Source organism: Lepisma saccharinum, chromosome 29 (genome assembly GCF_977018435.1).
Source record: "Lepisma saccharinum chromosome 29, izLepSacc3.1, whole genome shotgun sequence".
NCBI classification, from domain to species: domain Eukaryota; kingdom Metazoa; phylum Arthropoda; class Insecta; order Zygentoma; family Lepismatidae; genus Lepisma; species Lepisma saccharinum.
The window spans coordinates 33,213,178-33,340,144 of NC_139257.1; the positions used below are offsets into that span (position 1 = coordinate 33,213,178).

The following is a 126,967-nucleotide window of genomic DNA, read 5'->3' on the forward strand; positions in this document are numbered from 1 at the left end:
GCCATAAGGAAGCATGCTCCACGCGGGAGTACGGTGTACAGGAGTCGCGGATCTGCGCAGGTTTCTTTGCTTGTTGTTCCACTATAGACCGTGTTAAAAATGTAAACATAAACATTGGTGAGGTCTTGTCCGGTCCCCCCGGAACTTCCGGTTTAGGCCAGTTCCTGTTGCTGCCAGTACAGATTCACCGGCATACGAAGTAAGAAATGAGCGCACATAACAAATGCTAGTAAATATGTGTGTTTTCAACGTCGCCTTTCCGCCTAAGGGATTTAGGGACAACCTATGATATAGCATGTTACTTTCACCTGCACGAATTTACCTCAAGCAACATGGAAGTTTTCAGACTGAAGGGACAAGCGATATCGGGATTTCGCACAGAAGCATTCGATCTAAAGCAAACCATTCACCAGTCACGCTTGCGCAAATATCAGGCCGGGGCAACACAATGCAAGGTATTGATAAAACGGCCCAGTCCGAGCGACAAGCGACACCCGCAATTTGTCGTTCGGAAGGTGTTGTTTATTTTTTAATGTTGGTTTCCAAGAGAGACGTATCGCTGCAGTCTGACAGCTTCCTTTCGAACCAATTCACTACGAGAAAATGCACGTGTCGCTTGGACTGGACTGCAGTGGCGAAGCTGAGGCGTAAATACTGGGTAGGCTGAAAAATCTGTTTACATTTTTTTTATATACAGCAGGTCCATGCGTCGATTCTTGTTGGTCGCAAAAGTATCAATGACTCTTTCCTTGAAGCCTTGATCAATTGAAAGTTCTTTAACCGTTTTTTTTCATTTACTTATTTACTGAGAGAACTTAATCTTTAATTTTTCATTGAATTACGGAGATAATTTTTTACTCTCTTGAGAGTGCTCATACTTCTTTTGGAGGATGCTGTTGTAACAGAGAATGTCAAGACCAACTTGATAAGTTGTGTCACTTCTTTGTAGATTGTTTGAAGATCGTTGCTAACTATGAATTTTAGAAAGTCTGCAGGAGGTAAATGCTTTTCTTCATCAGCATAGATATTCTTTAAATCATTTTCTAATCGTTCTTTGTTGAAAAATGGATATGTGGACAGAAGGTTATTTAATTTCATCACAGGAAAGTGTAGTTTATATCCCCCAAAGCTATTTTGGTCTAGCAATTCAACAAATTTTATCTTTTCAAGATCTCCAAAACGTATCTCCATTTGTACAGTCAGGGTGTCCAAGATTTCGTAGGTTAAGCATCTGAGAGCCACGAAGTCTTGATCACTTACATTTATTTCACTGCAAATCTTCTTAGAGTTTTCAACACATAATTTCACAGTATTATATTTTTATAACATAAATACACTATGTGACACACACACAAACACACCCGTGCATGCACTTGAAGTAAATTAACATTCAACAATGCAGCGCGTAAACGACGCACTTTGCACAAGAAGACTAGAAGCACAACAGGTTGGTTCTGAGGCTAGCCGCTTTCAATCAGCGAATCGGCAGTCCCCTCCCCTTACACTCCCCTTCTACCTACACAGAGCTCACGCTGTAGCTGCCTTTTAACTCGACAGTTCGGACCACAGATTAGATCGGACCGAACGCGCTCTCCTCTTTCTGGCCTGACTGACGAGATATCTGGAAGGAACGGCGGAACCAAACGTTCGGATTACATAGTTGAATTCGTTTTAACGAACTTTGATTGTTACAGGGTACAAGAACATTTTAATTTCAACATTTTTTGGGTAGGCTAAGCTTCAAAAGCCTCATAGGAGCTTTGCCACTGCTGGACTGTTGTTTTCTCAGTTCTATATATATTGTCGCCTCGCTCTGTTGTACTCATATGCAAGGTGAATTGTTTCCTTTAGAGTAAAGGAGCTGTTGCTTGTCGCTTCGGTGTGTAATCTCCGTGCTACTTAAAATAAAGTGAATCCTCAGTGATCAATTACATTTTTCGAACCGAAGCGACACGACAAGCTGCACGTGTCGCTCAGATTCCCAATGGCGTGTATTGTGCCGCATGAGACTTGATTTTCACTTGAGCGGTAAATGCTTATTTATAGACTAAATGAGCCTGTGTCGCTTGTCACTTCGGTACGAACCATTGCTGTCGCGTGTCGCTTCAGTTTGAAACTTCACTAAGAGGCGTGCTTTTCACCACAACACAATACGCAGATAAACGATCAACATGATTGTAACAAAATGCAAGTCGTAAATATCCTTTCCGGGTACCAATCCTTTCTCGTCTTGCTTGTATCAACAGGTTTCGTCCCTCTACGTCCTTCGGAAACCTACGAAGTGATAATTGTTCCCGATCGAACTAAGCACACAGCTCACACCCTATTTCCTTGTAAAAGAATCTCCACTATGGCTTCTCATATTAACGTCCATAGCACTGTAAGCGTAACCGGATGTTCAAGGGGGACCAGACGAGTGCGCATGCTCCGCAGTAGCCTTTAACACCGTCTATAGTACGGGACGTATGTCTCTGCAACCTGGCGTAACGTACTTGCGTAAATGAGGGGTATTCGCCGGATGCTTACATTTCTGTGCTTCCTTGGCGTTGGTGGGGGGGGGGGGGGGGGCGAAGCAGGCCTGTAGCCAGGAATGCTTTGTAGGGGGGCGAAGTCAATCCTAGAGGGGCAAATTTTTAACATATTGTGTCACATTGTCAGATATAGCAGGAAACACAGGGGCACTTGCCCCCTCCCCGAAAGGAGATAAGTAACAGAAAAGGGATGATATCTTGAAACTGCACTTTCCAGATTGCCAAAGAATATAATGTTTAACATAAATAGGCTAATAGGGACTGTATCTACTTCATACTTACAGGTCGATAATGTGAATAGACGATTAATATGTACCACCCACGCTTTGGGCCTCTCTGCAGAACTGATTAAGGGAGCCCTTTATAAATCGTGCTTCATGATGATTCAATCTAGTTTCGAGTATGCAAGACTTTTCGCACAAAGGAATCTAACGAGAATCCAAGAACACCATTGGGTTGTGTTATGCAAGAAAAATCTAACTAATTAAATAATAATGGTTACATATTATCTACACTTTGATGAGTTGTGTAAAAATTTCTAATACATTTTTTGTACTTGCTAAAACATTAAAACATGGGTCCCTTAGTCCACCACAAACTCTATTTCCTTCAAAGGGGAGACTCTTGCATCACCACAGACAATGTATGCCTATTGGTTACGTCTAGCAAAATATTGTGTGAATTGTATTATATTATAGTTGAAATACATGTTTTGACACCACTAACTCTCTAGCCTTCTTAAACCCGAAAGTTCATGGCTGCAGCAACACAGGCCTTCCATCTTTCCCTATCTTGAACAAGATCTATATACTCTTTTCCCTCCCTACCGATTTCCCTTAGGTCCATCTCAACGTCGTCCCTCCATATTCGTCTTAGCCTTCCTACAGGTCTCTTACCATCAGGTTTCCCAACAAGAATCCTGTAAACTCCTCTTTCCTCTCCCATTCGTGGCACATGGCCTGCCCACCTATGTCTTCTTGGTTTAATTATTCTAATAATATCTGGACATGAATACAAATTCTAAATTTGTAGTTCTAAATTATGTAACCTTCTCCACTCACCTGTCTCCTCATCCCTTTTAGGTCCAAAGATTTTCCTAAGGATCTTATTTTCAAATACTCTCAATTTATGTTCCTCTTTCAATGTAAGGGACCAAGTTTCACACCCATATAATACTACAGGCAAAATTACTGTTTTGTATATTTTATCTTTTAGTTTCTTAGATATTAAAAGAGAAGACAAAAGTTTATGAAGAGAGAAGTAACATGCATTTCCTGAATTAAGCCTACTTTTTATTTCCTCTTTAATATAATTTTCATTTGTTAATATTACTCCTAAGTATTTGAATTTGGAAACTGGTTCAAACGAGTTGTTATCAATAATTAGATTTTGATTTTTACCTAACACTTGGTTTCGGCCTGTAAGCATATATTTAGTTTTATCTTTGTTAACTTCCAAACCTATCTCTTTAGCAGTTTTGAAAAATATTTTAGCATTATTTTTAATTGTATTTATATCATCCCCTAATAAGTCTACATCGTCTGCATATGCTAACAACTGTGTCACACCATTTACTTTTAGTCCTTCTTTAGTTTCTTTTACCTTCCTAACAGCATATTCTAAGGCAAAATTAAAGAGCAATGGAGATAATGCATCTCCTTGTTTTAACCCATCATGAATTGTAAATTTGTCAGACATATTAATACCCACACGAATTTTACTTTCTGTTTCACTGGTGGATATTTTTATCATACTAATAAGCTTCTTAGGTATTCCAAACTCTACTAATATATTATATAATTTATCTCTTTTGACCGAATCATATGCTTTTTTGAAATCAATGAATAGCGGATGGACATTTTGATTATATTCCCACTTGTTTTCAAGTGTCTGTCTGATGTGAAAAATTTGGTCTGTAGTTGATCTGTTACGTGAAAATCCACATTGATAATCACCTATAATTTCATTAGCATATGGTGTTAGTCTTGTTAAAAGAATGTTAGACAATATTTTGTATGTTGTTGAGAGTAGAGAAATTCCACGGTAATTATTGCAGTTCATTTTATCACCTTTTTTAAACACAGGAACAATTATGGATTCTTTCCACTGTTGAGGGATTTCTTCTTTATTCCATATTAAACAAATTAATTTATGAATTTGACATATTAATGAATTTCCACCATATTTAATTAACTCAGGTGGTATTAAATCAATGCCAGGTGCTTTGTTATTCTTTAGACTTTTAATAGCATCTTTAACTTCAGTCAAGTTAGGTTGTGGAACTAAAGGTTCTGCTGTGTGGACTTCATTCACTTCTGATTTATCCACCTAAGTCTAGCCTGATTTCTTATTTCTATTAGATTATGGCATTCATTATCAAACCATGGCTTACTTTTTCTTGGTTTATGGTATCCTATTCTTTCTTTAGCTGCTGATTCTATTGCATTACATATGTGCTCCCAATTCTTATTTACGTCTGTTTCATTTATATTTTCATCATTATTTAAATCCTGCAAAACATCAAATCTATTTGACAGTTTAATTTGGTAATAAGTTTAAGTTTAAGTTCTTAATTCTTTCATCAGCAAATTTTATAACTTTTAGATTTTGTTGCTTATGATTTATCACTGAGAGTCTTTCTATTAATTTAAAGTAAAAGTGTTCCCCTGTGCATAGCACCACGCCATGAAGGCGTATAGGGGGTGTGGGGGTAACGCCCCACACTTTCTTGATCCGGTCGTGAGTGGGGGTGATGTGATCAGCATCACGCCCCTGACCGCCTTTACCCCCCAGGGTTTCCCCCAGGTACCCATGTTATTCGACGCTGGGTAGGCGCCGGGGCCGCTTCCACCGTTAGAAAAGTTCCCGGATTTGATTACTATTTAATTTAATTACTAAATAATGGTCACTGGCACAGTCAGCACCTCTATGTGTACAAACGTCAATTATACTAGTATGCCTTCTCTTATCAATGAGAATATGATCTATCTGATTATGAGTTTTACCATCTGGAGAAGACCAGGTATATTTATGGATATCTTTATGTTTAAAAGAGGTACTTTTTACAATTAAATTCTTTGAGGTTGCAAAAGTAATCAATCTTATACCATTATCATTACTTAATTCATGAAGACTTTCTTTACCAATTATGGGTTTAAATGTCTCTTCTTTGCCAATCTGTGCATTACAGTCACCTAACATATCATACTGAGAAAATTTATCAAAGACCTGTTCTAACTCTGTATGAAAATCATCTTTAGTATTATCATCTTTATCTTCCGTTGGTGCATGTATATTTATTAAAATAATTTTACACCACCTACCCTGTAAAACTGCATATGATATCCTATCATTAATAAATTCTACTGTTTTAAGAGCCGAGATAATTCTATTATTTATGAAAAAGCCTGTTCCAAAATTATGATTTTCAGTATCACCATAGAAAAAAGTATAATTTTTAGTTTTACAATTCCCTTCTCCTGGCCATTTAACTTCCTGGACAGCTACTACATCTAATTTACACTTCACTATCTCATTAACTGTACACTGAAATGCCCCAGGCCGGTAAAGGCTCAGAACATTCCAGGTGCCTAATTTAATATCCTTATTCCTAACGTAGATCTTATCCTTAGTCCAGGGACCTCCCAAAGTAGTCCCCACCCGGAGATTCGAACGGGGGACTATTTTACCTCCGGAATATTTTACCTTGGGAACATCCATGGCCTTATATTGCTGTTTCTTGACATGTCTTTTTACAGTGCAGAGTTGTCAGCTCTACGCCTAACCCCCAATATGAATGGAGGAACTACTACACAAGACAAACACAAACACAGCACAATTACTACACAAGACAAACACAAACACATTAGATAGCACAACTACTACACAAGACACAGACAAACACATCACAACTATAACACAATATAAACACAAACACACCACAACTACTACACAATATAAACACAAACAAACTACACACCACAACTACTACACAAGACAAACACAAACAAATTAGACAGCACAACTAAAACGCAAGACAAAACAAATATACTAGACAGCACAACTACTACATAAGCATACTAGACAGCACAACTACAACACAAGACACATACATACACACCACCGATACTACACAAGACAAACAGAAACACATTAGACAGCATAACTACTACACAAAATAAACACAAACACACTAGACAGCACAACTACTACACAAGACAATCCCAGCCACACTAGATAAGAGCTACGATCAGATATTGATTTAATATGTTTTGACACCTGACACAAATAGGAATCCCTTGATTGGTCAATGACTTCTTGGATTACAGCATCATAATTAATATTTCATATTAAGTTTCATTGTTTTATAGGGCGAAAATAATTTCACGGGGCACCATGGCATTCTCTTTGGCTCCCAAAGCCGACTCCTACCACACCGATAGTTGTTTATGAACTTTTACTATAAGAATAGGAGAAATTGCGAGCGAAGCAAGCAAGAAAATTTTACGATATGTATTTTTTTTTATTTGTATAAAATTTGAAATCGATCAGGGTGGCAATTGCCCCTCTGTACCCATTGCAAATGCCCTTGGCCGTCTGGATGAAAAATGCAAGGAACACGTAAAAACTAATTCCATCATGAATATCAAATTGTCCTGCTATTCTTAGATTCTCCTAATCTTGATTATTTTTTTTTTAACTTCAATGCTTGCTTCCCCTAGAATGGACTTCCATCCAAGGTCAAGAGGGGACACAATGCCCACTGCTCCTCTGTGGTTGCACCAATGTCTGTGAGTGTCTCTTCATCAATTTCACGTCATCACTCATTGTTGCGATTAGCTAAAGGTGGCAGAAAAGCAACGCTAAGTAACAAAAACCAAATATCCACTCCCAACTTCTACCACATGAATTACTATTACCAAAAGGTAGACTTGGGAAACAAAAATTTAAGCAGTTCCAAGTTCATAGCAACACATCCAAGGAAAACATCCGAACACATTAGGCACCCTAAATACAAGACTACTCAAAATGTCACAACTGTTCTAGATATTGAAAATTGCGAAATCATCTCCTGAAGTCTGAATCTGGAAGGGAATCCCCCCCCCCAATCCTGATTCATTATAGGGAATCCCATACACCCTAATAAATCACAGAATGTGTTCTGTATTTTTCACAGGGGGGGCAAAGCAGGCTCTCAGGGGGACAGTTGCCCCCCTCTAGCTACGGGCCTGGGGCGAAGTCAATCCTAGAGGGGGAAATTTTGGTAAAATTTCAGTAACTGCCAAACGTCTGAAATTCCTTTATTTTCTTCTTTTTCACATTGGTACTTACATATTCTGCATTCCTAAGGATTCTTCAAGGTGCCATTTTGTCTTTTTTCATCTGTGAGTTCCTCAGACCACCCCATACTGCTGTCTCACACTGTCTGTAGACTACTGAGTTCGCTGACTATGTGTTCCATGCGGTAGATGGCAGTACTGTGGCGTCCACTTTGATAAACACACGTTTCGCGGTGTGTCCGGATACTTTTCATCACATAGAGTATATTCAAATTTGAATTTTTCCACTGTCAGGTGAGTGTTTCCTTTCTCCTTGCTTTTTATTTAGTCCTTTTGGCCCTCCTTCCTTTATCCATTTTTTTTAATATATATGTACACACACACACACACACACACACACACACACACACACACACACACACACACACACACACACACACACACACACACACACACACACACACACACACACACACACACACACACACACACACACACACACACACACACACACACACACACACACACACACACACACACACACACACACACACACACACACACACACACACACACACACACACACACACACACACACACACACACACACACACACACACACACACACACACACACACACACACACACACACACACACACACACACACACACACACACACACACACACACACACACACACACACACACACACACACACACACACACACACACACACACACACACACACACACACACACACACACACACACACACACACACACACACACACACACACACACACACACACACACACACACACACACACACACACACACACACACACACACACACACACACACACACACACACACACACACACACACACACACACACACACACACACACCCCCCCCCCCAAGGGTGTCATTTTAATGGTGCCCATAGACAACAGATTCATATAGAGGACATCAAAACAAACAACTTTTTTCCGTAACATTTTTCTCGTTGGTGCGTTGATTCAACGCTACAGCCGTTCACAGAAGACCGTTTTTCCACCTGGATGCTGGCAACCCAACACAACATTAGATCGTATCTGTGACGTCATTTCCTGTGGCAAAACAGCACATGGCAGTGTTGCAAGGAACACACAAATTTTGTGAAAAATGACAAACCACCAACCACATAATTAGCTGTAAAACAAAGCGAGAAATGCATCCAGTAGACCGAATATCATAGCCTACCAGCCAGATCAGTAGTCATCTCAGGGGAAGGGGGAAGTGAACCAACGATATGAGAAATGGTACAAAACGTATTCAAAATGAAGTGTCAATATCGGATTTTTTCTCAGAGAAAAGTTGTTTGTTTTGATGTCCTCTATATGTTTCCGTGGTCCGTGGGTGCCATTAATATGACACCCTGTATATATATTGGACCAGCAAAACACACTCACTGGCATCTCGGATTCTGGTGATGTCCTCGGCACCAGCGAGGCAGTTACCACGGACAGCAGGTGTTTGCTGTTGGCACCTGAACAGAGGCACGCATCGACTGTGCGCCCACGATAACATTTGAACACTCCTAATGTTTCCCAAAAGTCCAGGGTACTTAACCAACTCGCCACATGCTGTTTCTGATGAGCTTGCAAGCTACCGCGCCATTACTTCCCTCTTTCGACCTAGCCAGAGGAATTTTGTTATTCTCGCTGCCTTGATTGGGTCAGTGTACTCAAGTAAAACCTGTTTTTTACTTTAAGCTTTGATACTTATTCGCCTTCCCATGACAATATATATATATATATATATATATATAAACGGATCTGGCCCCTCCCTAAAAAAAATCTGGCGTAAGTCGAACGAACGAATCGTCATCTTAGAACCAGGAAAACGTAACTCCAAAAATGCAGTTTCAGTCAGTTTTGTTTAAATAAACTCATCTGGAGACATATCTCCACTTCTAATCATTAGAAGTAAGGTGGAGATGAGTCAGACATATTTCTAAGAGCACATTATTTCATCTCTACCTGCAAAATTGATAATTTGGCTTTACGTCCCTCTGGTTCTCATACGGCGGAATTTACCAAGAGATATACGAAGGGTACAAAAAAAGTGTGCAGCTATAGATTCAAATGTAAGCATTGAAATTTAAACTGTGAGTGTGAACTGTGGTGAATACACCCCATAGACCAAAAGGGATTGATAACTCAATGAACGTTTGCCCTGAATATGCATTTTACGTGTGTTATTTTGAGGTACACTGGCTGTGTCGGCCCCTTCCTGCCTCCCCAGTCACTTTTCTATATCCGTTGCTGATGTAAAAATGACAATATTAATCCCGGGAATACTTCATTTTTGATTTCATGCTACCACTGGTGGATTGAGGAGGGTGGTACAGTGGGATCCATAAGTATTACCATGCAATTTGCCCATCATCATGTTCGTGTACTTTACTTGAACTAATAAGAGCTTCAATATCAAGAGGTACTGGGTTCGAAACCCAGTGGAGGCACTTTAAACTGTAGGTCCAGTCCCAATTAACCTTACTGTGCATAAAGTGGACTTAAAAGAACAAATCAATCAATCCATCAATAAGAACTTCAAGAATTAAAAGAAAACTCAAAACAAGCTGTTGACTTCTGCACCAGTACTGTACATACAAATCCATGGCTTAAAAATACATAGGATGTAAGAGAAAAATTAATGAAAATAGTCATGGACAATTTGCACAGTAATACTCATGGATCCCACTGTACTGGCCGATCTAGACGTTGGATCCCTTTTAAGTTAATGATGTCACACAGCCGCACTCCACCTCCCTCCTGTGATACCTAAAATGAATTACCCTAGGATGCAGTTTATCGCACCTTCGAGAATCTAGCTCCTTGAAAGTCATTTTAGCTCCTTTAACTTAGTTCTTCTGTGGGCATCCGATTTCACTAGCATACGCAAAGGGAGCTACAGGCCCCCAAAATTTTTAGAAAGTAAAAATTCAAATAAAGAATTCAAAAGTTGGAAGAAAATCTTGATTTTTTATTCTAATTCTTGATTTTTAGCTTCACTGCTAACTAACTTGCAGACTCTTTGGGATCCCAAGCAGTCTGGAAATACGGAATGCTCATTTTAAAAAGTCATTAATTCCAGACGTTTTCTGCATCGTAAGTGTCTGGAATTTATCGGAAATTGTGTTTTTATTCGCTTGGCCGAAAATGCTGCCAAAACAGTCGCTTTTGGGAAGGTTATGTTGTAGCCGTTTATGATGCAAAGTTCAGTGTGTCAATGATCAGGAAGTAGTGTAAGAGCAAGAATTGTGACGTTAGTTTGACTTTATTCAAGAATGTGATCGGCAAGTATAAGGATTGCATGGCCTCAGCGTTCAGTTCTCCAACAAAGGGGACGAGGACACGACCATGAACACAAGCCTCTGCCAGTATGCAGGGTGCGGTTAACAGTTTCCAAAGACATATTTAGATGATTGGCCATCTGTCTTTGGGTCGGTGGATTCTCTTGCATGGCCATTCTGCGAGGTTTCGCCTGCATACTGGTGGTGGCTTGTATATAGAATAGTTATTACAAAAAATATCTTCTGCTTCATGCCTCGCAACCTCTAGGGCTATCTTATTTACAGGGGATGAAGAGAAGGACTGGCCCATTTGCAGATTTTAGGGGCAGTGGAAAGTTTTCCGGTGTTGTTAGTGTCCTTTCGGAAGTTGATTTGTGTCAATTACACAGGGCCCAAAGAATGAGTCTGTGGCAACAGGTTGCTGGTTTTTTTTTTCCAGTGTTCAGAATAGTTTCCTGTACATTATTTTAGTCTATATTTCAAGTTCAAAAAGAATATACGGCAATAACTGCACATGTTACTGCGAGGCCAGCATGTGTTTTTCACTGAGGGTGCACTCACCCTCACCCAACCCTAATAGTAGGATCTGCTGTTGCTACGACACTTCACTTCACTTCTCCTAAGTGGTCAGCTGTACAAACATATATGAACAAATGGGCATCATTACATTTTACATCTTCGTGATTAGAACTTTATAAAGCATTGTGCACCCCTTCCAAGAAAGCAGTGACAGCGATACCATTTTCTATCCCCGTATAAAACTGATAAGGAGGCTCTGTACATAGCCCGCTTTAAATGGAACATTTTCCTTAACATTTTTGCTAGTATAAAACCTATGTAATATGAGGCAGGCATGGTTCTACCATTAGGTCACACGGTTACGTGCCCCTCTATCCATTATGTATTTAAAAAGAACTACAATCATAACAATTCATTGTTTGCAATGCTTGTATTTTATTTACTTTGCCTCAAGTAGCAAAGATGGCTAGAGTGGGTTGGACGAAACTTGGCAACATTGCAATGGTCACATGCTGGCTGCAGACTTCCTGCGTCACTGCTTTAACATCATTCCTATGTTCTGAGCTGCGGGAGAGGTTGGGGGAGGGGGGATTATGGTTGTTTTCATTGTGAACGGTAACAGTATCACCGAGACCCAACACGTGGGGTGCTGTTTTTTGGTTTCCCGCTAGACGGTGGCTGGGGCAATTTACCGTACCTTATCGAACAAAAGGAAGGGAAGGAGGGAACTTGGGAAGGGAAGTCTGTTGTCGAGTTTCGATGTGTTTTGAAAAGTTTTTAAAAACTGATGTGGTTTAGTGAGTTCTTTACTGAATTGTTACCGTGTGCGAGAAAATAAAGCAAAATGAACCAAGGTGAGACAAAATACAAAGTAAAATTTTAAATCACCAAGACCGGTTGTTGGCCAAAGAATTAGGTCCGTCAAGGCCAGAGTTTTGCCTACAGCAAGTGTTCAAAGATTAAAATAAAGCAGAACATACAATAGAAAATTTTATAAAAATATCTATGAAAAGTATGAATGGATGGGCGGGTGACCTCTAGCTAATTCCCTTTTTTGTTTTCTGTGCATTTTATTCAACTGAGAAGACACATGGACTAAAAGTGGGATAAGAAACTTGAAACATTTTCCTGTATAAAAAAAAAAAAAAAATTAAATTAAATAAAAAAAGCAAAAACGTAGTTTGTCAAAAAATCACTTAGACAATGAAATGAGTCTCGCTGTCTTGGGGAAAACTGATATGAGAGTGCATCTCGATGATGGTTATGAAATTTCTGTTCAAAGACAAAACGAGCTCATGGACAAAAATAGATATATTTTGTCACGTATTATGGATGCAATTAAATTTTGTGGGGAATTTGAATTGGCTTTGCATGGTCATGACGAGACAGAGGACTCATTAATTACACCGCGACCCTTGACAATGTTTTCAAATACCATTTAGAAAGTGATTCAAGTGTCCTCAAAGACACATCAAAGATAATTCAAAATGAACTTTTAGCTGCGATCTTGTCTATTTGCAGGAAGTATATTTTATCATATTTAGCCTATATTTTAATTGTGCCCTGCCCCTTACAAACCCCACGAACCGCCACTGATATGAGGCACGTCGGTTTGGTAATAATAATAAAGAGCACAATAGCTAGATATTTTGGTGCCCTAGGTAGGATTGTGGTTTGATGCTCTCCCTCCTCGCCACTACCTAAAGTAAAAATAAACTTTTCTTCCATTCGTAGTTTGCATTTCTGATTTAATTTTTTTAGCATATTTAATAATATTTCAGTTAGTTAAAAATGTACTATTACTACTACTTTGAGAAACAGAAAATTCCATCAGTGCGTTGCAAAGTGTAAATATTGTTGTGCGTTATTTCATACCGGAATAAATAAGATTTATTTTACACCAATATTTCTGAATCACCCTGTATTTTTCTCTTCTTTTAACAATCATTTAAATTTAAAATAAATTTACTTATTTATAATAAAATATTAATTTTACAATTAACATCAAATTCCTGCATAATGAATCGAAATGAGAAAACATTTAGATGTAGTTATAGAAGCAGTGATTTTAGCAACGATTTGATATTCTGCCTTCAAATATGGTTTTTAATTTGTTGTAGACCACTGTTTAATTTGGTACATTCTAATTACAGATAAGATGATACTACACGGTGTCTGGAAAGTAACTCCCTATTGAAAAATACTTACAACTTTTGCAAATAGCAGCACTTTTCCATGAAATAAAATGAATTGTGGTCCCAAAGTGGTAGAATTTAATTGATTATTTGCGCTTTCTCGTCATGGTGACAAGAACAGCATTTAATGACCAGATGTCTGACATTGCTTGGCATCCTGTTACGAAATGTGTCAGTCCGTGGAACAGGTGCAGAGATGGTGGTGGGGTGTTCACGGACCTTGTGCTTCAGAGGATGCCAAGACCACCAAAAACTGCCACTCCAAGCTGATTACGGGATTTCAAACAAACATATTCTGCACCACCTGTAAAATTTTCTCTAATCTGGATGTTGAGGGACAACTGCTTCTGTGAATATCTACCACAGATCGTGTAGTCATCAGCTTGTAATTGCAGTTAAATGCGGTGCTATTTACAATAAGTTATAAGCATTTTTCAATAAGAAGTTACTTTCCAGCTTCCCTGTACTTTGAACCAATACCAACAATATTACACAAACACATGTAAAAGAAAATGGTTCATTTCAACAATATATATTTATTACAAAAAAATGCGAGCACAAAATATATTACTTTTAAGAATGTACATCGAAAACATTATCAAAACATTAAACAATGAGCTCTTTACATCTCCAGAAACAATAATTGGGAATGGCATGTTATTTTCCTCAGTCAATAAGTTATAAAATTAAGCATCACAGTTCAATTGCCTTAATGCAAGAACCTTCACATTAATCACAACAAAAATAAATAGAAAACTAAAATGCAGTTCTTACAGTCTTGTATGCATGATATGCCGCAATTCAGCTGTTTTAATCTGCTAATACTTTCACCAAATCCAAACCTATGCGCTTCCTTTCAACTTCAACCGAGATGATCTTCACTTCGACTTTGTCTCCTAATTGCAGGCGTTGTTGTTTTAGGCGACTGGTATGAAGCAAGCCATCAGCACCAACACCAATGTCCACGAATGCTCCAAAATGGGTCACATTTTGAACTCGTCCTAATAATAATAATAATAATGTCAAATTACAATAGCAAAAGAATATATTCACAATTAGCCAAAGTGGCAGAAAAGCGAAGTAAAACAAAGCAATTCAATCAGTCAATAACAAAAGAAACGATATAATTAATATAAGATATACTAGTACAGTTTACTCTCTGCAATTCGAACTTGAATAATTCAAAGTACTACGTAATTCGAACAGAAGTTTATTCCCCATATAATCATCTTTAACCTGTGTTCGGCGTAATATTATGCCCTTGGTTACTATAGCTTATTCTGTGTTGGGCGTAATAACATCTCTGACTGAAGTAACCTGTGTTGAAAGGAATAATACGTTTTTTGTTGGTGAAACAGATGTTTTGCTATTGAAGAAACAAATTCCTTTTATTTAGTCCCGATTTTCAGTGCCGACAAAGAAGAAGAAGAAGTAGTAGTTCCGAGGAAAGTAAACTGTTTTTGTGTTATGCTGACAAAGTTCAAACTTGAGTTTGTTTGTGTGCCGCGTTTAGTCAGTTGCTTTATGTAGATTTTTTTTGGTGTTGCGTTATTTGAACTGTTGGTGATTTATTTTTGGTTTGTGAGTTTCTAATAGTATTGTCAAACAGGATTGCGAAATATTTTTTTCCCTCATCCATCATACCTATTGCAATGAAACTTGGCGAACGCATTATGTATAGACCATAGTATTTCTCAGGGTAGATTATAATCAGGTACCTATATCCAGGGCCGGTCCAGAGGACCCCAAAGTTACCAAAAGGGATTTTTCGGAGGGAAATTTCCCGAATTATCCCAAATTTCCCTTTCCTTATACTTGATGTACACATGTGTGTGGTACCATCTGAAAGCCTGTTCTATTCTGAAGAGAAAGACGTATGAACGATGATACTCGGATGAATTGTGCTGAAGCAGTAGCTAGTTAAAAATATTACTAAGGGGTTAATGACGTGATGTGTTTGTTAATTTGAATTTTGGATTACGCAAATTTTTTTCATGTCCCTTTGGAGTTTGATTATTTATTGATTGATTTGGCTTATTTTACTTCACATTTCTGCCACTTTTGGCTAATTGCAAAGATGAGGATGAGTGATGATATGATGAACACACACACACAAATAACACCCATGCCCAGGCCAGGATTCGAACCCGGGAATCCTGGTGCTGTAGCACAGTGTGCTAACCACTCTGCCTCAGAGGCCGGCTCCTTGGAGTTTAAATTACAGAGTCCACTGTACTAGAATTTAATTCTATTGTATACAAATTGGAAACTTACAGCAATAGACTGATGTAACATTGTAATTGATATTACTAAAGTACATTAACATAACTGAAACAGCATTTTGGCACACATCCATAGGCAACCTGATAACTTGGGCTAGGATTTTGATGACCTTAAAATTGCCAAAAAATGACCTTTAAAAAATGCATTTATGACCTAACACATGCAAGAAAATGCTCTATAAATTTAGAAAAATGACCTAAAAATTCTGAAAGATTTGTAAAACAAATTTATAAACTACCAAGAGAAATTCAAATTACAAATTAACGTTACAGTATCTATACATGTTCATTGCGTATAGTAGTACAAGTAAGAAAGTTCACTTTTTGTCACTTTTACACTTAAAGTACTGAGTTGCAGTACACAATGAAAATCATATGCAAAATTTCAAAAGTGAATGATTGTCGGTTGTTGGACACGAGAGCCTTGTACACGGAAAAACTTCTCTCGAGTTTCACCGACACAAGAGGAGCGTACTTGAAATGAACAATATCACTTGCTGTTAAGTTACTTTTAATTCTATAGAGTGCAAATTGCTTCCCTGACAAAATGTCCGATACAGAGCACAAAACTTTGTACCCTTGTTTTTTTTGACAATAATCCATCTGGCAAGCCTGACCCTGTGGCCGAGTGGTTAGCACATCGCGCTGCGATGCCAAGGGTCCCGGGTTCGAATCCCGGTCAGGCTTGGTTGTTTGTGAATGTCCATTCATCAATTTCATCATTTCATCACTCATCCCCATCTTCGCAAATTAGCCAAGAGGCACAAAACGCGAAGTAAAATAAACTAAATCAATCAAAATCAATCAATCAATCCATCTGGCAACAATGTATTTACTGATAGAGGGGGAAATCACATTGTTTGAGCTGAATTGTTACACAACAGCTTGTATCAACAATACTGCACAGAATTTCTTTGTTTCTTCAAACACAGTCGTTCTGGACTGCGCCGAAGGCAATGAGACAAGAGTCGGGAACCTCTCTCCTTCAAAGGGTTACATTTGCATGTAAAATGCCCCTTCTTTCACCAAAATGTAGAAAAATGCATAATATGACTTCTAGAAGGCCAAAAAATTACTTCAACGGTTTAAAAAGTTTAAAAAATGACCTTTACTCCAAAAAGGGTAAAAAAATGCAAAAAATGCCCTAACAAAGGCATCCCAATTAATTGACTTACGTGTAAAACACATTTCTATTTACTTATGCAATGTTTCTGCCTTACAAAAAAAAAAAAAAAGATGCATTTGCATCAGAATCCTAGCCATACTGATAACCAACGTACACAGAAGATAAATTTTGTGGAAGTTGTAGTAACATCAGAGGTTGGTTAGGTAGCTGTGTATGTATAATATTTTCTCCTACTGGGAATCAAACAATGGATTACTTGACCCGGGAGTTGGACACTAAGCTTTGGCAATGTGGAAGCTCTCAGACCAAAGTGACAAGCAACACTGGTTCCTGAAAATGATTGAAATAAATTTTTTGGATGCATCAACACCTGGGTTATTTGCCCCATCACACTATATGGAGACTGGCTCCTTACCATAACCAAAATCAACACTGCAAACTAAAATCTAGTTAAAAGCTGAGGCTCTAAAAGGATGCTCAGCACACATAAGGACAAAACACAGGAAAACACAAAACCCTATACTAGCCATAGGTCCACATGCTTGTTGGCCTGCAAGACTGCAGTAACTGGGGTGTGCTATGTGGAAGTGAGGTTGACATTTGAGTATCTTTGGAAAGTGTCACCCCTTGTTCCTGAAAACAACCTTCAGGAATAAATGCAACCTCTTGCATCAGTGTGATATGACACGCTGCACAAGTCACAACGTGTCACTTGGACTGGGCCATTTTTCCTAGAACATGCATCATTTTGCCCCAGTCTGTAGGTTAGGTATTATGCTCTTTACAGCCTGGAAGTTGGGAGGGGGAAGAGTCTATTCTGGAGTATCAAGTTCATGGTTGTGTTACTTATCACTTTGGTGTGCAACACCCATTTCACATGTCATTTCAGTGTGAAGTCACTGGTGTGAAACCCCTATGCCACATGTCACTTTTGTTTGAACGCTTCCTAAAAATTATACAGAATACTCCACAAATTTTACCTTAAGAACATCTTACCTGTAAGCTGTGCCCCACACCTCAAGTCTTGCAAAGATGTGACGCCACGACGGAAAAGAGGCTGTTGAAATTCTGATCGATAATCATGTCCTGGTGGTTGCTGAAGGCCATCACTAATAAGCTTCATGAGAGGTTCTGCAATGTTCAGTTGTGAAGCCAATGACGAAAGACCTAAAAGATGTTCAGTAAATTGTAAACATTCATACAAACATGTATTACTAGAGCCCAGATTTTTAAGCGAAATGCATATTCTTTTCCAGACTTATCATGGTAAGAAGAAAGGTTATACTTCATATTACATACCTTGATGAGCTATTTAACTAAGGTTGAAAGTGCTTATAAATGCTTATTTCTGCAGGAAACTGTTATGCTTGCTTATTTTATGATTTTGATTTAAAATAGCATATTTTACCCAAAGCTGTCATATTTCAATACTATTTCAATCACACAATGGCATTGGGATGATGAAATCAGTGCTTCTAAATAGCCGCACGGGAATTTCCCGGCCTCTTTTCCTCGTAGGTCCACGTCATGCCATGATAAAATTGCATCCAACAAGCTGAGTCAGGTATTACTGAAAACTCTCGATTACAAAACACTGTGTCCAATTTATAGAGGGATTTCTGGTGAAGAAACAGACATTGAAGAGGAATTCACCGAAGAAGAACTGTGGTGTTTTTCACATGCACCTGTGATGCCTGGCTACGTGGAAAGAACATTTTCACTATACAAATCATTCTTCACTGACAGACACAGGAGCTTCACACAAGAAAATCTCAGAATGACCTTCCTTACATACTGTAACAGCTTTGAATATGATAAGAGATCTAATAAACAAATATTTTTTCAGATTTTCCTGTATTTGTTTATGCTTATTTTGGTGCTTATTTTTTTCATTTTTTGTGCTTATTAACTTGCTTATTTTACTGTTTGATTGTGCTTATAAATCCGGGCTCTATGTATTACACATCACATCTATCAATTGTAAATGTTTACTAATTCCAACATGCTAATTGCTATTAATTACTATCAACTACCAATTGTACATCCTGTCTCTGTATCTCTAAACCTGTAAATGAATCCCACTTTTTCTACATTAAACAAATAATATGCATTAAGCAATTTATGTACCTTTCAATTTCAACCACCAATGTAAACACGTGCATACAACAAATCGTACAATTCATTTCCATGGCAGTACTGACAACAATAATGCAAAAGTGTAAGATTGAATAATTAGGCTTTTACCTGTTGTGGCCACTACTTGTTTAACTTTCTCTATAAAATGAGGTTTTCCTAGGTCTTGTAAGCTAACACCACATTTTGAAATAAACCTGAAAAGAAATTGTAGTGAAGTGAATAGAAGCAACAGGTAAATAAATAATAAAGAATTTCCCTGAATTAAAATTAATTACGTACACATGGAATTCCCACTCATTTTGCAAGAAAAAATCACCAAACTATCCAAATCACTCTATAATGTACCAATAAATGTTATGTCTTCAACTTTTCAGATTAATCAAACAAATGAAGTTAATTCCGTTGTTGAAAAATTAATGAAAAATAACCCACAAGAATATTCTATTAAAAAAACCCATAGAAAAAGAAAGTTGGAAGGAAAATGTGAAATACATTTCCCAATCCTGACAAGCACAAACACAAATATACACACTAAAAAAGCTTTATTTTTCCAAGCTTTTAAACATTTTTAGAAATTCCCTGTTTTTTCCATGACTAATATTCTCTTACGTTAATTCCCTTAAATTTTCCAGGATTTTTGGGTCAAGGGAACCCCCACACACACCAGTGTGGTCGCGTGGCCAGGATATAAAATCTAATGCTCTTGTTATTGTTGGATACAAATCAGCAGAACCCAAAAATAAATTTTGTTACATGGTCAACCATTTATGGGAGCTTTCAGACCAAAGTGACAGGTGACAAGTAGAAAGCAACAAGTAACATATGATATAGGTTTCACATTGAAGTGACAAGTTTCTTGAATCCAGAAACTTCAGTGGCAAGTTTGAAGTTCGACAATTTAGCACACTGTGCCATTTCACTTACAAATTTTGGGGCTATATATTCATGTTGTTTGATAGGGATCCCTTAATTCCTTGAGAAAATTTCTTTCATTGTCTTTTTTTTTTTTTTTTTTTTTAGAGAAATGTTAATTAAACTTGACTTACTTTTTTGCTTCTGTGTACGATTCTGGATGAATCCACGTTGCATCAAGAGGATTATAATAAGCATCCAATTTCATTTTTTTCTTTTTCACTTCCGTAGAATTGTCTGGTTCAGAATTAGCAGCACTTCATGTAAAAAAAAGGAAAAAACACACATGAGCTTGAATTCAGTACAATGTAAAATATAGAAAATCTTGAACAAAAATGAACAAACTGTTACATCATTTTCAAATCTAATCTTTCATTTTATAAAGTGGGGAAAAAATTACGAACTCATTAAGAAGGTGTACCCGTACAACAATTTGTCAAATATACTTCAATTCTATTCAAGAATTTCTATCATATTGACATTAGGTGTGAAACTGAAAGGTCTTGTATGCTTCATGTACAATAATTTTATTTTATTCATATCTTCAGAACAACTGCATCAGTATTCATTATGTTAAAAACAACTGGAAAGCAGGGTTGTTAAAGGTCCAGGAAGCTAAAAATTCTATTGGGTTCCGCTGCAAGACCGAAATCTTTTTTCTCTCACAATTTAAATTCGGTCCAAGTTGCATATTGTTTAATTGAAAAAAGACTCCTGCACCATATTTTAATTGTTCCTCAAAAAAGGTTCCCGGACCGAATTTAAATTCATTCTGGAAAAAAAGGTTCCTGGACCGAATTTAAATTCATTCTGGGAAAAAAGGTTCCTGGACCGAATTTAAATTCATTCTGGAAAAAAAGGTTCCTGGACCGAATTTAAATTCATTCTGGAAAAAAGGTTCCTGGACCGAATTTAAATTCATTCTGGGAAAAAAGGTTCCTGGACCGAATTTAAATTCATTCTGGAAAAAAAGGTTCCTGGACCGAATTTAAATTCATTCTGGAAAAAAAGGTTCCTGGACCGAATTTAAATTCATTCTGGAAAAAAAGGTTCCTGGACCGAATTTAAATTCATTCTGGAAAAAAAGGTTCCTGGACCGAATTTAAATTCATTCTGGGAAAAAAGGTTCCTGGACCGAATTTAAATTCATTCTGGAAAAAAAGGTTCCTGGACCGAATTTAAATTCATTCTGGAAAAAAAGGTTCCTGGACCGAATTTAAATTCATTCTGGAAAAAAAGGTTCCTGGACCGAATTTAAATTCATTCTGGAAAAAAAGGTTCCTGGACCGAATTTAAATTCATTCTGGGAAAAAAGGTTCCTGGACCGAATTTAAATTCATTCTGGAAAAAAAGGTTCCTGGACCGAATTTAAATTCATTCTGGAAAAAAAGGTTCCTGGACCGAATTTAAATTCATTCTGGAAAAAAAGGTTCCTGGACCGAATTTAAATTCATTCTGGAAAAAAAGGTTCCTGGACCGAATTTAAATGCATCTCGATAAAAGGTTCTTGGACCATATTGAAATTGATCCGGAAAAGAGGTTTCTGGACCAAAATGAAATGCTTTAAATATGAAAAGGTTCTACACTGTCTAGAACTCATTTACGTTTGCTGATTTTCTCTCCCAGTCCGGGATTGAATTTATTTACAATTCCTAGACCAGAGTTGATCGATTAAAAGTTGCCTTCTAAAAATGTCCGTGAGTACGTTTTACATTAAAATGTCACACTGAGGTTGTAGAAACCGTAGCTCAGGGGAATAAATCATAACGCTGCTGTTCTCTCGTGGGCCAAGTTCAAAAACTCCCTTGTCGAAGAGTTACATAATACAATGGACTATATTATTATTATGTCACATTAAGTTCAAACAAACCCGTCATGTGTTGCTCCGGCATCCGATCCAGGACCCACAGGAAATAGGAGCCATCGATGAGGTAACGTGAGGCTGCAGTTATCAGAACAGGGACGGGCAGTGCTGCTATATAACCAAGGGAAGGAACATGCATGAGAGAATGGGGCTACATGGATAGGGGTAACGTGACTGCGGCATTTGCATTTCACCCATTTCTACCGTTAAGCACGGCTTGTTCCTTAGATTCTCGAGATAGCCAGCACCTGGATTAGTCTTTCATGCTCACAAGTGGATAATTGTTTATCGTCAGGTCCGTATTTGATTAAAGTTCATTTCAATGCCGAACTTGAACCCTATTTAAACTGAGTCTGGAAAAAAGTTCCCGCACCGTATTTAAATTCATCTGGAAAAAAGGTTCCTGGACCGAATTGAAATACCTTACAGATAAAAATGTTCTTTACGGTTCAGAACCCATTTATGCTTGCTGAATTTCTCTTCTGGACCGGAATTGAATTTATTTAAAATTCCTGGACATTTAACAACCCTGCTGGAAAGTACTGGCAGTAACTTGTATGAATTTTCAAAAAAATAATAAAAATACAGCACATTACTGAAAGAATAATCCTAATAATAATAATAATAAATATATAAATAATATAATTTTCATATATAATTTGAAATTTAAAATCTGTAAGTACATAATGAAAAATAGTATTGTAATTGTTAATATAATTAGTGTACATACATATGTACAGTAAGATATTATGAAATATTAATTTGAAACTGTTTAAAGACAAATATAATGTAATTATAAATCAGTTTACCATTAGTGAATAACTTCCATAATCATAGTTATTACAGGTTTTTAACTACCTTCGAACACTTTGCGTTTCAAGTGTGTCATTAACTAAAGAGCTTTCCCGGGAAGTGGATTGGACGAGGTTCTGAAGATTACCCAACTACAAGAAGTCCTGACCTCACCTCTGGAGGCTCATCATCAATGACAGAGTCAGAAATAACCACTGACTGATTGATTTGCTTTATTTTTACTTTGCTTTTTGTGCCACTTTTGGCTAATTTGCGAAGATGGGAATGAGTGATATGATGAATGGACATTCACAAACATCCATGCCCAGGCCGGGATTCGAACATTGTAGCGCGATGTGCTAACCACTCCGCCATAGAAATAACCGTTGACAACACAAGAGTAACGAGCAGCCGTGGAAGATGCCTTCACATATGTGATCCCGTATTAATCTCTGCAAAAACATCTTCCAGAACATGGCGCAAATTTCAGCTGTGCTGCGAAAATGATGGTCTCCATACTGATGTTCTGGACTCTTAAACCATAAGGTATGTGTCCACATCAAGCATTCAACCATAATCTTCATAGCGTTGAAAATAAAGGGGAGGCCCTTTTGTGACCACTCTACACTCACTTTGGATCACTGGTTTCTGGAAGTATTCTTACGAAACCAGCACACTGTTCATATGTTTTCACTCCAACTCCTTTCACAGATTTCAGCTGGTCCCTGCTTCTGAACGGGCCATTTGATGTTCGCCAGGCAATAATGTTTTGTGCTCTTGTTGCATTCAAACCTGCTATTCTCCTAAATAAAAAGAAATGGAAAAAATATGTGTTTTCATTTAGGAACTCTAAAATTCTATCGTTCCATTTAAATCAAAAGTAAGTTCAATGTTCAATTCACATCTATGATTAACTTTATAATTAAATATTAAAAAAAAGTATGAAGCTTACTTAGTTGAATGATTATTAAATATTACAGTACAGATATAAGAAGGATATATTACAGAGACAGGATACTATAATCGGTTTGGAATGCAGAACTTAAGAATTTCATTACTTGCCTCATGCAATCGAATTCACAGGTACTGGAATTCATAAGTATCTGCCCTTCTTGTGTCTGTAGTAATAATACTTAATTATATAGTTAATTATCAAAGTTCTCACTTTATTTAGGAAACCAAATTCTTAACTTTTCCAAGATTTACATGCATTTTCAAATAATTTTCCAGACCATTTTATAATGCTGTAACATACTAATGTATAAATTAGTATTAAATCTTCAAATCTGAATGATAATCAAATGAATGAAGTTTATACATTGTTGAAAATACATGATTGAAATACAAAAATTTATTTACTCAAAATATATACAATCAAGAACCATATGAGAACATTTTGAAATGTATCTTTCAGTCTCAAATTGGCAAGCACAAAACATCAAATTTCAAGGATTTTGAATGTTTTTATAACATTCCCTGACTTTTACACACACTTTTTTCTTACTTATACCCAATAATTTTGTAACTTGCTGTGTTCATTGTCTAAGGTATTCAGGTCATGGTGTGTTCATATTATTATTATTATTACAAAAAGGGGTTACTTGACAGTGAAAGATCCATGTGTAAGTTTGACGTTCATATTATCATGCACTAATATATTATTATCCTCTTGTTAGTATGTCCGTACCTTAGTACACACTCTGATGCAGTATTCAAGTCGACCCCAACAAAACTGACACATTCCACCACTACCTCATCAAGCGTGGATCGAAGGAGGTTATCAGGAACGTCGTGCTGATACATGCCAACTCCCAAGTGGCGAGGCTCCACTTTCACTAGCTCGGCAAGGGGGTCTTGCAGCCGCCTCGCTAGAGACACTAAAGAGAAACAAAAATACTCACTTTTCAGAAAATATAATTTTTATTTGTTTACAGATTTTAGTGACACACTGTGTCACCACCCTTGATTCCTTGAAGGAAACACTCCCGTGCAGAATCGAGACTGATGTGAACTCGCAGTGGAAACGGACGTCTCGAGGATGTTCATTGTAAATGAAAATTTTAAAATTACTACCAGCATTTCTTTCAATTAAACACATAAATATTCTCACCTGAAGTTTATTCATTGTCTGGTGATAACAAACATTTCATAATCCATTAAATCTAACAAAGTTCCTTTAAACCATTCTACAGTTTAATTATACACTTACATGCTTCAACCTTAATACACAAACACAACCAACATCATCTTCACTTTTAATGGTTTTACCAAATGTACCTAACAAACTCAATAACAAATTTAAGGCATGTGTGAACATGCAATAACTATGAAATGTGTTTGACACTAACAGAAATTGATGTGTACTTGAGCAGTGTAATGTGTTCGGCGTGCTACCCAGAACTTAAGTGGACGTGACTTCTATGTCACCAATCAGAGCTATGGTGACCATACATTCTGTTTTGACCGGGACAGTCCCGTTTCCGAGTCGTGTCCCGGTCATCCCATTCAGATTATTAAAAAGCCACTATTTGTCCCGTTTTATAAAAGTCTATGAGTTATCTTGAAAAACCAAGTCTAAATTGTCTAAATTTGCGATACATTTCATGCTAAAAAGATGCATTGTCTTGTATGGGTTCCATTATTTATAGAGCAAAGTAAGCATGTAGTTCCTGTTTTGACGCAAACTCAAAAGAAAAATCTAGAGTTGTTTGTCTTAATATGTGGGGTAAGGTTTTCGGGGAGATTAATGAAGGATTGATGGAGAATAAAGATGCTCTGAAGAAGATTGGTTCTTCTGATAAATACTTCTGGCATTACTCAACTTCAGCACAAAGGTTGATCAGAGAGGACGAGAAACGCTATGTAAGTCATACCGCAATTATAATAATTAATACCTTTTGACAGTGTGAGATTGTATTTCATTTATTGTTTCTGATGTATCATTTTTGCGATTCAACCTTTAATAAACAACAATAATTTTATAATTAGGCCTAACTGATTTTTCAGGAAAATAGGGAGGGGGGGGGTAGATCTCCTTCAGATGTCCTGATTTGGGATCAAAATATTATGTTCACCCTAATCAGAGCACACCTGACGTCATGTATATTTCTTACATCTAACGATAGAGTTCGCTAGCAACACCTAAATACACTCTAAGGCCACTTAACAATAACATGGAGTGTTCTTATCTGCCACCAGTCACAAATGGCAGATTGTTTTGAGTTCAGTCCATTGATTAACAATCTATCAAATGTGGATTAAGAATGAAAATATTCAGAAAAGCTCAAGATTGGATCCTTACGGCAGTCCTGCAAACCCAATGACAGGACAAAAATTGTGACTCATTGATTGATTTTTTATTATGGGCATGCCAGCACATGGGCTACTTTCGCCCATACAGGGATGAGCCTCAACTGAAACAAAATTGAGGACAGGCTCCTACCCAGAAAACAAAATTTATCTGTTAAAAACTTCCATACTAAATTTTTAAAAACTAATTCATTCATTCACCACTTAACAAGAACTACAACTATACTGTCTCTTGAGGACTAAAATAATCTTCTTACCCAGGTTAAAAGCTGAGGCTGTAAATGGGTATGCATCATATAGAAGGACAAACGCATGATAGCACAAACCCACAAAGGATTATCCTGGCCTTGGGTCCAGGCACCAGAGCTTCGCTGGCCTGCAGTTACAGACAGTGGCGGCGATTTGGTTCCAAAACGGTTGGGGGGGGGGGGGCAAAGACAGTATATTTCCCTTTTTAGATAAGGTTTAGTATAGTGCGGGGGCAAAAGTGGCAAAAAGTGTGGGGGGGCCTCCTTCAGCCCCCTGATTGCCGCCACTGGTTACAGGGGGTGTACTACGTAGAAGTGAGGTAGACAATTGGGTGCTTTACCTGAAGGCCACACATTATGCTCCGAAAATAACTGTGAATTCAGACATATTTTACAAAACCATGCGTGACACTGCAGATATTCTTATAGATTTCCACCAATAATGAAATTTGGAAATTGTAAAAATTCACAATACAGTAGGGATGTGACGATGCCGATGTATTCACCGATAATTTTTGGAACCGATGCCGATATTTAACCAATTCCAATACATAAAGATTATTAAACAGGAATGGGATGTTATTTTCTGCATGACCAAAACAAATTCTGTATGTACATTTCTATTGCATATCATATGTATATACATATATATTCACAAGAGATGTGAATGTACATTTGCATCTACAAAAGGTTATATGAACGTAGAGATTTAACATTAGTACACAAGCAGTTCTTTGAGATGCAAAATCAATTCCTGTTCTGCCAGATTCAACTTCAGAAACACGAGATCTTATCGCAACTCTGAACACTCAATCACTGAATACTGATGCAGCAGGTATGCTCAAGTATTTTCTCAGCACTTGCTTCAGGTTTGAATACTCATTTTTGAATTTCCAATACAACAGCAGATCCTGGTTCAGCAATATACTGTTTTATTTCCGATGTATAGTTAGGTTGATCCTCTGAATGAGAGTTTCCAATAATTTTATTACAGAAACTCTACAATAATGACGAATCATAACCAAATTTTCAATAAATCTTACAAAACTAGAATATAAAACTTATTAGTAGGGAACGGAACTTTATGTGCTAAAAAACTCAGAAATATTTATTTTTTATGTGTCATAAATGTTGAAAATATGTGATAAAAACAGGAAAATATGTGATAAAAATGAAAAACATTTGGTAACAAAAACAAAATATTACATGCATTTTAAACACCTAAAATCAGTTTCTAAATGCTTACCTCTTAGCGAGCTATTTTTTGGAAGAGTTGCAGTGAATCACCATAGTTTTCTCCAAATTCTCCATTGTAAATCTGTGGCGATTATCTCTAAACAGCATCTTATATTGTGAGAAAGATCGCTCCACGTCACAAGAAACAATTCTTGCATATTTGAAGCACGAAATGTCACTAACGCTGAAGTTTTCCAAAGCTTCTTCTTCCTCTACTTAACCTTCCAAAACACGTGCAATTTGGCACAAAGTTTGAAAACCTTGGTTTTTCCCAAAAATTTCCGTACATTTAGACATTAGCACTTGTGAGTTAGATCCAGTGAGTTCTTCCAGTTTCGTTTCTACTATACGGACTTCACCCACGAAAGATGCCAAAGTGTTCGCGGACGATTCAAGCTTTCGTATGGAATTAGAGAGAAAGGATAGGTTTGTTGAGATGTATGTCAATTCGACTTTTAAGGAGGGATCCTTCAACAGTTCTTGCAGAATTTCTATAAACGATGCGTCTTCTTTGTCGAGATCGTTTACAACAGATACAAAATTTTCAAAGTTCTGGGCATAATATACAGCTGCATCCAACCAAGTGCCCCACCACGTAACTACAGGTGTAGGGGGAAGGGGAACCTCAGGACATCTTTGTTTAAAAATGTCTATTCTTCTAGGCGACTTGATAAAAACTTTCTTCCCATTTGAAACCAGTTTATCGACGTTGGGATAAAGAGCTCTTATCTTTTCACATATTCTATGCAACGCATGAGCCACACATGTAACGTGCACCATTTTGGGGTAGCTAACGGCAAGGCCTACTGCAGCTTTTTTCATGTAAGCTGCAGCATCTGTCACTAGGAGAAGAACATTGTCAAATTTTATGCCTTCCGGCCACAATAGCTGCATTGCTTCGTTAAAAAGCCTTGCTATCGTTACATGTGTAGCCCCAGCTAGCTCTCTACACACTAGCAAATAATTTATCGTTGAGACATTTACGTCATTATGTAGCACTCCCACAATCACATTTCCCACTTTTCTACCGGTGGAGTCTGTAGTTTCGTCAATACATACCCAAATATTTTGATTCGCACATTGTTAGCGAATATGTTGTAAGGTTTGCTCGTAACACCTGTGCAGATACGTTTTTCGCAACGTTGATTCGTCAGGCGGTTCGAAGTTCGTATATTTCGAGAGAAAGTTTCGTAAATCAGGGTTCTTTAATTTGAACAGTGGAATATCTGCGGACACAAAAGCTCTGCACAAGTCCATTGAAAACGCGGACAATTTCGACGGTTCCCCAGAAGTAGATGGAGTTTGTTGCCCGATAAGTGCCTGTCTGCCGCTCAAACGTGAAGAAGCAACAACATGCTTGTTGCTACCTAAATGCTGCGTAATTTGCGAACGTTGGTCAGCTGTGATAGATTTACCACACGGTTGGCAAAATAACACTTTGCCATCAGTTGAAAACACATCCTTATATTCTTTACAGAACTGTTGCAAACGAGATGAAACACTTGCCTTAACTTTTGGCATATCGTACGAGAAAACACCTACTGCTGCACAAGCACCGAATCAGAACATGACAAAAGCAGAAACACTCTCGAAGCTCTGCATTACGTTGTGCGTCTGCCTCATCTGGGTAATATTTTCCCCCAGTAGGATCGTAGACGAGGCGCCAAAAGTCTGCCAGCGAGCTTGTTCAAAGACAAAACAAACCTAGCACTCTCGATATGAAAGAGGTGCGGATAATAAACATTTTTCCTTGGAGAATTTCGAGGTAGCTGAAGTCAATGAGCGATTTTATGTATGTAAAATAAAAATTCGCAAAATATGTATTTACATACGGAAAACTGGAAAATATGTGTTTTTATGTAAAATAAAATTTGCTGAGTTGACATATAAGGCTATGATCAGAATTTTGGCAAAAACGAGGGTCTCTGTCTTATCGCAGAAAAAACATTTATTTACCTAAACTTCCGTTCCCTACTTATTAGACGGTAAAACTCTAGTATAATCTGTACCGGTTTAAATATCGGATTTTTGCCAATTGCGATGCTGATTTTCATACATTTGTAATCGGCTTCGGCACATCCCTACAATACAGTAGACTCGTGATTAACCCAGTCCCGATTAACTGAGGGAGTGGTTGGAAAACATCATGCTTCATAACGCACCCCCTGTTTGTTTACTAGTAAGTTGGAGTCAAGTCACCGTCTGCACTGCACGTGTTCGTTACATCTACTCTCCCTACAGTGTTGGCGTTACATCATAGCGTCAAAGAGAGGAAAGAGGTTAGTCCAAAAAACTATGAAAGACTTTTTGAAAAAGTAATCTTCTCATTTATGTTGTACTAGTAATAAATAATTACTATACAGTTTTAAGAGTTGTTTCGTCATTTACGACCTATTAGCACATTATCTCCATATTATCTGAGTTTTTCCGTATCCGAGGTAGTCTCGGTCCCAATTAGCTCGGATAATCGAGAGTCTACTGTATTTCAGAATATGTATAAGGTGTTTTTCATCAGAATTATATCATATTCATAATCTCTAGGCCTAGTTTCTTAATGCACAATAAAATACCAGAAAATTCTAATATATAAGAATGGATGTGTGTGTGTGTGTTTGTTCTGGGGTAACTTTTGAACCCCTGGAGCGATTTCAAAGAAACTTGGTACACATATCACTTGCAATCTGGAAAGAAATACTGTGGGGGTAAGACACCCCTGGTACCCCTAGGGGTGGGGGTGGCATGTAAAAATAATCGAAAATGACCGATAGTGTGGAATCCAATGTCGTTCAACTCCAAGTTCATCACCTATCGGCAGGGGGGGGGGGGGTGAAAAATCAAATGTCAAAAATGACCTACATTAGTGTCGAATCCATAGTTTTCGGAGTCTCTAAGCTAATTGGTGACATTCACGATGACATTTAAATACCCGGGCAATGCCAGGTAATCAGCTAGTGCTCTATAAAGTATACAACAATGCCCTAAAAACAGCAAACAGTTTCCTATAAAATTTTCAAAATGTTCTTTTAGTATAACATACATGTTCATTTTACTAGTCCGCATTGCCATGAACTGCTAACAAAATACGTATGCAGTCAAAGCAAAGCAACTCCTGGTTTTCTCTTAACAAAGACTTGAACATTGAGCACATCACCGCTTGAAATCTTTTCTCCAGAAATTTCAGCAATTGAACATACTGAACTAAAACCCTTCATTTTTCTTCAACACCAGAATCATTTTCCTGGCTACATTCTTTCCCACTTTCCTATTAACCTTTTCTAAGTCACTTGTCACTTTTTACTACGTGTCTCTGTTCCAGAAGAAAGGATTTACCAGATTTCCTGGAACCAAAGTTGTTATTCTGAAACTTTCATACTTGTAAGAAACAAGTGGGTTAACAAAAACACTAAGAAATGTCACTTCTCTTGTTAAAACATTAAAAAGCAAGATGCTTCTTTCAAAAAAATGCTTCAAAGATGCTTTGTTTGGTTCCTTCCTTATTAAACTTCTGAACATTAAACTGAGCAATGTATTGAATTTCCCAAAAAAAGGAACAAAAAAGTGAGATAATTATTGAATCAAAAAATCTATCCCCCGTAATTCTTGCGCACTTTGGAAAAAGTTTCAGCCAGAATCTGTTATCAATACCAGATCAGCCCTAAGGTCAATACATACATACTTTTTTTTATCAAATAGGTATTTTGTGTCAGGCATTTATATGTTACATCAATCATCCATACAATTACAGTATCTTCTATTTTAAAAACTGATACTGTGAAATTTGAAAACCAGCCAACTTCCTGCCGATAAACATGCAGAAATGTTGAAACAAAATATCGCTTTTCCAAATACAAACCTGCACTTATGAGATTGGTGTCCATATCGGGAAACTCCTTCTTTGCCTCCGTTCCGCAAGAGTAAATGGAGGCCCCCTGCTCACTGACAATTGCATACACTACATCTAATGGTTCAAAGAACTTGGCTTGAATCAGGGAACTCAAATAAGACTCAGTCTGCCTACAAGCTGTGCCATTTCCCAAGGCTATTGTACTACACCTAGAAGAGAAAATTTAATCAACGGTTCAGATAATGTGCGCAAAAGAGATATAGTGTGAAATGATATTACACCACATGATTCAAGGTTGTACGGGAAAAAATAAAAAAATAAAGAAAAAACACTGATATTCAGATACTCCTACAGAATCCTCTGGCCACTTTTACCCCCATGCAGGGATATTACTGGAAAAATTGGCCCCTAAAATCGAACGTGGGTCTCCCATGTTGCAGTCAGACACCCTACCAACAGTACAACTGCAGCTCTTGGTAACTGAAATACAGGGTGTCCGAAACGAAACACCCTAATTTGCACTGTCTGTAATATGACATGTATTTGATGCATAAAGAAGATTAATACAACAATGGATACACATAGTTATGAAGTTTTGTTTGTGCAATCACAACATTTCTACATGTGCACCACGAGTGGCACGGAGGATGTCTAATCGATACTCGATTTCACACCAGGTAGCCTGTAGCATCTGTGGCGTAACTGTCTCAATAGCAGCTCTAATCCTCTGACGAAGCTGTTCCACAATTGTCACTTTGATAGAATACACCTTGTCCTTAACATACCTCCACACGAAGAAATCCAGGGATCCTCGTTATCCCGAATCCCGATAAGCCGGACTTCGCTTAATCCGGAGAGGCAAAAGGCACAAAAAAAAAAAGCAGAATGCAAGGTTTTAAATGTGGCTAGAAGTCAACAATCGCCGCACATCATAATAATATGGGTATCGTGTATGTACGTACTTCATTGTAATATTACTTTACATTTTACTGTACAGTATAGTGTATTTAGGCCTATGCCCTTTAAATACATCATAATAAACCTGTATTGTTACTATAAATGGAGTTTTAATGAACTTTCTACTGTTCATTTAGGTTATTTCAGTTAATCTGGACTTTCGTTAAACCGGTCAACTTATCCCCCCATTAATCCGGATTAACGAGGTTTTACTGTACACGATAATAGAAGCAAAAAAGTCTCCGTAAACATGGGTCTGCAAACGAGCAGTTTTTGAGTTGCAAATGTGTGGTTACAAGCCGCCACTGACTTCATTGTTTGTAAGCATCGTCCTAGTTGGTAAAATGCTAATAATGTGTGCAAATGTGTGGTTAGAAGCCGTCACTGATTGCATTTTGTAAACACCGAGTGCTTTGCTCCTTGCGCGTTCCGAGGTTTGCTCTTTGTTTACAAAACAGAACATTTCTGAGAGGTGGCGTTGTAATCAAACACGATAGAAACAATCAGTACAGAGAATTGTACATATTTGTGACCAATTCTGAAAAAAACCGGGGGTGTTCGAAAGAATTCAAAACTCAATGCGGAATCGCGTACAGTATTGCATCCAGATGCAAGGACGACACTTTGAACACCTCCTTTAACAGGTACGAGTGTCCAGTAATTGTAACATGTAACAGACTAACGTTTGTTAAAGTAAGTAGAATGTTCAATAAAAGCAATGAGATCTTCAAAGACTTTTCTTACTGTATTATTAGCATTTTACCAACTAGGATGACGTTATAAACAATGAATTCAGTGGGAGCTTGTAACCTCACATTCGCAATTATCTCGAAAACAACTTGTTTGCAGACCCATGTTTACTGAAACTTTATTGCTTCTATTATCATGTACTTTCAACTATGTCAGTTTGTGCTTTTACTTATGATACACCCTGTATAAATTCAATCTTGATGGTCCCAACATAGTGAAATGTTAATAAATTTTCCTCGATTTTATGTCTTCCCGTATTTTAAATCTTTTCAGCTTGGTCCCCTGAAAAAAGTAAAATCGACGTTCCACTGCATGTTTCTTAATTACCTGAACTTCGTTAACGCATTCCTCAGCTTTTGTGCATTAGAATCTGAATGTGGTGGCCTTTGTCTGTCTCCACCTTGATGAGGGTAAATAACATCTGTGTAGAGAACATCACCTGTGGCTGACGTGATAGATACTTTACAGCCATTTCGAAAGCCTGTGAACAAAAAATTACTTTCATAAAAGTGTCAGCAATTAACATGCACTGAAAACCTGTGAACAAAACATGTTTTTCAGAAAAGTGTTACAAATCAACGTGTACTGAAAACCAGTGAATAAAATATGACTCTTATAAAAGTGCGACAAATCAATGTGTATTGAAAACCTGTGAACACAACATGACGTTAAGGAAAGTGTTGCAAATCAACATGCACTGAAAACCTGTGAACAAAACATGTTTTTCAGAAAAGTGTTACAAATCAACGTGTACTGAAAACTAGTGAACAAAACATGACTCTTATAAAAGTGCGACAAATCAATGTGTATTGAAAACCTGTGAACACAACATGACAAGGAAAGTGTTGCAAATCAACATGCACTGAAAACCTGTGAACAAAACATGTTTTTCAGAAAAGTGTTACAAATCAACGTGTACTGAAAACTAGTGAACAAAACATGACTCTTATAAAAGTGCGACAAATCAATGTGTATTGAAAACCTGTGAACACAACATGACAAGGAAAGTGTTGCAAATCAACATGCACTGAAAACCTGTGAACAAAACATGACTATTACAAGTGTCATAAATCAACATCCACTGACAAGCAGGGTAGGTTTTTTCCATCCTCTGAAGCGAGCACTATGAAGAACTGAAAATATTTATGATAAAAAGAATTTCGAAACATTTTGAAGATAAATGTTCCGCACAAAATCTAGCAAAAATGCAACCTCTAACAGGACTCGAACCTGCGTCTCTGGAATACCGTGCCACTGCTCTGCCAGCTTAGCTACTGAGCCAGCTCTAGTCTTGCCTGCTTTTTGCTTCCTCTGGGTGGAATCCTCTGTGTCAGTGCTCCCACAACAAGTTCAGTTCCTTTGAAAGACTGGTGATGCTGACAGTGTCTAGTTTCTCCTAGTATGACATTTGATTTGTCACTCACAGGAGATGTACTATGGAGAAATTTAAGTAAAAAATTCAGATTCGACCAGGATTCGTACCTGGGTCTCTGGTAAACCAGTGTTTCAAATACAAGAGTTCCTATTGTCGTAAGTGCATAATACATAATCAATTTATTTTGTCTTATTTCAAATACTGAAAGATGTTACAAATATATATGGAATGTATATTTACCAAGGAAAACAATAATATAATTGTAACATACATACTGGACCCTCTAAAATGTTATTTCTGAATATATCCTTGATAGCACTAATAATCAAATAGAAAGAAACGTTTAAGAATGAATTAAAATTATAAAAATACAAGAAATAACTAAATTGATAATGAATCTGGAAATCTTTTGGATACAACAGTCAATAAAATATGGAATCATTTCAGTAACATCTAGTGACAGGAGATAAAAATAAGACTACAAACAGAAGGTGTATTCAGGTGCTTTATGGAAAATGTGACTATACATTATCAGGTGAATTACTGGGCATCAAATTTATTTCTTATATTTATGTATGTCTTAATGTAGACATATTCACCATAACATGTAGTCAGATTTATGCATATTTACGATAATCAGTTTCAAAGTAATATAACCTTAGTTCTGGCTAAGAACCCCAACATATTAGCACTACTAAATTTTACTGACATACACCTTCACTTTACTTGAAAGATCAATAATACACATTGGAACAAAAGCAAACTTTTACCATGAGTAAATGGTTTCAAGATGACACAAAAATCTAGATCTTATTAACATGATGGAACCATCTACCTCACACTTATGCATTCTCAATAAATCAAGAACATGTAAAATTAAATTATGAGCAAGACATAAGAATGCACACATGTCTCTTAAAACTTACTATGTACTGCAATAAAAAAAAGTTCATACATTAACTTTTGATTCCATGATACACTACAAGGATAACATAGTTATGATTCCCCTGACTTCTGTGGCAGAATGGCTAGCACAGTGTGCTACGATGCCAGGGTCCCAGGTTCGAATCCTGGCCTGGGCATCGGTGTTCTTTGCAAGTGTCCCTTCATCAATGTAATCATATTATCACTCATCTTTATCTTCATGATTAGCCAAAAGTAGCAGAAAAACAACATAAAATAAGCTCTTGTTGTTCTCTTATAAACTGTACATGCATGTATCATGGTACGTCTATGTTACAGAGTACCAACAATGTTTAAAATATGTTTGACTGAATTTTGCATAACACATTGTTCACTGAAACATGTGTAGTAGCCTATATAAAGCTGATGGAAATCAGTCTTAATGAGATTTCTGACTAGTTAATGTAGGTCAAGCACAATTCCACATGTTTCTCTTATTACATAAATGAATACCCCTTTAATAATTACAAGGCAATAACATTGTACAGGACTAAATAGGAATTACCATGAGTCACGGTCTTTGGAAGACATGCAAATCACATAGCATATGAATTAAGAAAAATACCAATTCACTTTCACTTGTATTTTTAATGTTCCTGCCACTTACTTCATATTAAGGAAACTGCTGCATCAAAGAGAAGAGCCTCAACTCTCTTTATGTACAGTTTACTTGCAAGTTGGTTTTAAGGTCTTCCACTTTCATAAATTTTGCGTACTGATTCCTTATATTCAATTATTCATTGAGGTTCACAATCGAGATCATGGATACTTTATTTCATCTTAATGGAATTTCATCCACCAAGAGGAAGATTCATGAAAAAGCAAAAATTTCTTTCATTCTCTAAAATGCTTTTACAAAATTCTGACATTGTCAACTCATAAGTCAATTTCCCTTCCATTCCCAAGTTTTTAAACATTTTAAGATCAGTGGAAACTCTGTAGAAGGTAAAGGTTCTGTGCACTTATAAACAGTGTGTTCTTTCATCATCTAATGGTTTGATCATCTTTTTCATCTGGGTCTGCTAAAATTCTCTCGTGAAATTCATCATGTTCATTGTCAAAACATTGAGAAAAGAAATACGACATTGTCTGTAAGTGCACAGACTTTTGCCTCAGGCTGGCAAACTGAGTTGAAGGAGTAGAAAGCAAGTGACAGGGCACTCTGCAATTTGTATTTCCTTTCTTAATCTCTTTAACCTACTTACCTTTTGCATGGTTTAAACTTTTCCCATTCTTGCCTTAACTACCGAAGAAGCCATATGATGCAGTGAAAGCTTGAGTAACTTAAATAAAGTAAACACAAGGGGTGTTCGAAAATGATTTATAATTGTGGTCTCTCAACGCAATTTCATAATGGCATCATGGAACCATTCTTTGGAGGTACTATGTCACCACTCATGGATAGCTGCCTGCTGTTAGATCAGCATTATACTTCTTGGGCCGGGAACTTCCTGGGTGTTTCCATTACATAGATTGGCATTTCTTCTCTGGTGTGTGGTAGTGACACCATGACTTGTCAGCAGCTTCTCAAGAAAATCTGGATCTTTTATATGCATATCCAGTAGCCGATGGCAGTCTTCCACCCTTTTGTCCTCAGCCTGCATCTCGTCCCATGGAACCCAGTGTGCAGGGGTGCCGAGGCCTGTCTCATACTCCAGTTCATCAAACGTTAAGCATCTATCAGTCATAAACAATTCACACACAATTTCAATGTTCCTGAGAATTTGGACTGTTGACCAGTACTCACATTCTTGTGTGCAGTTTTCATGCTGCTGGCACACACTTTCACGTGGTTGTACACAGTCTTCTGTGCAGGAGCATCCTGACCACACACAGCAGTTACATTTCTGCACTTTTGATACCTTTCTTCGACAAAAACCAGGCAGCCCATCTTTGTTCATGATAGTTGCCTTCCAACTTGTCAACGTGTTCTCTTTACTTGACAAGAGACAAATGCCATATTCTCGGTACACACTCTGGTAACACCTGCCATACAACATATGCAGGCATATTAGTATCAACTCATCTCTCTACAAGCGGGCAGCCAACAGAATGTATTATAACACCATTAAGCCTTGTTTCCATGATATAAAAATTCAATATGCTGACCAAGGCAGTAATTTATTTTATTATAAACAAACTAAACATAACATTTCAACCTTCTAGCAAGGTCTTCTTCAGACTCTGCACCAAGTACAAATGTAACAAGATACAAAAAGAGGACGATTTATATATACACAAACATTACTCCCCTCCAGACTATTAGAAACTTGTTCTGGAACATTCTAGCAGGTGGCTTTCCCTTCTCAACTGTACTTTCACCTAAAATGCTAAACATATTAAATTCCATATAGAATTAAGTTGGACTCTTTATCTCACACTCTTTTTCCTTCATTCTTCTCTCCTCATTCTCTCATGTCCTTTCCACTCTTTCTAACACCTTCTTCCATTCTTTGTTTAACTTCAGTCCCCCATTCCAGTTCATTGTGTCTTCTTCACCTTTCTTCTCTATTTCCTTGGACTCCTTCCATTTTCTCACTAGTATTCTCTTCTCCCTTCCTATCTGCTTAGCCTCATCCCACTCTATGTCATGTCCTGTTTCTCTCGTGTGTTTAAATATCGCATTTCTCTCTCTCTTAAGTCGTACATCATCCCTATGTTGTTTCAACCAGTCTTTCAGCCTCTTTTTCGTTTCTCCTATGTACACATTCTGACATACCTTACATTTCACTTTGTAGATAATCCCTTCCTCTTCTCTATTTTCCTTTTTCTTGTTTGCATTCTTCGCTATTCTTAAGATGCTTCTCCCTCCCTTCCTGTAAGTTTTAATGCCCACTCTCCTAATGTATTGTATTCCTACAACACCACTATTGTAAATGACTTCCGAATGTGCCTCGTACATGCTTAAACTAGACCTTAGTTTCAACCAAGTGTGCTCGGGTTACCAGCCAGGTTAAATCAGCGTTAGCATCCAACATTTAGAACACATAGATTGTCTCATCTGAACTTCGTTCCCTGATGATAACAATGTATATGTTCGAAACGTTGGAAGCTAACGATGATTTAACCGGGCTGGCAACCTGAGAACATGTGTCCAAATCATGTAAAGCAACAATTCCTACTTGGACTTCAGCTATTTCATGAAATGATGACATGCGGTGCAAATTATGCCTTATCTTTGGTCTTTTCATTATATTTTATAAAATACTAAAATTGAACCAACATCGAACTACTGATATCGTAAAAATAGTAACAAATGCTTTCCATGCTCACCTGGATCAATACCCATCACAACTCTCCCTCGAAGTGGAGGCACCAAGAGTAAGTTCTTCAAATTGGAAGCAAACACCTCCACCGCAGCTCTTTCTGCTACCTGGGTCAGTTCAGCTCTAACTTGCCTCACAATCAAAGGCTGGACTGGAACAGATAAAGGAAGCATCACATAATAGGGCTCCAACTGGATAAGCTTACCACAGAAAGAAGAAAATACACCACTGGATAATAACTATTTATCCTGATGAAACAATTAAAAACTGATATATTTTTTTAAACATTGGTTTTGATATCTTGAAACAAGTACAAAGCTATGTACTAAAAATGAAATTATTCTAAAATGGTCTTGCAATCAATCATTTTAAAATTGGTTGATTTAATGACCCCTATGGCATTTGGAACCTCCAGGAAATATTCTACAAACCTTCCTATTTTCGAAAATGTAGGAAATCTGAAATTTTAATCCTTTAACAAAATGTTAAATGTTAAAACTGCACCTGCTATTCAAGACAATAAAATTTAATTGCCATTGTTCAGAGTAAAAGACAACTATAAAACACCTTTATGTAGAATATCTCCAATCAAGAAGCTGGTTTAAGAACAAGAGTTATTTTCATAGTGGCAATGAGAATTCCTGACTTGTATAGTTTTTTTAGGTACTTTCAGAATTCCTTGACTTTTTGACTTGTAGGTGGATTTCCCTGACTTTTCCGGATCACTGGGAACCTTGCAAAAGCATTGTTATTTTGGTGTTTAGTTATGTTTTACATCTAACTGAACTAGCTATATGAAACAGCTTATGGTCCACAAAAATATTGAAAAGCCATGTGAAAATGAAACCTCAACAATGGGTATTATGAACTACAGAGGCTGTTCAGCGTATGTTTGACCAAATGCGATTCCTTCCCCCCCCACCCCCTGCTCAGAATGAACTCGCCCAACCTTGGTCGGGCATGTTTGTCAGTGTGGTGTGTGAGCTGTAAAAGAGTGGTTGTTTTTTCTCACTGGGCCAAAAATCCCGCCCAAACTGAGCCGCTCTTGGGAGGAGTACGTTGTAAAACTTTTCCAAATGTTTGAGTTTTCTCGCTTGGCCGAAAATGCTGCCAAAACTGAGTCGCTTTTGGGAAGGTTATGTTGTAGCCCTTTATGATGCAAGTTCAGTGTGTCAATGATCAGGAAGTAGTGTAAGAGCGAGGATTGTGACGTTAGTTTGACTTTATTCAAGAATGTGATTGGCAAGTATAAGGATTGCATGGCCCCAGCGTTCGGTTCTCCAACAAAGGGGACGAGAACACGGCCGTGCACACAAGCCACCACCAGTATGCAGGTGCAAGGTGCAGTTAACAGTTTCCAAAGATATATTTAGATGATTCGCCATCTGTCTTTGGGTTGGTGGATTCTCTTGCATGGCCATTCTGTGAAGTTTCGCCTGCACACACACACTGACAAACATGCCCGACCAAGGTTGGGCAAGTTCATTCTGAGTGCAGAGGGAAGGAATCACGTTTGGTCAAATATACGCTGAACAGCCTCTATATACACAGGAATGTATGTTGTGGAAACCAAAAATCCAACTTAATAATATTTGACTAAGTTCCTTTACGTCCAAATTCACTACATTTATCTTAACTTACGGAGTCTCTCATATGCATCCTTAATGCTATTCCTGATCATTGCGGTTCTATGAGGGTATCCGTGGCCTTTGTTCAAAAACTGGCTACAACAAAAGGACTGCAGCTTATGAAACAACCAATCAGGAATGTTCAATTTCACCGAAAGAATCTTCTGCTTTTCTCCTCTATTAATGGCTAGTACCTGAAAATAAAACAAAAGCTATTATAAATAATTAGTGCTGAAAACACACAAAAAATAAAATACGAGGTCTATTTTTTAAGTAATGCAATAAAAACGAAGTAAGTAAATGTTTTTAAAAAAAGCATTTATTTCCTGAATTTACATACACTTCTCTATTTTTCTACATAATTTCCTTACCGGTTTAAACATTTATCATATCCTAACAAACTATGAGTTTTTGGATACCCTCCTCATAGAACTCTGCCGCATCTCATGGCAGCCAGTTACTCACAGTCGTTTTCAATTCATCAGTGCCTAAACGCTTGCTGCCCAGGAAGGTCTTCAGATGGCGAAAGAGGTGGTAGCCACTAGGCACAAGGTCTGGACTGTATGGCGGATGATCAAATACCTCCCAGCCAAAAGATTCGATCAAATCTTGAATTTGAGCCACAGCATGTGGCCCTGCATTGTCACGAATCAGTACAACACCGGCTGACAGCATTCCACGCCGTTTGTTCTGGATTGCTGGACAAAGTTTTCTTAGGGTCTCACAGTAGGAAGCTGAGTTAATTGTTGTTCCTTGCAGCAAAAAGTCCCCTAACGAAACACCCTGCCTGTCCCAAAACACAGTTGCCATGATATTGCGCTTTGAAAGTGTTTGTTTTGGTTTTCTTCAAACCTGGAAATCTTTTGACTAGGAGTTATTTGATCATCCACCATGCACATAGCAACTACCACCTCTTTCGCCATCTGAAGACCTTCCTGGGCGGCAAGCGTTTAGACACTGATGAAGAAGTGAAAACAACCGTAACTGGCTATCATCACAGGCGGCAGAGTTCTATGAGGAGGGTATCCAAAAACTCGTACTTCGTTACAATAAATGTTTAAACCGGCAAGGAAATTATGTAGAAAAATAGAGAAGTGTATGTAAATTCAGAAAATGATTTTTTTAAAAAACATTTACTTACTTAGTTTTTATTGCAAAACTGACCTTACTTTAAAAAATAACCCTCGTACTTATGAAAGGTGATTAGCAAAGTAGATAACGACAACCTTTTTCTTTTCTTTGGAAAATATCAATAGTTTAAATCAAATGACAATTACATGCAGATGATGAAAAATACATTATCTTCATTTATAAGGGTTGTTCAAATGAAACATGAGACGGTGTAGAAGCTAACACTGTTTATAAGCAAGAAAATACACAATATAACAAAGGTAGCATACTGGTATTACTTAGACACAGGCTACAGATAAGTATCCCCACCATTCAGGAAACTGTCATAACAATGATCAATTATCTGGATAACGTCCGTAAAGAAGGATGCTAGTTGCATGTTGAACCACTCTTCCACAGCATCTTGAACTGTTTGATCGGAGATGAACGCTTACCCTTCAGAGGACCAAAGATGTGAAAGTCGCAAGGGGAAAGATCTGGACTGTATGGTGGGTAATCCATAACGTCCCACCGAAAAAGGCACAGAGTGTCCATCGTTGGCAGTGTGTGGGCGTGCGTTATCGTGGAGTATGCTCACACCTCATGACAGTTTTCTCGGCTGTTTGTTTTGATGGCCCTTCAAAGTTTCTCTAAGGTGCAAAATAACGTTCAGCTTCTTTTGAAAGTTGCATCACCATACACAGCTTGAATTCGCCGAAAGATTTTACGCACACATGAATTAAATGATGCCCCGTTGTATGCACTTGGACGTATCCATTGCACACCCCTTGCACTTTCACTTCTTCCTCTACTAAGCAGACGCATGCAACAGACTGCGCATATTATGTTCCGTCACTACGAACCACCAAGCCCTACAGTGCTGCCACCATCTAGCTACCCTGTCAAATACTTGCAGTGTTGCCAGCTCTGTCTATCTTTCACTTGAATGACCCTTATATATCAATAGGCATCTGTGATACATTACAAAAAATATAATGCCAGGTGGGCAAGCAAGTTGTGTATTTAACTCAAATTCTCACTTCTCAATGTGTGCATCAAAAGTGTTTGTTATTTCCTTTAATTCATCTAAAATCTTCTCATTGTAAAGAAAAAGAGAAGTCTAATAACAATATGACCAGCAGGAAAATTACACATTTAGAAAGTTTTACTATTAATAAATCATACGATCAGTAATAAAATGACAGCATTTTAGAAGTTTACAATTGTTTACAGAAATACCGGATAAGTAAAATTAGTCTTATGTTAATGATATATAAATAAATAATAATAATAATCCGTGGCGTGACAGCCCTTGAAGGGCCTTGGCCTATCTCCCGACTGCCAGCCTCCCTCCACATTCCTACCTAGAGGTGTGGAGTTCTTCAACCGGTAATGGGGCGACATGGGGTCAGCACATCAAACCCCCAGCCTTCATAGGAGATTTTCGAGACCGAGACCGGATTACGCTACTCACTCGTAGCTCCCCAATTTCCTCACAACAGTGGGTTACCACTGGCCCTATACACAGGTCGAAAAATTCCTGGAGACTGAACCCGGGATCGAACCCATGCCGTCCCGCAGCTGCCGTCCGAAGCAAGGTGCTTAAGACCGCTCAACCACGGAGGAGGACAGCCAATTAATAATACTTTGTATTTATATGTAGCTCTTGATATATATTTAGCTGTGACATTTGTGCACATACATTTTTTTTCTGCTACAAAGTTAAGAATGTGTTTCAATTTCCACCAATTAGTCACATTCTAATGTAGATCAAAGGAAAACCAAATTGTCTTTCATAACAATGCATTTGAAAACACAAATAGGCACGCTTACAAACACTACAAAGTAATAAAACTTTGATAATGGAAAGTGTGAAAAAGGAGACAAGATGTTGAGACATTAATTACAATAAATATGAAAATTAATGACACATGCTGGAGACAGGAAAACACATAAAATCTGGTGCGTAATAGTGATTGTGCTGGCCTCTAGGTGAATTGGTCATTGTAATGTACCATGAAGACACAGGTACGAGGTTTGAATCCTGATCAAGATGCTGATGTATCGATATGTTTGTCCCATCACCCACTCAGGAGTTCATCAATGCTCATTAATGTTCATTAATGCTAATTGTCGCAACTAATTCAAGAGGTAGAAAAGAAATGTAAATTAACTGAAATAGAAAAAAAAAGAATAAAGATATGGTGATTGTAGGAAAAAAATGTAAAAATTAACCTTCAAAGCAAATTGTACAGTGATAACAAACAGTTATGTTGTATATATGGCAAATGTATAGTTTTTCGGTATATATTTCTGGCAAAAAATTTAAAGCGTTACTGCACTGAAATTTATTACATCTGGCAACACTGGTTGAAATTTCAGAAGTGCTGAAACTTTAGCTTCAATTTCATGGAACCAACAGGTGCAAGTAAATTTACCCTTTAACAATTTATTTTTGATTCATTTATAAAGGCACATATTTTTTGTAATTAAAAAGCAAAACTTCGGTATGAAAACAGAGTAAATTTCGGGTTCAAAAGCGGTAAATAAAATAAATTTTCGCTGATATAAAATGACATTTTGGTTTTAAAAATGTGAATATGATCCCAAATGTGATTTAAAATAAAATAAACATATCCCTTCTAATAGGACATTTATGTCATTAGCAGAATATTAAGTTTATTTCTGTACAAAGGGGACCATTTTTGCTTTTCAAATATTTACAGCAGAATTAATCAATTTTCCATGAATTGCATAACGCACAGGATAATTCTGACTTTAGAAAGTGTCACGTCAGTAAATAAACTCTAAATTTCATGTTTAAGAGTCTATTTCGCAATTTGCAGTTCATTTCGCATTATTTCGCGACAAAACAGGGTAGGAAAATGCACCTTACACCTTTCAGAAACATGGAAATTAGCATTACCATGTGTTATTTCAAATTTCGTGTTTTCGTCAAAAAAGAAATATGCATGCCTCTATTCATTTATATTTATAGCTTGGGGGATACAACACAGCTCTTAACTCAAATTGCACTAGACTTTAACAATATTAAAACATGTTTGGCAATACATAACCTTAATTTAAAATAATATAGATCATACCTGATGGGGCTTAATAAATTTCACAGGCATAGAAAACTGGAAATAAGTCTCATATTTATGTTCTTGTTGTTCCTTATTTTGTTTATTCCCTTTGTCTCCCTTTTCGCCCTTACTGGTACTTTGATTCAGTTTATTAACTTGTGGTGCTTTTGTTGTGGATCGTGATTTGCTACTCTCAAATTTAATATGGGCATCCTTCACACTGAAATACAAGTTTTGTAATATTAAGTTCATCTCATCAACTTATTCATAAATATGACATGTTTCGAAATGACCTTCAGAGATGCAAACATTCATTGCGAATACCAAACTTAACATGGTGATACAAGTGTTGCCTTGTAATCAAGGGGCACAAGTGGTTTGTTTCCCAACTTAAAACAGTAGGACCAGTTTCTATCAGCCTACCAGAGCATAAAGTAGACTGAAATTTCGACCTTGAAAACAGTGCTGAACAAAAGAAGAATGCAAATAGTTTTTTTGTGTGCATGTATTGTTGAGCTATACTTTGCATTCCTACTGCTATGCAGTATTAGTGAGCTTAGTGAGCACTATCATTGCCACAGGGTGTCTACCAAAATAACATATACTATCTCATGATTTTTTCTTGACCTTTCATTCCCTTTTCATAAAATTTATTTAATCGCCCTCTACTTACGTATAGTTCGAAATTTAGATAGTATTTAATTAATCGCCCTCTACTTAAGTATAGTTGGAAATTTAGATAGCATTTATTTAATTACCCTCTACTTAAGTATAGTTGGAAATTTAGATAGTATTTATTTAATCACCCACTACTTAAGTATAGTTGGAAATTTAGATAGCATTTATTTACTCACCCTCTACTTAAGTATAGTTGGAAATTTAGATAGCATTTATTTAATGGCACTCTACTTAAGTATAGTTGGAAATTTAGATAGCACTTATTTAATCGCCCTCTACTTAAGTATAGTTGGAAATTTAGATAGCACTTATTTAATCGCCCTCTACTTAAGTATAGTTCGAAATTTAGATAGCATTTATTTATTCACCCTTTACTTAAGTATAGTTGGAAATTTAGATAGCATTTATTTAATCAACCACTACTTAAGTATAGTTGGAAATTTAGATAGCATTTATTTAATCACCCTCTACTTAAGTATAGTTGGACATTTAGATAGCATTTATTTAAGTGCCCTCTACTCAAGTATAGTTGGAAATTTAGATAGCATTTATTTATTTGCCCTCTACTAAAGTATAGTTGGAAATTTAGATAGCATGTATTTAATTGCCCTCTACTTAAGTATAGTTGGAAATTTAGATAGCATTTATTTAATTGCCCTTTACTAAAGTATAGTAGAAAATTTAGATAGCATTTATTTAATTGCCCTTTACTTAAGTATAGTTGGAAATTTAGATAGTATGTATTTAATTGCCCTCTACTTAAGTATAGTTGGAAATTTAGATAGCATTTATTTAATCACCCTCTACTTAAGTATAGTTGGAAATTAGATAGCATTTATTTAATCACCCTCTACTTAAGTATAGTTGGAAATTTAGATAGCATGTATTTAATTGCCCTCTACTAAAGTATAGTTGGAAATTTAGATAGCATTTATTTAATTGCCCTTTACTTAAGTATAGTTGGAAATTTAGATAACATTTATTTAATTGCCTTATACTTAAGTATAGTTGGAAATGTAGATAGCATTTATTTAATCACCCTATACTTAAGTATAGTTGCAAATTTAGATAGCACTTATTTAATCGCCCTCTACTTAAGTATAGTTTGAAATTTAGATAGCATTTATTTATTCACCCTTTACTTAAGTATAGTCGAAATTTAGATAGCATGTATTTAATCACTCTCTACTTAAATATAGTTGGAAATTTAGATAGCATTTATTTATTTGCCCTCTACTCAAGTATAGTTGGAAATTTAGATAGCATTTATTTAATGGCCCTCTACTTAAGTATAGTTGGAAATTTAGAAAATAGATACCTTTATTCAGGGGAAAAAAAAAAAACGACCACAAGGTTGGTTAAGATGAAAACTCAAGCTGTACTTTAACAAGAGTTTTAGACTTGCTTCATTATTAATGGATGTAAAAATTAATGCAGCAGACTTCATTCTGGATGGGAAATGGACACATTATTTTATTTAATATTTTGCAAGTAATTTTGAAGAAAAACAGTGAACATACCTTAACCAGAGTTAACTGTTCCAAATGTTCAATTTTATCAAATCCCAGTACAGGTATATAACAACGTAAATTCTCAATACTGTAAAAAAATACCAAAAATTCTTGACCACAAGCATAATTTCTTGACTTTCTTGATCTACCTTTTCATTTCATGACTGGTAGACACCTGTGCCACAACTATGGAAAAATTCTTCTCTGTATTGGAATTTCCCCTTACTAGGTCTCTGAGAGTTCTCTTTTGTGTGGTTCCATCCATCTGATGACCCATGATATTGAAGACCTATGGGAACATATTATCATGGCAGTGAACACTATCCACAGTTTCATGTTCAAACAGATGAGGCAAAAACTGGGCTATCGTCCATGTATTTCGTGTCACCCATGGCACGGACAATGACAGGGAAAGACAAAAGAAAGATGCAGGCAGTGTGGAGATGAAAATTTAAGGAGTATATTGGGGAAGACTAGAAGGGATAGAATAAGGAATGAGGAGATCCGACAGACAGTGGGTGTGGTGAAGCTTCAGGACAGAATAGATCAGGCACAGGTGAGATGGTTCGGACACATGAAGAGGATGGATGCAGAAAGACTACCAGTAAGAGCTTACAATGCACAAGGGGTGGGAATAAGGCCAAGGGGGAGACCAAGATGTCGGTGGAAAGAGCAGATAGAGGTGAGTGTTAGAAGAGGACAAGATTGGAACACCGTGGAAAGAGATGAGTGGTGGAAGACCAGGAAAAAATGGAGAGGCTTGACTTCTATGCCGACCCAGCCAGAGGCAGGAAATGGCAAAGGATGATGATGATGATGTCAAAAAAAAAAAGATTTAGTTTCTTCCCTCATTCAGCAATGGTTTCATTAAAAAAAACAATCAGTAAATTATCCACAACAAATGTTTGCAACCCTGAAGATCATTTTAAAACATGCTGTAGTATAGTGGAACCTCAATTTTATGTTTCTTCGGGGGACCAAGGTAAAAGAACTTAAAATGTAGGAAAACTTAAAATTTGGGACAATTTTATAGCATTTTGCTCTATAGGAACCATGAAGATTGAATGTATAATGTGGAAAAATGTAAAACCGGGGAATGTAGTTCCACTGTATATACATGCACATAAAGTGAAATCTCTCTGCTTAAAGTACATAGAAAGCCAATCGCACTTTTATGTATTTTTGGTGCTTGCTTCATCAAAATATGTAGCTAGTCAAAGACACCACTTTACGAACATTTGTTCTGAAAGTTCTGTGTTTATAATAGGTTTCAATTGATACACTTTTCAATTGGTATTCACATCAATTTTCTGTATTTTTATAAGCTAATCATGATGGTCAGTTGAATTTATGTCTGTACATTCACAAGGGAACACCCTTACTGGGATTCGAACCTGGAAACTTATTTTAATGGAGTGGGAGACAATGTTCATGCAAGCTGTCACTGTGCATATTCTCTTAGACTCGAGACTTTTTAGTTATAAGTTTTACTCAAAATATTAGTTTTCAAGTTCATAAGACCTGTCCAATATTATTTTATTGACGGAGGCTTCCTCGCTATGCAAACAGCCTAAGTGACTATGCCAACTTGTAATCAAAATGATACATGATTCAATCTGCTAAGGAAGCACATGTGACGTATACAAATATGGAGAAACTGGTACTCACTCTTTTCGCGAAACAGTTTTTTCATAGTTGTATCAATTTCAGTGGCCACTGCCATCCTCATTGCACTGTTGCTTGGCGTTCTTCTATTGTTTCTAGTTCTCCGGTTGCAGCTAGGTGTGCTGTTGTCAACTGTCAGTCTGCTATTGCCCGGCGTTAGCTGTTGTAGTAGGGGAATCCAAGTGTGGTGAGTTTCTCCATTATCAATGATTAGCTCGTGCGGGAAGTGCATGATGGTGTGAGTTTCCTTGATTTTGTGTCTATGAGTGTGTGGACTGTGTGCTTGACATGTACCTTCTGGATTTTATGGCTACCGTATACGTGCTTGTTTAGGATTCAATTTTAAACTGTAGGTCCAGTTACAATTAGCCTCTCTGACCACAGAGTAAACTTCAAATAATCCTTGTCTTGTTTTTTACTAACACAACTTTGTGCAAATGAGATATTTTGAATTTGAATTTAAAATTTTGGGTGCATCAGCACTAGAGTACTGCATTGGACCACTTTCGCTCGAAAAATACTCGATTGAATCTCCCACGCTCGAGTGTAATTCGCTCGAATATATAGAATATCAAATATCTTTTTAATGGGACAATAATCGTACAAATATATGTGTAAAAATCCATCCTGGTAGTTTCAGCCCATAATCATCTAATCATTTTCATACATTGCTATGTGTTGTAAAGATGGACTAAATTAAATTTTAACATGAAAATGATGACTATGTTCACTTCAGTTTCAATTTCACTGCGTCTTTCACTTCACAATCCATGTTTGAAGGGCCACTACTACAGAAAAATTACGGTTACATGTGAACTAGTGGATTTCGAGCATATACTGAACATTTTGCGTATTTGAGTGAAAATCGCTCATGACATCATGGTGATCGAAGAGCTGTCAGTTCCTAACACTATCTAGCATCGTCCGTGCGAACTATTTGCCGGTCGAGCAAAAAATGCTCATTGCAGCACTCTAAGCAGCACGTAGGCTATTTTGTACCCATTACTTTATATGGGGTCCAGCCCCTTACCAGAACTAAAATAACATAACTGTAATGTCGGGTCGTAACTAAAATATTAAAGTATTCTGATCAGTTAAAAGATGAGGCTGTTAAGAGGCACTCATCACACACAAGGACAAAACACAGGACAACACATAGAATTATACTGGCCAAAGGGCCAGTTGCCAGAGCCTCGTTCGTCTGCAAAATGCAGTCCAGGGTGTACTATGTGGAAGTGAGGTTGACAATTGGGTATCCTTGTGGAAGCTCACATACTTTATGTTCAACACTGATACATCCTTTTTTTCTCTAACATTCATTACATCTCTAAAACGACTCATAATTGTTCGAGAAACGTTATAGTCATTTCATCATTATTACAAACGTGTCTCTATTAAACCACAAAGATTGACTGGCAAGAAACTTTTGTGTTCATGTGTAACTGTTGACCTTCCTTGAAGTGTCAATGAATAAACGGTACTGCTATAGTATGGGGGTGACACCTACAAAACTCATATTTCGCACTTTTCTACATTGCTAACGTACTAATTTGGAATTTGGAACATTTCCTAAGGTGAAATAATGCATTTCTAACTAAGATAATGTAACACACATTATGGCGACAGTGTACTGGTTCAGCATGCGTTGTGTGAGTGTTTTGTCATTTATGCAGTGTTGTAACCTTGTTCGCTGGAAAATACCTAATTTCGTGCTAATACCTCGCAAACCATTGATGTTAGCCCCACAAACCATTGACGTTAGCCCCAAAAAACATTGACGTTAGCCCCAAAAACTATTCATGTTAGCCCCAAAAACCATTTTCCATAAGGTAAGGTTAGGTTAGGCAAGCATAGTTTAAAAAAATTAAAAATACTTGACACGTCATGTTCTAGTGAAAACATGGGAAGTTTGAAACACTGACTACGCATTTTACGTCGTCTAACACACGGAACACTGTGCTCTCGTGCAGAAAGCAAATGGCGGCAGCAGAAACAGCGTGTCGGATAGAGATATTTGCAGAAAACAACATGCATTCGCATTAAAATGGATAAAAACTACATTCACGAACTTCCTCAACGCTACAGAAAATGATTTGCATAAGTACTTTCTTCTGCAAATTTGAAGAAATCCGTCACCCCTATACTATAGTGTAACCGAATAAACAATACAACATTCAAGTAACATAAAAACAATAAATTAATTTATTTGCTACTTACAGCTTTCTCACGGTGTCCAACACATCCTTGTCCTTACTTATGACATCAGCCATTATGTGCTGCAAACCAGTTTCAACCTCTTCCTTCGTGCTTCGACCCTTGACGTCAGGCTGCACCAGTTTAGCAGTATACACAGTGTCCATGCCATTCAGAATATCCAGAGCAGGAGGTTCCAAGCCAAGCTGTCGAGCTCTTTCGGCAAGAGTCCTCTTGCTGTTGGGTTTGAAGGGAGCATACTAGAAAAAAAGCAATCTATGAGTAGAAGGGTTGTGTCAATATCAATGCTATTAATCAATCAACACTGTGGAAATATGAAACTTCACCTATGCAAGGAAATGATTCACCACGACCTTTTAGAAACAGAGCACTCTTCAGTTTGGTGCCAATCTAAAACACTCATATTTAGAGGCACATATTTTTAATAAATAAAAAAGCACAATTTTGGAAAAGAAAAGGAGTCAATTTCAGGTTCAAAAGCAATAAATAAAATAAAATTTTGGTATTATAGTAGTGTAAATTGGATCAAAAGCAGTATACAAAATGACATTTTCGTTCTAAAATTGAGAATATAATCCTAAATTTTATTTAAAAACTTTACTTATTGCACAAAAGAAACATATTCCTTCTAATAGCATTAAGCTTATTCCTCTATAAAGGGGTCCATTTTTGCTTCTCAAATATTTACAGCAGAATTAATCAATTTTCCATGAATTGCATAACTCACAGGATAATGAAAACTTCAGAAAGTGTCACATCAGTAAATAAACTACAAATTCCATGTTTAAGAGTCTATTTTGCATTTGGCAGTTCATTTTGCATCATTTCGTGACAAAACAGGGTAGGAAAATGCACCTTACATCTTTCAGAAACATGGAAAAATGAACATTTCAGCATATTATTTCACATTTTGTGTTTTCGTCTTCCTTTATCTGACCTTAAAAAAGGTAAAAGGTAAAGTGCCATGAAGGCATATAGGGGGTGTGTTTCTTGTTCACGGTCGAAGGTGGGGGTGATGTGATCAGCACCATGACCCTGGTTGCCTTTACCCCCCAGAGTTTCCTCCAGGTACCCACTTTATACGACGCTGGGTGGGCGCCGGAGCCGCTTGAACAGGTGGAAAAAATCCAGGTTCTCCCCCGCCGGGGATCGAACCCGGGTGTCTCACATAGTAGTCAGACACCCTAACGACTGAGCTACCGTGGCTATCTGACCTTAAGTTCAATAACTTTTTGAGCTTCTAGCTCCATTTGTGTAAATTCCAGGGCAATAAATGTAGCAATTTTCAGACATGTGACTCCTCAGACAACCTGAAGAAGGGTCTGGAAATTGCTAATACAACTTTGCTAATTGCAACTCCTTTCTTAATTGTTCTTACAGTAAAGTTTCTTTTCCTACATAAGTAGTTTTGATATTTATCGGTCACTACTCATACATTCATTTAACGTACTTAGGGCCTTCAAAAGTTCATACTAACCACATGATCCAATTCACTCAACGTCCTTGCACATAAAATCGAGTGCTTCACTAAGGGTGTGAGCTTCCCTTGCTTCTCTATGCTTTTCATGATGCTACCTGCCTTGCGTTTCACATTTCTGGAAAAGAATTTCCAGATATTAACTTAAAACTGAAACATCATGATTTTGAAAACTTACCCTAATATATAAATACAAATTCAGAAGAAGAAGAAGATGATGGATGGAGGGAGAGAGAGGGGGTGAGAGAGAGAGAGAAATGAAGCAATCAGAACCATTTTTGTCTCATGACTATTAATTTCAATGTATTCAACTTGAGAAAATTTTAGATCTGCAAGTTTAACAGTACATCTGAGAAAATAGAAAAATCACATATAATAAATAAATGCATCTTAAGGACATTTTTCGTTTAGTTTGCAGTTTCAAAAATAAAATAAGCTGGACAGCTACATGAATATGGCACACAGAATGTATTATAACTTTGCTATCAAAATGTCTGTAAGGCTCAGCTGTAACTGAAAAAGATTACATTGAACCAATGTTTTATTTGGTAGGTCACTCAGAATAAATAGTCTGATAAATCAATAGACAGGGACATATAATTAATTATATGATGAATAAAATATCATGATTTTGGTACAAATAAAAGCACAAAAGCAGTATATAAAATGATATTTCAGTGTTAAGGTATTAAATAAAATCTAAAATTTGGTTTAAAAACTATGCTATGCTTATACAAAATGAAAATTTCCATTCTAATAGCATACTTCTGTAGTTATTTGAGCAAGGTTAAGTATAATTATCAGTAAATAAATTCATTTTGCAACTAAAACTCCCACAGAAGTTATTCAATGTTTTGATATTTTGCTAAACCTTCCAGGTTAATTCAGACTGTTGGAAGTGTTGTATCAGTAAATAAACTCTAAATTTCGTGTTTAAGAGTTTGTTTCACATTTTAGACATGATTTTGCATCATTCTGTCACAAAATATGGTTGGAAAATGCACCTCACTTTTGAAAGGAAAAAAAGTGTGTAATCTCACATTTCACGTTTCTGTCAAAAACTAAATATGTGGGTTGGAGATTTAATAGTGGCAACACTGCTGTACATACACCATGAAAAGTAACCTCTGCATCTCACATATACCACACGTTAGTTTGATACCTAACTTACCTCCCAGTAAATGGGCTCTTCCTTCCAACACTAGGCGCATGTGCAGCAACGAGACGAATATAATATCGTTGGAGTTGGCGGTCTAAAGTTGTGTAGTCAGAACCCCACTAATGTGAAAGTTCTGGTGATTCTCGTCATACCTCCAGGACACAGTCAATCTGCAGTATTACTGTTCATTTTTTAAACATAACCTGCGACCTGTGTTGCTTAATCCTCCCATCATTTGGCAGGGCAATGTGACACATGTAACGCAACCTACGGCTGATTTGTTAGCTCAATGGGGTTGGAATGTGCTCTACCAGCCCCTGTGACTTTGATTTTATCCCTAAGTTGAAAGAACTACTTCGTGGCATTCGTTTCTGAACTGTTTCTGAACCATCAACAGAACAGGTGCTGCTACAGGAATACTGCGACTTGCACATGGCATGGCAACGGCAACATGTGCACAATGCTGTTGATTACATCAAAGGGCTGTAAAAGTTTCAAACAGGTATCTCTTTTGTCATCATCATCATCGTCGTCGTCCATTGCAGTTTCCTGCCTCTGGCTGGGTCGGCATAGAAGTCAAGCATCTCCATTTTTTCCTGGTCTTTCACCACTCCTCTCTTTCCACGGTGTTTCAATCTTGTCCTCTTCTCCTAACACTCTCTGCTATCTGCTCTTTCCACCAACATCTTGGTCTCCCCCTTGGCCCACTCATTGTGCATTGTAAGCTCTTACTGGTAGTCTTTCTGCATCCATCCTCTTTGTCTGTCCGAAGCATCTCAACTGTGCCTGATCTATCCTGTCCTGAAGCATCACCACACCCACTCTCTGTTGGATCTCCTCATTCTATCCCTTCTAGTCTTCCACAATATACTCCTTAAAAATTTCATCTCCACTGCCTGCATCTTTCTTTTGTCTCTCTCTGTCATTGTCCAAGTCTGCTCCGTATGTAATTATTGGCACATAGTATGTGTTATACCAGGCATATTTTTAAAGTAAGTACCGTTTTGAAATTCCGCCGCTGCAGCGCTGCGGTCGGTGTCCCGTGCATGCGCACTGTGTACCTACATCTGTTGGCAAACCACAGACGCCATTGCGGCAACAATCGATTGTGTATACATTTGCTTATGTGTATTTAAAATGCCTCCGCCGATTGAGAATCCCATGCTGTTATTAGTTTTCTTAGTGCTAAAGGCGTGAAAGCAGTTGAAATTCACCGTCAGATTTGTGAAGTGTACGGACAAATCCTTATGAGTGATGGAATGGTACGCAAATGGGTAAGAGCTTTCAAAGATGGCCGAAAGAATGTTCATGACGTGGAACGGAGTGGTGATCACTGTCGTTATCAGAGAAGTTCCATGAAGTTTCAAGAAGTGTTATCTACGAAACTGTTACCGAACGCTTAAACTATCGAAAATTGTGCTCACGATGGGTACCAAAAATGTTAACTGATGTGCACAAAAGCAAACGTTTAGGTAGCACCTTGACTTTTCTTGTCAAGATCTCATCGCATCATTTGGCTGGGAACAATTTGATCATCCTACATACAGCCCCGATCTACCGCCTAGTCACTACCACGTGTTTCTGGAACTGAAGAAGCATCTCGGAGGTCAGTGCCACGATGACGATGATAGCCTCAAAATGGCCGTGTTGCAGTGGCTGTCAACTCAGGCAGCAAACTCCTATTACGACGGAATACAAAAGCTTGTTGTTTGATATGATAAGTGCCTTAATATTGGTGGCAATTATGTGGAAAAGTAGATAAAAGTGTGGTCTTTCATGTAACAATAAAATTGTTACAAAAGTTTACTTGTTTTTGTACATATCAAAATGGTACTTACTTAAAAAATACGCCTCGTATATTACCTTCTTGCACTTCATAGGTACATCCCTGTTCCATATTAATCTTCGAACACACTGATATAGTCCACCACCCATTTATCCTCTTCTGTTTACCTCTTCACCTATTCTTCCACTTCTCTCAATTATGCTTCCTAGATATTTGAAGCTCTCCACTACCCTCAACTCTTCTGTGTCCATCTTTATTCTTGGTTCCTTTCTGGCTTTGTCTCTTGTTGATATTACGTAGCATCTTGCTCTTTTCTGCACTGAATTTCACTCCTGCTCTTGATTTCCTCATTCCAACTATCAAGCTGTCTCTGAACTTCATCTTCCCTGTTTATCCATATCTCTTTTGTATTATTTGCAAATAAATAGTTGCCACTATTAAATCTCCAACTCATGTATGCATGTCCTTATTAACAGACAATAAGAGGGTATGTTTGTTGATCAGTCTATCTCGATTAGTATGCTAAAAAGACTTTGCTGTCAATATTACACAGATAATTAATGATAAAGATCAAAGCACATGAGTAAGAAATTAACAAGTGCTGTTACTTTAATATCAATAAAAACAAAGCACAAAGTATAGAAATGCAAAATCCCAAGATAGTATCAAGGTTTCAGGGAATATATCCCTGAATATAATATTTGGGAATATTACATATGCCATGATAAAAGAGAAACTATTTTGGTGCGGTTCTTTTTTTAATTTTCTTCTTTCCTTCCTTCAATCATGTTAAGTTTTCAACCTCATTCTAATAGTTGTTTTTTTGGGGGGGGGGCTCAATCAATGAAGAAATGCATAATGGACACTCACTTTATCAATTCGTAAGCTTCCTTGAATTCTCTGAGCTTCTCTGGGGACATGCTGTTGGTCATCTCCTTTCTGTATCTTGCAATGAAAGGAATTGTGTTATCATCATCAAAAAGTTTAACGAGATTTTTCGACACCCAACCCTCGACATCCTGATTCTCGGAAAGGACTTCTGCATCATTCCACTGCATTTCAATTTTGAAATTGATCTGTTAGAAATTGAGGGAAAAAATACACTTATAAAAAATGTACAATAAAGTAAATAACTGTGTCAATACAGATGATAAAAGTATTGGTATCAATAAATTACAGTGGTACTGGTATTGGAAAGTATTGCTTAAAGATTAATTATTTCTGGATCTTGGTATTGTGCAAAGTTAGAGTTGAAATTATGAGTAATTAAGAGAGAAGAGAAAAGAGAAACAAGGAGGAAGAAAAGAAAGAATGAAAAATATGTATTTCATCTACTCCTCTTTTGATTCTAGGGTCTCTCTGATGATGTAGTTGTAACGTTCTTGCCTTGTAATCAAGGGATCCCAGTGGAACTTATTTTAAACTGTTGGTAGTCCTGATTAACCTCTCTGTGCACAAAATGGACTCAAAAACAAAATAAAACAAATCTTTCCATTCTAGTAGTATTTACAGTGGATTTTACATTCCCAGATTTTAGACTTTCCCTATATATTCAATCTTGATGGTCCTAAAATAGCAATATAAAATTATCCTCGATTTTACATCTTCCAGCATTTTAAATTTTTTTCAGCTTGGTCCACTGAAAAATGCAAAATCAATCATGGTTCCCCTGTATTTACAGTCAATGCTGATTTTCAGAAATGTACGAATTTATAAAGTGGGAACAGTGTTTTGTACTGAAGTGATTGATCTTGTACATTGTTCTTACTCTTTCTATCCAACTGTGTCTAACTATTCCTCAATCAGGGAGGCTTGTAACTCCAATATAACAAACAACATATACAAACATGTTACTGAAACAAGTCTGTAGAAACAAAAATAAATTAATTTAAAAAACTGCAGGTCATCAGGGTGTTTACAATTTCGTAAAAACACCCACTTAAACAACTACTGAAATATTTACTTCATATATAAAGGTAATATCGAGAAGAGAAACCCAACAGTAATTCACTGTTGGATATTGGGAGGGAAGGAAGCATCAGGGGTGCATTTTTATGCAATACTTGTCATGTATTGACTAACGATTAACAAAGAATCACTTTTTATAAAAAATATAAATTACTGCATAAACAATACATAATTACAGTGCACATTAACAACACATGTACTGTTGCCAATAACCATTTACCAAAAAAACAATAAAAAACAGCAAAAAGAAAGTGGAAAATTGCAATCTTCTATTATAGTAGATTTCTACATGAAAATAGTTCAAATTTTACTGTATCTGCTGGTAATACTTAGCAAATTAAACTGAAGTAAGTATAGTTTGTCAACAAGTTTCAAGTTCTTTTGCTTGTCCATTATTTCTTTCTTTGTTCAAAAATCTACTTTTAATGCAATACTACAAAAATGGTAACTTTTACAGAAAGACAGTAAATTTCCTTGACTTTCCAGAAAAAGACAGTAAATTTCCATGATTCTTCCAGAAGAAGAAAGTAAATTTCCTGAACCTTTCCAGGAAAAGACAGTGAATTTCCTTGACTTATCCAGAAAAAATTAAATTCCCTTCACATTTCCAGAAAAAGAAAGTAAATTTCCTGAACATTTTCATGAATAGACAGTAAATTTCCTTGATTTTTCCAGCAAAAAAAAAAAAAATTAACTGACTTTTCCAGAAAAAAATATTCTCTGAATTCAAGGATTTCCAGGTTTTCTGGTCATACCTAGAATGAAGGCTACCAACCTCTTCAAGAGCATCATCATCTAATTCCTCAAGTGCTCCTAAGCTTTGCTCTGCATCTGTCCCTGTAGTGTTTTCTGCTTTCCTTTTTGTCGCTCTAGGTTTCCGAGGTGCTTTGACCCCATCTTTCTTGGGTTTTCCTGTTCCCTTTGGTTGAGCAACTTTCCTTGGGGCTCTTGGCTTCTTCTCTTTTGGCACTTTCTCAACTTTCGGTTTCTTTGCCTGGCTAACAACCTCCGGTTCCCAATCATCCTCCTCCGTTATCTTCCTTTTCTTTGGAGAAATTACCTCAATTGCCTCAGTTGCTTGAATATCATCATCGCTGTCTGATTCTATTCTGAAAAATAAATACAACCAGGGGTAGACAAAATTAAAAATAATTCTGGCATCAGCCCCAGGAGCCAGCATTTTCTTTTTAAAATACGAGCTAAGAAATCCATGAGCCCAACTAAGACAAGCTACCAAATATGATCTCAAGGGCCTGTTTTTCAAAACTGCTAAAGAGATAGGTTTGGAAGTTAACAAAGAGAAAACTAAATATATGCTTACAGGCCAAAACCAAGTGTTAGGTAATAATCAAAATCTAATTATTGATAACAATTCGTTTGAAGCAGTTTCCAAATGCAAATACTTAGGAGTAATATTAACAAGTGAAAATTATGTTACAGAGGAAATAAAAAGTAGGCTTAATTCAGGAAATGCATGTTACTTCTCTCTTCATAAACTTTTGTCTTCTCGTTTAATATCTAAGAAACTAAAAGTTAAAATATAAAAAACAATAATTTTGCCTGTAGTATTATATGGGTGTGAAACTTGGTCCCTTACATTGAAAGTGGAACATAAATTGAGAGTATTTGAAAATAAGATCCTTAGGAAAATATTTGGCCCTAAAAGGGATGAGAAGACAGGTAAGTGGAGAAGGTTACGTAATTTAGAAGTACATAATTTGCATACTGATATTATTAGAATGATTAAATCAAGAAAACTTATGTGGCACGAATGGGAGAGGAAACAGGAGTTTACAGGATTCTTGTTGAGAAACCTAATGGTAAGAGACCTGTAGGAAGGCCAAGATGAAGATGGAGGGATAACGTTGAGATGTACCTAAAGGAAATCTGTAGGGATGGAAAAGAGTATATACAGGGTGTTTCGTAAGTTCGTTTACAATGCTTGGGAGGTGATTGTATGAGTGAAAATAAGGTGGAAAGTTCATGTTACGAAATTCCAGAAACGGCTTTGTTGCCGAGTTATTGACGTTTGAAAACGTGGGAAAATGATTTTCCGAAATGAATAATGGCAAAACGGGTGGAGAGAAGTCATCGGTGTTGGGCGGTCCACTAAGAAATTGGGTACGCTCTTGTCAAAAAATCACGCAGCAATGTTGTGCAATGTCGGTGCAAGGGATTCCCCAAAGGACGCGAACAAAGATGTTGACGGGAGTGGGGTGGGTGTGCATTCTGCGTGAGCTGGTTTCGATGAAAATTGGCAACAAAGCCGTTTCTGGAATTTCGTTACATAATCTTTCCACCTTATTTTCACTCATACAATCACCTCCCAAGCGTTGTAAACGAACTTACGAAACACCCTGTAGATCTTGCTCAAGATAGGGACAGATGGAAGGCCTGTGTTGCTGCAGCCATGAACCTTCCGGTTTAAGAAGGCTAGAGAGTTAGGGCCTGTTTTTCAATGTGCGATCGAAGTTCTGGTTGGGCAAATAACTAGGGGTTACTGCAATTTTGGGTTTTTCATCAGCGGTCAACTCCACAACTGGAGGTTAAGTGGCTGTGAACTTGATCCATGCTTCATCCGGAGGTCAGCGAGATGACTGGCAGTTTCGAACAAACATGGCTGCCTCATCGGAAGATCGATCTTCACCAGACAATTTCTCAGGCACATTGAACGAGAAATAATTAAATAAAAAGCTACATTGGTGGGAAAACAAACTTGTTGCGCTTGGCAGAGTTTAAATGAAGTGCGTAGTAACAGGTAGAACAAAGGAAATTGTCGCCAGACTTTGATTTGTGTACACGCACCAAAGACATCTATCCTATCGTGAAGCCAGTTTCTAAGTGGCAAGTTGGTGTAGTGGATAAAGGCAGTAGCTGGTAGTGGAAGTTCCATTTTATGTTGCGAGTTCGAGTCCTGCTGCAGACCGTTTTTTTATAGTTCATTTATCACGATTTGGACATTGTTTCTATATTTTATTTTGAGCAATCTTAAAATAAAAAAAACTATAAAAAAAATGTTGCTTGGAATATTGTTGAGTAGAGATACTGTATAAAAGTTGGCTGCAAAGTTTCAAAGGTCAATGAAAATATTTAACTTCTCTGTGATGTGACGTTCTCCCGATTATGGTACGTGTACAAACTGGGAATAAAATTTTAGTCATAATATACGTGCAAATGTCAACTTATTTTTTCTCATTACATAGCTAGTTATTTGTATTTGATCTCTCGTTCCGTAAGAAAAAGAATAACTACTTAGGTATTTATACCATATTACCATTTTGTGTTTTGTGAAGTCTATCTGTTTCAAGAAAAGAGCCAAATGTGTGGTAAGTGTTTCCTCCTCATGTATATTTATTTGTATGAGTGAAATACGTAGCATGTTACGTTCTGTATTTTTAATGTAAACAATGAATTTCAACAACTGCATGTGCTTTATTGTAGATCTACCTTTTCACACCAGGTGAAATTTGACTTGAATTTGCACACCTAGATGGCAGTGGGATCGAATTTCTCGCTCAGCATTGCAAACTCACAATTGTTACGTGCCGAACTTAAGTTCAATGAACATTTGGTTATTTTTACATTGAAAAACCTGGTGTTGGTTAAAAGTTGAGGTGAACTCCAACTGGTGGTTGGATGACCAAAAAGTTGACCGACATTGAAAAACCGGCCCTGGAATATTTAATTTATTAATTAAAACAAGACCGGATTAAAAGTAATTAATTCCAGCACTGGAGTGGCCTTCTAGTGAAGACAAGTAGTACCAGAATGAATACATTCTAATATATGACCAACTCCACCATGTTGCTGCAGATTTTAAAATTCAGCTAGGAACTGTACAAAAATTTATAACTGCACGTTCGTTATTTTGTTTTTATGATGCGCAAGATAAAGAAAATAAACAAACATTAAAAAACGCATACTGTACATGTTATTAAAAAAAAAAGCTAATGGAAATTTCCGTAAGAGAAATCAATATATATATAATGGATAAAAGCAAGGAGGGCCAAAAGGGCTAAGTAAAAATCAAAGAAGGTAAAAGGAAACACTCACCGGACAGTAGAAAAATACGAAGTTAGCGAAAATTTTGAATTTTTCTACTGTCCGGTGAGTGTTTCCTATATATATATATATATATATATATATATAAATCAAAGAAGAAGAAAGGAAACACTCACCAGACAGGGGAAAAAATTCAAATTTTCCCTAGGTTAATTGTAGCATCTTCAGAGTAAGAAGATGCTACTCTGAAGATGCAACGATTAAGCTAACAATGAAAATTCGAATTTCTTCCACTGACTGGTGAGTGTTACCTTTCTCCTTCTTTGATTTTTATTTAGCCCTTTTGGCCCTCCTAGCTTTTATCTTCTTCCTTGAGTCAAGGTTAGAATTCCATAAGATGATTTTCTTGGTATATTACAACTTATTATATATATCAGAACTGATCTTAAAAACTCAGGCATCTGGTGAAAATTTTCAGGCACTCTGCATTTCTCTACCTCTCACTATAATATATTTCACATTCATTTATTTGTTTATCACAGGACTGAAGCCCAATATATGTTTAACACTGTACTGAAAAATAATTAAAAATATTGAACTTACAACACATTATAAATACAGTTCAAACCCAGTTTGTCTTGATTCAGTAAGAGGATGTTTTACAAAATTTTGCACAAAAGTTATGTTAAATGCAGAGAAACTTAGTGCTCACTTTTCCACGAAGCTCTTTTTGTCGTTCTATTAATTTCATTGGCAATTGCCACCATCCTCGTTGAAATGGGTTGCACCCTTGCTTTGAATGGTTCTGTTGTTTTTAGTTCTTCGATTGCTGCTAGGTGCATAGTTGTAGTCTGCAATTTCCTGGTGTTTTTAGTTCGTGTGGGAAGTGCATCATGGCATGTTTTTCTTTGATTTTAGTGTCTCTGAGTGTGTTCGACATGTACTTTATGACTAGGCTTCAGATAGTTATGCACTAAAAAAACTTTAAAAATGCATTCAAATATGCTCTTAAAAATGTTCAAAATATGCTCTTAAAAATGTTCAAAATATGCTCTTAAAAATGTTCAAAATATGCTCTTTAAATGATGAAAATATGCATTTAAAAATTGACATCAAACTCAGAAAATTTAGCCATAGCTTGTAATTATTTATTAATTCCACTGTTTACATAAGTAAAAAAATATGGTTTGGTTTACCTTATTGACAATTCGCCATATTTTACATATGGTTTTGTATATGTATCTTTATCATAAGTCCACTAACAGTTTCTGACTTCACTGAACATCACGATTAGCAGAAAGTGGAATATCACCAGCTGTCTCTCATTCTACTCAGGATGAAAGGTTACTATTGCACTTAATAACTACGTATTGTTTCAGATGCTCATAAGTAAACTTATACCTGTTATCCACGTGAATACTTTTATACTCAGAAAACAAAAAAAATCTTTTACATACACACTGAGCGAAGTAGAGATCGCTCGCTTCTCCTTCGGCATCTTTGGATTGCAGTAACACAGCCACCGTAAAACTAATGATTCTCCCACTCGAAAACAACCGGTAGACAAAGATTAAAATTACACGCATTAGCACTGCACTGCATTAGCACTTGTTCTAGCAGGGGCATTTCCAGAGAGATGTGACTCACCTGCGAACAAAGATAACAAACCAGCCTTGACTATGAAGAACACCTGACAAATGAATCATGTTTCTGAATTGCTCCAAAGGAAAGGAAACTACAAATTTTCAGACAGAAACAGCAGAATATGCATTTGTAAGAAAAAACCTGTAAAATATGCAATATTTTAGTTTATTTTGTGCCTCTTGGCTAATTTGCGAAGATGGGGATGAGTGATGAAATTGATGAATGGACATTCACAAACAACCAAACCCGAGCAGGATTCGAACCCGGGACCCTTGGCATCGCAGCGCAATGTGCTAACCACTAGGCCACAGGGGCCGGTGGTACAATATGCAATATATCCTGAAGACACTGAAAATATGCATTTGCATATGCTACATGCATAACTATCTGAAGCCTAAGCCTATTTATGACTATTGTGCAGTGGCGTGGCGTGACTTTTTCAAAAGTGTTACCTGCCATCAGAATGACAATTATGCCTGCTAGATGTAATCACCCCACCCAAAAAAAAGTCTTCAATCTACATTTTGGTTCATTTCATTATTTTTTTTGCACTCCGCACAGTGATTTAGCCACAAACACTTCTAGAAAGAACTTCCACTTATGAAACAGTTACCACAAAAATCCAAATTAATAGTGGTGGACCTTCCTCAATTCCTCATCTGTCTCTCTTTCTTTGCTATGAGGTGCAAAGGGGAAGAAGAAGAACCACACTTTTCTCGGGTCAGTTTGATGTTTGTGTGGTGAGTAGATGACAGAACTCCACTCCTTCAGCAACAGTCGATGTAGAAGGGAAGCCCAGCTGTACGTACTACTGTTGTTGCCAGCTTAGTATCTCGAGCAAGGTTTGTCCAAATCACGAAACACACCAAGGAACTTTATTTTCGTCTATTTCCAAACTGGTTTTCTTTGTAGTTAAATCCAGCCTTGGCTTTCGAGTCTACCTCTGGTTGCTTCACAGAAATAGTCTCCGCATTTTAGGCAGGATTTGGCTCTTTTCTGCCAATCCACTGTGACAACACTGGCCTGATACGGCAGGCCTGACCGGTAACTGGGCCCCTTAACAGGCACATGAATAACACCGTAGCACAGTGTCCCAGTCTTCCCCTTGCATTGGCGCCCTCTCCTTTTGTTACCTCTTCAGGGTAGCGAAAATGGCCTCCCCCTTCACTTCTGACAGCTGCAGAAAAAAATGACCTATGCAATATCTACTCGACGGCAACAATGTTGGTTAACTTATTTACCGATGTTGTCATTTTTATTGAAACAACTTTTTAAATCTTTACATTTTGCTGTTAACGATGCACGACATGCCTCTGCTATTGTGTTTGATATGCTAAGCTAGTCCGGTGGTGGGTTGGGCTTTTTTTTTTTTTTTTTACATCTGTTAGGATTCTTTAATTGATTGATCTGATGGACCTGTTGATGCTGAGTGCCTTGCACTCACACATGTACACACTTGGCTTATCAAAGAGGGAGAGGAAATACCATTGTGTTTGTTCAGTATGTCAGATGCCTTGCAAGTTGTAGGGAATGAGGGCTCTGAATATGCAGTTTGATGTGGTGGGATGGTAGGGAAAGAAAAATCACTTACTCTTGGAAATTGATTGTGGTTGATTAAGCTGTCTCATCTGCATTTCTACTTTACTACACCAAGTGGAGGGTTGGGATTCTGTGTAAAAATGTTTTGGATATATTCCTTTGATGGTGGCTATCTCGTCCCTTAGATCTCCTCTGGAACACTAGAAGAAGGCTCTTTAGAAAAAGTTCACCCACACAATAACCTCTTGCTTGTATGGATGGTTGGAAAGTGCATGAATATACTGGTTGCCTGCATCCAGTTTTCTGTACACAGTCATTATGAATTTCTTGAGTTTGAGGCTGATGGCGAGGTCTAGGAAGTTGATCTTGCCTTGCTTTTCTTGTTATGTGGTGGTGGTGTCAGTTTTTCCATTAAAAAAAAAAAGAGTTTTTCCGTTTTTTTGTACAGGACTATTGTTTTCAGTGTGCTTTCCATATCTCATGTATTTCAGCTTCATGGAAAAGTGAGTACAGAATTTACTACCACGTATCCAATTTCTAAAAATATGAAAAATTAAGTTGTTGTTTGTGGTCATTCCTACCTAATATTTCAGGACCCAACTTCATTTTCAAAAGCGTAACTCATATTGCACATTATACATCCTTTACTACACACTTTCCGAGGTTTTATCCTAGGAAATTTATTCATACTAGTTATTTGCTAGCACTTAATAATTTCCGAACGGAACATCAAGACAAATTTCCAGATGGAATGCTGAAATACAGTGGTCCCCCTATAATCCGGCACTTTGCCAATCCCGCCCCTCCAGTAGTCCGGCATTGAGAGAGTGGGGAGCGTGAAAGGGAAAACAAGTTACTACATGTCATATGTATATATCTTGTAATATTTTGTGCAATAAACATAGGTTTTGCTATTAAAATGCATTTTTTTAAATGCACCTCCACTAATCCGGCAGTTCTCTGGTCTGATATCTGCCGGATTACTGTATTAACTTAAAGTAAGCTTTTCACTTGTTTATGTCAATCATTAATTTTGTATTGTCAAAATGTTCAATGCACACAATCAAAATGAAAAACCTTGCAAGATCATTTAATAAGACAGACGATAATCAGAGAACATTAACAAAATGGAAATTTTTTGTACTGAAATTTCAGTAAAAGTTGACAAAAAATAATGTCTTACACACACACACTATAGGTACAGTTCGCACATACATGTAACAGACAGCTTTTTGCCTTCTTGATCTAATTGGAACTTCAATTACACCCTCGTCACTGTCCATCGTGTGGAAGTTACAGCTTCCTGACTGGGTTTATTTTTAGATCTGAAATAAAACAAAGAAAATGGGTATACAGCAGTCCTTAAAATATCACTGTAGTTACACTTTTATGAAGAACGTGTCTATATTGTTGATTTTGTGCATAAAAGTTTAAGATCATACGCAGATAAATGCATGAAAAGATCATAAATGTTAGTAGTATTGCAATCTGGTTAATGACAATGTAGAAACACTTCATGAATCTCCCAATATGCTGCCATCTCTGATGATGAAACATTTTCTGTTAATAAGTATAAATCAACACCCAAGCAATCAATAGCATTTGTTATTAACCGTGATATACATAAGGGTACTCATAATAATCTGGCATATTCATATTCTGAAGAATAAGGCTACTACAATTTCAATTATGCCATTAATTACTTAATATGTATGAACGTAAAATGAATTAGCCTACCGGTATCCTTGCAAACCATAATGATGAAATTACCTTTTAAAAATGTAGTAAGTTATTTTCATAAATGTACAATGTATTCTACCTATTTGAAAGAAAATATGGTATCAGTTAGATATAGTGAAAACACATATAACTCGTTTATTTCCACGTCGTCGCCTTGTAATCAAGGGGTCCCGGGTTCGATACCTGGTGGAGGCACAAGTGGTTCGGATCCCACTTTAAACTGTAGGTCCAGTCCCGATTAGCCTTACTGTGCATAAAGTGGACTTAAAACAACATATCATATCATCGTTCATTTCAGAATTATTTACATTTGTACTTACGTTATATGCATAGCGGAACATTTTTCGGTACTAATCTGATATTCCCCGGACAGATTTCTTCATGTTTACAGAAGAAACTACTTACGGTAATAAGTTCCTGTAGCATTGTCTAACATCTGGAAGGTGTTTTGTGTGATGTGGGAATGTTTCATAGTGGAAATTCAACCACTGACGCATAGCCCCACGAACCATTTCCGGTAAGGTTAGGTTAGGTAGGGTCACATATAGGTCACAATAGTTAAAAATTGGTTTAGAAAAAAAATATGCGTAGCCCCACACACCACTCGCATAGCCCCACGAACCATTGACACATAGCCCCACAAACCATTTGCGGAAACGTACGTTCTTCAGTTACAAAAGCACTTTTTTTAAAAAAAAATTGCAATTACTTTCATCAAAAAAACGTGAATGCACCTTCAAGAATGTTCCGCGAAGCAGATTGGTAAGTACGAATGTCAAAAATTCACAAAATGAAAAAGTTATAGGTGTCCGAGGACTATCAGATTTTTACCCATTTTTCAACTTGGGATTTTAATTTTTCACTGAAAAAAGTGTAACTTTTCGCATTACAAGTATTTATTGGTCGTTGCTAATTCGCTTTCGTTACACACAATATGGTGGGCAAATCTTGACTCACGCTGTCTATCGTCAGCTGATATGCTGTGTTTCCAAACTTATGAACCGAAAAATGCCTCTCAAACTAATCACAACAGGTTTTTAAGCGAAAATTGATCCACAAACCATTCATGGAAGGTTAGGTTCAGTTAGGTTAGGCAAACAGAAAATTAAATTGAAAAAAAAAAAAAAAAAAAAAGCTCACACGTCATCTTGTAAAACTACCGCGTGGTTACCACACTAACACTTATTAACCGAAAAAAGATGGTTTTCAGGCTAAAATTGATCCACAAACCATTCACGGAAGCTTAGGTTAGGTAAACATAGAAAATTAAATTGGAAAAACATCATCTTGTGAAACTACCGCGTGGTTGCTACACTGACAGGGAGTTACATAATCGAACGCACGGAACATTTGATTCATGTAGTCGACGGTAATGGTCGCACGAGCTATCGTGCAACGGAGATACATTATTGTCGAAAATGACATTATTTACGGGCCGAATAAGAATAAGTTGCACAAATGGAAAAAACACTATTCCCAGCTTCCAAAAGTCCACAGGAACTCAATTCCGTAAGTACTTTCCCGTCTTTTCTCCTGTAAATTTGAAGAAATGTGTTTTTATTATATCTAACTGTGACCGAAAATATATTATAATGAGTTCCTGTGGGCCACGCTTGAAACCCATGCCGATGATTTTTTTTTTTACACAAGTATTTAAAACACTTTTATAATTCAATAGTACATGGGTGAAACAGTTTTGTTCCACACTTAATATAAATTGTTGTTAATGCCAATGGGTTTTGTTGCATTCACAATAAAAAGTGATATTTTGGAAAACAAACATTGTAATTGGGTGATTCCATGTCGGTTCAACCAGACCATGGTACGCATGATCTCAGATTTTGATGAAATTTGGCACATTTAGTCCTTCCATGGTGGTGAGAAACCACAAATTCTTTGGGCTCTAACTTGTCTGGTTTCATCTTTATAGCTCAAACTTTCAGCGATTCATCCTTTCTTTCATTCCCAGAGCCTCCAAGTGTTAGCTACACTGTCCTAGAAAAATAATTCTATTTCCATTATAAATCATTCAACCATCTTGAAACTTCACAATAACGTTAACCAAACAATAAGGATTCCAGAAGAAGAAAAAAATATGTCAACACATCACATTTATATGTATTTTAGTACACTAATAAATTAAGGTAACAGTTTCATGCATCGGAGACACATTTAAATCTGATATTTTGTCTTTCTCGTGGTTTGTACTTACCAATTATGTATTGCGGAACATAGTGGAAGGTGTCAATATGCTTTTTGCACGAAAACAAACACTTTTTCTGCTAAAATAAACCATTTTCCTTAATGCTACGGAAAGCACGTCACGGTGCGATATCGCTTGCTTTGCGAATTGTAACGCTTCTTTTGTTTTCGAATATCAATGTTTCCAACTCTATTGTGCATGAAAGTTGTAAAAAACCGGGGATCAAAAACCATGCACGGGTAGCCCCACAAACCATTGACGTTAGCCCCAAAAACCATCCACGGATAGCCCCACAAACCATTCACGTTAGCCCCAAAAACCATTGACGTTAGCCCCAAAAACCATCCACGGATAGCCCCACAAACCATTCACGTTAGCCCCAAAAACCATTGACGTTAGCCCCAAAAACCATCCACGGGTAGCCCCACGAACCATTCACACAAGGTTAGGTTAGGCCTGTTAGGTTAGGTTCCATTAGCACCCATTTCACCCCTAAATTAATCGAAAAACCATTTTCCTTTCTCGACAAAAACCGCGCGTTTCTCGAAGAAAAAAAAATCGCGTTTCTCGAAAAAAATCACGCGTTTGGAAACCCTGATTCCACTAGCGAGATCGCGTGACTTCCGACGCTAGAGCCATCTGCAGGTACATCTTGGAAACAACGGCATGATGTTGTCGATTTTCACAAAATGCGCAATATTATTACATGAAAAGTGATTATTTATTGTTCTGCTGCATTGTAGGATGAAGTTTTAGGAAGAATATATATCGACGGAGGTTGTAAACCTTGGAGAAACTCATTTCCGTAAGTAGTTTCTTGTGTAAAATTGAAGAAATGTGTCTCCGATGCATGAAACTGTTACCTAAATTAATAAAATATTATTATCTGTTTTTTTCTTTTTACCAAAAACATGATTTACTAAAATTTGAATTATCATCGAAAGGGAAAGGTGCAACACCAACACAGGTAAATGAACTTAGATACATAATCTAACTTACCGAGAATGAAAATTGATGGCTTTTTCATTCCTTCTAAAAATATGAAAACTTATTTCTGAAAATTTTCAAAATTGCTGCCGCATTTTGTATTTTTCAAATTAACTCAAAATTTAAGGGTAACAGTTCGATCTCCACCGAACAGATTTCTTCATTTTTACAGAAGAAACTACTTACGGAAATGTAGCATTCTGAAAGTTCGTGGAGGTATTTTCTTCCATCATGGAATCTATTCGATTGGGAATTCATGTATTTTTGAAGAAAAATATCTCTCCGACGCACAATGACCATTGCTTGTATTTGTCAATCGGATGTTCCGTACGTTTCATGATGTAACCCCCTGTCAGTGTTTCAAACCACGCCGTTGTTTTGCAAGAAGTGAAGGTGATTTTTTTTAAAGCTCTATCGCATTGTTTTACGAACAAAATTTTAAGTATGCTTGCCTAACCTAACCTTGCCGGAAATGGTTCGTGGGGCTATCTGTAAATAGTTTTTGGGGCTATCCGTGAATGGTTTTTGGGGCTATTCAGGTATTTTTCGGTTACGAAGGTTGGAAACACTGCATACCCACATGATCCATGACGCCACTCAAGCTGTACCCGCCATATTGTGTGTTACGGGAGCCAAAAATGGAAGAACAATAATTACTGTTAATGTGAAAAATTGAAATTATTTTCGTGAAAAAAGCAAAATGCCACCTTAAAGAACCTTTCGCAATGCAGAATAGGTAAGTACGAACGTTAAAAATGACAAAATAAACGAGTGGGATGTGTTCGGTGGAGATCGAACTATTACCAATTTAAGAATCTAGCTTCAAAATATCATTGAAGCTAATTTTTAGAGCATAACATTTTAAATAATGTTTTCATGGAGGCATGTTCCTTCCCTGGAAAATGAATGCCAGCCTTAATGTACGTATATCACACATATCACGGTCATTTGTGTGTGTTATGAAAAGGATATTGCAAGAACATGATAACTTCATATCGACGTCGATTGTGCTGTCCTGATTCATCTTGCTCGAATTTATAACAATACTAGGTTTATTCGGTGGCAGAAATAGCGAGAATAAAAAAATAATATCTTAATAACGCAGTAGCTTTAGAGGTAAGTCACCTACCTACCTTCCGAGTTCTTTACATATGAAATGTTTTATCACCACCAATAGAGTTGTTTAAACATGTATTGTGTTTGTGTATTCATATTTTGTAGAAGACGGAAACTATACACATCACGCACATCCTAATTGGCCCTCACTGCGCCACAAACGAGAAAATCCATGGTAGGAAAGCTGATTGTCTCTGCGAACAGCTTGAAACAAAAATTTCTAAAGCAAGGTGTAATCCGCGCATCAAACCAAGATATTACAAGATATATATACTAAATTAGGGAAAATTAAGTGACAAAAACATCTGCTTTGACGAGAGTGAGGGACAAACATTAATACCTTCTCGGGGCAGTAGACTGTGACTTTGTTTGATTCACTCCATTAGTCCCGTACCGCACTAGAATTAGCAATATATAACAAACTTAAATATCTCGTTCATTTCCTTTATATATTACAGAAATATTGATCATATATATAGTGTATTGTGTTATATTCATATTAGGTACTTAAACTCCTGTTTTGTACAAACGAAACCTCTGAAGAATGTCTACCATTCAAGATAGGACATTTGACAAGACAGCAAGACAGGAGTTTGTCTGTGTCCATCCAGCAGCGTGGCAAGACAGGTGGAAAAGCAGTTGTGTTTCGTACATATTTAGCACAAAATAAATTATTTGTAGATTGAGTCGTGTGTTTTGAGTTTATTCAATTTTTAGGAAATTGACACTGTTTTCATCTGATGCGACCTTCTTTAGGGTTGTATGTGTTACGTGTTTGTTTTTTGAAACCTACAGTACTAAACTTCACTTCCTATCAGAAACATCCTATACGCTTTTTGTGGACATCCTGCACCAAGTGTTATCCATTATCCAGCAATTGGGGAAGCACTAAAAAAACACGGAAAGTAAAGTTGAATTTTCCATTGGATATGATGGCTGATCCGGAGATGGAAAAAGTCTTAGCTCCATTGAGGGCATCTGTGAAAGAACAGGTATTACTTTAGGTTGTTATTTTATAAATGACATGACAGCGACTTGCAACGTAATGCTGAATTATTTCTAGAAATGTTAGTAATAAATCTCTGAGTAATGGCAGAAAACATTTCAAAAGGCTTGTCGTGAAGAACAGCGTAGAAGTGCAAAGAGAATTACATAATTCTCTCAAATTACATTTAACAGATGAAGTTCCCATCCTCTCATTCGGCATATCAACTCAAAGCTCAAGTTCCGATTGTTTAATTCCGAACTAATCATTGAACACTATTATTAAACATGGTTCGATTTCTATTTATGATTTTTACATAAATATTTCCTCGGCCGAGTGATTGCTTGCTGCGTATTTAGTGGAGAAGCATTTTGCCTTTCCGTATACTTCCAATATGCAAAATCTTTGCGAACTACCAGTTGTTTACTGTTTTGGATATGGGCTGCTGCTACTATATTACTTGGCATTAGGTACAAGGGTGTTTTAATTTTTATGCTCCTAAATCCTTTTATTATTAGTTTGGACAGGTCAAATTTATCTCTTAACATAAATATCCATAAAAGATATTGGAGTATATGAGAGGGAAAGATTATTCCCTACTACACATGCAGTGAGTAATCGAGCAAGTGTGTGTAAAGATGGGGGGAAAATCGAACAACTCTAGAAGTGCAAGTGTCCAATGATTAGCTCAATTAAACGGTAAAATTTTCGTATCCCCAAAACGTATTTCTTCAATTTTGCAGGAGAAAGTACTTACCGAAATGGCTTTATTTATACTTTAGGAAGGTCTTGTAAGTTTGTTTTCACCTCGTTTAATTTTTTTTTGCCAGTAAATCATGTAATTTTCGACATTAATGTCACTCCGATGCACGAAAGCAGTTCCCTTCATGTTTGTCTACTACGTGAACCAAATATTTGCGAGCGTTTCATGACGTAACAACCGGTCAGTCTTTCCAAATACGCGGTTTTGTAACTGTGTAACAGTTATAGAACGTAAATAAACGTGAGTTACTGTTCATCATTTCTGATTACGAACTTGCGACAACATGACGTGCACAGGATCAGTGGCGTGCTCAATGTGAGGTTGATGGGGGTTATAACCCCCCCCCCCTTTCGCCCAGTATCTCTAAGACTATTTATGAATGGTTCGTGGGGCTATCCGTGAATGGTTCGTGGGGCTATTTATGACTGGTTCGTGGGGCTATCCGTGAATGGTTCGTGGGGCTATTTATGAATGGTTCGTGGGGCTATCCGTGAATGGTTCGTTGGGCTATCCGTGAATGGTTCGTGGGGCTATTTATGAATGGTTCGTGGGGCTATCCGTGCATGGTTCGTGGGGTTTTCGAACCCGAAAAAATTTCTAATTTTAAAAAACAAATTTAACTATGTTTCCTAACCTAACTGAACCTAACCTAACCTTGCCGTGCATGGTTCTTGGTGCTATTTATGAATGGTTCGTGGGGCTATCCGTGAATGGTTCGTGGGGCTATTTATGAGTGGTTCGTGGGGCTATCCGTGAATGGTTCATGGGGCTATTTATGAATGGTTTGTGGGGCTATCCGTGAATGGTTCGTGGGGCTATACATGAATGGTTCGTGGGGCTATTTATGAATGGTTCGTCGTGGGGTTTTCGAACCCGAAAAAAAATTTCCAATTTTGAAAAACAAATTTAACTATGTTTCCTAACCTAACAGAACCTAATCTAACCTTGCCGTGCATGGTTCGTGGGGCTATTTATGAATGGTTCGTGGGTCTATCCGTGCATGGTTCGTGGAGTTTTCGAACCTGGAAAAAATACGAAATCAGTAACACGAAAGTAGGTATTTTTCTATGAAGAAGGGTGCAACACTGCATAACCACTGATCATGGACTACGCTAGTCAAGAATTCTCCGCCATATCGCGTGTAACGCAAGCAAAAGCGAACAAAATAAAAATACTAGATATGTCGAAAATTGAGATTATTTTCCTGCAAAAAACGAAACGCGAAATAGAATAATCCTTACGAATGCAGAATATGTAAGTATCAATGTGAAAAATACGAAAATAAGGGAATTAGAGACATTTGGTGGTTACCGAAATTTTAATCAATTAAACAATTGGAACGGGTTCAGATGATCTTGTTTCTGGGAACTAATTATTATGAACTGTAGAGTAGATTACCATGTCATGCTATTTGTGTTTACATTAGGATTTTTTCACCCATATTATAGTCTTCCCTACAGGCTCTATGGGGAGGGCGATAAGGGTGATATGATATATTATATTCCTGATATTTTTTAAAACAAAAAAAAATGTTACATAGAAATTTTCAGCGAAAAATCAGGCTCGACCAGGACTCGAACTGGGGTCTCTGGCATGCCATGCCATTGCTCTAACCACTGAGCTACCAAGCCAGCCTGGTCTCACCTAATTTTTCGCCATCGCTGTTTTACCTGCGTGGAATCGTCTCTGCCAGTGCTCCCGCAACGGGAACAGTGGTTAGAGCAAAGGCATGGTATGCCAGAGACCCGGGTTCAAGTCATGCATTTTTTGCTGAAAATTTCTATGTAGTACATCTCCTGTGTGTGTGCCTAATCTTCAATAAAAAAAATTGTTGTCTTTTATCACAACATTTAGCAGTCTCGAGAAAACTTTTTTTTAGAGTTTGATTTAAACTCACATTCTGCTCAACATGTGGCAGTCGCTTGTGTTTTTTTCTAATTGTTAAGATTCTGAGTGTTCATGATCCACAAGATAATTCAAGTTCTTATTTTACTAAGAGGCTGTGTTGGTATGGATATTTTTTTTAATTCTGCCCGATTCGCTATATCAGGATTTTACCGAGTTATCTTGTTTTCCAGGGAGATGTGGTCAGGAACTTGAAAGCGAGTGGTGCCCCTGAGCTAGATGTTAAGAAAGCTGTGGCAGAACTTAAGATTCGCAAGAAGGCTCTTGAAGATAGGGAACTGCAGCTTGCTCCAGCATCTGCAACATTCGATAGAGCTAGAATGGAAGACTTACTTCGACGGCGCTTTTTCTTTGATCAGTCCTTTGCTATATATGGAGGTAATTAAAAATGATTTCATTTAAAGAAAATAATGTACCGAATTCCATTTTTTTTTAAAAAGTAATGATGAAGAAACTTATGGGTTTGTTTCTCTTGTATGTACGCATTGCTTGCATGATAGAATTATTTTCCTGTAGTTTACGGTTATTACAAGCATAAGAAAACAGTTTTTTCTTTGTGACGTTTCAGGAGAACACACGCTCCTTTCATCAGACATTTATTTTCATTTTGACTAAAGATACAGTTATAACAATGGTTAGTAATTTTTAAACAAAAAGAATCTGTTATATAATGGATGTTGTCAATGTTACATTGTTGTAATATAGCAACTTAACTGTGAAAAAAGCAGTCTATTTTATTTTTATTTTAGAATTTTTTAAATTATGAATCCCAAATATCATCAGGTAATTCAAATTCATCATTGTTTTCACAAAGTCTCTTGATGTTTTCTGTTACATTAAATTTTAAAGATGGTGGCTTACTCCATTTGTGAAAAAGAAAACTCCACACTGGATCTATGTTACCATTTTCATTATTTAATTTATTCCAGTGTTCTTCTGCAATGAACGAGGCTTCCCAGACATTCAACTCTGTGTTTCCCGTTAATCTTTTTAAAACCCTTCTCTTTTTAATCAAATGCTTCTCTTCGATGATATGAGTTGACAAACCTGTTCTTGGGTTTAGATTTATAATGTCCAAATCATGTTCGTGCCATCTTATTGCCATTTTCCTTGCTGTTTGTCCCACATAATCTTTTGAACATGAACAACTTATATTATATATTCCTGTGGTTTCCACATCTGGTAGCGAGTTTCTCATTTTGAATTCATTAAATGTACATTCCAAACTTCTTGGTGCTTTAAAAACAATTTTGAAATTAAAACTTTTAAAAATTTTTGCAATTTTATGTGAGAATCCCTTGTGGAATGGAATGCACACAAATTTCTTTTCAAGAGATTTTTCATCTTTGTCTGTATTTCTCTTTTCCTTTAGTTTTCTTGCAACTTGTTTTTTGATTTGGTTTATTCTGTTAGTGTGAAAGCCATTTTCTTTTGCTATATTAAAGAGCCTTTCTTCTTCATTTTTGATATCCTCATTATTAGAGCATAGTCTTTGTGCTCTCAGGAAAAAATTTAAAAATATGTTATCCATTGTTATACGCGAATGTTCTGATTTGGCATGGATGTATTTTTCCCCCGCTAATTTTTTTCTATGGACTGATGTTTGAATTGTTGAGTCAGTTGTCTTAATTTGCAGATCAAGGAAAGAAATTACATTGTTATTCATGGGTTCGCAAGTGAATTTTATGCGACGATGTGATTCATTTAACGATTTAAATACGTCCATGATGGTGTTCTCATTTTTAGCAATAATTAGCACATCATCTACATATCTGATGTAGAGTTTGATATCCGCACCTATCGCATTAACAATTGGAGATTCTATGTAATGAAGGAAAATGCTGGAGATGATTCCGGATACTGGGTTTCCCATTGATAGACCATTATTTTGCTGATAGATTTTGCCATCAAATATAAAGTAATTGTAATTTGCACATACAGTAAACCATCGAACCATTTCCCATGATTCTACTGGGTTAACCTTCATCTCAATAAGCCATCTGTGTAATGCATCTTTGGCACCTTCTATTGGGACACTAGGATATAAATTTTCAACATCAAAACTTGCAATACGATACTCACTATTCCAAACAATATTTTTTAGTTTCTGTTTGACTTCATATTTATTTTTAACACTGAATGGTGTTTGTTGTTTAATTATAGCAAGTCTTTCAACTAAATATTTGGATAGTTTGTATGCAGGATGTGTGAAAGTTGCAATGATGGGTCGTATTGGAGTTCCCGGTTTGTGAGTTTAAGGAAAATGGCACGAACATGATTTGGACATTATAAATCTAAACCCAAGAACAGGTTTGTCAACTCATATCATCGAAGAGAAGCATTTGATTAAAAAGAGAAGGGTTTTAAAAAGATTGACGGGAAACACAGAGTTGAATGTCTGGGAAGCCTCGTTCATTGCAGAAGAACACTGGAATAAATTAAATAATGAAAATGGTAACATAGATCCAGTGTGGAGTTTTCTTTTTCACAAATGGAGTAAGCCACCATCTTTAAAATTTAATGTAACAGAAAACATCAAGAGACTTTGTGAAAACAATGATGAATTTGAATTACCTGATGATATTTGGGATTCATAATTTTAAAAAATTCTAAAATAAAAATAAAATAGACTGCTTTTTTCACAGTTAAGTTGCTATATTACAACAATGTAACATTGACAACATCCATTATATAACAGATTCTTTTTGTTTAAAAATTACTAACCATTGTTATAACTGTATCTTTAGTCAAAATGAAAATAAATGTCTGATGAAAGGAGCGTGTGTTCTCCTGAAACGTCACAAAGAAAAAACTGTTTTCTTATGCTTGTAATAACCGTAAACTACAGGAAAATAATTATGGGTTTGTTTCCCCACTTGGAATGATGAAACATAGTTACTCAGCATACTCCCCTCGAAGCTCAATGCACACACTGGCTCTGTGCTCCAACTTTTGCAAACCACTTCAAAAAATTCTGAAGTTTACTCCTCGCGCCAATGTTCTGTGGCAGTAATCACCTCCTGATCTGAGCCAAAATTGTGTTTTTTGAGCTGAGTTAACAGAATGTAGTCTGATTGAGCCAGATTGTTGTATAGGGTGAATGATCAAGACACTGAAAGCCCAGGTCTCGCAATTTCTGCTGTGTTGCTGTTGCTCAATGTGTAGGGGCATTGTCGTGGAGAAACAGGACACCCTTTTTGAGATTGAGACATGGTCACTTAATAAACCTGAAACGACAAGAAAGCCTGTCAGTTATGCAATTCCTTTTGGTATGTGTACATACAAGGATGTGTACTTTCAAGACATAATGTGACCTTCCTCTAACAGTTTGTGACTTGGTCGGGCTACAAACTTTTCAGCATCCCCTCGTATATGTATATTATGAGCGTAGTAGATTTCCCACTGACTTTAAATTCTTAAAAGTTAAGGAATTTCACGTAATTATCCAGAAACTTGCAATAGTTGGGAATATTAAATCTAATTGTGGTACAGTAAGATGTGAAGATTTTAAGGTAAATTATCCATTGCATGTTCATTCAATTTGCTTGACACAATGCAAGAATTGACCTCCTCACTAAATAAAGCAATCAACCCCCCAGCACCATTCCTAGTTTATGGTAATTAAAAGATCAAGATATCGGTACAAAAACTGGGCATATTTCAGGATCAAAAGTCATATATAAAATAGCATATCGGTGTTTGTTGTAAGTCAAAACACGCTCACTCAATAAAGGCGATTCTATTCTATAAAATGGTGAATAAAAGCCTCTAATTGATTTAAAAACTACACTTATAATAGCACATTTATATAGTTACCATAGTATTAAATTAATTCCTGTGTAAAGGAATCCATTTTTCCCTTCTCAAATATTTTCAGCAGAGTAAACAATTTTCCAATATTTGCATAACTCATAGGATAATTGAAACTTCTGAAGGTGCCGTGCTGGTAAATAAACCCTGAATTTCGTGTTTAGGAGTATATTTTACATTTTGCAGTTCATTTCGCATCATTTTGTGGCAAAACATGGTAGCAAAATGCACCTCACACCTTTCAGAAACATTAAAAATTAATATTGCAACATTTTGTGTTTTCGTCAAAAACAAAATATGCATGCCCCCACAATTCCATTTCTTAAGTATCCAAGAGAAAAAAAAATATTTTGGGACCTTCTATACAAAAAAATACACATTTGAGACTAAAGGTGAGAGTAATTTATTTGTATTTTTGATGGATTTTCATAATATTTGCCACAACACATTTTAATCAGCCCGAAATTTAATCAATTTAAATTAAAAACTGGTCATATATGGTAGTATATTTTCCTTACACCTTGGGATTTGACTGCTACTTTTCACCAAAAAATATTACATTTAAAACCATAATCAAAATTAGTTGCCCTTTCTTTGCAATTTTGTCTATTTAATGTGATTAAAATTATACGAAATTGCAGTTGTGTTGCAATCAGAGTGCTAATGTGAAATTTATCTTGCCCCCTCCTTTACTTAGCTTTCACAAATTGGTTGTATATGTGAAAATGTGAGAAATCCAAACTTGTATCTCATATTGAATATGCCCTTTCCCAAGTAACAATCCATGAGCACATATTTTTGCCTAGAATATTTATTCAAGCACCTTTTCCACATTTGTTCTCTTGATTTGTATTTATGAATTACAGAAATTGATTAACATTAAATTGTGGATAGTGTGATATTGATAATCAAACCCCTAAAAATGTTCACAGAGGCCTACTTTGTGGTAATTTTGGTGTAAATTGCCATTACACCGAAATTTCTGCATAAAGCTCTGTTGATATATATAGCCACAATTTATTCATACAGAACAGGTAAGCTTGTAGATGAAATGATCAGTGGAATGGAAAACTTACACAAAAGTCTAAGTTGTTTAAATTGTGTAATGTAGTGGAATATCAAAGTTCCAGATTTTATTCCTAGCTGAGTCACCGTTATCACGTAAATGTTCATTGTTATATTCTGTAACATAGTAATTATATTGGGTTGGCCCATAAGTCCTGGCATATTTTTAAGTGAAAATTTTGCATGAAAAATAAAATGTGTTAGCAATGCATTTTATGTTATTTGATAGAGAATTATGTGCTCTACAAAATAGTGTGTTTAGTTTTTTTATGCTGATATACTTTTTGTTCTTTTCAGCTCATTAAAATGGAGTGTCGACAAAAAATAGCATTTTCGACACCTTCTGCTGTTTGCGTTTAATCGAAGTGCCAAAGCCACAGAAGCTGCTCGAGAGATTTGTGAAGTGTATGGCGAAGAAGCGATGCCTCTTAGGATGGCTCAAAATTGGTTTAAGCGATTCAAAGATTACAATTTTGACCTCAAAAGACATGCATCGCACCGGACGCTCCGTTCAGTTCGATGAGGAGCGACTGAATCAGCTTATTCACCAAGATCCAGGTGAAACGACGAGGGAAGTGGCAGAGATAATGGAATGCTCCCACAATACCATAGAGCGCCACCTTCATTCGATGCGAATGGTTCAAAAGTTGTGTGCATGGGTTCCGCATGCTTCGAAGGACAACAACAGAGTTCAACGAGCCACGATCTCCGCTGGTTTGCTTGCCCGTCATCGGTCAACTCATGGACACAAGCAGTGATTCCTCTACCGAATTGTTACTGGTGACGAAAAATGTGCCTGTACGTCAATATGAAATATGAAGCAGCGCAAAGAATGGCTTAGCCCCAACAAGCAGGCGACACCGCGTGCAAAACAAGGTGTCGAAAATGCTCTTTTTTTTCGACTTGACACTCCATTTCAGTGACCTGAAAAGAACAAAAACTATATCAGCATAAAAAAACTAAACACACTATTTTGTAGAGCACATAATTCTCTATCGAATAACATAAAATGCATTGCCAACACATTTTATTTTTCATGCAAAATTTTCACTTAAAAAAATGCCAGGACTTATGGCCCAACCCATTAGTTTGCCATGTACAGTCCCATAAAAGCTACATTCTAGTGTTTTCTATGACATGGACAATAGCTTGCATTATTCAATTTTTGAGAATACACAACCTGTTATCCTGAGAAAGATTTTCTGTGGTTTCCCCTTTTGTTAATACAGGAGAGTACATTTCACTTTCATGGAAGCCCCATAAGCTACTTTCAATTTCCTTGTGTTGTGTTTTCTCTTTCTTCCTGTCATGTTTTAGCTTTATAATTCCTGTTAGATCCTTTTAAAACTCTGAAGTTTAAGGGCACCTAAACTGCAGTGATTCGTTATCTTTCCAGGTATTACCGGCCAGTATGATTTTGGACCAATGGGATGTGCCTTGAAATCCAACATGTTAAATGCTTGGAGGAATTTTTTTGTCCTTGAGGAGCAGATGCTGGAAGTGGATTGCTCTGTCCTAACCCCTGAGCCGGTTCTCAAGTGAGTGTTCAACAAGGATGGAATTATCTTAATTTTATCATGACACCGGTTTCTTAGAATTCATACAAAGTCTAAATATTAGGGGATCGTTGATAGGCTATGACAGCCTTTAGCCACTCGCTTGCTACACGAGAGGAACATTGTAAGAGAAAGGGGGTTAGCTCTGAAGAGCTACGTCTACACTTAACCAAGCAAGGGAGCTAGCCCCGTGAAATAAGAACAACACTCACGATTAACTTTAAACACTACAATTGACTGGTCTGGCAGGGGTGTGAGAGAATGAAAGACATGGATAGAGGAACTTTCGTTACCTGTAGATCTTGAAGTGACGATCGACTCGCTGGTTCGTTGATGAAACTCTGATGAACTCTTCTAAAATAAAACTCCTTTCCGATAGCGTACTACTCCTCGCTGTAACTCCTTTTGTAACATTCGGTAATCCGACTTTAAGTCGGAGGCAACAACTATTCACGCCATAACTTTCTTAGTTCAACTGTTTGTTTAATTCCGAGGCACCGACTGTGCACGCGATAAATTTCAGATACCGACTGGGGGGAGAAATATTCTCTCAAGCTATTTAAACTAAATTCGAACTTCGGCCGTTGAGAGACCACCTCTCTCAATAACGGTGCTTTCAGCGTAAAGCTGTGTTTGCAGTATCTTTCCTGCGATTCCGGAAGAATTCCGCTGAAGATCGCAGGTGGCATTTGCTTGAAAGAAGCTCTTTCCAGCTTCTTTCATACTCGGGCCCTTTTTATGAAATGATTAGGCTATCGGACTATGGCGCCCGGGGTCCCGGATTCGAGTCATGCCTTCAGCATGATACAAATTATTAAGCCATATGGACTGTTGAAGTAACTACTCATTTTTCACTATCCTAGCAGCCACATAATCAAGTGGCTTGGACGAAGTGTACTAGTGCCATATGTGTGAAAGATAATGCTATCAAAGACCAAGTCTAGTTCCTTCATGTGATGCGATTGTTGCTACCACTGTGCCAAGACCATTGAATGCTGGACTCGCAATCCTCCTGAGGGTCCTAAATTTGAATCCAGGCACCTTTATCAGGTTCATCAAATCATCATTCCTGTACGTCCACTTTATGCTCAAACGTCTCTACCATGAGCTGAAGCAGGGAGGCCCATTGAATGTTTATTACTAGCATTATTATCAGGGCTCGAAAAATCCTGGTCGCCAGGTCGCCATGGCGACTAAAATTTTCAGCCTGGCGACTGTGATCTTTTGCTGTAATATGTAGGAAATTTTGATGATTCTTTATTCTTTTTTTGCATTTCTGCCACCTAACCCATGTCATAGAGTATGGCCAATATTTAAGCACATGTTGAGTGCATCTGTTGACAAAATTTCGACCTGCTAGTGTTGCCATATGTCCCGAAAATGGTACTGTTTCACTCAACTCATAAAATCGCTAGTCAAAAATCCCTCAAATGCTGCACATGATCAATATTGGTCGCAACTGACAGATTGACATGGTATCAGACATCTTATTATCACCCTTTGATAATTTCTTACATATTTTTCTCACTCAAAAATATATTTCTGCCTTCCGCCAGTTATTAATTTATCTAATTTTCTGTGTGCCGTATACTGATAATTTTTTTAGCATTGAAAAATATCTCAATGGATGAGGCTTTATAATGCAGAAAACCCGGTGTAAATATCCCTTACGGCTTTTTAAGATATACATTTTCAAAGTATGGGTTGCGCGACTTTTGAAACACCGTAGTACGCACAATCGCTAGTAGGTGGTTTCCTGGTGCCTGATATTCAGAACTGGCGCCTAGCTTTGAAGAAGATTTTTCGAGCACTGATTATTATTATTCATTATAATTCAAACTTTATGCTAATTATTTGATATATCACAACATTTTAATGTTTATAATTAGTACTCAAGGTTTCCGCAGTGGAGCAAGTTCCATCAATGATGGCGGCAGTGGCTCCTACTGAAATTAATAGAACAAACTAAAAATAGCTTTGTGGAAATCGTGAGTACTAGATTTCACTGTGATTATTTACTACCACATGTCTCATTTTTCCAAAATATGAATAAATGTTTTATGTCCAACATTTTTGCCATATTCATCCATTTCTATAATATGTATGGCCCATGCTTTTTCTACATCTCAAATTTCCTTAAGTTTTTGGTAACTTTTCTCTAAATTTACCTTTACCCCCTCCCTTTCCCTGCTCCCCCAATGGAAAACATCTTGATAATCCTTTGATGGTAATTCCTTACCATAACTTTTTCTAATAATTGCTGTTCTAGTTATAAATACTCACCATGCTTATTTAGCTTTGAATTAGTTAATATTATTTTGAAAGATACCTTTACTCTTATTTCTCTATTCTCTTGATCACTTTAGCCTCACTTTGTATTTGTTTAAAAACCTCATGACAACTGATATAAAATATAAAAATATAGCATTTGTTGGTGTTCACATATACGGTAGGCTCTTTGCTAACCTGGTCATCCCTTACACAGAGAGGTGCAAGAAGATTGAGACTTTGGTGTAATTCTTTATTAAATGTAATGTTAAATGTTTACTATGCAGTGTATGAAAATAACTTAAATAAGGAGACAAAAATGTGGTGGTGCTAGAAGAAGGTGATCAGTAGCATCCAATCATCTGAATGCAGTTACTCAAAAGCAAAATCTGTGTCAGTTTGAATAACAGGCTGATCTACTGAGGTTGGGATTAGCAATAGCTAGAGGCATGCATATTTCGTTTTTGACGAAAACACGAAATGTGAAATAACAGATTGTAATGTTCATTTTTCATGTTTCTGAAAGGTGCGAGGTGCATTTTCCTACCCTGTTTTGTCACGAAATGATGCGAAATAGGCTGTTAAACACGAAATTTAGAGTTTACCAACACGAGATTTTCTGAAGTCTGAATTATCCTGAGAGTTATGCAATTCATGGAAAATGATTAATTCAGCTGTAAATATTTGAGAAACAAAGATGGATCCCTTTATTCAGAAATAAACTTAATACTCTGGTAATTATATAAACGTTCTATTAGAAGGAATATGTTTCTTTTGTGTAATAAGTGCAGCTTTGAAAACAAATTTAGGATTATGTTGACAAATTTTAAAAGCAAAATGTAATTTTATATACCACTTTTGATCTGATTATTCACCACTATAACACCGAAATTTAATTTTATTTACGGCTTTTGAACCTGAAAATGATTCCGTTTTTGTACCGAAAATTTGCTTTTTTGATCACCAAAAATATGTGCCTCTAGCAGTAGCCTACTGTATGTAAGGTGACATGTACTTAATGAAGAACATTTATATTTACAGAGCCTCAGGACATGTAGACAGATTTGCCGATTTGATGGTGAAGGATGTGGGAAGCGGAGAGTGCTTTCGATTGGATCATTTGATTAAGGCTCACCTGGAGAAGATGATGGCCGACAAGAAAACCTCTCAGGATATTAAGAACGAATGCCAGGATATTATTGTGAAGGTAGTGTCTTCTGCACTTATGGGGCATTTTCAGTTTTAAGTATTGATGTATTTTCACATTTCAAAGTCAACTTTGGAAACGCAAATTAATTATTATAATGTAAATCTAGTGTTCAAAATCAGGAGATAGAAGACACAAAATATATCTCAAATTTTGTTTCCTGTTGTGAAGTTACTTTCCCGTGACTTTTCCATGTAGTACACCTTGGACTTGATTCTTCCAGACTAACTAGGTTCTGATGTGTGTACTTGCAGCCAATATAAACCTGTGTAGGGCTTGTGTTGTGTTGTATCCTGCCTGTGTGTGTTTTTCATTAGCTTTCAGTTCCATCTTATCACTTGAACCCCATTTTCATGGTTAGCTGAAAGTGGCAAAAAAACAAAGTGAAATATGAAAATAGCAAGGCTGAGCTGATACCACGTTGAACCGGTGCAGATAATCTCACCATTTCCTACCAATACCTAAGCTTGAAAATTGTAATAAATAAAAGTTTTTAAAAATATAGATTAATATTAGTGCTTAAATATTCCACTCTAATTTTATGCATCAGTTTAGCAGGATTGTTGCTAAAAATATTTGTGATTTGTTACATTATCACAAAATTCATTTATTTCACACAAAACTGATGCAAAATAAGACATTTCGAATTTTGCTTCATTTCTAATACATTTAGACTCTGCAAAAGTGTCTCACAGCATTTTTGTGGAGTCTATGAAAGACCAAAATGCTCGAAAAGTATCGGCAGGTATCTGTAAATAAATTCCGATACAGATACATTGGTATCGGTATCACTCAACCCTAGAAAATAGTCTAAATACGAGAGGCATGTAAAAAAGAGGGCAGATTGGTTATTACAGAGAATAAAATCAAGCGAGTAAATTTTTATTTTGATGCTATACAAGTGCATGCCCTAGTCACTATGTTGCTCCAAGTATTTTTGGTACCATGGAACAAGTTTATGTAGACCCTCTGCGTAGAAATCTGCTGCCTAGGATCTCAGTCAGTCGAGAACTGATGTCTTGAGAACTTTACTATCATCGAAACATTGTGAAGCAAGCCACTTTTGAGGTGAAGGAACAGAAAGTAATCACTTGGGGCCAGATCATGACTGTATGGTGGGTGATTTAAACGTTCCCATTGGAATTTTTGAATTGTCGCAACACTACAGTCAGTTGTGTGTGGGCGGGCATTGTCATTAATAAGCAGAATTCCAGACCACAACATTTCCTCTTCGCAGGTTTTGGATGGCACGTCGCAGATTAGACAGTGTTTGGCAATACACATCTGCTGTGATGGCTTGTCCCGGTTCCAGGAATTCCACCTTTTTGGTCCCAAAACATGGTTGCCATGATTTTGCGATGTGATGGTGTTTGCTTGAATTTCTTCGGTTTCAGTGAACCGGAGTGACACCATTGCATGGATTGCTGCTTCAACTCACCAGTGACGTATGATATCCAGGTTTCGTCTCCAGTCACTATGTGAGAAAACAAATTAATCCCATCCTTCTCCCAGCGGTCCAAAAAATCACGTGCTGATTTCATTCTTTCATCTTTGTGAGTGTTTGCCAACATTTTTGGCACCCACCTCGCACAAAGTTTGCAATAACCCAGATTGTCTGTTACAATTCTGTGCAATGTTTTATCAGACACTTCAGGAAACTCCTTGCCTAGATCAGTAATGGTGAAACGGCGATTGGATCGCACTTTCTCATCAACACGTTGCACAAGGGCTTCCGTCTGAACACTAGGCCTGCTGCTCCACTCGTCGTCTTGAACATTTGAACGTCCTTCCCGAAAAGCATGGCACCATTGTCCTACCTTTAGTTCACTCATTAATGTTGGTCCGTAAATGGCACACAATTCCCGATGAATGTCAGCTGCACTCAGTCCTTTTGCATTGAGAAATCTAATCACCGACCTCACCTCACATTTGGTGGGATTTTCTATTACAGCAGCCATTTCAACTTCCTGCTACTCGCACGTACACACCTCCACACTGAGAAATATGCCTCTGTTGCAGGCACAGAATACTAAAGCATGCTTCCGTGCATGCGCAGCTTCATCAGTGTTGCCAGTCCCAAGTAAAAAATTATCGGCCCCTTTTTTGACATGTGCCTTGTATTTATATATTTAAAAATTACCACCTGAGTAGCCACATTCATCTTAAAGCTCCGTCTCCACTATGCCAGTTGGCAAGGCTGCATGTAAAAACGAGCAAGTGGGTACCTATCGTCAGCAGGCCAATTGCCAGGCCGAAGCCAACCCGAGTAGTAGCAGTTTTCTTCAAAGGAAATCATGGAGTGGAGTGGATGGACTTGCAAGTTATAGCATTATAGAAATATAAAAAGTATAATTTTTTAAAAAAACTTTAAAGCACACAACATTGTTTTTCACAAATGTTTAAGACATTTAAAATAAAACACAGTGTTGTAATGTTTATTAGACTTTTTTTGATAGTTTATTTGAAACCTTTAAAACACACATTGTTTTTACAAATGTTTAAAACATTTAAATACAGTGTTGCAACATTTTTTTTTACACTTATTTATAACACATTTTGATACTCTGGTTATGTGCCTGTTTTGTAACTTTGTATTTTGATCTTAGGCTGTAGATTGCATATGTGTAAATTACGGGAATTGAGAATGATTGTTATGTAATATATGGTTCATTTTTTTCTTCCTTAAGCTTGATGGGATGACAAAGGATGAAATGGACAATGTCCTGAAGAAATTCAACATTCGGTCACCATTGACAGGAAACGAGTTAACGGAACCAATTGAATTCAATCTCATGTTTGCAACTCAGATTGGTCCATCCGGACTTGTTAAAGGGTATGTCATCCTTCGCAGTTTCCTGCATCTGGCTGGGTCAGCATAGAAGTCAAGCCTCTCCATTTTTTCCTGGTCTTCAACCACTCCTCTCTTTCCACGGTGTTCCAATCTTGTCCTTTTCTGCCAACACTCTTTGCTATCTGCTCTTTCCACCGACATCTTGGTCTTCCCCTTGGCCTTATTCCCAATCATTTTGCATTGTAAGCTCTTACTGGTAGTCTTTCTGCATCCATCCTCTTCATGTGTCCGAACCATATCATCTGTGCCTGATCTATCCTCTCCTGACGCTTCACCACAACCACTGTCTGTCGGATCTCCTTATTCCTTATTCTATCTCTTCTAAGCTTCTCAGTATACTCCTTAAAAATTTCATCTCCACTGCCTGCATCTTTCTTTTCTCTCTCTCTGTCATTCCCAAGTCTCTGCTCCATACATAATTATTGGCACATAGTATGTGTTGTATATTAACTTCTTGCATCCCTGTTCCATATTAATCTTCGAACGCTTTGAAACAGTGTATGTATGTTTATTAAAGAAGGAGTTTTCTGATTGTGGTGCAAGGAAGTCATGAGTGAAACATACTTTTCAGTCATCAACTGTAACACATGTGCAATAGCCAATATTCTCAGTGTTTAAAATATTGCTCAATCAGTATTAGAGAGCATGACCAATTGATAGAAGAAAATTACAAATACTGATAAACTATTAATTTGATTATGGTCAAATCTGACTTACATTGTAGCCAGAAAATTAAAAGAAACAAATTAAATGTTAAGTTCTCAGTTGATTTGATATAAAATATCAAACATTGAATGTAAAATATGACCTTTGTCCAGCCCCGCATCTAACATTAATTTTAAATATCCTGCATACAATATTACACTGTCAAGATGACATGAAGGTAGAGAACCTTAGGATTTTTCTTTGCATTTTGCATCGGTTAGCAGTATGTTGTTATACATTTCACATGATAATTAGACTGACAAGCTGAATGAGTTGCAAATATGTTAAAATACCTTAGCGTTATATCATAATTTACTTTTTAATGTTGTTAAAACATTGTTGTTTTAATGTAATAAAAATGTATTTTAACAGCTTCTTGAGGCCGGAGACTGCTCAGGGTATTTTTGTGAACTTCAAAAGGTTATTGGAATTCAACCAGGGTAGGCTACCTTTTGCTGCAGCTCAGATTGGAAATGCATTCCGTAATGAGATTTCTCCTAGATCTGGTTTAATTAGAGTCAGGTATGTATTTGTGTCTTGTAATACTTGTTACGACATGTCCACATTTTAGCTCCAAAACATATAGCAAGATTAATATAATGAAAGGAAGCAAAGTCCAGTGAAACATCATGGTCCAAATGACCGCTTGGGAACTCTAAATGTAAAACTATAACATGATTAAATTACAAATGTCTAAGGAACCATGTGTTCCTCAAAAACATGTTTACTTCCTTCTAACATCCATAAACTATAAGGAAAAAAGCTATTTTCTTGTTGTTACTAGTACTATTGCTGCTGCTGGTTGCTGCTTGATGATGTTAATATTATTACATACTATTATCAAATCCACAAACTTTTTATAACACAGTTTTTATATAACCCTCATATAGTATACTACAGGGTGAGTCATAAGTCTCCATACAAATGGTGAAAACAAATGGTCCATTTGAAAGTAATGGTTAATTGAAATGAGAATAATCCAGATATTTGGATACATATGTGTGAAAACCCATGACACCGTGGCCAAACTTATCAAGAAATTCAGAAGGACAGGTTCCGTCGCCGACGAAAGCAGGCCTGGAAGACCAAAGACAGCAACAGATGAGAGGAAGGTAACGCAGGTGCCACGGTGTCATGGGTTATCTGCGTTCTGTGGGTTGCATTGAATGTATGTGCTACATAACAGGTGATACCACTCCCAGCCAACAGAATGATGTCAATCCGTTCTTCCTTCATTAGTGGCATCTCTTTTTCATTGGTTCACCTGCCTGAAAAGGAAAAATAAACATTAGTCACCGTTTTCACCATTTGTATGGAGACTTATGACTCACCATGTACATTCCTGGCCTCAACAAACAACATTTTAGTCTTAAACCCCTTCAAAATGCTAAATTAAAGTTCAGCTGCATTTGCACACCAAAATTATATTTTTTTCTGATTTATTGTGTATTTGAAAATATTTTTAAAAAATAATTTTTTTACACTATTGATACTTTAAACTGTTTACTTTTTCCCCAAGGGAGTTTACAATGGCAGAAATAGAACATTTTTGCGATCCGGCTGACAAAGATCATCCGAAATTTGATTCGGTACGAGACACACAGATGGCACTGTACTCTGCTTGTAACCAGATGGACGGCAAATCTGCAGTTATCATGTCCATAGGAGAGGCAGTGGATTCGGTAAGTTTTTTTTCTCATTTTTTCCAGTGCAACTTAAAAGTTACTAGTTTGTTGTTCTTCCTCTAGAGCTTATACAATGTTGATTGCGATCCTACCATGCCAAGTACTAAGATTGGCCAAGTCTAGATCTCAAGTTATGTGGTAGAGCCTCCCCTGATGGCAGAGTGGTTGTGTCGTTGCCTTGTAGTCAAGGGGTTCTGTTCCGGTTTTAATACCCGGTGGAGGCACATACTGGTTCGGATCCCACTTTATACTGTAGGTCCAGTACCAATAAGCCTTTCTGTGCATATAGTGGACTTAAAACACCAAATCAATCAGTCAAGTTACGTGGTCCATTTGAAAGTAATGGTTAATTGAAATGAGAATAATTCAGATATTTGGATACATATCAGTTATTTAATTTAGATTTGGCTCTCCCTGCAATATATTAGTTTTGCTTAAAATTATATCCACGTACATTGGCATGGGTATTCTATTGTTACAAATAGAGCTGGGCCGATAATTTTACCAATTCTCACTGATACTTGAAAATTGTAACAACTGAAGGTAGTTCACAATATTAATTTTCATATGTAATTCTTTCATTCGAGCTATACGACAGCAATCTGCAAGTTTTAAATTAAGGTGTTTTTAATTTAGTGGGAAAGATCCACATGTATGATCATGTAATGTATTGATTATTTAATCACTGATCATAATGTATTAATAGAGACACATATTTTTGGCAAATAAAAAAGCAAAATTTTGGTACAAAAACAGTCAATTTCGGGTTCAAAAGCGGTAGCGGTGAAAAAGCAGAATATAAAATGACATTTTGGTTTTAAAAATGTGAATATAACTCAAATTTGATTTAAAATCTGCTCTTACTACACAAAATAAATATATCCTTTCTAATTGCACATTTATGTCATTACCAGAATATTAAGTTTATTCCTGTACAAAGGGGGCCATTTTTGCTTCTCAAATATTTAAAGCAGAATTAATTGTCTGTGAATTGCATAACTCACAGGATAATTCTGACTTCAGAAAGTGTCGTGTAAATAAACTCTAAATTTCATGTTTAAGAGCCTATTTTGCATTATTTCTTGGCAAAACAGGGTACGAAAATGCACCTCACACCTTTCAAAAACATGAAAAATTAACATTACAATGTGTTATTTCACATTTCTTGTTTTCGTCAAAAACGAAATATGCATGCCTCTATGTATTAATCATTTAGTCATAAAATCCATTTCTCTGTACAGTATTGTTGCAAGAAAGATGAAAATTCTGAATTTTGGATCATTTCCAGGATATTCAGAGTTTGGATTTGATTCTTGTTATTGAGCATTGCTTTTCTGTCACTTTTGAGAATGATTGATGATAGGATGAAATTGATGAATGGACACTCGCAAACCTGAGACCCCTGTTGTCATAACATGCTTTGCTAACCACTCCACCATGGAGATCAGCTTTAGCAGGGTGTCTACCAGTTAAGATAGTCAAAAAGTCAAGAAATCAACAGGTAGGTTGAGAAAGTAAAGAAATTATGCTTGTGGTCAAGAATATTTACAGTATAGTGAATTTACATTGTTATATGCCTGTACTGCGATTTTATAAAATTGGATATTTTGAAATCTAAAATTGTATTGAGTTGTGGCTAAGATTCTTTGTTTCTTAAGAACTACATTTTTGTATGTGTGAAGTTTCATAAAAATATTACATACAGTAATGTGGCCATTCCCCATCCAGGATGAAGCCTGAAGCATTAATTTTTATGCATTCTTAATTAAAGCAAGTATAAATCTCTTGTTAAATACAGCTTCAGTTTTCATCTTAACCGGCCTTGTGGTAGGGGTTTTCATTCAATAAAAAGTATTTATTTTCTTAATTTCCAGCCATACCTAATTAATTAATTAAATGTTAAGAAAGAGAGGGAAAAAGGAAAGAAAATGTCAAGAATTTTGAATTTGATGTTTTGGTAAACACCCTGTTTAGGCTTTGTGAAAGAATCAAATGAAAGTTTTGCAAACTGTAGGACACCTGTAGTTTGGGGAATATTGATCGGTATCAGTGATAAAAGTCCAGTTATATTTTCCAGTACAGATACATTGGTGTTGGTTTTGATTTGCTTTATTTCACTTCGCTTTTGTATCACTTTTGGCTAATTTGTGAAGATGGGGATGAGTGATGATGATATGATGAAATTGATGAATGGACACCCACAAACATCCATGCCCAGGCCAAGATTCGAACCCGGGACCCCTGGCATCGTAGCACAATGTCCTAACCACTCTGCCACGGGTGCCAGCACATTGGTGTTGGTACCTGCTCACCCCTAGTAACAAAAAAAACCTGCTTGTATAACACTGGACCTACAGTTTAAAATGGGATCCAAACCACTCTACCGGATATCGAACACAGAACCCCTTGATTACAAGGCGACAACACAACCACTGCACCATCGGGGATAGGAATAAATTAGTAGTACACCCAACTGTCAACCTCACTTCCACATAGTACACCCTGGACTGCAGTTTGCAGATGAACGAGGCTCTGGCGTCTGGCTCCATGGCCAGTCAGAAGATTTTAAGATTTTAGTTATGCAATGTTAGAGTTGTTATTTGTAACGGTAAATGGCTGGATCCCGTATAATGTGACAGGTTCAAAATAGCCTAAATGCTGATGCTTCAAAATAGCCTAAATGCTGACGCACCCAAAATTTAAAATAAAATTAAAATTCTCTGGGATTCATCCAGTCTCCTCTTCAATAAATGGATACCTGGGAACAACTGGGGAACTGTATAGGTGGCAGTGGCAGGGTACTGATCACATCACCTAAAAAATTGAAGACCAGATTGTGAATGTACAGGACCCTACCCCCAACATCCCTCTGTTTACCTTCATTAGACAGTACAATCAGCACAGGGAACTTATCCTTACCTTTACCATACACTGTACTGCATAACTTTATAAATATTTTGAAACAGAGGTTTGTAAGTATTAAACACATTGTCAACTATTGTTGTTCTTAGATAAAATTGGAAATGTACTTTCGTCAAGTTAATCGATGTGTCTTTTCTGACAGGGTAATCAAACTTTTGGCCTTCTAGAAACAAAATCAGACTTGAGAGCATTAAATTCTTTTCTGGTCGATAGAAGCTACATAATTGGTTACGGACCAACACAAGCTGATACCACAGTCTTCCGAGCAATTTCAAAAGCATCTTGTTCCACTTTTCCCCATGTTTTCCGATGGCACAAGCATATTGAAAGTTTTGGCGAAAAGAGAGATACATTTGAAGGGGACAAAGTTAGTCTTAGGGAATTGAATGAAAAGCTATTTGGGTCAGTTGAAACAGCTAAGGTGAGATAATAATTCTTTCTTGCTTGTCAAGTTTGCTCATTCTTTATATAATTAACACTGACTGTTACTTCTTTTTATTATTTTCACATAAAAAATCCTTCTGTAGAAACCTAACTCCATGACCACCATAAACGTAATTTGCATCTATTTTTTTTTTTTAGAATTTTTTTTAAACGCCAACAGCCCCCCTTCAAAGTCTGAAACATAATAATTACACAAACTGTTAGCGAAATATTAATTGGCATCATGTTTTGTCTCAACATCAAAAATAAATCAATACAACAAAATTTTCAAGATATACTTACAAAATGCAAGCTGAAACATATTCTCTTTCATATTGTTTCAAAACTAATGTCATTGTTAACAATACTTGCAAGTTCCTGGCATTATTTGAATCCACTTTCAGTAACACTGTGATTTTGTTATTTTTTTTCATATTGTTGTCCACTTTCCTGTTGCAAGTGATTCCTGCATTCTCCTATGTCCTATACAGGCACGAGTCTTTGCATGCATATATCTTTTCATACATTTTCTACATGTCATGCATTGATAAAAGTGGAATTTTCTTCATTCAGAAGGGTGTATTCCATAAACACACACCTAAATAATATTTTGATTTGATTGCTAAGAGTATAGACATATGATACTGCAGTTACTTTATCTTGAAACGTTGAAGGGGATGTGAATGAATATTCAACTGTAGCAGATTAACCTCTATATGATGTAAGCCATCTCTGGTAGCAGATTAACCTCTATATGATGTAAGCCATCTCTGGATAGCAGCTTTTTAGAAGTGCATTTTTCAAATGCACAGCCTTGTACAGTCACGGACACTTTCGGGTTGTGACAAACCCATTGATTTTGAATGGAATCATTACAACCCAGGAGTGTCCATGACTGTACAAAGAAGATCATAGAAGGAAAAAACACTGACTGTGTAGAGTTGACGTTTTGTTTTGGGTGGAAGAGACCACGTCACGCACGTGTGGGAATGTTTTCATCATTGCCGTCAACAAACTGTTCTAATTTTATGTTATATTTTTTGTATATACAGTGATACCCTGATTTTACGTTTCATTGTTTCACATTTTCCCACATTATACATTTAGTCTTCATGGTCCCAATGGAGCAAAATGCTCTAAAATTTTCCCACGTTTTAAGTTATTCCACGTTGGTCTCCTGAAAAATGTAAAATCAAGGTTCCACTGTATCACCATATTTGAAGCGTTCATGCTTTTAAATTCAAATTGATTTCTTAATTTTTCTTTGTATGGTGAAATTCAACTGAAATATACGGATTGTTTAAGTTGATTATTTGCGATTATGTACTATTGGTCTATGCTTGTATGTATGCTAATTCCATTTTTTATAAGCTTAAGTTTTTATTAACTTATCTTTTGTAAGATTTGCTTATCTGTCTTCTGTAATTGGAGGATTTACCTCTGTTGAGGCAGTAATTGAATAAATGAAATGGAGTATAAGAAAGAATGTACATCTTAAGGCTCGGCTAGACCTTTGGCATTCGAATGGGCAATTTTTTTCAAAATTTCCTCTCCATTCGAAAAACCTCTTGGATATTTCAAAATATGAAAAATTACATATTCTTAGAATTCCTTCTAGAGCATTGACGTAAATTTTCGTGTAGTTTTCTTTCGCTCTTGTCTAGATATTACCAATATTGTAATAGACTTACGTAATCACGAAACTATTGACTAGACAACAGTGAAAGAAAACTACATGAAAATTCACGTCAATGCTCTAGAAGGAATTCTAAGAGTATGTAATTTTTCATATTTTGAAATATCCAAGAGGTTTTTCGAATGGAGAGGAAAATTTGAAAAAAAAATCGCCCATTTGAATGCCAAAGGTCCAGGGTCTTGACCGAGGTTCAAACTTAGAACCCCTCAGAAAGGTTAACCAGGACTGGACCTACAGTTTAAAGTGGCATGCGACCCACTATCTGCCTTCACCGGGTATTGATCCTGGAACCAGTTGGTTACAAGGTAATTACGTTACTGCTATGCCATCAGGGAGGCCCTGGTGGGAATCTGCACCGGCATAATTATTGTTACCAGTATTAGTCCAAAGTGGTATTAGCTTAATTGTATTTATTGTTTATTGAGTTGCTTCATTTTACTTCACTTTTTGTGCCACGTTTGGCTAATTTGCAAAGATGGGGATGAGTGATATGAGGAAATTGATTAATGGACACTCACAAACATCCATGCCCAGGCCAGGATTCAAACCCAGAACCCCTGGCATCGTCACGATGTGCTAACCACACCACCACGGGGCCGGCTAGCCTAGTTGTAATCATATAAGCCGAGTAAATATTATTTCTTTTGGCTTCTTGGCATGATTCAGATTATGCTCTCCTCCTGAAAATATTTGTGTAGCCAAAGGCAAGTATGTTGAATTTCTCTTACGTTACCTCTCTACATCAATTGCAATTATGAATATGGGTGGTGATTAGAAGATACAATCATGCCTCAACCTTTGGTGGTAAGATTGCGAGTCTAGCACGAAGTTCTGTGCCATTGAGGAGGTGGGAGGAAAAAATCTTTTCCCTATCAATTTCTTGAAAGTGGCACTATTAGGGGTGGGGCAGGCTAATCAATACCATATCAACATCAGATGATATAGTAAAATTACAAATATTTTTGCTGCAAAATTATGCCATTTTGCTATCATGTATTTATGTGGATACAATCATGTAATTCATAATCCCTGGTTTTGAGAAGTGAATTTCCAATTAAACAGTTTACTTTTGAAAGACAAAATTTTATATCAGTACATTATTGTTATTTGCAAAAAAAAAACTATCAGTTCGTACTTAGTGACTATAAGCAAACCTAAAGAAGCCATATGAAAAGTGTAAAAATAATACCAGAACATTACATAGCAGTTGTATAGTTCTAACTATGTGAGAGTATGTTAACTGTGAAATGTTTCATCTGTTCTAATTTTTAATTTTTGTTTCTTATGCAGGCCCTAGTAGCAAACCAAACTCTAGGGTACTTTATGGCTAGGATACAGCAGTTCTTAGTGAGGGTAGGGATAGATCCGAAGAAGCTGCGGTTCAGGCAGCACATGAGCAACGAAATGGCCCATTACGCTTGCGACTGCTGGGATGCAGAATGCCTGACCTCCTATGTAAGTATGATTTGTGTTTGTTGCATGCTTTAGTTACCCCAGGAACATTCAATGTTGCAATGGAGGACTTAAATTATGCTTGTAGTGAAGTCCACAGCTGGTGAATTGATATGTAAGATTTAAAGAGAAGTTTTATAAATTAATATTTATAATGTCCTGCAATGCAGTAGTTGTATGTACTGATCAGTAACTTATATTTGAAAGCAACTTTATTCATCAATATTTGTTTACATGCATTTATTTCATGTTTCAAATAAATGCATCCATAGGGTTGTAAGGGGTGACCTTCCGCATAGTACACCCAATTGTGAACCTCACTTCCAGATAGCACACCATTTACTGCTTTTTGCAGACTAACGAGGCTCTGGCGACTGGCCCTATGGCAAGTATAATTCTGTGTGTTGTCCTGTTTTTTTGTCCTTGTGTGTGCTGAGTGCCCCTTTACAGCCTCAGGTTTTAACACAAGTCTGAATACACAGTCCGTCCAGTGGGAAAGGTGACTAATGAGAAATGAAAGACAAGACGTTGTGGACTTTTAGTTTACAACAACGTTTATTCAAAATAGACACTTTGTGAGTCAATACATGCACTGAAGCGGTAGTAGAACTTTGTGAAGAAGTCCTGTTTCGGATTTGCCTCCAAAATCGTGGTCGAAGTTTTTTGGATGTCTGGAATGGTGTCGAAATGCCTTCCTTTCAACGCCAATTTCATTTTTGGAAATAGCCAGAAGTCGCATGGAGCTAAATAGGAGATTATGGGGGGTGATTGAGCTCCATTATCCCTATTTTGGCCAAAAACTGGCGTACCAACCTGTGACCGTCTGGAGTGAATTACTTGTGGATGATGCCTTTGGAATCGAAGAAAACCGTGAGCAGGGTTTTGTTTCGGCTCTTCTGCATGCACACTTTCTTCGGGTTTGAAGAGCCTGGACCCTGGACCACCACGAAATCTTGCATACCACTTAAACACGTTCTTACGGCTCAATACCGTAAACAGTTTGAATCATTTGAAATGTCTATGTTGCACTTTTACCCAATTTAAAACAGAATTTAATGTTGGCACATTGCTCCATTTCCGACCAACATTCAGCAAATACTGTCAGTCACAAGAAACGTATGCGTCGATGCTAGTGCTTTGCAACTTTGCCGGAAGAAAGTAAATGTGTAGCTACGTAGTACATATATTTCTCCATAGATGGCACTGGTGGTTCCGTGGCAAAAAAAGTCAGTGACCTTGGAGTGATTTTACAATACCGGGAATTTCTCCATTTTGTTTGAAATTCGGCATACTCACTAAATTAGGGCTCCTAATCACGAATCTGAAGTTAAAATTTGGCGCTCATGTGTCAAACTTGCAAAATAAGAGGGTCAGTCATCGCAACCGACAATGCACAATTGCTCATTATTTATCGCAAGATTTTCCGTTTCGAATACTTAAAGAACGAAATATATATATTCCTGATATTACTACGATCCTAAAATTTAACTATGTTTCCTAACCTAACCTAGCCTAACCTAACCACGTGCCAATGGTTCATGGGGCTAGCACCAATGGTCCGTGGGGCTAGCCATAATTCAGGAATTTCTATACGTGAGCGCCAAATTTTAAGTGCAGATTCGTGATTAGGAGACCCAAATTAGTAAGTATCCGAAATTTCAAACAAATTGGAGAAATTCCCTGTATTGTTAAATTATACCGTCACCTTTCCTACTGGACGGACTGTGTATTTAAAATTTTAGTTATGATATTTTACAGGTACGTTATGGTTAGTGGCTGGAGCCTGTATAATGTAACGGGTGCAAAATAGCCTAAGTGCTGACGCACACAAAATTTTAAATTCAAATTCAAAAATCTAAATACATGCATCCAAAGTCATGTTGTCGTTGAATCCCGCACATGCAAATATCCTGAAGTCTATTTGGTTTTAAATATTTAGGAATACATTGATTCATTTTTGAATTTGGAGATTTATCCAGTAACGTTATGCGAAAATGCTGTAATGTTCTTTGATTTCTTTTTGCCGTGGTGGTACAGTTTGTAGGGATTCTAACTGCTACGTGGGAGACCCAGGTTCGATTTCCAGGGCGGGTGATCTAAGGTGAGAATTTTTTTCGCCTTGTCATGGCTCTGGGACTCAAACCTCACCTGGGGGCAACCCTGGGGGGATAACGGTGGCTGGAACATGGTGCTGATCACATCACCTACAAAATGGCCGAGATCAAGAATGTGTGGGGCCCTACCTGTACATTGCCATAATGTGCTTCCATGTCATCCTACCTTACCTATTGTCAAAAAACATTACACTCTTCACATTGTATGTAAATTGACGGTTACGCGGAGATAGGTACTTTACTCTGATAAGCTTACTTTTCATTTTTTCCATGCAAATTTTCTTCGTAATCAATTTCGCCACCCACACATGCCTGACGAAGCCACCAGACGGAGGCGAAATCAATCGCGAAGAAAATTTGCATGGAGAAAATGAAAAGTAAGCTTATCAGAAAAAATTACACTCTTCTTTTGATTTTGTGGAACTATACAAATACACAGGGTATCACCATACATCAACATTATTTGAGACTGTACAGGACACATTTATTTTTTCAGTCAGATAACATATTAAAAATACAATCTGTGTGTTGTAATTTTATATTCATTTTTTTCTAAAGGGTTGGATTGAATGTGTTGGTTGTGCTGACAGGTCAGCCTTTGATCTTTCACAACACACGAAAGCCACTGGGGTAAGGTTAGCAGCCGAGAAGAAGCTCACGGAACCAAAAATTGTAGATGTCACAGGTGGGTGTGGTTGTACTTTGGTTTGAAATAACATAATGTTTACTCCTAATGGTGGAACCATTTTTGCATGGTGAAACTCAGGTGAACATAAGTTATGAACTTCATGTTAATGATTATGGGCTGAAACTACCCGCACTAATTTTACACATTCTTGTACGATTATTGTCACATTAAAGTGATATTTGATATTTTATATATTCGAGTGAGTCACGCTCAAGCGTGGGAGATTTGATCGAGTTTTAGCGAGCGAAAGTGGTTCAATGCAGTACTCTACAGGGAGTCATAAATAAGTTAGATAAGCAAATCAGTGGAGTTGTAAAACTCCGCTGACATTGCACTAGGCCGGAAGAATATGAAAATCAGTAAATCACTGTTTATGCTCAGAAATCGCCGTTCAGTTAAATAGCTTGCGTGAGAAAATATTGCTCTCAGTTGCTTTCTGTTTTTCATCGAATTACATTATAGCGAATGAGCTCCCAAATAATTGAAATAAAAGGAAAAGGGGAGAATTATGAGTGAAAAGTGATCGTTTAGAATATCGGGACTACGATAGAGTAGTGTTTGGAGATAACGGAGTACGCTCCCTAGTTGCGTTTTATTACAGGTTAGGACCCCATCGAAGCGAGGACCACCAAGGACAAGATCTTCCAACAGGACTTCAAGTAACAAACATCTCCTATGTCTTTATTGAATGTGCATGTGTTCTTATTTCACAGGGGCTTGCCCCCCTTTACTGGTACAACCGTCTCTCTTGCTTAGCGAGTACTCGAGGCAGGATTAGCCTCTCTGCGGTCCCCAAAATCTTTAGATTTAGATGTGGTAGAATTTGCTTGGCTTTTTCTCATACTATTCCCCTCGCGAAATACATGAATGATTTTTCGTTGTTATTTTTGCTCCCTGATCTTTAAGCCATTTGTCGCTGGACAGTGTAACCGATGCTCTTAATGAAACGTTTCGGACTCTCCAAATCCCGGACGAATTAGATGAAATACTAGATCATCTTGCTGTCCTAGCAGAAAACTCTCGGCATTAGTTTTAACGACACAGGCCCTACGGCGGTATCAACACCAATTAGGAGCCCAATTTTGATCGACTCATCACACCTGAATGCACCCCGCTAGTGCCCTGGTTTGCTTCCCACATCCCCGTCCGAAGATGGCTTTTTCATGATTTATGAACTCCTTTATGCTTGAGGGCCTACAATTTACCTGCATGACCAGAGAGGATGTAATGCACTTTTTTGACCGCGTGGAGAGCATCGCAACTCTTAACGAATGGGATGTTATAAGGATGCTGCAAATGGTCCCGGTGCTCTTGTCAGGTCCAGCACTTTGTTGGTTTGAAGCCTGGAAAGCTACACAGGACAACAGGGTGATCTCCTACGATCAGCTCAAGTCACAGCTGACTGCTGAGTTCACGGGGTCAGTTGACAAATTACAGCTGGAGGATGAAATCAAAAGTCGCCTCCACAAGGATGGGGAAGCTGTCACAGATTACATCCGGGATTCCCACATGCCTCCTGCTAAGCAAATCAAGCTCCTCACCTTGGGCCTACAGCCCGAATATATCAGGGAAACGTATAAACAAGAATATGCGTCAGTCCCGGAATTGGTTCAGGATCTCAAAGATTTTGAGAAACTCCAGTTTCTCATTCGTAAGTGAAAAATACAGGAACTGTTGTCAGAAGCGAACACAGACTCCCTATTTGCCCAGTTGCGAGCGCCGACTGTAAGCACACACGTGGGACTGGAAACTCCAGCACTCTCTCCCTAGATTATGTTTTACGTGTTATTAAAGTTTCATAAGAACATGTAACAATTTCCACTTATTGTACACCTGTGTACACCATTCTCAAACAATAAACAATAAAACTAGAATTCACATAATGATAAAGCAAGTTGTAATGACATACTTGTTTTTGAATGGTAACAAAATTAAGCCTTATTGTTATGTTATAAAAACACTAAAGCTGCTAACCAAAACAACAAAACAAAACAAAAAACAAATAACTTTGCATGCAACATTTCCACTATATGTCAGTTTTTTTTACAGCCTCTGTAGAAATACTGCCTTGATCAGCAGCTTTAGTTTTTTATGTTTAATATTTCCCATTTTGTAGTTGGTATCCTTCCATTGATTAGAGCTGTGTTGATGGTAGAAAACTGATCCATGTTATTTTCTTATAATAAAATCGTTGATTTTCAATTGCTTTCACGGTGTATAGTATATACTGATTTCAAAAATGTTGAGTTTGATTAGAAAATAAGAACAGTAGAGTTTGATTAGAAAATAAGAACAGATAAATGAATTAGTATGATAAATAAAGTGATATTTCATCAAACAATACATTAGACTTTTTATTAAAAACAATAAAAAAACACAAACAGCACAATAAAAAAACACCTTAGGAGTTGTTCCAAGCTTTTGATTCCATCTGGCACTAGGGGAACTTCAACTGCATCCCCTTTCGTCGTCGTCTCTCTACTAGCTCTGATGATGATTCTGAGATGGAATCGAAAGCTTGGAACAATCCTAAGGTGTTTTTTGTTATGATGTTGGTGTGTTTTGTTATTGTTTTTAACAAATACGTTGCCTGCACATGCCATAAGGTTTTTTTTTTACTGTTTGTCATAATACATTAGACATTTGTCATAATACATTAGACATTAATCAGATTAATGGGATAATAATCTGTTACAGGGAGGGTCACGAATAAGTAGCCCAGCTCCACAGTGCCCCATGCCAGGGTTTGTTGTTTATTTAAACGGATCATTCCCAGCACCTCTTATGACAAGTAACTATGTTTAAAAAAGAATGATGATTGTAATAATGGTAATAATAAAGTAGTAGTTATACATTATCCACTTGTTCATTGTTTCAGCCTGGGGCTACATTTTCGTGGCCCACTGTGTATATATATTGTTTAATGGGAATCTTGTTGTATTGCACAGGATGTAACGTTGCCCTTATTATTATTGTTATTATTACAGAACCACAACCCAACAAATCAGCTATTGGAAAAGCTTTCAAGAAAGAGGCCAAAATAGTCATGGATGCACTGTCAGAAATGGATAAAGTTCAGGCCTTAGAATTAGAGAAAACATTAAATGAGACCGGGTAAGTATTGCTTTAAATCCCTACTGTAGCCTGATTTAAACGGATGAATATCACTTCATTCAATTAAAAAATGTAAACTGAAGTTACCAACATATATGCAAAATATATATACCGTATTTACTCATGTAGAATGCACATTTTTTTTCTAAAATTTTTGCCTCCAAAAACTGTGGTGCGTATTATGCACAGAATTCGGACAGCCAACATGAAACCGTACAGGGTCGTTCCATAATTTTGTGACACTTGCATTGATTTTTTATGTTTACGGAACCCTATCATGTTATATATCGTTGGAAAACTTAAATCCTGCAGTTTCTGAATATGGCAACAGTATTCCATTCAAGATAGTGACAATAATGTGAAATGCAGTTGAAATAAGCTCATCACAAGATGAAGGAACATTCTGATTTTTATGGTTCTTTTGGATGAAAGAAAAGATAAGGAAAAGGAAAACAATAATTAGAATGCATTACTGGCCAAATAATATTATATATAGGGAGTGTGTAAATGCCTTAATGGAAGAAAGTTTGTGCTGCTAATTACTAGTTTGAAGATCCTGAATGTGCTTCCTATAAATGTTACGTTAGTCCTGAAAAAAGTTCTTTTTTAGAAAAAGTGATGAGCAAAACCATGTATAAAACTTTAAAGGCCACATTTTTTCACTTTGTAATGTAATGTTCTGCAACACCAAGAAAAGCAGTGCCGTTCTGGCGGAATTCGAGAATGCACCTCCCGTCACATGGGCTGCATATCAGCTGTATGTGTTGGGCGAGATATAATAGAAAATGACTTCTTGAGCACTGCAAATCCATAAGTTAATTTTGACTATTACAGAATAAATAAGGTGGTTAAAGAGTAAAAGATTTGGGATGCTAAACACAGTGGAGGGAGAGGTGGTGTGGGGTGGGTTTACACAAGGGAATATTCTCCTATTGGTCCACATAGCAACAGGTGACTCATTGCATTGAATAGGTATGATGCCATTCACTGTTAATTGGCATAGCAACATCTTTACAACCTACAACTAAGAAAGCCATTTCTTGAAACTGGATTGTACTGTGCATTATATACGCACGTGCATTATACATGCAAAAATACGGTATATATATATATATATATATATATATATATATATATATATATATATATATATATATATATATAATGGATAAAAGCAAGGAGGGCCAAAAGGGCTAAGTAAAAATCAAATAAGGTAAAAGGAAACACTCACCGGACAGTAGGAAAATTCAAAATTTTCGCTAATTTATAGCATCATCGGTGTGAGAAGAAACAGAAGACGGAACCGGAAGTTCCGGTTCCGTCTTCTGTTTCTTCTCACACCGATGATGCTATAAATTAGCGAAAATTTTGAATTTTCCTACTGTCCGGTGAGTGTTTCCTTTTACCTTATTTGATTTATATATATATATATATATATATATATATATGGATAAAAGCAAGGAGGGCCAAAAGGGCTAAGTAAAAATCAAATAAGGTAAAAGGAAACACTCACCGGACAGTAGGAAAATTCAAAATTTTCGCTAATTTATAGCATCATCGGTGTGAGAAGAAACAGAAGACGGAACCGAAAGTTGGGGTCCTGCAGAGTTGCCAGGTCCCCATCGAAGAAGAAGCGGTGCGTAGAACGAAAAAAACACTGTTTCGTCACCAGGCTCGTCGTAAACTGTGAGTGTGTAGGATGAGTTGGGAGGGAGGGCGGGAGGGTGGGTGAGGGTTGGGCATTACTGGGTGGCCTTGTTCAGGCCAGGTGGAGTGGTTGCACTCATGGCCGATATATAGGACCTCTCCCATCTTTTGCGAACAGAGGTGTTGGCTGGTTGGGGTAGGAGGTGGATGATCGCTACCCGGAAGCAGTCGTTGAAACTGATGTTGTGGTGGTTGGTGTGGACGGCGACAGTGAAGTCCAGGTTGTGGGTGGAGGAGCGGTGGTTATTGATGCGGAGGTTGAGGGCCGTTGATGTTTCCCCCAGGTAAAAATCACCACAGATGTTGCAGGTGAGGATGTATATAAGGTTTGAGGCATGGCAGGTCCCTTTGGGATGGAGGGTAAATTTGCCAGTGGCCGTGTGCACCTGGAGGGTGTGAGAAGTGATGAGGATGGGACAGGTCTTGCACCTAGGTCGGTTGCATTTATGGGCAGGGGGGTGTTGGATGTGTGGTGAAGGAGTGTTGTGGACCAGGATGTTTTGGAGGTTAGGGGGGCGTTTGAAAACCACCCTGGGTTTGTCGGGAAATATGTTTTTGGTTTCGGGATCACTGTGGAGGATTGGGAGAAGAGAGTGCAGTGTGTGCCTGATTTTGTTGAGGTGGGGATGATATTGGGTGATGAGTGCAGGTAGGTTGGTGGCAGCAGGTTTCTTGGTGGTAGTGGTATGTAAGGCAGCTCGTGATATTTGCTTGGTGACCAGGATGGAGGGATATCCACTGTTAACCAGGGCCTGGTGTAGGCGGAGGTTATAATTCTGGCGGGAGGTGGGTGAAGTGTTCAGGCGCTGTCCCCTGAGGGCCAGAGAGAATGGAATTGCTTTTTTGGTGTGGAACGGGTGGGAGCTGGAGAAGTGTAGGTATTGCATGTGGTTGGTGGGTTTTATGTGGATGGAGGTAGTCAGGTGTCCTCCCTCGATGTGCACGTCCACATCCAGGAAGGTGATCTGGTTGGGGGAGTGTGTCCAGGTGAATTTTAGGGAACGGAAGTGGTTAAGTTGGTCCAGGAAGGCTGACAAGGATGGTTCTCCATGTGTCCAGAGCATGAAGATGTCGTCGATGAAGCGGAGCCAGAGGAGGGGTTGGTGGAGTTGGGTAGCCAAAAACTCTTGCTCAAGTTGGCCCATGAAGACGTTTGCATAGGATGGGGCCATTCTGGTACCCATGGCTGTACCTCGGATCTGTAAGAAATTTTGGTTTTCGAAGGTGAAGTTGTTACAAGTGAGGACAAGGTGGGCTAGGTGGGTCAGGAAGTTGGTGCTGGGGTTGTGAGGTTTGGGTTTGAAGGTTTGGGAGGTGTTTAGTGTTAAGATCACTGGCAATGGAATGGGCGGTGTGCCAGAAGGAGTCTATTTTGTGATGGTGGTTACCTGGGGTCAGCAACAGGATTTTGGTAAGGGATTGAATGGAAATGGACAGTTCTCGGGCGCGATTTAGCTGGGATCGGTACATGGCGTTTGTCAGTTCAATAGCGAAATTCAGCCTTTGTTGACTCCCATCTCCAGCCTCTTGTGAAAGCTCTGCCCTCCTACCTCCGTGACACCAACCACTTCCTCCAGAAAATCAGCACCCTCCCGCCATTGCCCCCAAATACCATCCTTGCCACCATTGATGTCACTTCCCTCTACACCAACATACCTCACTCCCATGGCCTCCGCTCCATAGAATTCTATCTCAATAGCAGACCCAAACCTCACAACCCCAGCACCAACTTCCTGACCCACCTAGCCCACCTTGTCCTCACTTGTAACAACTTCACCTTCGAAAACCAAAATTTCCTACAGATCCGAGGTACAGCCATGGGTACCAGAATGGCCCCATCCTATGCAAACCTCTTCATGGGCCAACTTGAGCAAGAGTTTTTGGCTACCCAACCCCACCAACCCCTCCTCTGGCTCCGCTTCATCGACGACATCTTCATGCTCTGGACACATGGAGAACCATCCTTGTCAGCCTTCCTGGACCAACTTAACCACTTCCGTTCCCTAAAATTCACCTGGACACACTCCCCCAACCAGATCACCTTCCTGGATGTGGACGTGCACATCGAGGGAGGACACCTGACTACCTCCATCCACATAAAACCCACCAACCACATGCAATACCTACACTTCTCCAGCTCCCACCCGTTCCACACCAAAAAAGCAATTCCATTCTCTCTGGCCCTCAGGGGACAGCGCCTGAACACTTCACCCACCTCCCGCCAGAATTATAACCTCCGCCTACACCAGGCCCTGGTTAACCGTGGATATCCCTCCATCCTGGTCACCAAGCAAATATCACGAGCTGCCTCACATACCACTACCACCAAGAAACCTGCTGCCACCAACCTACCTGCACTCATCACCCAATATCATCCCCACCTCAACAAAATCAGGCACACACTGCACTCTCTTCTCCCAATCCTCCACAGTGATCCCGAAACCAAAAACATATTTCCCGACAAACCCAGGGTGGTTTTCAAACGCCCCCCTAACCTCCAAAACATCCTGGTCGACAACACTCCTTCACCACACATCCAACACCCCCCTGCCCATAAATGCAACCGACCTAGGTGCAAGACCTGTCCCATCCTCATCACTTCTCACACCCTCCAGGTGCACACGGCCACTGGCAAATTTACCCTCCATCCCAAAGGGACCTGCCATGCCTCAAACCTTATATACATCCTCACCTGCAACATCTGTGGTGATTTTTACCTGGGGGAAACATCAACGGCCCTCAACCTCCGCATCAATAACCACCGCTCCTCCACCCACAACCTGGACTTCACTGTCGCCGTCCACACCAACCACCACAACATCAGTTTCAACGACTGCTTCCGGGTAGCGATCATCCACCTCCTACCCCAACCAGCCAACACCTCTGTTCGCAAAAGATGGGAGAGGTCCTATATATCGGCCATGAGTGCAACCACTCCACCTGGCCTGAACAAGGCCACCCAGTAATGCCCAACCCTCACCCACCCTCCCGCCCTCCCTCCCAACTCATCCTACACACTCACAGTTTACGACGAGCCTGGTGACGAAACAGTGTTTTTTTCGTTCTACGCACCGCTTCTTCTTCGATGGGGACCTGGCAACTCTGCAGGACCCCAACTTCCGGTTCCGTCTTCTGTTTCTTCTCACACCGATGATGCTATAAATTAGCGAAAATTTTGAATTTTCCTACTGTCCGGTGAGTGTTTCCTTTTACCTTATTTGATTTTTACTTAGCCCTTTTGGCCCTCCTTGCTTTTATCCATTATTATCCACTTTTGGTATGAATCCTTTCACGTATAACTCCTATCAACTGAACCACCTGCGATCTCTTATTGTTTCCTACACCAAAGCTACGTCCCATGCACGCTTCCTGCACTCATGTTTGATATTAGGCCTAACACCCAAAAGCCTCACACCCAAACTGCCGTTTTCCGCCATGCCCCCAAACATAAAACCCACGATTTTCCCACTAGCGAGAAATTTCGCTATTGAACTGACCCACGCCATGTACCGATCCCAGCTAAATCGCGCCCGAGAACTGTCCATTTCTATTCAATCCCTTACCAAAATCCTGTTGCTGACCCCAGGTAACCACCATCACAAAATAGACTCCTTCTGGCACACCGCCCATTCCATTGCCAGTGATCTTAACACTAAACACCTCCAAAAACTCTCCAATCTCTGCCGTCAAGCTTTTCAGACTGGCTGCACCCTTCCCCTTCCACTGCCGCCCAATTTCAGTCCCACACCAACATGCCCGCTATTACCCGACCCCCCTCTACCATTGCCCACCCCTCCCACACCACCACAGACCCCCCCTGAAAACCAAAACTGCACTCCCATACATCGCACCTTGGGAAACAACCAGTCCACGGACAAACCCACCCCTACCAGATCCATGACCACCAATGACCCTAACCCACTCAAAAACAACCAGACTGTACTCAATTTATCCAGCCATAAACTGAGCACTGATGAAATAGCTGTTTTATCCAAAGGCCTCACCTTCTCCCCCACAACTCCCCCCAACCAATTCCGCCTACTTTTTGACATACACACATTTGCTCGCAGCCTCCGATGGCAACATTTCTGGGCCAAAAATCCCTCACTCCAAACTACTACCAGTGAAACCCACCCGAGCCTCCATCAATTTAGCCCCCCCCTCCTCCCAAGATCCACCCCCCCTGCCCACCAACCACCCCTTGGAAAGATACATCACTGCCATCATTTCCACCACCTCTGACAGCTCATTCTTAAATAACTTTCACAACCAACCTAACCTCAATCCCCCCCAACAGAAAGCTCTCAGAGACCTCCGCAACAACCACAACATCAAAATCCTCCCAGCTGACAAGGGGTCCACCACGGTGGTCTTGAACTCTCAAGACTACCTGGCAGAAGCCAACCGCCAGCTGGCTGACCCCTCCACCTACAAACCCACCACAGTTGACCTATCCGCCGAACACCTCACCAAAATCCGGGACTTCATCCACATCCGCGGCCCACCTGAACTCCTAACAGCTCGTACCACCGCCATGTTAATACCCGACAATCCCCGCACCCCCACCTTCTATCTATTGCCCAAAATCCACAAACCTGGCAACCCTGGCAGACCCATTGTGTCCAGCTATAACTCACCTACAGAACGAATCTCAGCCTTTGTTGACTCCCATCTCCAGCCTCTTGTGAAAGCTCTGCCCTCCTACCTCCGTGACACCAACCACTTCCTCCAGAAAATCAGCACCCTCCCGCCATTGCCCCCAAATACCATCCTTGCCACCATTGATGTCACTTCCCTCTACACCAACATACCTCACTCCCATGGCCTCCGCTCCATAGAATTCTATCTCAATAGCAGACCCAAACCTCACAACCCCAGCACCAACTTCCTGACCCACCTAGCCCACCTTGTCCTCACTTGTAACAACTTCACCTTCGAAAACCAAAATTTCCTACAGATCCGAGGTACAGCCATGGGTACCAGAATGGCCCCATCCTATGCAAACCTCTTCATGGGCCAACTTGAGCAAGAGTTTTTGGCTACCCAACCCCACCAACCCCTCCTCTGGCTCCGCTTCATCGACGACATCTTCATGCTCTGGACACATGGAGAACCATCCTTGTCAGCCTTCCTGGACCAACTTAACCACTTCCGTTCCCTAAAATTCACCTGGACACACTCCCCCAACCAGATCACCTTCCTGGATGTGGACGTGCACATCGAGGGAGGACACCTGACTACCTCCATCCACATAAAACCCACCAACCACATGCAATACCTACACTTCTCCAGCTCCCACCCGTTCCACACCAAAAAAGCAATTCCATTCTCTCTGGCCCTCAGGGGACAGCGCCTGAACACTTCACCCACCTCCCGCCAGAATTATAACCTCCGCCTACACCAGGCCCTGGTTAACCGTGGATATCCCTCCATCCTGGTCACCAAGCAAATATCACGAGCTGCCTCACATACCACTACCACCAAGAAACCTGCTGCCACCAACCCACCTGCACTCATCACCCAATATCATCCACACCTCAACAAAATCAGGCACACACTGCACTCTCTTCTCCCAATCCTCCACAGTGATCCCGAAACCAAAAACATATTTCCCGACAAACCCAGGGTGGTTTTCAAATGCCCCCCTAACCTCCAAAACATCCTGGTCGACAACACTCCTTCACCACACATCCAACACCCCCCTGCCCATAAATGCAACCGACCTAGGTGCAAGACCTGTCCCATCCTCATCACTTCTCACACCCTCCAGGTGCACACGGCCACTGGCAAATTTACCCTCCATCCCAAAGGGACCTGCCATGCCTCAAACCTTATATACATCCTCACCTGCAACATCTGTGGTGATTTTTACCTGGGGGAAACATCAACGGCCCTCAACCTCCGCATCAATAACCACCGCTCCTCCACCCACAACCTGGACTTCACTCTCGCCGTCCACACCAACCACCACAACATCAGTTTCAACGACTGCTTCCGGGTAGCGATCATCCACCTCCTACCCCAACCAGCCAACACCTCTGTTCGCAAAAGATGGGAGAGGGCCTATATATCGGCCATGAGTGCAACCACTCCACCTGGCCTGAACAAGGCCACCCAGTAATGCCCAACCCTCACCCACCCTCCCGCCCTCCCTCCCAACTCATCCTACACACTCACAGTTTACGACGAGCCTGGTGACGAAACAGTGTTTTTTTCGTTCTACGCACCGCTTCTTCTTCGATGGGGACCTGGCAACTCTGCAGGACCCCAACTTCCGGTTCCGTCTTCTGTTTCTTCTCACACCGATGATGCTATAAATTAGCGAAAATTTTGAATTTTCCTACTGTCCGGTGAGTGTTTCCTTTTACCTTATTTGATTTTTACTTAGCCCTTTTGGCCCTCCTTGCTTTTATCCACTATATATATATATATATATATATATATATACACACACACATTGTTTTTCACTTTTTCTCGAGATCAAACGTGGAGTATTGTGTTCAATTGGGGAAATTTGATAGTAAAGGATGGTAAAACTAACTAGTGCATAAAAGAGGATCGCTGTAGGCTAAAATGGGTGTTATTCGTACTGGAACTTATCAGTTCTAATTGGCAATAGTAGCCAGCACTTTTCCCAATATGCAAGTGTGGAAATTATAGAAAATGTATAAATTGTTTAGTAATACTGAATACATTCTGCTGTAATATTTAGATTTCTTCATAACTGAATTTTTATGTAATTTTTAAACAAAACTAGTAGAATGATAACTCATCTGAACAATTTAGTATGTGTGATCTTATATTACATAAGACTTAGAAAGTTGTCTCTGGGTTCCATATTTTTGAAGCATTTACATAGAATTTGTTTTTGCACTGTATAATTCCACATTATACATGCTATATTATTCTTTACAGAACAAGAAATTATAGCAATTTTATCAATACAGTGATACCATATCGGTTGATATGAGTCGAATATCAAATGATCTATTCCTACATCAGAGACACTACATGTAGCACGTACATATGAACATAATTTGGAAGACATGCTGACTTGGTGGTTGAGGAGGTTGAGAAGTTGACTTTCGATCTTGCCACGTAAGTTCTCTGATTCTGGTCCAAGCCTGGAAATGGGTATTCTTTGTGAGTGTCCATTCATCAATTCCATCTAATGATCACTCTTTCTCATTGTCACGATTAGCCAAAAGCAGTTGTTAAGTAACATCAATAGATAACTTGGATAAGCTTTCTAATTTTTTTCACATCGTGACATGTGCAGTATTATAACTGGTTTTCTGTTTGCAGCATCAGTTTTGAACTATCAAATGATGTGTGTATATTCGAATTTATGGAGGTCAGGTGTCTCATAGAGTTCCCAAAAATGTAATGTCACTTTTGTAGAGTCTAATTTTCGCAACAACTGTGTGTGTGTGTGTGGAGAAGTGGATTACATGATTATCTCGTGTGAAATTATGAATGTTTTAAAGGAAAATTTTGTTAGATAGATACGGTGGAGTGCCAGTGGAAAACTTATACGAGTATATGCATTAAATTTTATAAATACTCTGAATTCCTTTGAATTGTTAAAATTTACAAGTAACAGCAAGATCATTGGCACTGGAATCTATCTGTTCATAGTGAATTAGCTAGACCAAACAATTACTTTCTTTTTTCAGGGAATATACCCTTTCCACTGGTGGAAGAGAGTTCAAACTCTCAAAGGATATGGTGGGCGTAAAAAGTTACCAGAAAACTCTTCATGTGGAAGAGATTATACCAAGCGTGGTGGAGCCATCTTTTGGTATAGGAAGAGTAATGTATGCCCTCTTTGAGCATAATTTCAGATCTAGGGAAGGAGATGACCAGAGAACGGTACGTTTAGAATATAGCCTATTTACATCGTTATGTTGTCTGCTGTATATTCCTATGATTTAGGCTAACCTTATTGACTGTGCAGATAAATGTGTTGATTATCAATATTTCCTTACAATAGTAATGTGTGCTTTGTGTTGCTATGAAAGAATCTATACAGGGTCCGTTCTGAAAGCATACGAACTGTCCGCAGCGTGGCGCGAGAATCGGTCGAGGGTTCGGTTAAGCTGCGCCAGGTGGCAGTGGGGACCTTAACCTTCAAAACAAGGCCTCGCTCAGTTGCCTGCGAGCAGTGGTTGAGGTGCAATCGCTCGTGTTGTGTACACGGAAAAAACGTCGTGTCGAGAATTTGCAGTTGGTGGATTTGGTGAAAATAGAGTGCACTTTGGAACAGCGCTACGCTGTGAAATTTTGTGTTAAATTGAAAAAAAAACTTTACGGAGACTTGAACCATGCTACGGGAGGCTTACGGCAAGGAAGTGATGTCCCGCACGCAAGTTTACACATGGCACACTGCGTTCAAGGAAGGACGGGAGGTGGTAGAGGACGAACAACTCTCAGGGAGGACGTCCACATCAAAAACGGAGGAAAATGTGGCCCGTGTGCAAGCTCTGTTAGACAAAGACAGTCGTTTAAGTCTCCAGATGATTGCAGAGGAGGTGGGACTGGCGAAAACGAAAGTTTTTGAAATTGTTAGATAACGGTTCCAGAGATTTTGACGGACGATCAAATGCAGTGTCGTGTGCGAATTGCCTGCGAAATTGTGAAACGTGTGGATGGTGACAAAACATTTCTCGACCAAGTGATAACCGGGGATGAAACCTGGCTATTCGAGTATGACCCAGAAAGCAAGAGACAAAGTTCAGAATGGCACACCCCCGCATCCCCTTGTCAAAAGAAGGCCCGGATGTCAATATCAAAGGTGAAGACAATGCTCCTTGTCTTTTTCGATGAAAAGGGTGTCATGCACAAAGAGTTTATACCTGCTGGGATCACCGTGAATGCAGCTTACTACAAAATACTGCTTCAGCGTCTCCGACAGAGGGTCCAGCGCGTCCGGTCTGACATCGCCGACAGGTAGGTGCTTCACCACGACAACGTGCCGGCTCACACAGCACTGTTGGTAGGTGAGTTTTTGGCCAACGTACGCGTGGCAATGCTGCCTCATCCCCCTTACAGCCTGGACTTGGCACCGGCCGACTTCTTTTTGTTTCCCAAGGTCAAAAGGGTGCTCAAGGGGAAGCGTTTTGCATCAATTGAAGAGGTTCAAGCTGCCACGACCGCAGCATTAAAGAGGGTGTCAGTCAAGGACTTCTAGAACTGCTATGAACAGTGGAAAAGTCACTATACTTTCTGTATTGAGGCTGAAGGCGCCTACATTGAAGAATATTGACAGCAGTTGTAATTGCCATCAATAAATTGTTTGCAAATAAATAAGTTCGGATACTTTCAGAACGGACCCTGTATTTTGGTCAGTTTTGACCTGCTGACCACTCTCCACCACCCCTGTTTCTGTTGTTACACCATGCAGTTAATTTTGCCTAAATATACTGTATTCACTGATGTAGCAGAAAATCAGGGTGGGCAACTCGCAAAGTTATAAAACGAGAAGTAGACACCATTTAACCTGTCAGGTATTGAACCTGCTGTGCTCGCTTAAGGTTCCAAGAGAAATGAATAACAATTATCTATGCAGGTGTTCTTTTTTCTGGTGGGGCAGGGAAGTGGGCCATACACTTGTACAGAAAAGAAGCAAGTCGATGTACCAGCCATATGGACACCCAGCAAAAAAGAACTGCTTTGGGCTAGCTGTTTCACCGTTGAGTTTAACAGCAGTCTCAACCTGCAATAATGGATATGACAATGATAAATTGTTAAACGTAGTTTTGCAACACACACTTACATAAATAAAAATATGTGTACGTCATTGGAAAACAGTATTGAAAATTTTATTCTGTCAAATACCAACACTGCCCTACATATGAGGGGAGGTGAGTAAATAGGTCACTGACTTATGTGGGATAGCTTAAAATAGTTGAGTAGTTTCTAAAGTTATCATTATGTGGCAGCACAATCCAGCTTAATGATATTCAGTTAGCAATCACTAGATAGCAGATGCACATATGGGCAGCTCAGTTTAAAAATGGTGACCATACTTGAGGACTACTAGGAAGAATAGATGAGTAGGTAAACATAAGAGGACAAGTGGATGGTGGAATCTTTCAAAGTGTTCGAAGATTAATATGGAACATGGATGTACCTATGAAATGCAAGAAGGTAATATACAACACATACTATGTGCCAATAATTACATATGGAGCAGAGACTTGGACAATGACAGAGAGAGACAAAAGAAAGATGCAAGCAGTGGAGATGAAACTTTTTAAGGAGTATATTGGGGAAGACTAGAAGAGATAGAATAAGGAATGAGGAGATCCGACAGACATTGGGTGTGGTGAAGCTTGAGGACAGAATAGATCAGGCACAGATGAGATGGTTCGAACACATGAAGAGGATGGATGCAGGAAGACTACCAGTAAGACCTTACCATGCACAAGGAGTGGGAATAAGGCCAAGGGGAGACCAAGATGTCGGTGGAAGGATCAGATAGGGGAGAGTGTTAGGAGAAGAGGACAAGATTGAAGCATTGTGGAAAGAGAGGAGTAGTTGAATACCAGGAAAAAATGGAGAGGCTTGACTTCTATGCTGACCCAGCCAGAGGCAGGAAACAGCGAAGGATGATGATGATGACTTGAGGATTGAACATGGAGATGTTAAGGGTGGGGGGGATGATTCAAGCTGAGAGGCGAGGGACGATCGACAGCATAGCAACTGCAATAGGGTGTTCTCATGATTTAGCCTACAGCATAATGCTTGATCGTTTCAAATTCTGAAAAGTGTGCACATGGTGGTGGTAAACGTTTTGCAGTTGAAGATGTTGAACGTGGCTGGAACAGCAGTCGAAAGACTTTCATTCAGCAGGTTGTGGGTGGATTGATAAAGGGATAAGTGTATTGATGTTGGTGGAGATTACGAGGGTCACTATTTACATTTTGAGCCTAACAATGAAAAAACAGGAATTTGGCATTGAAAACTGCTTTATTGTTTTTCGAAGTATTCTCCTTTATGGTCAATACACTTTTGCATTCGTTCGAACCATTTGTCAAAGCAGTTTTTCCAATCTTCTTGAGACACCTCCATAATATGGTTTTTGAATGCATCAACGGCATCTTCCGCCGACGAAAATCGTTGTCCACGCAATTTACTCTTGACATTCGGGAACAAGAAGTCATTGGGTGCCAAATCAGGACTGTACGGCGGATGACCCATCAATTCGATTTTTTGACTGTTCATAAAGTCTGTTGTTAGACGAGATGTGTGACAGCTGGCATTGTCTTGATGAAGAATGATCTGACGGCATTTGTTTGTTTTCCGTATTTGACCGAAGACCTCTGGCAAACAAATTGTTGTGTACCATTCAGAGTTGACCGTTCTACGTTCCTCTAAAGGCACAGTTACCACATGACCAGTTTTCCCAAAAAAAACAGGCGACTATTTGTTTCGATGTGCTTCAAGCGCGAACAACTTTTGTTGGATTGGGTTCATCTTGAAACACCCATACAGTCGACTGCTGTTTACGTTCCGGCTCAAATGCATATATCCAAGATTCGTCACCTGTTACAATCTTATATACATCTTTTGATGCTCCACGATTGTATTTATTGAGCATTTGTTTGCACCAATTGACGAGAGCGTCTTTTTGAGTTTTTGTCAAATTGTGTGGGATCCAACGAGAACATACCTTTCTCACAGCTAAATGATCATGTAATATTTTATATATGCTGGTGGAACTAATGCCTATGGTTGCCTCAGTCTCACAGTATGTCACATGACGATCTTGCAGTATTAGGTTTTGCACAGCATCAATGTTTTCTTGAACAACAACTGATTTTGGACGACCTTCGCGAATCTCGTCGGTGAGCGAATGGCGGCCACAATTAAATTCGTTATACCAGCGTTTCACAGTGGCAAAGGATGGGGCTTCATCGCCAAATGTGGAAGTAAGTTGATCGATGCACTCTTGTCTTGATAATCCACGTCGAAAATCATAAAAAAACATTGCACGAAAATGTTCACGAGTTAATTCCATTTTATTGTTGTCGCGCAATCTCCAAGGCAACATAAACAACACAAATGAAGCTATTGACAAAACATTTGAAGTACGTTATGGTCAATAATGCCAGACAATTCCGTGGAAACGTCAAATCGCGCCTAACTTCAATCAGTGTTGCCAAGGCTCAAAATATAAATAGTGACCCTCGTATGTTGAAAAATAAGAAGTGTTTTCAAGTCAGTTCAAGTCAGTAAACATTTCTGACCCACCTACTAACTTACCCATGTAAATGATTTTAAGGTTGTAATAATATTTTGTATATATGTTCAGTTGTGCTTATGAGTACCTGTTTTCCTAGATAAAAAACAACATAAATAGTTTCCAAAGTAATTGATTGTATATAAAATAAGCGTAAGGACGAAGTAAATCTATGTGGAGAAACAAATTCTGTCAGTATGTAAACATTTGGTTTTGAGAGGAAAAGATATAGGTCTCTCTAAAGTTTTAGAATGTAATCAACTTTCATTTCCTTTAATTTTTCCCGTAGTTCTTCTCACTGCCTCCTGTTGTTGCTCCACTGAAGTGTTCCGTGTTACCACTCAGCAATAATGCAGAGTTCCAGCCATTTGTGAAACAGTTGTGTAAGTAAAAACTAATTTTGCTTAACTTCATCCATAACGACGAATGTGAATTTTAATTTTCCCTCAACATTTGCACTTTTTTTTATAGTTGTACAAATTTTCGTACGTATGAATAATACCCATGCTTCATTTAGAATTTGTTCTCACTTTCAGCCCAAGAACTTACACGGTTTGATGTATCCCATAAAGTGGACGACTCGAGTGGGTCGATTGGCCGACGGTATGCCCGCACTGATGAAATTGCTATTCCGTTTGGCATCACCATAGATTTTGACACGCTCAACAAACCATACTCTGCAACTCTGCGTGAACGAGACAGTATGGGACAGGTGCGGATACCGGTAAGATACTGCATTTCATTTACATGATTTGATGTGTTACAATGTAGTATGTTAATTGCCTCTCCGTGTAGTCGTAACGTTGTCACCTTGTAATCAAGGAGTTCCGGGTTTGATACCCTGTGGAGGCACATAGTGGTTCGGATCCCACTTTAAACTGTAGGTCCAGTCCCAATTAGCCTTCTGTGCATAAAATGGACTTAAAAACCCAAACTCAAGTCTGTTAATTGATTGATTGAATTAATTTATTTTACTTCGCCTTTCTGCCAGTTTTGGCTTATCGCGAAGATTAAGGATGAATGGCGATAAGTAGGGCCCGGGACTTTATGTCCTATAAAACTGCAAAATATGTATGTAATTATGTCATAAAAATTGAAAATATGTCAGAAAAAAGGCAGAAATATTTCCAGTAAAGTAAAAATATGCACAACAGTACTTTCGAATTTCTCATTATATGGGATGTCAGAATCTTCCAGGAAAGATAGACTAGGGTGAGTTATTAAATGAAGTAAAAATTTCTTTAAGAGAAGAAAGCAGTGGGAAAACACTCAAAATATTTCATTTCTGGAAACTAAAGCACAATTGGCAGCTCACTACAGCTCTGGTAAATCTGACTGATTGTTGTGAGAAGCGAAAAATAGGTAAAGAAATGAGAACAATTGAAACATGTTTATCTCCTGTCCGGTGATTCTCGTGCCCACTCAACTATGACAGAGCACATTTTTCCTCAATAATGCTCGCATGGCTATCAATTGTCAGCGGAATAAAAAAAAGAGGGTATTATTGTTATGTGCTAATTGTTAAAAAATACGTCTGATCTTAATTTCTTCGTTCGTAATTTCCTTTCTTCTGCCATAGATAATATGAACTATGCGTTGCACTGAAGGTTAAATAAATTATAAAATAACCGATTAAATGCAAGATAATTACGAAATTATACAGAAATATGTCTTATTTGGAGAACATTGAAGAAATATGTTGTAAAAACGTGATATTGCTAAAATATGTCAAAATATGCCTTATCAAGTTTGTCTATTTTGGGTCATATTCATCAGATATGTAAAGATCTGACCCCAATAATCAATCCGATGCCAAATAATAAATATGTTATAACGTAAAGTCCCGGGCCTTAGCGATAAGATGGAAGAAGGGACAACACAAGCATAGAAGGATGGCGCAACATGAACCCCGCATAGGACTATACTGGCTTTGAGTCAAGATGCCAGGACCTCACTAGTCTACAAACTGCAGTCCAGGATGTACTATGTGCAAGGGAGGTTGACACCCCCAATGTAGTATATGTGTGGTGTAAATAGTGATTCTTGCCATAAAGTAGTTCAAACTGGTTAAAATGATATTCTAAAAGCTCAGTAAGTTGCAATATAACATGAATTTGGTCTGTTATGTGATTTTTAATGTTTCTCTCAAATATACCCCTTTTCATGCATTATGTGGTAAAAAATAATTTTTTATATTTCTCAAATGACCATGAAAACAAAACTTAAAATGTGGTAAAATATGAAATCTGGGAAAATTTTATAACATGTTGCTGTGTTGATAAGATTGTCGTATCAAGCCCTTTCACTATCATTATAAACATCGCATTTCTCCCAATGACAGTTTCATCATATTGAGACCTTGAAAATTGAATGTATAATGCATGAAAATGTAAATTCCAGAAACGTAAAATAGAGGTCCCACTGTATTTGCCATTACTTTGGGAATTCTGTTGCTGAAGTTCCTATAGTGAACACAAGTGGTTCTGTCTCCTACAAAACCACTGATATTACTGCATATTGGTATCAAATCAACTACAGCAGAAACCTACCTATTGGTGATGAGGACTTTAATTTTGTAAATTTCATATTTCTCCATCAATGTAAACGGTTCTCTCTCCCCAATAGCTGGATATTCTTCCTGGGGTTGTTCGTGATTTATCGTATGGCAAGACAACATGGGAACACGTGGAGTCAAAATATCCCAAATTTGAACAACAAGAAACTACAAGATCAGCTTAGCAACCTTAATAGATGGAAGAATGGTTATACCTGCACCTCGGTTGGCTTTCCTGCTGGTTGTGGGAACTCCAAAACTGTTATGTATTCCTATACGTAAATTTTTGGAAGCATTTTATGGTGAGCCGTTATTTTGTATCAAATAGAATGCTTGTGTACTATGCTGCGTGTATTTATTGAATAATTATATTGGTATAATTGTTTGGTAACTGATTATTTTTCTTTCACCCTGTATTTATATTGAAAAGTAACTTTTTGTGCACTTTTTTTTGTGTGTGTGAGGGAGAGAGAGAGAGAGAGAGTATATATTATTGTATTATTGGAAGGTCAAATTATTATGCTATTGAATTAATTGTGGGAAATTTATATCTCAGTCAGTCAAAGAAGAGCTATTCATTCTTATGAACAAATTAGATCTTTTGACACAAGAAACTGGAAAATACAGGGTTAAACTAAAAGAAATGGACACTTTCAAAGTTTTTGCGGAAAGAAGAGTTTTAATAATAGGGCTGAAATACATGGTTTGAAGAGTTCGTCCTGAAGTTTATGTTGGTAGGTTACAAGTGTTCTATGTGTGACCCTTTTGTAACAGGACAAATAACAATGCGATAGTCCAGTTGTCCTCTCCCATGACCTTTTGCCTTGCAGAGACAACCAGTTTCCATAAATTTCTTGCTCCATTCGTAGATTGACTGCCTTGTGGGTGGTTGTTTACCATTGCGTGTTCTAAAATGACGCTGCACGATAGTAACACAATTTGTTTTTGCAAATTCAATCGTGCAGAAAACCTCCACCTGGCTAGCGGCCATACTGCTCGACTTACGTCAAGGGTGCTCACGTGATGCTGATGTCACAAAGACAAACAAAAAGCGGAGGTCGTAAACTTGAAGAATTTCTCTATACAATCATGTTCTTCTTAAAAGTTTGCATAGTCATAGATGGAAAATAATCTAACATGGTTTTTATTTTATTTTATCTATGATGTTTCATTCTGGTTTCCCAGAACTTTTTCAAGCTACACGAAGATATACGAGATACAATAACACAACCTCACATGGCTAGTGACTTTACACTTCTGGAAGCTTCTGGAAATGTAGAGTGTAGGGTGACTAGATAAAATAAAATAAAAAACCACTAAAAATAACCATGTTAGATTATTTTGTGTCTCTGTACAGTACTAAATGCTTTCTGATGTAACAAACAAATTTCAATTTTTAAAGCTTTTAAAATGTGTATTTCTTTTAGACTAACCCTGTGCATTATTTTTCACTACATATATATGTATATATTAGGGATGGTCCGATATGAAATTTTGGCCGATACCTATAAAGAACCGATATAAAATTTACCGATACCGATAACCAATATTCTACCGATCCGATATAAAGTTAGAAATGGTCCTGGAAGAAAAATGAAAGGTTCATTGATCTGCTTAATAAAAGTGTGTTTCGAGGTGACAACAGTGCAAAAGAAGTTGAATATTTAGACAATTACTTTTTTAGAAAGTAGGGCATCGAGATTGTCCATAAAAATTACAAGAAAATGGCAGAATTTTGCACTAAATTATAAGATATTTATCGATATATCGGATCAGTAAAATAATCGGTAATTTTACCAATAAACCAATACACCGATATACCTATATCGGCCGATACCGATAGAGTACCGATTAATCGGTCCCATCCCTAGTATATATGTATTTACAAACAGCATTTTGATTTCTTTTTATAACAGGTGACATCAGTCTGAGTGGAGTTGGAAGAAAATACACTTTGTTGTAGATGAATTATGTAGGACTGATGCCACAAACTATATAATCCACAATAAGATATTTTTACTTCCTACTCCATTGGGTCTGATGATGCAAATATGTTTGTAAAACATTACATCTCATAATTTATAGTGAATTATAATAAACTTATCTTTCTGTTTTAGTTATTTTTCATTGCTTTTCTATCTCTTGGGTTAATTGCGGAGATGAGGATGAATTGGAAGAGGGGACAAACACATTGATATATCTGGATCTCTGACTTCGTAATACATTATGCCAACCACTCCACCATGATATCCGGCTTCACTTTATCATACCTATTCTGTAGCAAATGTGTCTGTGAGCATCTGAATCAGCCATTTGAGTTACAGGCCATTATAACCAGTTTGTATTGAACAAATCAAATGAACAGGGGTTTCCTGTACAGCAGAATGACTGATGCAAGGAGTTCTCAGTTAGATCGCTGGTAGGAGTTCCAACTGACTCTTAAAAAGTGTCAGTTAATTGGAGATACACGACTCCACTAAGGATTACAAGTGGAGATATGCCGATTGACTCCAAATAGAGATCTTCAATGAAGTTTAAACAAAACTGAAAACTGCATTTTTGGAGTTACTTTCTTCTGGTTCTCATATGATGAATTATAGGAACTACTTGAAGTAGCAGGCTCTGATCTAGAAGTGGCACAAAATGTGATGATCATGTGCCCTGCAGTGAAAAACACTTTGGAAGCCTTGGCCCTCAAAAGCGCTGCTGTAACACAGAGTTTTAATGGGATACAAAGATGTGAGGAAATATTGGTCAGTATCGGTGATGAAATTGAAACTGATATTTTCTGATACCAGTATATTTGAATAAGCTTGACTCCAGTTTAAACTAAACTGCCTGATAAGGGTCAAGACATCTGTGATGGCTTTCGTTAGATCAAGTGTTGCTAATTGTAGTTCTCTTACCCTCCTACTTCAAAACCTTACTTGGTGTACAGTTAGTGGTGTATTATTGATCACCTTACGTGCTCTATGAAAGAAAGTAACGTGCCACAGTTACGTGACTTAACAGAGAGAAAGCATCATTTGATCACAAACAGCATTTCTAGGATTTTAAACGTGCTGGTAGAGGTATAAAATATTCACCGAGGACATAGGCATGTGCACACTCTCTGATGTAATGTTAGGCATAATTATTTACCTGTCATACCTCTGAAGTGCAAATGAAATTCATATTTATTGCAAATAAAGGAATGCTGAATCTAAACAAAATTCACACGTTTTTTTTTTAAAACCACAACTCCCACTACACACATTTGTAAATTGAATGCACATATATGTACAAATGTCCTCTTCCGTGACCGTGCGGTCTAAGGCACTGTGCTTTGTGCTCCGACTGTGGGACAGCATGGGTTCAAGTCCACGTGGGTTCTTGGCCCTCTGTATAGGACCGGTGGCAACCACCATCATTAGGAAAATGGGGAGCTACGAGCGAGTAGCGTAACTCGGAAATCTCCTATAACGACTGGGGTTTTGACGTGCTGACCCCATGTTACTCCATTACTACTTGAAGATCCCACATCTCTAGGTAGGAATGTGGGAGGGAGACAGGCAGTTGGGAGATCTGCCTAGGCCCTTCAAGGCCTGTCAAGCCACGGGTTATTATTATTATGTGTACAAATACTTGATAGCGTCGGAAACAGGTCTTTGTTCAGTTTTCAACAACTCCAATATAAATACGGAGAAACTAGTACTCACTTTAACTGCGAAGCTGTTTTTATCGCGGATAAAAGTGAGTACTAGTTTCTCCGTATTTATATACTACCGCGTTTCTTTCCCCAATTATGAACTCCGCTATGTATCTAACACATTCAATTACATAAGAAATAATGTCCATTTTGTTACTTCTAACTCTCAGGGCTTGAAAATGCCTCATCTTTTTTTAAGTGTACAGTAGAACCCCAATTTTACACTGCCAGTTTTTATATTTAATCAATCTTGATGGTCCCAGCATAGCAAACTTATAAAAGTTTCCTTCATTTTATGTTTTGCCACATTTAAAATTTTTCGGCTTGATCCCCTGAATAACGTAAAATTGAGGTTCCACTGTATAATATTGTGTATTAACAGCGATAAGATATCTCTACACTAAATTTCGGGGCCTCCCCGATGGCACAGTGTATAGGACCGGTGGCAACCTTGTCGCCGCCTTGTAATCAAGGGGTCCCGGGTTCGATACCCGGTGGAGGCACAAGTGGTTCGGATCCCACTTTAAACTGTAGGTCCAGTCCCGATTAGCCTTACTGTGCATAAAGTGGACTTAAAACACCAACTCAACTCAACTCAACTAAATTTCGAAGTGTTTAACTTAGAGGGGGAAATGTTAAAATCATGATCTAGCCATGTGAGTTGGTGGTGTATGTGTAGCTTGAAAAAGTTCTGGGAAACCAGAACAAAACGTCGCAGATGAAATCAAATAAAAACCACTAAAAATGACTGTCAGATTATTTTGCATGTAATTCTGTTACTCATTGTAACCTTGTCAACCTTATTACAACTCAATTACAAATAAAAGAAGACAAAAATTATTGTTATACTGTGTTGTTTCAGCTTCATAAGGAAATGTTTGTTTTGTCAATTTATAATTAGATTTAGTTGTAGTCATACTTACACCAACATTTCGTCTTCCATTGTTTCACTAAGACTAGTGAAGAGGCCAACAGGGAGTACATTTTTCTACAAATATCTAAGGCTTGCTTTAGACAAAAGCATTTCCTTTAGCATTTTTGCTACCATGTATGATATGCAAATGCTTCCAAAAATCTTATAGCACATATTACTTTACGTGGAAGCATTTCATGTAACATTTTGGTTAGCTTTTCTGGTTACAGTGTATCTCATATACAGCACAAAAGGCATGTCGAGTTACACTGTCTATGGTGAGTGCAATTGAAATAATTAACATGTTCTTCCATCTAAACCTTTTTATAGGAAACTTTATTCCTCTCAGTTGAATAGTTATCAGCTTTTAAAAATGTGAAGTCATACTTTGTTTACATCTCACTCTGCTGCCATTATATCTGCACTCGTGACCTAGAGGTCCCTTCTGATTGGTTATGCTACAGAAATAGGACCAATCCTATCCATAATGCCATAAGCTTTTTCACTTTACACAGTAACTTTGTAGTCATGGCATAAATGTTAAGAAAAATGCTTTCGTCTTAGTGGGCTTAAAAGTGAATTATGAATCAGTTTACAGGGACCAACTAATATTTATAATAGTAATTGTATTAGTTGTAGTAACCGATGTAGAAAGAATTGATTGATTTTGTTTTAATAGAAGTCTTCCAAGTGGTATAATAGTTCATAGTTTTGTACTGATCAGGAGTAGACTAGTCCATGTTTTGTGATGAATGAAATAAAAATCTTTGAGAGTATCTTAGTTTATTTTTATTGAAATTTAACCTTTGAAATCTCTACTATTGAAAGAGATTGATACATCAGGGTTGCTTGTTAGACTTTGTTTTTTTTTTTGTACAGTGAAGAAAAGATTACTCATAATCTAAGAAAATAGTGTGGAAGAGCATCTACATTAACAGTAATAAAAAATACAGGTTGTCCAAGAATTATATAACAAATTTGATGCTGAATTAAAACTAGCTAAACAAATTTGGAAAGAGCACACTTCGAAGTTTTTTCATTATAAAATGAAGCTTACAGACAATCCATATGAACACCACTAGTCACTTCTAAAATATCTATACTGTAATGCATCTGTTCTCATGTTCTCCAATGTGACCTAGTCAGCCTTATCTAATGCTGCCTCATTTCTCACATTCAGATCATCAGCTTCCACAATACGAGTATCAGGTTTTTTTATTATGCCTGCTTCTGACTTTTCATCAGAACTGATGTGAAATCACAAAAGGACAACCATTTTCATTTGCTTAGTGATCTTAACACCATCCCAGTGAGGGGCAAAATTGACATTTTATACGTACATATAATTACGAGCAGAAAATAATGAAACATTACTGTGGATTCAAAAATATTTACACCCTATCCGTATACATGCAATGCAACAAAAAGAAGGAAAACAATCTTTGCTAATTTAATTGGAATCACCTCCTTGTGATATTTTATACTGATCAATACTTGTATGAGTAACCTAACAGATTATCTAATAAATAGATGATTTAGAGAATGCAAACTTGCCAGTGCTTCTTTCTATCCATTTAAAATAAAATTTCTTGATTGAGAGTGAATATTGATGCAACAAAAAGGTACTCTGCCCCTCTTTGAGGTACTTTCGGAAAGGGGTAAAAATTGACTTGCCCCCTCCCAAAAATGCAATCTACCATTGTCTAATAATACTTTCAGAGTTGTTAATTGTAGAGACTACCTCATATTACAATGATAACTAATCAATTGACATCAAAAGTTATACATAATTCTTGGTGACACCCTGTATCATTAAACATGTAAATTTAGTGGATTTAAGAATAGTAATATTATAGAAGTGAGAGTAACAATTTAGTGGATTTAATTTTGGTTAGCAACACGTAGAACTTTGTTTTCAGACACAAACATGTAGCCATGCTGTGTTCCAAATTTTAGAAGGGATTTCTTGTCCAACTGCTTTTTGGCATGTCTGACAAATAGTGAACCCACAGCCACCACCGAACCATTATCTGTATCTAGATATAACTTTGATGCTTGAATGGAGACCAGTGTAGTTTATTGTGTCTTCGAAGACAGCCACTGTTATCCCTGAAGTCTGCATGAGTTAGGTCTAAAAAGGGAATCATTCCCCATCTTTCACACAGATCTCACCGTGACCGTTATATCGAAAATCCATCTACAATGTTGCAACACATTCGAGACAAACATCTGCACTAGCCAGGGGAAAGAACAACCAAGAAATTCAGTGCTCACTAGGCCCTCCAAATACATCCCACCATCCATGTCAGCCAGTAATGTTATATCTGATCTCTGGGATTTCTTTGAACTTGCCTTCATACTTACCAAGCCGAGAACAACATACAAAAAAAGGTTGGAGAGAAGCTGAAAGTTTAAATAAATCAGCATACTTTGGTTGCATGACCATTGTGTTGCTTCACCACAGTTTGATCTATGAAAATCCACACCCGAAAGTTCCAATCCTTTATGAAGTATTAGGTAGGGCTTGGTATGTGGTAGGTTTCTCTAACAATACAAGTATCTCTCTGTGAATATTTTCGAGAGTTGATACAATGAAAATAGGCTTAGAGAGAGGAGCAATCTACAGGAGAAGTTGTATTGCCTACTCTTTGACTTTCATGCCCTTCAACAAGCACAACTTCTGACACAAATGTCCAAGCAACTCCCCCCAACATCTGGCAACAGCATTAGGATTTCCTCCTTACCAACCAACCAAAGAAGAGGTGACCGACCTCCTGAGTTCCTTTGAATGTGAGGGTCTTAGGACAACCTTCATTGTGGAAGCAGATGTTAGTAAAGGCTACCATGCAGCAAATGACCCTGTGAACGTGCAACTCAACTGAAGAATGACATTGTGTAGTGGAAAAAGTTTGCTATGTTTTAGTGACAGAGCCTTTATTCATGTTATGCCCATGAAGACCGACTCTTCACCTCTGGCATTGTATTTCCATTTTCTGAATTATGCTTTGGCAGCATCGTTTTACTTCCACCTGGGGGCTGATGGCGCATCTCTACTACATCACTGCTTCAGGTTGAGATCTATCATGAATTTGTCCCTACATGGATCTATAACCAATGGATCTAGTACTCCATGCCCTGAATCCATATATGTAGAAGTGTAAAACCACGGGTCCATATATGTACACACTATTCATTGACACGTCACAAATTTGGTTGGTAAGGGTCATAAATGCAGCCCTCCTAACCTGAACTAGGATTAAGTTCAATTGAAAAGATAATGCATTTAAGTCAGGAGGGTAAAGTTTGGAGTTCTTGGCATATTTTTATAGTCATGTGATGTGATGCATCAATGGCAGTGGTGTCGAATACACCCTGTACATGGTGACAAATTCGTCATGCCACAGGGGACTGACTCATAGTCCCTGATGGGCTTAAGGATGCCTTTGTAAGAGCCACTAATTCCGAGGTCCCACCCCTGGAAGTTATTTCACTTTGGTCCAGGTCTGCATTGTGCCCATATTTATCATATTATAAGCACACTGCTTGCTCTTTAAACCACGCCCTGGCTCTCCCCTCCTATCGATCATTTATGCGAGCCAAGAGAAAATGGAGGGAGAGGCATAGGGAAGGTGAGTTTGGAGTTTTGAGCTAGAAGAGTATTGATTTGTCTAGTTCTTCTCTGTCTCCTGTGGAGGCTGACAGGTCAAAGCAACTCTCCTCTGTCCCCCTCCTTTTTCTGGTAACTTCACTGTCCTTGGTTGTAGAGGACCGCTATCTTCCCGCGATCCCTGCTGGAAATATCTACTGTTACCAGCTGTTCTCTTACTGTGTCTCTCAGAAATCTACTGAAACTCAATGGTTTTCTACTGAACCAGTTCAGTAGGCCTACTGTCCATGTAAAGTAGAAGAAATACAAGTGAAATATTTTCTTCAGTATTACAAATATTGCGTACAGTGTATGTAACTCAACATGGCTGTACATATAACTTTCCATTCCTCCTGATTTACAATTTGTTTTTATATTTACTTGAAAATCTGAACACAGTAGATCTTTCAAAACACCTATAGATCTATTCAAAACAGTAGACAAAATTTTGAGCAGGAACCCCCTATTTGATTTCACAGATCGATCTGTCAGGGTGCGAAAACAATTCGAAAACCATTCTTTTAATTTTGGTGCCATTGGCGAACACCAGGTATGCAGGGCAGTATTTCTTTGG

General features: G+C 37.8%; 2 protein-coding genes across 5 annotated transcripts; one reads left to right on the forward strand and one right to left on the reverse strand.

The window, feature by feature from the left end:
* Positions 1 to 14,385: 14,385 nt before the first annotated feature.
* Positions 14,386 to 70,538, reverse strand: LOC145981328 (S1 RNA-binding domain-containing protein 1). Of its 3 annotated transcripts, XM_083114537.1 has the most exons (18): positions 70,450 to 70,464; positions 65,602 to 65,711; positions 62,661 to 62,850; positions 57,977 to 58,310; positions 56,104 to 56,309; positions 52,289 to 52,406; positions 50,815 to 51,050; positions 44,762 to 44,963; positions 40,561 to 40,741; positions 38,927 to 39,070; positions 33,643 to 33,796; positions 31,618 to 31,817; positions 24,659 to 24,848; positions 23,604 to 23,774; positions 20,450 to 20,572; positions 19,512 to 19,597; positions 18,264 to 18,434; positions 14,386 to 14,860 (listed from the first exon to the last, which is right to left on the reverse strand). In XM_083114537.1, exons 3-18 carry the CDS (start codon positions 62,699 to 62,701, stop codon positions 14,670 to 14,672), a joined length of 2,748 nt encoding a protein of 915 aa, XP_082970663.1. In that variant the 5' UTR covers positions 62,702 to 62,850; positions 65,602 to 65,711; positions 70,450 to 70,464; the 3' UTR covers positions 14,386 to 14,669. The 3 variants fall into 3 exon arrangements, with proteins under 3 accessions (XP_082970663.1, XP_082970660.1, XP_082970661.1); XM_083114534.1 differs by lacking the exon at positions 62,661 to 62,850 and having other exon boundaries at positions 70,450 to 70,538; XM_083114535.1 differs by lacking the exon at positions 62,661 to 62,850 and having other exon boundaries at positions 70,446 to 70,538.
* A 484-nt stretch (positions 70,539 to 71,022) lies between these two features.
* On the forward strand, positions 71,023 to 118,572 carry GlyRS (glycine--tRNA ligase). Of its 2 annotated transcripts, XM_083114245.1 has the most exons (15): positions 71,023 to 71,424; positions 74,259 to 74,463; positions 80,357 to 80,498; positions 83,826 to 83,991; positions 86,679 to 86,824; positions 87,920 to 88,069; positions 89,067 to 89,229; positions 92,297 to 92,575; positions 95,564 to 95,728; positions 98,398 to 98,524; positions 101,515 to 101,641; positions 111,025 to 111,220; positions 115,882 to 115,975; positions 116,129 to 116,316; positions 118,218 to 118,572. In XM_083114245.1, the coding sequence occupies exons 1-15, from the start codon at positions 71,173 to 71,175 to the stop codon at positions 118,329 to 118,331; spliced, it is 2,514 nt and encodes an 837-aa protein (XP_082970371.1). In that variant the 5' UTR covers positions 71,023 to 71,172; the 3' UTR covers positions 118,332 to 118,572. The 2 variants fall into 2 exon arrangements, with proteins under 2 accessions (XP_082970371.1, XP_082970372.1); XM_083114246.1 differs by lacking the exon at positions 92,297 to 92,575 and having other exon boundaries at positions 71,024 to 71,424; positions 118,218 to 118,568.
* The last annotated feature ends 8,395 nt before the right edge of the window (positions 118,573 to 126,967 follow it).

Coding starts and splice junctions, on each gene's coding strand:
- GlyRS (XM_083114245.1), top strand. CDS start 71,173: ATGCGACCTTCTTTAGGGTTGTATGTGTTACGTGTTTGTTTTTTGAAA. Junction 71,425..74,258: donor GGGCATCTGTGAAAGAACAG/GTATTACTTTAG, acceptor CTTGTTTTCCAG/GGAGATGTGGTCAGGAACTT. Junction 95,729..98,397: donor CAGAATGCCTGACCTCCTAT/GTAAGTATGATT, acceptor TTTTTTCTAAAG/GGTTGGATTGAATGTGTTGG.
- LOC145981328 (XM_083114534.1), bottom strand. CDS start 65,669: ATGGACAGTGACGAGGGTGTAATTGAAGTTCCAATTAGATCAAGAAGG. Junction 31,818..33,642: donor AATGCGTTAACGAAGTTCAG/GTAATTAAGAAA, acceptor TTTCTCTTCTAG/GTGTAGTACAATAGCCTTGG. Junction 20,573..23,603: donor CCAGAAACCAGTGATCCAAA/GTGAGTGTAGAG, acceptor TTTTACATGAAG/TGCTGCTAATTCTGAACCAG.